This window comes from Lygodium microphyllum, chromosome 24 (assembly GCF_053477565.2).
Source record: "Lygodium microphyllum isolate KBCC chromosome 24, Lygodium_microphyllum_v1.1.10, whole genome shotgun sequence".
NCBI lineage: Eukaryota > Viridiplantae > Streptophyta > Polypodiopsida > Schizaeales > Lygodiaceae > Lygodium > Lygodium microphyllum.
Window position 1 is genome coordinate 89,783,954 of NC_141158.1, and position 144,179 is coordinate 89,928,132.

Sequence of the window (144,179 nt, forward strand, 5' to 3'; positions counted from 1 at the left end):
GGGATTTTAAAAAGCATGTTGAAAATGAATTAGGCTGCTATATCTCTTGTCTAAGATCAGATGGAGGCGATGAATATGTCTCTAAGGAGTTTGGCAGGTATCTTGCAAAGTATGGGATAAGAAGGCAGCTCACTTGCAGCTATACACCGCAATAGAACGGTATTGTAGAGAGAAAAAATAGGGTACTGATGGAGTCAGCTAGAGCTATGCTGAATGAAAAATGTCTGCCTAATGCTTACTGGGCTGAAGCAGTGATGACTGCTATCTATGTGCTGAATTGAACCCCTACAGTAGGGATTCATGAAGTTACACCTTATGAGAGGTTGTATGGTCACATACACGACATTAGGCACTTAAAATTTTTTGGATGCATTGTGTATGTGCATATACCACATGAAAAGAGAAAGACATTGGATCCTAAAGCAGTAAAGAGTGTGTTTTTGGGTTATGCATAGGAAAGAAAAGCCTATAAATGCTATGTGCCATCTACGCATGAGATGTTGATAAGTAGGGATGTTGTCTTTGACGAGCTAGCTTCCTGGTATGGGAATCCAATTGTTGTGCCTACTGATGGATCAACCAGCATAGGTAATGCTGAAAACACCACTACAATTAGTACATCTATGAGTGGTCAAATAGGTGATGTATCATCTACAGTGAGTTTGTGGTCTGGTAGGTTGCGGAACCGCACTCCTACATTCACTGACACGGATATGTCAGTGAGGGGGAGAGCGGATAAGGGAAGAGGATGTAACATGGCCACTTACTACAGGTTATGAGTCGTCCAACAATGATATCTTGGACAGTGAGTTGGGGATTCTGTCTATTATGACACCAGATGCTAGGCAAAATTGGTATGTATCGCCTCATGAGAGGCATGCTCAGAGTGAGCCATAGTTGAGGAGATCTGAGAGGATCAGAAGGTTAGTTGACAGGTACACTTACACTCGATATTCAGCCCATCATTATGCTTATATGACGAAGGTGACAGGGTTTAGAGAACCAACCAAGTTTGATGAGGCAGTTGTAGATGAGAATTGGCGTACTGCCATGGATGAGGAGTATTCAGCTTTGGCTGAAAATGGAACATGGGATTTAGTGCAGTTGCCCAATGGCAAAGTTCCCATGGCTACAAATGGGTGTACAAGGTTAAGTGCAAATCAGATTGGTCATTGGAATGCTACAAGGCCAGGCTAGTTGCAAAAGGGTATGCGCAGCAGTACAATCTTGACTATGACGAGACTTTCAGCCCTGTGGTTGGCTAAAATGGCTACTATCAAAACTGTCATTGCATTGGCAGCAGCTAAAGGCTAGAAACTATGGCAGATGGATGTAAAAAATGCCTTTCTGAATGGTGAGTTGCAGGAAGAGGTTACATGGAGCAACCTGAAGGCTATGTGCATTTCAAATTTCTAGCACATGTATGCAAGCTGAAAAAGGCATTATATGGGCTGAAATAGGCACCCAGAGCATGGAATGCTCAAATCAGCAGTTATTTACAACATGGGTTTAAATTGGGTGATGCTGATCACAGTTTGTTTGTGAAAAAGACAAATCATGGCTATGTATTTCTAGTTGTCTATGTTGATGATCTTATCATCACTAGAGATGATGAGAGCGGGATTGCTGACACTAAATCATGTTTGCAGGCTGAATTTAAAGTCAAAGATCTTGGTGAGCTGAAATATTTTCTGGGCATTGAGGTAGTGTCTATGCCTCAAGGCATATGGTTGCTATAGCAGCAATATGCTTATGACATATTACAGAAGTATGGTATGGCTAAATGCAAGGCTATGGATACACCCTTAGAGCAAAATGTCAAGCTGCAGATTGATGTTGGGATAGAGATTGAGAATGTAACCATGTATAGGCAGATGGTAGGCAACTTGATCTACTTGACCATTACTCATCCTGACTTGAGCAATGCTGTGGGGATGATCAGTCAGTTCATGCAGAAGCCTCGCAAACCACATTTGGATGCAGTCAGGAGAATCATGAGATATGTAAAGGCTATGACAAATTATGGGTTGTTTTATGCATATGGAAAACCCCTTGACTTGACAGGATTTCCTGACGTTGATTGGGCTAGTTGTGCTTATGACAGGAGGTCAACCAATGGCTAAGCATTTGGATTGGGTAGCAGCATGATCAGATGGCAGAGTAAGAAATAACCTACAGGTACATTGTCTAGTACAGAAGCTGAGTATTGTGGTGGGGCCTTAGCGGCTTGTGAAGCTATTTGGCTACAAAAGTTACTAACTGACTTGGTTGAATAGCAAAGTGAAGCTACATTGTGATAATCTTAGTAGTGTTATGCTTGCAAGTAATCCCATCTGTCATGCAAGATTGAAACACATTGAAGTTCACTACCATTTCATCAGAGAAATAGTACTAGCAAAGCAGATTGACTTGATGCATGTGAAGGTTGAAGACCAAGTAGTAGATATCTTTACCAAATCACTTGGTAGAGATAAGTTCATCTATTTTAGGAAGCTACTTGGAGTGTTGCAGATGGTTGAGCTTGAGGGGGAGTGTTAGAAATCAAGCTCTCAGTATTTCCCCATCCTTCTTTATGTCATGCGTGACAAACCGACTCCAGCTAGATATAGCTGTTCATGTGTGTGTCATTGAATAAGTTGGTGTAGGGTTAATCTAACCTTAGTCGGCGGGTATTGGTCAGAGTTAGACCTAGAGTAACACTTACTCTTACTTTGTGTCTTTAAGAGATTGTGTGGAATAACAAAAGAAGATGGAATATGAGCTTGAAGGCTCTTGAGTCTGCTCCACTCTTTGTCTGTCTCTACCTCTCTTCGAATACTATCTTCACACTATGGAGAAGAAAACCTAGTTTGGAAGGCCTAAAAGACAATCTCTATGCAATCTTTCAAGGGTTGGCTTTTGCTCTAAAGTTCAAGAAAACTTGCATGAATTGAGGAATTCTTTGACCATTTGTTGGGCATCCAATTGAGCTACTTTGAATTTTCTTCTCTAGTTGGCTACTATTATCATAGCACTTGGTTTACAATTTTATTGTTCTTCTTGGTGATGAGTTGAAATTATTTTGGTTTCTTCTTGGCTTTTTGTATGTATTGCATTGTTTATGGCTTCGTCAATTGCTTCAAAAATTGCATATTTTAAAGTTGCAAAGCTGGATGGCAGTAACATCTTCTAATGGAAGGAATATATATATGATATTTTAGTGCAAAAGAAAATGCTAAGCCCACTAAATTGGCATGTGTGAAGCTTCAAGGCATGGAGAGGGCTGTTTGGGATGAAATGAATGAGCTTGCACACTCTATTATCATGTTGATGTTTTGTAAATCAATGCACTTTTACGATAAAGGACATAGATGGTGGTGCATGTGGAATATGAAAGAAGCTCAATAACCTCTGTGGAAATCAAAGTGTTACTATAAAGGACATAGATGGTGGTACATATCGAATACAAAAGAAGCTTTGTAACCTCTATGGAAAGCAAAGTGTTACTATAAAGGACATAGATGGTGGTGCATATGGAATATGAAAGAAGCTATGTAGCCTCTATGAAAAGAAAAGTGTTGCATCACAGGTCTACTAGTTAAAGAAGCTCATTTATCTTCATAATAAGGAAGAGGGGGCATCTATGTCCAACCACTTGAATGAGTTCTATATATCTTTACTCAAAAGATTGCTTTTTAGGACTCTAGCAAAGCCATTTTTTTCCTTGTAACATTTTTTAAAATTTGAGATATGCTTAGGATTTCTATAGCAATTCAACACCTAATAGGGGCTTCACTAGTTTAAATGTTGAGAGCATTTCGCTTATCAAAGATGTCAATAGAGAGAATAATGTAGATACTAAAGGTTTCATTACACTTACTGTGAGAGGGAGGTCTACTGCAAGGAGAAAATCCCATAAAAGTGAAAACTCTAGAAGCAACTCTTGCACAATGAAGGATCTAGAATGTTCCTACTACAATAAGAAGAGTAACATTAGGAAGGATTGCTTTAAATGGAAGAATAAAGGCAAGGACAAGAAAAAAAATGATGACGATGGCAAAAAAGGAAGACAACAAGCCTAAGGAAAAGATTGAGGAAGTAAACCTTATTTACATCAATATGGGTGATGGCAATGTATTGTATGTCTATACTCTTAGTGATGCATTTCTTGTTGCTACTCATGGTGGTTGTGATATATAAATAATCTCATTCTACCAAAATTTCATTGTATTTAAGTTGGAATTTATGATCTTTATATTAATGGGAAATGTCTTGCTTAAGGTATTGATAGTTTAGGTCCTTTTCTCCTTCTTTCTTGATGACCAGTTCAAGCACCACTAGATTGCTTAGCACTAAGGATGCTAGTGTTTCTTCTCTTGAGGGTTCTTTCAAGACAATAGCATTAAGAAAAGCCTTTTGAATCAATGCATTAATTACTACATTCTCCTTTCCCAGTCTATACTTGATCTCAAAGTTATATTCTTGAAGGACCTTGAGCCATCTTCACAACATCATATTGAGGTTGAGTGAAAATCCATTTTAGACTCTTGTGATAAATGTTGATAACATGGTGAATTTCTTCCCAAGAAGACAGTGTCACCAAAGCTTTAGAGCATGGATTATTTGTAGCTCCAAGTCATGTGTAGCATGGCTTGTTTTATGGAACATCAACTTCCTAGAGAGCTATGCCATAGGGTTCCCTTCTGGTGTAAAAACACATCCCAATGCCAAGGCGCTTGTATCTATTATCAATCAAACTCCTTGTTGAGATCATGCAATTTTATAATTGGGGTGATAGTCAATGAGCTTATCAAGGTGGCTTGCTTGATGGGTGTTTAGACAATCTAGGTCTCCTTTTTTAGCAAGTTTGTGAGTGGGCCCACTATTAATACATAATGCTTAATAAATGTTCGATACAACCCTGTTAAACATATAAATCACCAAAATTCTTTTATTTATTGCAAGGGTGGCCATTCTTGAATATCCTTGATGTTGACAAGGTTAATGGAAATTCCCTCCTGTCAGACTATGAATCCCAAGTAGTCGATCTACCTTTCTAAGAATGCACACTTGCTTTTCTTTGCATAGACATTGTTAGCCCTTAGGGTTTCCAAGAAAATTTTACAAGTGAACGATATGGTCCTCTTCTTCCTTGGAGTAAGCAAGGATGTCATCAAAAAAGACTAAGACAAATTCATCCAGATATGGTCGAAAGATGTCATGTACCAATAGGTTAAAGGTAGCTAGGGTGTTTGTTAATTCAAAGACATGACAATGAATTCATAGTGCTCATACCTTTTGTTAAAGGCTATCTTAAGAATACCTTCCTTTTTTATGGCAACATGATCTTAAGTTGCCTTTAGAGAAGATCTTTGCACCTTGCAATTGGTCACAAAGAAGTTCTCGTCGATCCTAGGGAGACGGGATACTTTTTTAAAATCATGAATTGATTTAGGCCTTTGTAGTCAATGTAGAGTTAGAGGGTAACATCCTTCCTTTTATAGAATAGAACTAGGGCACCTCATGGGGAAATTATTGGCTTGATGTACCCTTGGTCAAGTAGCTACTTCAACCATTCCTTTAGCTCAAGAGTCTCACAAATAGACATCCTATAGGGATGCTTGGCTATTGGACCTACTCTAGGTATTCGATTTATCTCATGGTCCACTTCTATTTGAGGAGGAGCTCTCTTAGAAATATGTCAGTGAACTCCTTCATCCAAGATGATTCTTCTTTGATGTTTTGGTTTTGTTCTACCTTGTTAAGCCTAACAAGGTACATACACAATCCTTCCCTTACTCCTTCTGTGATTCAAGAAGCCTTGGCAAGCTAGATTTTTTGCTTTGTTGATCCCCTTGTATTTTCATAAGGTTACCCTAAGCTTGAAGTTCTAGAATGATACTTGCCATTTGCTTGTGGGCATTGCTAGAAACAAGTCAATCCATACCTAAAAGAGCCAATCCATAACTAGATACTTGTAGGCTCCTAGAGTTATGAGTCGCAATCATATGCTAGTTGACTCGTCTACTACTTGGAATTCCATTTCGTTAGTCTAATGCATGGAAAGAACTTATGTACCATTTGTTAATTTTACTATGAGTCTCCTAGTTGGCATGATTTCTAAATTTTAGCTACACGTGGTGAAAGAAATGAGTGTGTGGTTCCACAATCAATAAGAACCTTGAAAGAAGTGTAGATCCTTTTGCAAATTTGCATAAGACAATCTCTCTAACCATAGTTAGGTGAAAGCATAGTTGAAGCAAACATTGTGTGAAACACTAAGAAACATTGTTGAGTGTCTACTTTGTAGTGCACAACCATTCAATTATTAGTGCCAATGGGGACTAACCAAAATCCTTTATATCTCTTCAAAAGAAAAAAGTAGCATTTTCGTTATTAATGATTCAACTTATTACATCTCATCTAGGGGGTTGGAAACAATGAGACTAGGCTTGTTGGTTATATATTGTGATTTCACAAGGTAGATATGAGGAGCCTTTTCTTTTATATAAATGATGTTTGTAGGTTGTTGAATCACAATGAGGCATTTTTTCATGGAATCTACAAGGTCTATGAGGATGGATTACAATGCGATTAGGATTTACAATTTTGGTGATCTAAGAGTGAACATATTCATTTCAATTGTGGTATTGGCTACTTACAAGTATATTATTAATAAGCTTTTCAATTTCTAAAAATCAAAAGAATTCAACTAGGCACATCTCCTCAAATACTTTGTCCTTCATTAAGTCTTCCAACAATTAACTTGTCTTTTTTAGGATCGGAAAAAAAAATTGAAATCATTCCATCTCCATCCTTTCCAATGCATATTCAAGAATCAACTTTCAAAGAGTCCCTTGAAGATGATCATGGACATGTAGATTGAAAATCGACGATCATCTAGTCATTAAGCCAACTCATACATTTCTTGAAACACTTCCTAGCCCATCAGGTAGTCCAGGAGTCCATAGAGTCATATGTTTTCTTGTCCTTAGAATTACACAATTCATTCTCAAAAAATTTATTCAAGTAAGTCTAAGCTATTGACGAATGTTTTCCTTTGATACTACTTGTAATGTGCCTATCCTAAGGAGAATGAATAAGCATGATTAGTAGCCCATCAAATGTTAATGCTGAAAGATGCCACTCAAAATCAGTGGTGTAGAGAGCGCTCTACTAATAGAATAAGCAAATAGGAAGAATATTGATGCAACCCACACTCCTCATGTATTGATTATTTGAGGGAAAAATGGTGGAAATGGTACTAATAACTGTGGTAGAGACTCATAGCCCAACAAGGGCAAGTCTTAGTCTCATGGGCAATCTTCTAGTAATTCCCATGGTTGTAAGTCCTCTTTATATGTCATTATTGTAGGTGGCAAGGTTACATTAGGCCATATTGCCATAAAATGCACAATGATAAGTGCAACGAGAAAGGCAAGGAAAAAGTGCAAGTCCATTGAGATTGTACCTAAGTCTAGTGTAAAGATAGAGAAGATAAATGCCTTGGAGTACAATTTTGATGACTATATTCTAAGAGCTTCATCTCTTGACGCTACTCAGTTAATTGATGCATTTTCTACTTACCCTCAATATTGGCTTCTTGATTTTTGGGGGCTTCATTTCATGTTACACTGCAGTCCCATTAGTTTCATAGCTACCATAGTATTATGGGTTTAGCTCGACTGGGAGATGACACTACATTGGATATCATTGGGCTAATTGATATTAGACTACAATTGATACTAGTGCTCCATTTTCACTTCATGATGTATGTCATGTCCTAGCTTTGATAAGAAGCCTTATTTCAACTCAATAGTTCAATGATGATAGGTATCATGTGTCCTTTGGTGATTTCTCATGGAAGATCACCCGTGATAGCCTCGTTTTTACTAGAGGTACCAATGTTGGTAGCCTTTACCCCTTGTTTCTGGGTTTGTTGACCATGTATATGCTATGACCAATGTTTGACATATATATTTATGGCATCATCACCTTGGGCACATATATTTGAAAGGAATGAAAGTATTGACTCATTTGTAATATCTATTTTCCTTGGATTACTCTTGTTTTGATTCAGGTGATCATTGTCTTTACTGCAAGAAGCAGACTTGTAATTCACATAAGAAGTTTGGTTCTACGTGTATAATTAAGCTTATATGAGACTGGAGTAGTTGATTGAGATAGAGAGGTTGATCTTTTAAGAGGAGCCTCCTATTACAATACAACCAATCCTAATGAGATAGCATGCTATAGTTATTGATGCTAAACTAGCCCAAAATTCCCTTCATGTGTAGAATCGTAATGTTGGATAGAGAGGACATGCCATACACGCCCCACATCTAGTTTTGAGATGCTCTGTTAGAGCTTTACGTCTTCCTAATCACTATGAGTCCTTTATGGATTATATTATGGTGATAAACTCTACTAAGCCACTTACCTATAAGGAGACTATATGCAGAGGTGATTCTCATTCTTAGGAGAGGATATGCAATTTGAGTTTAATTCAGTGTAGGAGAACCATACATGGCACTTACTTTCCTTGCATGATGGAAAGTGTGCATTGTTATACAACGGGATGTACAAGTTGAAGAGTACCCTTGGTGACCCTAAGCCAATATGTAAGGCCAGATTTGTTGCTAAGGGCTTTAAGCAAGACAAGGGATTTGACTTGGTGATATTTTCTCTCCTGTGGTCAAGATAACTACCCTATGCGTAGTCTCGGCCTTGATATACTCACTAAAAGTCTCCTAGTGGAACATTATACCTTCCTTAAGAAGTTGATAGGTGTAGGATGAGATGACGTCTTTCATCATCTTATTATACTCTATACATGCCTTGCACTTTTCTCTTTTTTCTTTTACTCCTCACTCATGCACATTCGCCTTTGTGGGAGGTTGTTGGAGGTTTAGGCCACCTATGCCTAGTCGCTTATATTTACTTGTATATTATACCCACACACCTATACATTGTAAGTGGTGTGTGTGTGCAAAAGTGCCTGAACAGGTGTCTTAAAAGGAAGGGGGGGAAGGGAAAGGGGAAGTGGAAGGGGGGAAGCCCCTTTCATCGACAAGGCACATGCTCCCACTTAACCCACCCACCAATCAAGCCAGCCCACACACCTCCCTCTCTCTCGGTAGATGGACCGTCTAGAGACGACGGCATAGACCCTCCTAACTTTTCATCTAGTCCTCCAAGAAGAAAACATGCATGATACTGTTCATTGATACAATGTGTGTGTCAAACTCTTGGAAATGTGAAGCATATGCGTTACTCTACGGACCTTAGGGTGGGGACAACTCATGTAACTTTCCCTTTGTTACACGTGCAACTTATCACGATTCATCACTAAGTCACTCTTTATTTCTTTCTAAAAACTTACAAATATAAAATCAATTTCCTTTTTATTTCTTTCAATTCTCAATCCTGTATGTCAAATTTGGCTGCACTTTAGACCCTAAAGTTTTTTAAAATGGGATTGTTGGTTACCAGAAAAGAGGAGAAACTCTCTTTATTCTTTATTCTTCTAGTGACAATAGAATAAGGAAATGCAAGTCACACATTGTCACTATTGGAGTTCCCACTCACCGGTCTCTCTCTTCTTGCTTGAATCCCCTTAGCTCTTTCTCTCCTCTTGCTTGTGCTCATGCTTCCACCTTCCACTCACCTTTCATTATTAATTGTGCATATTTGATATTGTTAGGATAGGTGTGTTACAAAGATATACTACCACTGATGGTCTTTAATGTCAACACTAGAATTAACCTTAGCTCCATGACTAGTCTCATTTTATGTGAGAGCTACTTCACACAATGATCTCATGCTTTTCTTCATCAATATCTAATAGAAATATGGCCATCCATTAAAGAATATTTGATGAGTGTATCATATTTTTCACAATCATTATGTCAATACTAAGCTCCATCCTTAGATTAGAGGCATGCACTTTCAATCAACTCATACCATCCTTAATTCCCTAACCCCTCCCTACTTCACAATCTAGAAGGCATAACAAGGGTAGCACATTCTAGGCTTGCTTGGTAGACTTATCACCTTGGACTCCATTGCACCACACAAACCACTTACCGAACATACCTAAGAAGTCTCTCTTTGTCACTACATTGACCTTTTTGTAATTCACGCACACTCAAATCTTCTTCAAGACAATTAATATAGGTGATACCTAGTCTGTGTGCTCAATCTTGTAAATGAATCTAGCATTCAACAACTTGTCTATTTCCTCCTTCACAGCATGAGCATGCTTTGGATCTACATAATCTTGTAAGAGATTAATGAGATTGTGCTCCTCTTGCTCACTTGAGTCATCGGTTATGTACATAGGTTGAGGCTCGCCCCCTTCCCTTGACAAGCTGACCTCTTTAACTTTAGCGGGTCCTTCGATGGGTTCACTAACCTACCCTACTCATTTGGCACTACCAACACCACTATGGAGTCGCCCTTCTTATACTTAGTGAAGCGTTTAGGTAGGTCATGTGGTTTCTTTTGTCATTTCGTTTCAGAGGACTTGGACTATTTCCTTCTTCCTTCTTTGAGCCCCTTGTGCCTCAAATGGACTAGGAGGTCGCCTTTGGTGCATTTGATCTTAGGTGGTTGTGGGATTTCTGGATCACTCTTAAAGCTGACTTCTGGCTCAAAGTTGAACTCACTAGAAGATGGAGTTTCCCTTGGTGGATGTAGCTCCAAGACTAATTCCATTCTAAGCGATGGTGTAGCGCCTAATTAATCTAGCCCAACGCTCATGGTCCACTATGCTCAGATCCTCTAACCACGTAAAATCACAATTCACCTTGAAGACTCCTCTTTCCATTCTAAAGGTACTAGCCTCTCGAGGTTTAGAGTCCACTCGATCACTTGTCCCTCTATGTCATGTTTTACGATTTCAGCTTCTTCCTCACTTTCCTCACCACAGGAGCCATTATCTTCATACTCATCACTCGAATCCTTATACTCAAGATGATCATCATTCCCATGGCTTTTGCGCCATTAGCACAACATCACATTCACTCCACGGGATTAAGAATTCTAGAATAATAAATTCATGAACAAGAAGCATGCTTTAATGGTTGATCATCAAAATTAACATATGGATATAGGATGTTTCTCATCCACCATCGCCACTCCAAGTTATCCATGAGATCCTTTAGAGGTTCAAAGTTTGTAGCTAGGTTATTAGCTAGCTCTCTCGTTAGGTACTCAAGAATTCCATGGAGTTCTAGCATATTAGTCGGTACATGGTAGGTGATAGGCATTGGTCGACTGGTGGAACTTTTGGCCATCATGTAGAGAGGTACTAATGATGTGGCATCATTCTTGGGTAACTCAGAAGCTATGAATCCATTGGGTTTGATGGTTGCTTCTATAGCTTGTTGCCTATAGTCATCCTCATTATTTGAGAATGGCAAGTTGATGGTTACCAATACATGCATCCAATCACGCTCATCCTTAGGGCAAGGAATATACTTAGTTAAGGATCCATGTTCACACTTTCCTTGTGAGTCACCCTTTAGCACTGCAAAGATAGCATCAAGGTCAACTTGTGAGGTTTTCCAAGTGTCCATCCCTACTCAAACATCTTTTGTCCTATTGCACAAGAATTACCCTAATCCTCTATCACTCGAGCATTTCTCATACATGGCTATCTAACAAAATATCGTAGAGTCCACCCCCTTTATGACTATGAAGTAAACTGAGAATCAAATTCCTGATATCTTTAGAGGCCACTCTTTTAGCACTCCAAATGGTCTAACTTTCATTCCATTCGCTAATGTAACATTAAATTTTGAAGTCTCCACTTGTGGGGTTTCCCAAGCTTGTAGAACTATATGGCTAAGCACACTAACTCATGCTCCTATATCCACAATTCCTTTCCATGTAGCATCAGATAATGCAATGACAAGTAAGACTATTGCATTACCATGCCCTCCCAAAAGGCATTCACTCATAGGGATCTAAATAATGGGTTCAAGGTTAAGCTTGGTATATGTGTCTCTACATCAAGGTCCGACAAGTCAATTGCCCCGTGTCCGTCAAGTCTTTCCACCCACTACGTCAACACTTGCCATACCATGGGGTTTTGCCTAAGCAATTCTCCTAATGGCAAGGTTACATGAGTTGATATCAGTGTTGTGAGAAAATTGCCAACCTTTTCCTTTTCCCCTAATTCAAGGTCTTTGTGTGGTGCTATATGGGGTATTGATGTGACTCTTGATCTTAGGTGCATACATGAGACTAGTGGACTCACACTAGAGAGCTTCTTAAGCTCATCCTCCATGATAGGCTCTGCATCCTTCAGGTGCGCTTGAGCTTATCTCACCCACTCTTTGACTTTTTCTATGGCTTCTAATTGGTGTTTTGGGTCAGGGTATCCTCCAAACTTGGCACTTCCCTTTGCCACTGTCTTAGGACCGGATGTTTCCACCTCTACGTCTATAACTTCTTTTCCTTCGGTCAATGTGGTGGCACTATCAATTTTGAGTGTTATCTTAGCATCTACCCTCTTCCTTCTCCTTCTCCGACTCTTTTTTCCCTCTAATGTTGCATCTAAGTTGCTAGGTCCATGTAATGAGATACCAGCTTGCTTCATTTAGTCTTGGATCATGATGTTGAGTGGGATTGGTGTGGCTTCATCATCAGGTGTTTCAACGCTAAAGAGTCCAAGTGGTACTAATTACACAATTGCCATACTAGTCGAGGGTTTCTGTCTAGGGCAATCATAAGCATACAAATGTGTAAAACCACACTTTGGACATCTCAAGTTGGCGGTCTTATCCTTGTTTGTGTGCTCCTTTTTTAGGACAACAAGATGAAATGTGCCCCTGATGTCCACAAGTCCAACATGCTAGTGGTTCTTGGTTCAGGTCCCCTCTTAAACCTCTACCTCTGCCCTTGCCTGCTAAAGCCATAATCAGCATTGGTCAAAATCCATCAGTATAGGATTACCCTCCTTGTTATAAGAGACATAAGGATTCACATACATTTCGTTCTCTAGTGGATCCTCTATAAAGTGTATCGGAGCATCGATCGTCGATGGATGGGTCCCTATGGGTCCATGTGGCCTTGGGATTCCCGTGGGGTTGATGTCCATCCTAGGGGTAGCTAGCTTCGAGTCATTGGGTGCTGGTAGAGCTAATGGAGCTCCCCTTGGGTTACTATTCACTAGATGTAGGGTTGAGTATAGGGTTGTGGGTATGGGAGCCGATAGTAGTGCAACACATCTTGTCCAAACCTATCATAGTTAACATAAGGCCATGATCTAGGGTCAGGACATTCAGCTAGAAGATGATTCCCACAATAATGCACACACTACATGTGGGGTCGCACTAGCCTTCTCAACATCTCTTGTAGCTTAGCCAACTCTAACTTCAAGTCAGCAATTTCTTGGATTTGGTCGAGGTTTTTTCTCTTATCCTATTGCGTGTCATGGCTTGATCGATCACTAAGGGTTTTGGTTCTTTTGGTATTCCTAGAGGTGATATTCTCTTGCGATGTGACTCTTGAGCTTCTCTCTCTCAACAAGTCATCCACGCATAGTATTACCTCTTCAAAGACCATGCCTAACATGTCCCTTTGCAAGTTCAAGTTACTAGCTAAGGCCTTGTAGAGCTCTTCATTTTGGATTCCGTTGATTAGCACATTGGAGACTACTCTCTCATTGGTCATTCCATCGTTGGAATCCTCTTGTATAGAGACTTCTCACGTAAGTGACGTAGTCTTGGATTTCCTCCTTGTCTTTTTGGTTGACATTCATCAGCTTGGCAATGAGGTTGCGTAAGTATCCGGCCTCGGAAAATCTTTTGATGAAAAGATCCTTTAGGTTATTGAAGTTATTGTGCTCAGTGTTGTCTAGGATAGTAAACCAAGTTTGTCCCTTGTCTCCTAGGAAAAGTCCAAAAGCTTGAGCATGCTAAGCAGGGTTCATGAGGCTGTTTGCCTTGCACACCTGCTCAATGATGCTATAAGGATCATTACCTATGTAATACTTCTCAAGTTGCTTTGCAACTATAGGTATCTTGGTCTAGCTTATAGTATTGGGGTGATCCCCAATCCAATTAGCAACAAAGTTGTTAGGGCTACTCCACTTTGCTCTACATGTTATCTAACAGTCACTTCCTGAGAAGCTCACTCAATGTAAGATCAGCCTCTAATGCTCTCTCCCTATCGGCATTTCCTTTAGCTCTGTTCCTAACTGCGATGGGACCCTTGAACCTTGTTAAGCTCTATTCCCTAATGTAGCCTCTAAGCACATTGCTCCCGGTTGTAGTTGGCTAAGCGTTGCAGGGCAACTCTTCCTAGCCTCCTCTCCTCCTCAAGATCAACTATGATTTCATCTCTGGATCTCCCATGGTGTGCTATTTTCATTTGACAATCGTATCATGATATGAATTGTTGTATGTCAACTGGAAAATCGCCTAAGTTGAGGTCTTGGTTACCTGTGTCCGTGCTAGCACCTGCCATGTTGGTGGTTTTGTGAACCACTAAGGTGCCAATGAGGGTGATTAGGTCGACTAAGGGCACGTCTCTAATTATGGTTCGTTCCTTTCTTCACTCTATTCTCAGGTGGTTTGAGGCTGTTCACTTCTCAGTGATGGGTTTCTTGGTTCGTTTTCATGGTCCCAAATGTATTGCAAGTCCTATTGGTGGTTTGTTTCTCAATTTAATTCCCCTTTAGTGTGTTCCTTGTTAATGAAATTACTCTACCAGTTTACACCTACTCACACACTTGACTGGTGCAATGCAGGGTGAGCTGTGCATAATCAAGCTTTCCACTTTTCTCATACACCTAAGTGCCTACAATGCAATAAGCAACCTTCAATGAAATCATTCACACATCCACCATGCAATAGAATAGTATATCTACTAGGTAGCAAATTGCAATTGATCTACTAATTTGGTAAATTCTTGGGCTTGTTGGGGAAATTTCCGATATTGGTCAGTTCTATGGTTACACTTGCAGGTTTGGGATCCAGGTAGGGTTGCTCGATATTTAGCTCATAGCCTTTGATATGTTTGGGGGGTCACAAGCTGAAATGAGCACTCCTCCCCTTTTTCTCTTCTTTTAATGCTCTCTCTCTTTCTTTCCTTACTTTCTGTTTTCCTTCCAAGATATTCAAAATATTTTTTTCTTTCCTTCTCTATTCCATGTTTCTTGGTTGTTACAGAAACTTATCTTTTCTTTCTTTTTTCCTATTCCCTAAGCCTTAATGTATCCTACTAATGAAAAACTTCCTACCACTAATCTACCTCTCAACTCCCTCACTTCAACAAAGGAGATGTTTGATCTCTCAACTCCCTCACTTCCTGCCTAAATCAAGCACCATTTTGGAGACGATATCCTGCTCCATTGCTTGATTTGGAGCGTACAAGCACTTACGCTTGAATTCCTTGGTTCAGGTAGTGGAACCAAAATGTTGTCACTATTACTAGAGCAACCATTGAGACCCTACAGACCACTTATTAAGTCAAGTGCTTCAAGCGAGTGGCAATGGCTACCTCTCACATAGTCATGCATGCTCTCATACAAGGATGTAGTGAGATTACCGTTGAATCTAATCATTGTAGCTCTCTTCCTTGAATCCTTCGATGGCTCCATGATTCAAGGTGCTCGCTCAAGCAAGCTCCATCTCCAAGCACCAAGCTCCAACCTCAATAGCCGCACGTGCGAGAAAAGAGAAGAGAAGAAGGGGATAAGAAAATAGAAGAACAAGAGCTTTTCCACCGTCCCTCACTCTCACACACTCACACTCACACTCTCCCTCTCTCACACTCCCTCTCTCATGCACAAGAAGAAATCAAGAGCAAGAATAAGAAGAGAGCTAGTTTGCACAAACACCAACAATGAGCTTATCCATTCACTTTTTGGCTTTTATACATGTCCTTCACCCCTTGGGCACCCAACCCTTTTGCATAACTAGCCATCCGGCCTTGGTCCTTACTTCCACTTTCTTTCCTATTCTTTTCCTATTCGCATGGTTTTGTACATGTGCCTTTTCATTTACAACTTGCACAAGAGGGAGCCTAGGTCTCTTTTACAAGGGGCAAAAATGTGCTTCATTTCTTGTGTGTTTTGTTCTTGATTTTTGAACATTTTTCCCACGCTTCTTGGTTTTCATTTTCCAACAAGCTGTCTTTTCATGCTCCTTCATAACTCTCTTTGCGCCTTGTGTTGTTTTGCACCTTTGTGCCTTGTGTCATTCAGAGGGTTAACACAAGTGCTTAAAAGGAGTCATTGCTATGAACGAGAGAAAATCAAGAAATGGAGAAGAGCTTTACATAGCATGTTCCTCACACACACAATGTCATATACTTTTTCTCAAGCGCTCAACTACACCACAAAGGGAGGGAGATAAAGAGAAGAGAATAAATGAAGCTTCACCATGCACAAGTTCCTCATCCACACACTCTTCCTCTCCTTCACTCTCATACACTTGCACAATAGGGTAGCAAGAGGGATAAAGAGAAAAGTTAGTACACACATGAATATCATCTTCTATTCTTTTTCATTCTTTTTATACATGATTGTTAGGGTTATGGTTTCCACCTTTCCTTAGGCATCCTACCCACTTGTGGCCATATAACTTTTCTTCCCTCCTTTTGTATACACCTAGGCCTTACTCTTAATGTAAAAATTAAATTATTTGCATCCTAGCCTCATGATGCATACTCAATTTTGTATACAATTTACACAGGAGGAAGAAGCATGATTCTCAATAAAATATAAAAAATGATTAATAGAACAAGTGCTTTTCAAAAATTGTGGAGGCCTTTCACACTTTATAATTAGCAACATGATTTATCTATGTTTTTATCACTAACAATAGAGTGAGGGAAGGTGAGGGTTCTCAGTCATCTATATATGCCAAGTTTAAACCAACTTCAAAATGTGCAACAATCATTCGCATTTTATTGCCTTGTTGAATTTGTGATACAAAGTCTTACAACATATGTTATTGCCTCTCCAAGGGATCTTGAGCTCAAGGAATACAAGCTAATAGGCCCAAAAGAGCATGATATGCATAATATCTTCAATTTTGTATGTTTGTTGATCAAGTTACATTGTTAACCCTATATTTGACCACCTAAACATGTCATGCATAATATTTTTCCTACAAAAACTAACATGATTGAGAGCATGTCCTATTTAGCCGAAGTTAATGGCAAGGATTCTCTAGTTTATCATACTTAGGTGGCCAATTGTGAGGATAGATTTTAGTGCCACTACTAAACAAAATGAGTAGGATGACCTTTACTGCTATCTCCAAGTCTTTATAGATTTTCTCACCCAATTTTTGTTGAATGTGTCATTTATATATGTGCATCTACAGGTAGCCAAGAGCATTTGAAGTTGAAGACACTACGCAAGAGAGCTTCCATTTCCATTCAATGCAATTTACAACATCATTTATCTATGTTTCTATCACTAACATTAGAGTGAGGGAAAGTGAGGTTTCTAAGTCATTTGTATATGTCAAGTTTAAACAAACTTCAAAATGTGCAACAATCATTGGCATTTTATTGGCTTGTTGAATTTGCAATACAAAGTCTTACATTTTTTGCTACCTCTCCAAGGGAACTTGAACTCAATGAATACAAGCTAATCAGCCCAGAGAGCATGATATTCTTAATATCTTCCATTTTTTATGTTTGTTGATCAAGTTACATTGTTAACCCTATATTTTACCACCTAAACATGTCGTGCATAACAATTTTCCTACGAAAAGTAACATGATTGAGAGCATGTCCTATTTAGCCAAAGTTGATGGCAAGAATTATCTAGGTAATCATACTCATGTGGCCAATTGTGAGGATAATGTTCAATGCAACTACCAAACAAAATGAGTAGGATGGCCTTTACTCCTATCTCCAAGCCTTTATAGATTTATCCACCCAATTTTTGTTGAATGCATCGTTTATAGATGTACATCTATAAATAGCAAAGAGAATTTGAAGTTGAAGACATTACACAAGAGAGCTTCAATTTCCATTCAAGATTTGTGCTGAGGACGTTTTCTAGTCACCAAATGGTGGGGCCACTTCCATCATCCAAATGGTTGTACACCTTCATGCCAACTCAAAATCCTCATGTAAAGGTAAATCAAAACGACAACCAATTATCATTGCCTACCTTATATTCTTATCAAGACTTGCTCCCTCCTAGCATTATAATGTTTTGTTATCTTGTCTCAACCTACAAGTAGGAATAATAAGTGTGACGTTAGCATTTTAGGTGACAAGTAGCATGGACCCCCTAAACCAATAATTGGAAGAAGCCATGAATTGAAAATGAGAATGTGGCTTTCATATCAAAAATCAAAGGTTGAAAGCTTATGGAATACCCCAAAGATGAGTTCATCAATAATGAAATAGGATTGATAGCATTCTTAGTTATGCTAATATTTTTTGTATTTGCAAGCACTCACGTGCACAATGAAAATCGTTGCTATAAGCACAAGATCATATACTCTCAAGTATACAACCATAAGAAAACACGTGTTTCTTACATAATGCAATAGCACAACCTATATTTTTCCTTAGAAAATGACTAGCCTTAGGCAATCATTCCAAGATGGATAATATCGTTTGATATTAAGCATCAACAAGACTTGTACGTACTAATGAACTTTGCTAAGTTGTTTGCAATATTGACCTTACTAATAACGTCATACGAATCATACAAAATGGATGTAATTGCTATGATGGGACAAAGTAACACCATTGCTCTCACATGGTCATCATGTAGTAAATATATTATACCACACACACACACCCATATGTGTCTACACAATAGCTCTCTCTTGCTCAACTCTCTTCAAATGTGAGACAATGAGACCTCCACAGGTTGCCTCGATTTTGTGGACACCCTCTCTCTCTCCCTCACATCGATCTACAAGCAACCCTTTTGCTCTCCTCCTCCTTTGCTCTCTCCCTATTTGTTGAACATCTCTCTCCCTAAGCAAAATGCAATGCATGAGGCCTCTATAGCTCTCACTTGCTCAACTTCTTTACCCCTCTCAAAGTTTCGATAGCACTGTTCTCTCTCTCTCTCTCTCTCTCTCTCTCTCTCTCTCTCTCTCTCTCTCTCTCAAGCAATATAGCGTGACATATCAATCTCTCCAAACTACATCTTCGAGCTACATGTTCACCACCTCAAGGTCACCACTCAAGAAGGATCCACTTGGACTACAAGAGAAGCTATATAAGCAACAAAAAGGTTTCTCAATTCAACATTGAGAGAGCACAAATGCCAAGCACCAAGAGAATCTAGGTGCCGAGTGCCTAATATATTTCTAATGAAATGGTAGCCCATAGATGTCTAATCGATGATTCTCAAAAAGATTTTGATTCTATGTGCAAACTCGAGAATAGCCCATTATCCAAAATTTGATAATAGCAATGTGGCTTCAACATAGCGGTTCTTGACAACTTATTGGATGCACAGTTCATGTATGCCCTTTGAGGTCATATTCACATGCTCCAAGCTAAGATATTCAAACCAATTTTACATTGACATTCTTTTTAGAGACAATTGAGCAAAATCCCTAAGCCTTAGATGTAGCACAAACATGTCACTTAAACTTGTACACTTATTGCATGTCCTTACTTTGAAGTAATAAATTTAAGCTATATCAATCAAACAAAAGTTCTACATTTTAAGGATTCCACTCAAAAATATATATATATGCACATGAAAAAGCATACTTAAACTTGCACACTTTTTGCATGTCTTTACTTTAAAGCAACAAGTTTGAGCTACATCAATCGAACTAGAGTTCTACATTTAAAATCGCACAAAAAAAAAAAATCTACACATAAAAAGCATACTCACAATTGTTACTTAAACTTACATACTTCTTGTATGTCCTTACTTTGAAGCAACAAGTTTGAGCTATATCAATCAAACTAGAGTTCTACGTTTTAAGAATCCCACCCAAGAAAAAAAAAATTACACATGAAAACAAGCATCTCATGCATTAAGGGTGAGGATATGCTAGACGAGATCCTTCAAAAAGATTGAGTTAATTGGGGAGATATGACACAAGCACAAAGGAAAATCAAGAGACGCATTTTCACCCTTAATGAAAACCAAATGTTATAAGATATTTTTGATGGCTCTATGTGAAACACCTCAATAAACACAATATTAGTGAGTTTGAAAATCTCCTAATTTTTATTTTTTGAATACTAAAAAGGTGACACCCGGATAATATACCCATAAGTTTCTCAAAACCATATGATGTGACCTATCATTGAAAAGCACTTGAAAAATAGAATCTATTGAGCTATGGAACGCTCGACGTGGAGTTATATTGTTCAAGTTATGACATATCCAAAGATTTGACCACATGTCATAAACTTATGTGAAATTCCCATATTTCCCAATATGGTGTTAATAGCTCAAATTGCCCAACCTTTATGAAACAAAGAAAATAACGACATTATGTGTAAAAAATTTCACGCACTAAATATCTCGACTCTGAACAACCTTTGATCAGAGAACCATCAAGACAACATTAGTAGCAAGACCACAATCATCCTTGTGCCCAGATTGAATCAACAAGATATGGAAGAAAATGCACAAGGTAAAATGTCCCAAAACAAAAAGTAGAACATCATATCACTAACGTTAGGATTTAATGGACATCCACCCGTCCGAGGGTCTCCAACCTATCCTATGAATTGTGAAATAATATAAAACTTTTCATTGGACTAACAACTTAGAAAATTGTTAATCCACACAGAAGTGTAAAGATATTGGGTAATAAATGTCTATGGATGGGCAGTAATGAGGAATGCTTGTCCAAAACTAAAAGCAATTTAGAGCATATAATATCATACAAGAAGAAAATGGTGCATTACTTGTGATTGTATTGGATATTTTTGTCATGTTGTCTACTTCATATCATGTCGGAAAGCAGTACAAACATTAGTATAAGACATATATGCTTAGTGCTTTCAATTGTAATTGTCGTTTGCATCTTTTGTTTTATGTCTATCATCATAATAGCATGAAAAACGCAAATTTATGAAGATTGTTTATGGATTGGCAAGGTTCAAATTTGCCATGCCAGTGGGAATGGCAAAGTCCAAAAGAAAGTGCCCCATGAAAGGTAGAGCTGCATGCCAAATCCTAACAAAGCATGTCACTGAAACATTCACAAAATATTCTTAGCTAAGGTAAGTTTGCTTTACGAAGCCCTTATTGTACTAGCCCACTGGCACACTGATCATATGTAAGGACCTATATATGAACAAGCTATACATCCTAAAAAGTCATCATTCTGCCATTGTCTTAGCTAGTTCATAGCGTTACCTGCCTCTATAATTTCCAGGATAGGGAGATAACCTGATGACACTGAAGCCTTTTGTTTCTGTATGAAACTCACCTATGTGCAATCTTGACTCACACGAATCTCCTAAGGATTTTATCTTTCAGAGCTTCTCCCCACAGTATTGCTGCTTGATTTTTAACAGAGTATACCCATGGCAGTAGTATATGACACTACAATATTGTGGAAATAGATTTATGTAGTCTGAAGCTCTAAGCTTACATCTTTCTGATTAAAAACCCATGAAACATCAAATTAACCAAAAATTGGTATATAAAGCTACATGATTAAACCAAGCCACAGCTGTCTTCAATGGAAAAGGCCAGAACTGCTTCCAAGACTGACTGACTAAAGCTTCTATGATACAAGAAAGTATGAGCAGGGCAAAAAATTTGGAGCGGTCTGAGGGCTTTGAGCCAAGAGGTAGCTAAGCAAGACACCCACTCCAAGCTGGGAACCAGGGTCCTCTACTTGAACTGCAATCTTCAATTTCTGGGCTTTGAGCAGTAGCATCAGCTTCTTAATAGGATGCAACTACATTCTGAAAACAAACAAAGCATACAGTAGGGCTCGGACAGGCAGGGTCTGGAGCATCAAGAGCATCATCTCTGGCTTTATGTAAGGCTGAATAGAACTGGACACCTATCCGTATCAAATAATAGTTGCACAGAAAAAGCATGTACATAGACAGTCTTGCCAGCTTCTTGCGGTCACCTAATCTCTAATGTGGTCCTCAGGTCCATTTTGTAACCCTGCTAAGCGCTCCTGCAATCATAAAGAACAAGACTTAGAACATTAAAAAGGAGGGCTCCTAGCTATTATAACAATCATTAGATACAGCCAACTTACAAGCAAAGAGGAATTCTCAGATGCAAGTTGCCTACAAAGCTTGCTAAGCCGGTCTACCTCCAGTTGCAAGGATTTGTTTTCAGCAGTAAGAGATTGCACTTTGGTTGCAAGATCATCACACTCCGCCTGTCAATGTTTGAGATTGTTCACACATTTGATCTATTTTTGCAACTTATCATAAAGAATTTGACATGCTTTACCTGCTTTCGTTGTCTCGATCGCCTTGCAGACTCACGATTGGCCTCTTTTCGCTTCTGCCTCTTTATTTCCCGCTGATCCTATACATTTTTCCCTATATTTACTTATTCTACAAAAGCCCTCCAAGTACAATCCATGGACGAAATTGCATTGACAAGCTTACCTGAAAATAAATCTCTCCCGAGTCCCCATAGTTACTGGGATTAAGCAATTCCATATTTGTACAATCTGGCCGCAATCTTTCTTGGGAGCCCGGAATGGCAGATGACCCATTCCAATACTCCGTGCCACTATTCAAGGAGGGGATGGTTGCATGTGTAATACTTGCTGGGCCCATACCTATATCCAAGTTTTCTCCAAAACTGTGTACTTGGGCTTCAGTCTTGCGGTTTTCCCTTGTCCCTGCAGCTGCACAGAAAAACATCAGTGTTTTATGTAGAGGTTAATAAACATGATATATACAGATTTCTTGTTGACATTTGGTGTTTTCTTACTATTACACTCCTGCTACTACATATAAAGTGCATAGCTGGTTGAAGAAAGGAAGATGCTTGATAGCTTCCAGGAATCCTACAAGCAGAGGAGTCTGGAGCTAAAGCCTTGAGAAAACCCTGCTGCCTAAAAACTCTGGCAGGCTTGGTGTTTGTGAAAAGTGGAAATGCCTAGTAGTGGGACCATTGTAAGCAAAACCCGAGGCTTTCTCGTGCCCATGCTCTGTCTAGGCTCAATAGCATGGAGAAAGCCTTGAGCTTTGAGTAAGTTTACACACAAAACCAGTTTATCTTATGCAAAACTAATGTGAAGATAAACTTACAAATTGGTCCAAGGGAACCCCAGCTACCCCGCCGAGCATAGGAGGCCAGCTACCTCCACAAAAACCTAAAGCCTACACTACCCATGCTGATTGCAGCATCATCTCCTCCAAGCATGGCCAAAGCAGAACAGTAATGTGTAAGGCTGGAAGAGGTTTTGTGCTAGTAACCATTGGATAATTTGGAGAGTGTAGTCTTGCTGTCTAGTTTGCATGCAGCCTGTGAGCAATTCTGTCTCTCCTGAGTGAGCACCAATCTTGCTGTTGACAGCTGTCTTGGACTGCGTGCAAGCCTTTTTTCCCAGTTTTGTGCAATTTGCCACAAGAAACAAACTGTTTTCTCTCCCATGCATGCGAAGATCTAGGCTGAATAGCATCGTGCAGGACTAAGTTGAAGTGTTTGGTACTAGTGATAGCATGAAGCTTCTCTATTCAGTGTAGACGTGCTATCTAGGGTTGCATGCAGGCTATGTCCAGTACTTTCTCTCTCTTAAGGGCACATGATTTGCCGATGGTAAGGGGCTCGATCTACCTGCATGTGTTTTTCAGGGAGTTTATATAAATGTTGGAGTTTTCAAGGCAGATCTGGTTAGCTCTGGAGTCTTTTAATCACAACTGCTGAGAGCAGTTTGTGATTTAGGGAGCAAGTAGGCCTGGACTGATTTGTAAAGAGCAGGTAAAAGAACAAGATGTTGGTTAGAATCTGATAGTGGCTGGAGGCAAGGTTTCAGAGTAGAAATCAAGTTCTTTGAACTCAAATTGCACGAATGGCTCTAGCAATCTTAAAGAAATACTACAGTCCGCAATCAACACCAAGCTTTGGCAAAAGTCTTCTAGCTCTCCCCCATGTGAAGTGCTTTATCACTGAAACTGAGGTTTAGTTAAATTGCCTTTGCAAGTTAATTATTGCCCTTCACAAGTGTGAAGGTCAATTTCATGGATCCATTGCCAGGACAACATATCTTTTAAGAAGATGGCCATGTGCTTGTCTCTGGTGCAAGCACCTAAATCAGATATCAGCAATTCAGTTCAGCAAAGATGTCTCAGAGTTGTGATTTGTATGAGGATCTGACATCATCCAAAGGGAAATGACAGCACGTTGATGATGCTTTGGATGGATAGCCACAAGATTGGCATATGCATGTAAATGTTTCTGAGTCTCATGAGCCAGGGAAGGCTGAAGATGAGGAGGATGCATTATTCAGAGCACAATTGGTCAATGCAGCTACAAGTTTGCTCAACATTCTGATGTTGCAACTATTGCTCAACTTTTGAAGAGTCCCAAATTCACTGAATTATCAGTTCCTTCTTTGAAAACTCAAGGGAAGAAACAAGGTTCAAATGCAAGGGAATTGAGTATGGTTCAAGAACATAGTCCTCTGCAAACTGATGGACAACCATCTAATATGCCTGCTATGCAAAGTGCTGCTTTGCCGAATTCTACTCTAGTGATTGGTGATGATTTAAATGCAAAAATTAATATGTTGCAACAAGTGAAAAAGGACAACAAGTTATGCCAAAGCCATCTATGCATTCCAGGTATTTTGGGGGTGGTTCAATGTTTCAGGCTATAGAGGCCATTGAACAAGCTAAGTAAGGTTTGCCAAGGAACCATAATGCATAGAATACAATGTATGGTAGCATTGGCAAGCATCCAACTCTTCCAAGTAGAATGCATGTTAATAAGCAAGGCAGTGCAGGTATGCAAGATGTCAAGTGAATGGGGCTGGTTTAGTAGATCAAACACCTATTGGTAATGTTAGTTATGCTCAATATTTGCAGCCACTAGTGTATGATAACTTGAAACCCATCAGCAAGGCCAAGGACTAAAAGGAGGACAATCAATGGAATTTGAGACATTTTTTGAAACACAGAACAAGCTAAAACCTCTTATTTTTCCATAGTAGTTGGATGTAGATGAACAGCCGCCACCTTTTTTAAGGGGAATGTTGTGCGGTGTTCACACAAGTGTTTCATCTATGTGGCTTACTGCTTCAAGCTGGATGTAAAGACAAGCTGGCACAAGTTAGATGAAGCCAACAATGAAAGTCTTCAAGATTATAACAAGCAATTTCAGGCAGCTTTGCTGCCATTTACTTCTGAAAACTTATGTACAAGTCTGCATAGAATAACAAGTTTAGACATACTCTTAGGGGTTGCCAAAAGAAGTGCACAACTATTGCACTAAGACTAAAGTATTTAGTATCTCACAATTTATATAGAGTGAAATTATTGGGGATGCATTACTTCCCGGAAAAGTTTACAGGTTTAAGTCTAGTAGGACTAATAGTGAGAAAAAGTCCAAAATAACGACGACGGAAATAGGGATGCTAAGAAGAAAAACCACCAAAATAGTACTTCGAAATACTTTGAATAGAGAAAGGTTTTCAAGTAGCTAATAAGTGCTTCACTTGTGAAGAAAGGATCACATGGCTTGCGAATGTCCTAAGAGAAAACGAACAGTCAATGATTAAGGAGCAACAAAAAGTCAAGAAGCATAATCCATCCACCACATTAGTGCTTCATGTGGTGGGCAAGAAGCCTACTAGAGATGCAATAAAGTTAAGGGCAAAGTTAGGGATCAGATAGCATTGATTTCCTCTGACCCATGTGCTTGGGCAAATTTTATTTCTCCAAAAGTTAGTAGGCAAGTTGGGAATCAGCACTAAAGAGATGGGATTTGAGAGTGAGGCAAGTATGGCTTATCCTGGTCTTATTGTACCATTTACTCCTAAAATTGGCAAGTTGTGTGCACACTGCATGTGTAGAGCTATGCTTACTTTGGAAAGTTTTACATTATACCACTCGAGGGCTATGATTACTATTGGGCATGCCCTACTGTCATAGGGTTCACATCTAGCTGAAGGCAGAGAATCATGTCATGATGTGCTTTTGGAAGGTTGTTCATGACAGACATAGAGATCTCGCTTATTTCCACCTTCGATGATCAAGGTTTGAGTATGATCATCAACTTAAGGTGCTTCCTCCAAGGGACATCCAACACTAGCACGCACTGCTAGAGTATCCATGGTGCATGCTTTGTCATTGTTGTATGTACTATGATACAACATTTTGGCAAATCATTCGTGGTACGGGACATGGTAATTGAGCCTAGGGGCATCTTGTTCCCCATCATTGTATATTTTATTGTATTGATCACACATGATCTAAGCATAGTCAAAAGTAATGCAGAACAGAATGGGGATGGGAAACGAGGGATGGGGAGGAATTGGTGTTACATGGAACGAGGCATGGGACGGAAAGAAGTTACCGTCCCCAAAATCTGTAAGTCCAAAAAAGATCGTCACTTGTGACTATGGATCTAAGATGGGGTATTAGTGGTATACATTTCATGCACATTTACTAGGTTGTGTTAGGGCATCCGTATGGGTAATTGGGTTGCTTACTTAAGGCTAGTCCATTTGTCTTGAATATTGTTTTGTAGTCTATTTATGCTTCATTCCTCCTATACTCTCATAGTATCAAATCACATCAATCTAGAGAGAGAGAGAGAGAGAGAGAGAGAGATAGGTAGTACTAGTCATCACATGTGCCATTACCTATGTGGTTGTATGGTAAATCTCATGTCTTGTGTTATGAATTCCATTGCATGTTTGTTCATTCTTTGAGTTCTTGTATTCTCACTTCACTATTCATTCTTCTCAATGTTTAATAGTTGTGTTCTCCAGCTTCTATTGGTCATTCTTACAGCTCAAAAAGAGGGCAGCAACCTACAACAAAGGGAGGTAGATTGGCAAGGGAGCGTTAACATGCCTGGAAACAAAAGGGATGAAGATGATTTGCACACTATGTCTCCACTTATACAGCATGTTGGAGCCAAAAAAAGTATCGCGCATTGTACAAAAAACAAAAATGCATTTTCGGGGCTGTTGAATGAGCCAAAAAAATATAATAATTTGGAAGGTAGATTTAGGTATCTCAAAAGTTGAGTGACATAAACCTCTTCATGCAAATCCACATTCAAGAAGTTTGTTTGGACATCCAATTGATATACATATCATCCATAAAGTGTAGCCAAAGTAATGACTGTGCATACGGTTCTCATGCATAAAATGGGTGCAAAAGTTTCTTCTCTATCCCTTGCTTATGGACATACACCTTTGCAACGAACTCAAGCTTTGTCTCGAGCCATGTTGCCATCTGCATTGTGCTTCAGCTTGAAAACCCAAATTGTGCCAATGGCACAATTGCCCTATGGCAAATCAAATAACTCCTAAGTAGCATTCTCATGAATGTTGTCTAGCTCTGATTGAATGACAGCCAACCAATTTTCATTTTCCAATGCATCTTCAACACAGAATGGCTCTTCATTACATGTGATACCCAACATTGCAAAGTCTGCAAAATTCCCCATTGCACAAGTTGCTGTTGCAGTTCAATAATTTTGACCATGGCGGGCTGATACAACTGACACCTTTGCTTTCAAAATTGTACCACCACAAGAGATGGTGGGGGATAGGATGGACCTTGTGGGATAGAGGGTGACAAGCAGAAATCGGTGCAACTATGGAAGACTTGCTCGGAGAACCCCATACAATGAAAGAGGAATGGAGTCTATAAAGCCCTCTCCCCTACCAATCTTTCACTAAAATGGCTCCTAAAGAAGAAAACTAAACAAAAATGGCCTGCTCAATGAAGACAACCCGAGTACCAAGTCTAGTAAGGCCATGAACAAAAAGGAGTGGGGAGCCCTAGTCCTGAACACACAGAGCTTCCAAAACAGAGCTCGATGGACAAGCAAACAATAGGAGCAAAGTGCAAAACCCACTAAAATGCATCGAAAAAATTTCACCAACAGTGATAATACCCTCTAATGGATGAAGATCCTACAACAAATCTCCTCGACAAGTCATATGACTCAAAGCACCACTATCAATATGCCAAAGGCCTCTTTGAAGATGAGACAACCAATGAAGAAGGCTCCTCCATCTCATGGACGCAAAGGAGCATAGACTCATGTGTAACAATGTCAGTTGGTGAAGAAGTAGAGGAGGTCTCTAATGTTTTAGCTCCATCCCTCACTCCCAAACGAAGGTGAGCATATTTCCTCCCACACTTCTCCTCAGCATGAGTGCCCTTTCCACAATGTGCACATTTAGGCTTCTCTGAATCTATGTTAGAGTCCAAGGAAGATTTCAAATATTTAACATGCTCCTTCTTCTTCTTGATCTTGGCCTTCTTGTCCTTCTTGTTGCCCCCTCCCGAATCTGCCCTCGTATTTGACCTTTGCTCCATTGTATCAACATGATTCATTCAGCATGATTCAGTATTCATCATTCTTCATTCATCTTCTTCTTCAATGTTGCTGAGTTTCTTTGTCTCGGTGTTTGTTGTACACACTAGAATGAGCACAACTTAGGAAAAAGTGAAGGCAATGGAAGAGCCTTCATGAAGATGTCTGCCAGAATGTCCTCCTTAGCGCAATACACCAGCTGCAACTCTTGGCTTGGATCCACTCCAAAACATAGTGATACAGAATCTCAATGTGCTTCATGTGAGCATGAAACACTATATTCCTAACTATGGCTAGGTAGATCTATCTATCACAAACCAATAACCATAGGCCCCAACCACATAGAATCCTAGACTGCCATACAAGTGTCTCTATACTCTACCCTTGTACAGTAAAAAGCAACAATGCCGATCTTTTGCTGCTCCAAGCAATAGTACCTAAACCCAAGCTAAAGAAAATATGCTAGTCTCTATTGCTTGTCCAATTTGATTTTGCGCATCCTATCAATGAGACCCCTTCTCCAAGGTGTCTCATGAGTACCGTAGAAACCCAGGCAAAGACGAACTTAGACTGATGGCAACAAAGACTGATGGCAACAAAGGCTGATACAACTTAGCCCAAGGCCCATGAGCCCTACACAATGCTATAATTTGTAACTCCAGTGAGAGTGCACGGAAAATGCAAGCAAGAAATAGAAGTAGGCTAATGGCTAAATGACGTCAACTAACTAATAGGGCAGCCTATAAATAGGCAACAAATCCTAAAACAAATCTAGGCACCCATCCTAGGCCCCAAAATAGGAACACTAACCAAACAAGGACAAAACAAGAGCCAGCTAACCAAAGTGACTATAATACACCCCAAACAACATAGTATACTCAGCAATTATAGTATTCGCTTGTTTCCGAGACTTTATATTTCAGGAAAATGGAGAAAATGAATAACAATGAATCTATGATAATTATTTAGAACATAACAACCATGGAAATATCAAAGTAATGGATGTAAGATAGGGTTGAAGATGAGCGACCCTGTCATAGTGCAGCGATGCGGAAGCGTGGGACCAAGACTACGAGAGTAGGGTGAACACAGAGAGAAGAGAGATAGACAGAAAGAGACAAAAGAACAAGAAGATCTGCAGATATATACACGGGCATCGTCCGTATGTCTGCCTATCTCGACCTTGACAATGTCTCCCTGCTGGACACCTCGAAGTCTGCTGCAATCTGCCCAATCTCTGCCCTGAAATCTGCAACTGCAAGAATGAGAGTGTGTGCTGGTGGCAGGCTATTTATAGCCTGAAGAAAAAGTTTAAAAAAACTGTCAGGTCGGCTGCATTAAATGCAGCTGACTGTGCTGAAATCTGGCCGACTGGACTGCCATGTGGCAATCTGACTGCAACCTGCGTGTGTCACCAAGTGGTGATACTTTTTGCAGTTGCTTTCCTTATTTACTTATATAAATATTTTATTTTTCTTTTCTTTCGTTGTTGTTGCTTTTTACCCCTAGAGTTCTCTTGGATTAAGCTGGGATCTTTGCATGGCCAAAAGAGGCAGCCATTGGGACAAATTGGACTAACGGTTTGTCTGAGCCTTAGGACCACTTCCATATTGAATGGGCACTGAAGAATAGAATGCCACTGGTTTGGGACTATGTGCTTAGCCACTGGAGATGGTGCACGACAATCAGCCTTGCCAAGACAGAAGATGCACATGTAAGAATGCTCTCGGAATAAAAGTCACCATAACTGAGCCACATTACACTTTCTCGTGTGGTTGCAATGATAAAAGTTGCTCAGAACAACTTGAGGAATGCAGGGGCCACCATCCCTAAAATTTAGGGAGTTACTATATTTGGACCCCAAAATCTGTTCTCGTCATTATCTTCGTTTTTGCATGAGGATTAATTCTCTAGTCTGTGTGGAGGTCAAATTTCGCTCCGATCATGGAGAATTTTAGACTGGAAGGTTTAAATGGGAAAATTGTTACATATATGCCATGTGGCAAAAATTCCCAAAAGAGAGAGAGAGAGAGAGAGAGAGCATTTTTAAAAATAACGTAATAGGCATAAGGGGCAGATCTGAGAATGAAGTTTGGAGGAGTTGAGGGCAAATTAATGCAAGTTTATCAGCTCTGGAGAGTACTTCTTCATCTCTGACTCATATACGGAGGTAGAGCTTGCTCCCTTTGGTCAACTCTCTCTCTATTCTCAGAGGAAATGCTATGCATGATGGGCTGATTCTATCAAAGGTACAGTTCTGTGTTTTCTTTGCACTTCTGTTGAGGCAAGAGCCTCACTATCTAGGTTCAAGAGCACCTGTTGGCTTCTCCAATGCAAGAACTAAAGAAAGTGATGACCATGCCACATAGGAACAGGGTTTTTCAGCTCTAATTTAGTGCTGTTTGTGGGACTGTTTTACTGCTGGAATGATGCGAGGGTAGAAGGGATGTTGTTCTGGATATGCTGGACAGTAAGAACAGTGAATACAGAGGTTTGCAGACTGCAATTCTGCACATGAATGATTGAGTTATGGTCACAAAAAATGCTTTCCTAAAAGGGATGTTGTTCTGGATATGCTAGACAGTAAGAACAATGAATACAGAGTTTTGCAGACTGTAATTCTGCACATGAATCATTAAGTTATAGTCACAGAAAATGCTTTCCTAAAAGGGATGTTGTTCTGGTCATGCTGTACTGTCCTTATGCAGCTGGGATTTACTCAGAAAAGATGAAAACTAACTGTTCACAGGTTATGTATTTTGGAACATTTCATTTTTGTAACTTTCCATCTTTTAATTGAAAAAGAAATACCAAAAGGGGCACCGGACTTCGGGGCCAATCTGGTGTTGAGCAAGGGAGTGAGGTCTCTTTCTGTGTGTGTGTGTGTGTGTGTGTGTGTGTGTGTGTGTGTGTGTGTGTGTGTGTGAAAAGACCAGGTATTAATTGAAGGAACTACCACTTTATGTGAGTCATAGACTGGTTTCAGCGTGTCTGGCTGCTAGCGTGGCACTGATAGATGAAAACACTACTCCACATACCAAACCACTCTTGAATGACTGCCCGGCTGGGAAACTACATGTGTACATAGACTAACCGAGAAAAATGCATGTCCGAGGGATGACAATCTCTAACACCCCTCTCAAATCCTAGATGAGGCATAAGGCTGAGCGATCTGGAATGTCGTCGAAGTAGAGCCTAGGGAAGCGCCTTCGTAAACAAATCTGCAAGATTGTCCTTCGTCTTGCAATACTCCACATCTATGGTCTCATCTAGAAGCTTCTCCCAGATGAAGTGGTACTGGATCTCTATGTACTTCGTCCGGGCATGGAATACGAGATTCCGTGCCAAAGCAATGCAGCTCTCATTGTTGCATCGTAGAATAGTAGGACGAGTCCAAGAGCAGCCAAGCTCCTCCAACAATCTTTGGAGCCACACATTCTCACATGTGGTAGAAGATACGGCCCGATACTCCGCCTCAGTCGAAGATAGGGCTAAGGTAGGCTACTTCTTGCTACCCCAAGAAATAACACCTACACCCAAGGTAAAATAATAGCCTGTAGTAGACTGGTTGGGTCCACATCACCAGCCCAATCCGAATCACTCCAACCTGCAAGACAAGAACAGAAGCACCTGCAGGATAGTAAATCCCTAGGTCAGAGATCCCCCTCAAAAACCATAGTATCCTCTGAGCAACCTCCCAATGCACCTACTGAGGTTCACTCGTGAACCCAACCAAGAGACCTACAGCAAAACATAGATCAACCTGTGTGTTGAGGAGCCAAATCAACGAGTCAATCAGCTGACAATAGCGGGTAGCATCCGCCAAAGGAGAATCTGAGTGTGAAGTGGCCTTCTAGTTCGGATCCATAGAAGAAGAAAAGGACCTGCAATCCTCCATCTCAAAAGTCACAGAGAGCTCCTATACATACCTCTACTGAGAGATGAAAATCCCCCTCTGAGTCTGATAAATCTCATGGCCCAAAAAGAAATGGAGAAGTCTTAAATCCGTCATCTCGAACTTCTGATATAAGGCTGCCTTCGTCTCTTCGACCTTCTGGGCATGGTCACTTGTAACAATCAAGTCATCATACTACACAACCATCTAGAGCAACAAAGAAATCCTCCGAAATTCTAGGCTCCTACCGACGTGCCGCAGCTCCCTCACCCCCGACATCGAACCAGCACGCCCCCGCCACTGTCCCATGGCATGCGCCTATGTCTCGCTATTCCCCCGCCATCCCCCTTGCCTTCTACGCCGCCTCTCTCCTCAGCGTGACCTCTCCCCCCAGCGCGACCCCTCCCCCCCCCCCTCCCCCCAGCGACTCGTCTGCCTCTACTTGACACCACGTTGTCTCCTCCCCTACACGCCTTGCCTCCCCTACCTCATTCACATCGCCTGATCAGCCCCACCTAGAAACCCACCCCTCCCCCCGCCTGAACCCGCGCCTTGTCCTCCCACCCGAGAATTTGGTTTCTTGCCCCTTCGCCTTGACCCCCCCGCCTTCCCCTCCGCCTTTTCCCGTACTGTGGCCCGCGGCTCTGTCCGACAAGCCTAACACACGCATTCACCTCGCTACGAGCTGGCCTACAGCAGTGTCCAACACCTCTCCCACCGTGTAAAAAGCATTCCCCACCCCCCACCCCCCCCTCCTCCTCGGCATTGGCCCTCCTACCCTCCAATTGCTCCCTTCCTCTGCAACAACATCCCCCCCCCCCTCCGATAGCGCAACAACGTGAGTGGTAGATCCTCAACAAAGACACACAATGGAAACCTCTGGTCAGACGCCAGTGCATTCTACGAGTGCCTCCTAGTCAAACACCTTGCGCATCGTCCTCTCTGAGAAACAGCTCTTAGTCATCCGCGCCACAGAGCTGGAGCTTAAAGAAACAACGATCTTTGGTCACGTAGTAGGACACTCTCCTTCCAGGGCCTAACTTCAGGATTGGCTTCACTCCACGCTGCGCATCGGCACAGCACAGATAGTGGAGGCATTTCTAATGGATCAAGGGATCTTCATGGTACAACTCGCCTCAGAAGACGCAGCACGTGAGCTACTCGCTAGCTCACCCTATGCCTCCATGAGGGGGATCATCCATATGGTTCCCTGGTACAGTTGCTCCACAATGAAGGCATTCGCGCTCCACAACAGTTTTCTTAGACACCTGGTCACCCTACTCTTCCCGGAACTGGCGATAGAGTATCGCCAGCTTGTGGAAGACTTTGGAAGGCTCTTCGGCACTGTCCTTCCCACCTCTTTCGTGGACACAGTGACAACAACAGGAGTCCCAAAGGTACGGGTGGCAATGAAAGAGACCAAGAATATACCACAGTTGCTCGAGATTGAGGCAGGCGCACACTCCTTCAAGCAACAGGTCATTGTGATTGGGCAACCAAGGCAGTGTCTGCGATGCCATGACTTTGGGTACCAGGCAGTAGAGTGCACGCGCTTCGGAGCTAGGGGAGCTTCGCCGACAGGCCCACACGTGGACATGGACGGTTTTACACAAGTACATAGATGACAAAGAGAGATACAGCAGGGGGGCCGCAGGCAGCCCCTCGGACACAGCCACGATAGCAGAGAGTAGGAGGGCAAGTATCGCCCCCCAGCAGACCACCACGCAGCCCCTGCTCTCCTCACCCTACCCGACAAGACCACAGGCCAACATATCCACCCCCCATGGAGGTGTCACAGGCCGACTTACCCAAGGGCCCACATCCCTCACCCCCTCCCCCCCCCCTCCCCACGGCTCCCCCCTGACCCTAGTCCACACCCCCCCTCCCCTAGAGCTACCGGCCCTCCCTCCACACTTGCTATGTGCCTCCAACCACCCCACCATCCCTCGATCCTCCCCCTCCCCACCATCACCCCCGCCTACCAACCCCCCTAATCTCCACCCAGCACAGGTGACCCTCCCCCACCTCCCACATGAGATGAGGAACCCCATACGCCAACATCCTCTACCCACCGGTAGTCTAGTCCCCCCTCCCTCCCCCCCACACGGCCACCAGTTCATCTGTCCATGCTGCCCGTCACACTTTCCCGAGAGACACAACTACTACCGCAGGAGTTTTTTCGCAGTGGGCTATGGTCTTACCTGAGAGTGACGGAGCGCGGAGTGTTCTCCCACTATTCCTGGAGGTGGGAATCTTTGTGGTATGCAAGTCTAGGAGCGGCAAGGTCCATCTACTAGCACCACTGGATGGATCAAACTACGCCTTCTTCCTTCAGACCTCTCACACAGGAGAATGGACGACGTCTCAGATAGAGAAGGAGGTGAAGAGCCAGGTCGCAGACCACATCTCCCAGTGGATGAGAGAAGATGGACTGGCACTTTTCTCCCAGCCGTGGCCAAGTTGCATGATGGACATTAACTGGTGGGCTAGGACCGAGGTCCGTCATCTGAGCATTATCTTTCGAGCCCCCTAGAGTGGAGAGCGCTAATGGATGTGATCGAGTGGCCCCTGGCACAAGCGGCCCGTTTCTACCAGTGTACGGAGTCTCGCCTCTCAACTTGGTTGATAGATGCCCATGGCAGGTTCTGGGTGGAGATCACAGCAGGACTCCCAAAGGTGGACTCTTGGATTGTTGGAGACTTCAACAACCTAAAGGCTTTAGAGGATAGCACGGCAGAGGCAGAAACTACCAGAGCATGGCTAGGAAGGAGCAGGAGGCATGGGAGGTCTTTCTACTGGCAGTAGGAGCACGTGATGCTTCCACAGACCCTGCCTTCGACAGGAGAGAGAGGTCGTTGGACTTCTCTTGGGGATATAGGTGGCTAGGTGGAGTCCTGCTGCAATGGTTGGACAGGTTCTATGTGGGTGAGTGGGAATGCTCTCGTAGAGGCCAAGTCGGGGTACCACCTTGTCCAATCATTGCTTGGTTCTCCTAACACTTGATCACCCAGCATCTGCCCTAGACACACGATCTTGTCGGATCCCTGACTCAATCTATAAGAGGGAGGAGATGAAGAGCCAGATTAAGTAGATCTGGACCAGGGAGTGGAGCAGGAGGGACCGGATCGCAGAGGAGGTTGCAGAAGTCCTAGCTGAGTCAAGCAATATCTACTAGGAGGCAGCCCTACAAGCCAAAAAGCACAGCTGGGAGGAGGAGAGAGCACTCCGGCGAGACCTTGCAGCCACGCAGAGATTATTATAGGAGGCACCAGGGGATCCCACCCTCCACGCATATAAGGTGCGCGCGCAAGCTGCCATCGCCCGCCTAGAGGACAAGCGCTCGGAGTTCTCATTCTGCACCTCTGCAACCTTCTGGGCGCAAAAGGGGGACACGATGTGCAGGGAGTTTTTCCAGGTGCAACAACCCCGCACCTCGAGAGCAGATACGCAGCCTTCGGGATCGGTATGGGAGGACTCGTTCTAGCCCAGACGAGGTGATGGAGATTGCCACCGACTACTACAAACGCCTTTTCCGGCAGGAGAGAGCCTCAGCTAGAGGACAGCAATGTAGACAGCAGGTCTAGGATCACATCCCGTCCCTCGTCACAGAGGAGATGGTATGCTCCCTCCTAGCCCCCTTCACAGAGAAGAAACTAGAGAAGGCTTTCCATACACAGGACGCGGAGAAATGCCCAGGAGAGGATGGCCTTTCTAAGGCTTTCTTCACTACCTATTGGGAGGTGATGAAGGACCCCTTATTGATGGCCTTCCAGGAGATTTTCACTTCAAGACAGATGCCAGGGACTCTTTCGACAGGCCTCATCAGTCTTCTCCCCAAACGGAGAGACCGGTTAGAGCTTTCCCAGTGGAGACCAATCACCTTATTGTCAATGGCCTATAAGACACTGGCAAAGATGATTGGTAGGTGACTACACCCTGTGCTTCCAGGCATCATCCATGACACACAGACAGCCTTTGTCCAGGATAAGAGCATCCTAGACAATGTATTCACCTTCTTTGAGGTGACAGAGTGGACTCAGCACAGTGAGCAGGGACTGGTCGTACTACTAGACTTTGAGAAAGGCTGCCAGGAGAAGATAGACCATCAGCCGGTGATCTGGAACCCCCAGGTCAAAGATCAAGAAGGGGCACAGATTGGCGAGCGTCCCCACATCCAGTAGGCTGGTTGGGAGGCCGGCCCGGCTCGTACCATCAGGACATGGCGGCAGGTGAACAGGATGGTGGATGAGGAGGTGTTGCAGCGAGTATCAAGCTACCAAAGAGAAGTGGAGTTGAGAAGGGAGATAGACGCAGCAATACCTCAGGAGTGGCTTGCTCCCCCGGTTCGAGAGCTGAAACCTTCTTCACCGTGCAGGAGGGGGGGCGTCTGGCTCTTGACAGAGGACAGCAAGATGAGGGAATAGCTTTCCTTTCATGGAGGAGGATTCGCGTGATTGGGCTTCAGGGAAAGACATGGCGGCTGGACCCTTATGTCTTTTGGGAGGAGCTCAGGGAGTGGCGCCTCTGGATCTAGGAGAGCATGCCACTTAATGAGCTGGAGTGGGATCCGCGAGAGTGGCTATAGCTTGCCACTGCGGTCGCCAAGAAGCCATCGAGGTTCCTGGAGTATACATCCAAGATTGACAGACATGTACTGATGCAAGAGGACATGGATTGGGTGCCGTCACGTAGCACGCACTGGGCGGAGCACAGCATCACAAAGCCTTTCCGACAAACCTTCTGGCACCACCTATGGGATAGTTGGAGGCCGAGGAGGGTATCATCATCATATTTATTATTGTTAGTGGCACATGGAGGCTTGGCGGTGGGAAGTTGGCTAGCCCAGATGCAAAAGGAGGGAGATTGTAAGTATTGTAGATAGCAGCCTTTGGAAAACCCAAAGCACTACCTTTGGTCATGTGAGGCAGCGCACCTCGTGTGGAGAGAAGCATGCCGCATCCTTTGCTATATAGCACCCAACCTTGGATGTATCTCATGGGGAGCTTTCTGCTAGTGGACAATCAGCCAAGGCCGTCACCTTCTGTATGAGGCCGAGATACAAGACACGATATTCATTATTGAGCCAGGGTCGTGCGCAGTGGTCGGTTTGGAGGCTCTACTCATACGCCAAGTACTGGAGCCCACAGCAGACCGCTCTAAGGTATGGGAGATCATAAGGAGTCGTACTGGATGGAATATCTCGAAGGCGCGGTGTCAAGAGGCTTTTGGCAGAGATAAATTTTCAGTACATGCAACTTTAGCAAAGCTCTAGATCTCCATCATCCACTCCCTCCACGGCTGATGGGACCAGGTGTAGGGCAAGTGCAGGGCGAGTCAGAAGCTCCGTTGGCATTTCATGCGCACTCGGGACGGCTGTCCAACTCAGAGGGCGTGGGGATCGAGACACACAATGATTGTTAGCAGCAGAAAGACGAAGAGAGAGAGAGGAGAGTAGCGGGAAGAGTGAATACTACTTGTGGATACAATAATGAGAGTGTACCTCTTTAGGTTTTTAGATAGATATATATATGAAAGTACAAGTGCTAAGGGTGTGTTCACACCTGTGCACATTTAGTTTGTAATGCATTTTTAGCTCAACAAGGGATGGGATGAAAGTAGTGGGATAGGTAGTGTATGATCGGGAACGGGTGTGGCTATGCAAGACTGCCTCAGAGAACCCTATACAATGAAAGGCCAATGGAGCCTATATAGCCACCTCCCTTGCAAATGTATCACTAAAATAGCCCCTAAAGAGGAATCCTCAATAAAAACAACTTGCTTGATAGAGACAACCCAAGCACCAAGTCTAGTAAGGCCATGAACTGAGAGGAGTAGAAAACCCCAAGTCCCGAACATATAGGACTTTCAAAATGGAGCTTGATGGACCATTAGGCAATAATGGTAAAGTGCCAAAAACCACTAATAGACATTGAACAAATGTCACCAACAGTGACTATACCCTCTGATGGATGAAGATCTTGTAGCAAATCTACTCACGCAATCATATGCCTCAATGCACCATTGTCAATGAGCCAAGGCCTCTCTGAAAATGAGACAACCGATGAAGAAGACTCCACCATCTCATGGATGTTAAGGAACATGGACTCATGGGTAATAGTTGGAGTGGAGATAAAGAAAGGCTTAGATGATTTAGCTCCATTCTTTGATCTCAGGGGAAGATAAGGCTATTTCTTCCAGCACGTCTCTTAGGAATGAGTGGGCACACTATAAATGACTCCTAAAGAAGGATCCCTCAATAAAGACAACCTATTTGGTGAAGACAACTCGAGTTCTAAGTCTAGTAAGGCCATGAGCTAAAAGGAATGGAAAGCCCAAGTTCGAAATATATAGGAGTTCCAAAATGGAGCTCAATGGACAAAAGGGCAATAACGGCAAAGTGCCAACATCACTAATATAGACACCAAACGAATGTCACCAACAGTGGCTATACCCTCGGATGGACGAAGATCCTATAGCAAATCTCCTCTCAAGTCATGTGACTCAATGCACTACTATCAATGACCGAAGGCCTCTTTGAAGATAAGACGAGAGACGAAGAAGGCTCCTCCATCTCATGGACGTGAAGAAACACAAACTCATGAGTAAAAACTGGAGCAAAGGTAGAGGAAGGCTCAAATAGTTTAGCTCCATCCTTTGCTCTCAAACAAAGGTGAGGGTGTTTCTTCCAACATGTCTCTTCAGGATGAGTAACCTCCCATAGTGTAAGGATCTAGGCTTCTTTCGATGTCAAAGCCCAAAGAAGACCCCGAGGATTTAACATGCTTCTTCTCCATGTTCTTGGCCTGCTTGTTTTTCCCTTTCGAACCAATAGTAAAAGCTTTCGTAAGGCAAATCCTAGAGGTAAGTAGATTGTTATAGAAGATATCATACTTGGGAGGCGATAGATGAGTAATAAGAATCATTGCCATGTCCTTCGATGAAATCTTTTTGCCAAGGGATACAAGTTCATCCCACATGTCCTCCATCCTATTGAATAAAAAAAGAGCTTTTCTCATAAAACATGGGGCTTTAAAAGGGGAAAAGATATACCTCGATGAGGATTTGACACTTGCCCAACTAGAACATAGAAGGGCAAGCATGCCTAGGATTCTAGAGGTACGAAAGGAAGGAAAATATGCAGTATACAGAGATGGCAGAGTGATTATTGCAAAACATCAGTCATAGTGACAATGCGCGGCCTATGGGAAACTTAGGATGTCATAATGGAACTATAATGGAGCATTGCATCTAGATGGCAGATATTTTGAGCATAGTTTTCAAAATATGGGCATAGCCTTATATACAGAAACACATGAATGTAAAAGGGGTCGATTGCTAGATGTTCATGGGTACAAATGGGAGAGTGCATTCTGCCCACATGCTAGAAAGCTTGGTAGCACTAGGAGTTCTGGAGGAGTGGCCATGTTGGGAGTAAAGGCACCTATGCCTAATCGTTCGTGTATTCATTACATTGATGTGGGGTCATGAAGTGCGAGCCCTTTGAGATACATGAAGAGAAGCAAGGGAAAAACTTAAAAGGGGTCTCTAATCCTCTCGATCAATCAAAGCAAGGATAAGACTCTGGACATCGATCTTAGCATCGCTCTTTGCGACGATTTAGCTAATGGAGTTGCCTACTCAAGGAAGACTAATGGTCTTCTCATCTAAGTCATCAAAAGCATCGTGGTGCAACTCCATAACTCTTTTAGACCTACAATGACACAAAAACCTGCTCCATTTTGATGTTGAGCTACTCGAACAGAAGGAAAATTAGCTACACCCTAAAAAGAGAGGTTGCAAATGTCTCTCACACTTTGTAGAAGGCCAAAACAAGGGCAGAAAATATGCGTTCATGGAAAGATAAGGGAAAAGAAAGATTGCAATGAAAGAAAACAATGGAAGAAGAAAATCTGCATAAAACCTGAATGAAGGTTGAATACAAAGGTGGACTTATTAGTCCCTTGCACACAACCCAAATCATTAATGAGGGCACTAGATTAGGCTGATGATGGAAGGCAACATGAGAAAATGGAGGAGTGTCACAAATGTCGAAGTGCGCTGAAGATCTACAAATGAATGGTGGCAGCTAAGTGGAGGAGCAGTATAAATTGCTAGAAAAGTATGAAACTTGCCAACTACTATCCATAAATGCCCAAAAAAACGGCTGACTGCATTTTTGGCAATAAAATAATGCAATCCCAGTCAAAATAATGTTGATTGCAATAAAATAATGTTGATTGCCCCTATCCAATGTGAACTAACTCTCTAGCCACTAAAAAAGAAATGCAAAGGCCACGAAACTCTCCACTACCGATGTGAGCACACCTAAAACCAACTTTTAAAAGCATGCATGCTCTAAACAAAGCTGCTTTCTACATCAAAAACACATAATAGATTGAGTGTCACAGCTCCTAATATCCCCATCTAACTCAAATTGGGGCTCACATGCAAGAGATGACTATGCAAGACACACGGCTACTAATATTTATAGGTCTACTGTTCTATGAACACCACTGAAAGAAGAGAAAATATGGACATATTCGATGATGAACAAGTAGAGGATGATGATGGAGATGGATGGAGCTGAATTTAGGCTATCTTTAAGTGTTGTACATGAGTTTACAGCAAGGAAAAATTATCTAGAATAAGGGAAAATGAGCTATTTTCATAGAAGAAAGGGGAGAGTTAGTGTAAAAGGAAAAGTGAAATAGCACAAGACGAGTGTCTAGATACATGTCATGAGGTGTGACAAATGGTAGGATACTTGGAAGCTTGTGTCACAAGTGTTCTCTCACTTTTCTCTTCTTTATGGCCTTTCTTTTTGGATTGAAACTATCAAGAATAGAAACTACCAAATTAGTAAGCACTGTCAAAACACAATACTTACTATTTTTAGAATATCATCCATATTTTTAAGGACTATGCATTTTTAGGCCAATTCAAGGCTCCCAAAACTTGGGGATCTACTAAAATTTAGGGATCTCCCCTCCAATATAGGTATCACATGAAAGCTCTTTCCAAGTATATTACAAAAAATAGTGTTGGAATCTTCCTATGACTTATCTATGCAACAACATATGCATTTTAATTTTTCAATATACACATCCACATTGTACAAACATTTCATGATCATGCCATTTTGTTGATTGTAACTATCTATTCTAGCAGATCTAGTCCATATTTAAAGGCATTAATCATTTCTGTGTGTAAGTCTAACTCTAGCATGCTCAAGTTCCGATCACATGTGTCCAATTGAGTCATATAGGTGAAAGTGTGTACTATCTTTTCTGTTAAGAACATATAGGAGAGCAACCTAATTCCTTACACCCATTGATTTGATCCACACATTTACTTGTACAAAATTCATATGCCTTGTGCACAATTGAAGATGCAGACATGCATCCCGCCCTATGTCGATATAACTACGAGAAGCAAAAGGTTAGGGAGCCTTATAGTGACATGCAAAGAACAAATTGTGCTTTATGAATTGGGAGGCTCAGCTCATGTGTACAACACTTAGATTCATATATCTCACCTCTCTTTTGATTTGAAGGGCAAAGACTAGTACCCTCTATCTCACACTCAATTGATAGATACAAAGGGCAGCTCTTACTCACATCCCCATCTGGTTAGGATGAATGCTCACATCACTCAATTGTTGATGAAGATCCACTTAACAATGATGTTAGAAAATGGTTGTAGATAATGAGGCATACCCAAGGAGGTAGCTTCAGAACTACATCTTATATTACTACTAGAGATCGTCGCACCTAGGGAGGTGGGCAATCAATTGGTGATTCAAAGAGTCTAGACTACAAAGGTATCACCACCTTTTTTTTCCCACCCCAAGGGTATTGCCACCTTTTCTTAGAGTAAGGCCTGTTATGATAGAAAATTTCTTCCTAATATAGAATACAACTCTTAATGTCCCTCATTGACTCAATGCAAGGCTCACATCTAAGATATAACATCAACCACTATCAAAGCAAGGGATTGGCTAAGAGAAACCTTTGCATCACTTCAAGGATGACAACCATAAACACAATCATTGCTCTAGCTACACACATGGATGACATATGCATTAGTTGGAAATTAAAATGGGCTTTTTAAATAGGGATTCATAAGTTTACGTATTCAGCCACCTTGTTTTGTTCAAAACGATCAAGAAGGAAATGTATGTTAATTCGCATAAGGCTTTGTAAGGCCCAAGGCAAGCTTTTCAAAACACTATAACAAAGAGCACCATCTACATCAAACATGACGGACAAAATCTTATCAGTCTCATATAACATGTCGATGATATGTTCACCACAGAAATGAGAAAAAAGTTGCATATTGCTCTTGAGGGGGGGGTATTGTTGTTGGAAAATTACTTCAAATTGGAGGATAACTTGTTTCTACACCTATAGTTTTCACTTTTCTATTAAGGATGTTGAGACCTCTTTAATGCTTCACTCTACTAATTGGCACTTGTATTTGATTTAGTTATGCAATACAAGACCAAGTATTCAATATGCACTTTTTCAATTGAGCTAATTTATGCATAGCCTAAGTTCACAACATTGGCAAGGTGTCAAACGTGTCTTCCATTACTTGAAAGGCACTCAATCTCATTGGGTTGTATTGCGATGTGGCTCATCTAGTATATTATATGCATTTGTTGATAGTGATTGGGCAAGATGATTTGACACATGAGTGTCTACTACGAGTGGCAATTAATCCTCACTTGGTGCTGTCTATCATGGCTCAACAAGAAATAGCCAACAGTGACCACCTCAAGCTGTGAATCTGAGTACAAGGCAACATTTACAGCCATAATGAAATGTGCTTGGCTCATACCACATTTGCCCAATTTGGATATTGGACAATGGTCTACTACGTGCATTTCTACTAATAGTTGACAATTGCAAGAGATCCAAGATTCCATGCTTGCACTAAGCACATTGAGGTGCAGTCTAATTTATCATCTCTCAAGGAAGGACTCCATGCAATGGAGATTGACTTGGTCTATGCGCCTACATAGGATAACATAGCAAACATACTCACGAAAGCTTGATCTAGAGAAAAGTTTAAAGTCTTTCACAAGGCATTGGGCTTCCTCATTTGGGGATTGATCTACTACATCCCTATTCATGTTTGACATCATTCACTCTAGGGAGGTTTTTAAATACTTTGTATCCTCCTCATTGTTCTAGTATGAATGTAACATACCACAACTTTTTACTCTCTTAAGTGGAAGGGGTTCTTAGCCGTATGAACACCCACTTTGGATGTAGGCCATATACAGTAGGGTTTATGGTTTCCATTCATTCTTACATTAGTGAAAATACGCATACACACAAACTTATATCTGCTCTCTCTCCAATTCTCAACCTCTCTTCTTCTCATTACTTCCTCTTGCTTTACCTCGAATCTAGTACGAAGTAACCAAACGAGACTAACCTAATTAACCTGAAGATCCTGCTAGACAACTAGTGAACCATTGGAGTTCATAACCCTTAATGCATCTATTGTGATCCCGAGCCACATGGCATTTAATGAAGCGAGGAGGGAATTATTTTTATTGTGAGTGAAAGTTGTGTACATTAGCTCAACATTTGCCATAACACTCAAGTTTTTTATTCATGAACTACCTCAAGGTGAGACATACAAAGATCAAGAAATGGCTCTAACCCTTGGACAAGGTTGAGACACTAACTCTTATTACATGATATAGGACCAAATGGTGAAATTTGACCCATTTGAGCCAAGTCTTATCACTAAAGGCATTCTTGATTGCAACAAAGGAATGTATATCTAGGTGGAGGATAAGATGGGGGAATTGATACTCCTAGGGATTGACCCAAGACTACCATGTTAAAGAGGGATTTCATGCATAGTGGATCCATGTGCAACTTGAAGACTAGGATGAGCATAGCTATACTAAGACCAACTCAATATAGATGTGTGTAAAATAAGTGGGTGAGTAAGGAATGGAAGGGGCCACATAAGCATGGGATGGAAATCCCTATGTTCCTTGGGATGGTAGTGTGCATGTGTGCATGAGTGGGATTCCTAGCACGGTGGCACCAATAGTCAAAAGTGATGCTCGCCATAAGGTGACTGGCATTCCTAGCAACAAAGCACCATAAGGTGGTGCTAGCTTGAGAAGAAACATAAATCTTTTGTCGGACCAAAACCTACCTAAGGAAAAGAAGCTACACCTAGATGAGCGAATGAGGCCGGATATACCTCACAATATGCAAAAAGACCTCCATGAGAGCTAGGAAAGAACAAGAGCAATGAGATTTGAGACGCATCAAAGCCATGTTCCAATGCACCAATGTATAAACTCTAAAGGACTGTAAGTATACCTAATTGAGATCTTCTTCTTCTAGAGCTCCTCCATTCAAGTCTATATACTAGTACTGATCTAGGTCTCCATGGTGACTTACAGCCAGTAATTGCATACCAAAAGGAGCAACAAAGAGAGAACTTGACTCCAAACCTGAAGGTATTTGTGAACCTTCCACCAAGCCTAGCTAAGATGAAGATGTTGGATTGCTAATCAACCCGGCAATGGTTTATTTTCCCTCAATTGAGAGCTGGCCATCCTTGCTAGCTAGTTTCTTCAATGAATGTGCACCTCTCTCCAACCACATGTTAGTTGTGTCTATACAATGCGACCCCATTGATGATGAAGAAGAATGTGACCTGATTTCCATGATTGTAACATTCCATCCCAAGGACAACCAAATGTCTACACGCAACAGATGAGTCTAGATTCTAGTTCATGACAATCCTTCACAATTGTACAAAGAAATTTAAATTTTTTGAAAAACACAAACACAGATTCTCTCTTTTTTTTTTCGTAAAACAGATTCTTTTTTTTTCGTAAAACAGATTCTCTCTCTCTCTCTCTCTCTCTCTCTCTCTCTCTCTCTCTCTCTCTCTCTCTCTCTCTCTCTCTCTCTCTCTCTCTCTCTCTCTCTCTCTCTCTCTCTCTCTCTCTCTCTCGTGTGAAACCAATGTTTCAATTAAGTTACTGTTTAAGATGTGAAGTTAGCAAGAAGGTGTTTAAGATGTGAAGCTAGCGAGAAGGTGAGCGTCGGAAGAATGTATCACAAACATTGGGAAAATACACAATGTACAAAGAGAATATATCTAGGAAGAACATAGACCCTCCCAAAGTGTCCAAAATCTAACCTAAGTGAAAAATTGAGACATCTCTAAGAGCTGTAGGTATGCATTAAGTAAACACTGCTGCAAACTCTAGTCACCTAACCCAAACTAAGAATCAAGAGGAGAAACAGGTCGATAAGGAATGAAAATATCTTTAATCCTCCAAACAGACTCGTAGTGCATGCCCAAATGATAGCAAGTGGATGCAGAAACAAAAGAAAGAAAAATACTCTGGTCATCTACCACATCACACAAAACCCTCTTTTGCGAGAAAATAAGCTCTACTTGGTTCTTGCAATGCAAAAGGCAAATCAAGCATCATGTTCCAATGAATACTTTCGAGGTGCATGGAATCAGCAGAACATGTTTGCCTAGGTGCCCATTTCAAATCAACAAAATTTGTTCCAACAAAGACACAAATTATGTGGAAAAAGGACAGCTACTAATTTTACCCTCAAAGAGACCAAAAATAACTTAACGAATATCAGACCAATTTTCAAAAGCAACAATATTCATGTCAGGCACAAGGCTACAAGCATCTCAGTCAAGTCCGAATTCGCTGCACAAATTCAAGCAATAAAGAAGCTTTTCTAGCTATCATGTGATGATGGATATTTAATATATGTTAATATCATAATGAAGCTTTGGAGAGCTCAATTTTGCCCTTAGAAGTTTCCAAAATATCTCAACGTTAATAGACATAAAAGCTGAAATATCCAATTTTACACATGCACACAATGAGAGAAGATTAAAATTGTATCCAATAAGAATTGCATAAAATAACAATGAATCTTCAAAAACATAGGTTGTCTTATTAGCAAGCTTAACCTACACGATTCCATTGAGTATCCAACCTTTGGTAATAGCAAGATAAAGTCAATTGTATCAATTCAAGAACTACTTGAAAAGAACCTTCAAAAGATCTACTTACAATCAGCATCATCCATGCTTCTCCTTTGTGGTATCTACAAAATCATGATAAAGCTAAGACACCCTCTATACATGTAAAGCTTCCCTTTCACACTAAAATTTTCTAAATCACTTAAGCAATAGGTCACCCCATGGACTAAACAAAAACGAAATAAGGCCTCTATAAGCTCACAATATAAATTGAAAGCAAAACTTACATATTTTCCTCTATCTTTTGGATGATCGCATAGTCCTTTGATTTCCATTTTTTCCTGCATATTAAGAAGCGAACAATTGAAAATTGACATTAGAAATTTACCAGAAGTGTAATTTTAAAGCACATCTTGCCTAGAAATGTCATGAGCTTCCTACATTTACATGGCCTCAATGACTCATGTCGATTTCCAACATGACCATATGACTTGTATGACACTCCTCTAAGCACCTTTTCCTGATTGATTTGATTCTATCAATGAGCATGCAAATGCAAACTCCCATTACCTTGCTTTAATGCAAGAAGCCAAATAGCCAAATGGGTAGAAGCACACTGCACAATATTATAGCTCTTAGATAGACTAGATCATGCAAAGACACTTATCTCTAATAAAACTGTCGTAGAGAAACTCATGAGGCATGTACAAAACATGAGCAAGAGTTACACTAACTCTTTCGAAGTGGCAATTCATTTGAGGCCTAGTAATAGAGAGATATGGGTGCCCACATTTAGATCATTGAGTCATACCCATGGGAGGCATATTCTCAATGATGATTCAAATCAAACCATGTTTCAAGTAAAGCAATATTAGATGCAAAGTGGTGTGGCAAAGCAATGGACTCTTAGTCAAGCATTACCACATTGTTAATTTATAATTCATGACTTTAGTAAAGCTGGACCCATTTGTGCATATTTTCACTTCCTTGAAGAAAGCAACTCATGTAGTGGCTGATCCAGACTAACAAGATCAAAGGGTTAGTTCAGAATCTCGTGAACAATCACCCCCTACAACATCTACTACTCCATCAATAACAGCCCCTTGTTAAAAAGAACCACAATGCAAACTTGTGTACATTCTCATGAACATGATTTCACAATGCAATTTGCAAATTGATATGGGCATGTTGTCATGAGGACGTAAATTTTTAATTTTATGCTCTTTGGATACTTAAGTTGTGCACACGTGAGATTAAGTTGAATGTGTGTCAGGATAACATATAATCCTAGCTTGGGTAGTGGGAGACATCAGCACAAGTTATTGGGGACATACATCAATAGGAAACCTAGGTACAATCTTGGTGGAGGACATTGAATTTCCCTTGGAAATGACATGTAGTGTCATGGGATTTAGATATTTATTTTATTTAATGTCCAACACTAAGCTTTGTAGAAAGTTTCAAAACTTTCAAATTCAAAGAATGTAGAATTTAAAACTTGAGGTTGGGTAGCATTTGATGTTATTTTCATGAGGGCACGGCCAAAGTGCTATGTAGCTCGAACTTACATGTGGAGCCCTAGTAAATACAGAAAATTCATTAAATGTTAAATTTGGGCCAGTCTTGGGTTGCATGCAATCCTGCACTAAGGTTTGTGGAAAGTTTCAAAACTTTCAAATTCAAAGAATGTAGGATTTAAAACTTGAGGTTGGGTAGCATTTAATGTTATTTTAACGAGGGCAAGGCCAAAGTGCTATGTAGCTCGAATTTACATGTGGAGGCCCTAGTGAAAACAGAAATTCACCAATGTTAAGTTTGGGCCAGTTTTGGGCTGCATGCAAGTGTATCTTCCATGTTGGGCTCTCTATCCCATTCTAGGGTGGTTTATGGGCCATGCAAGGCTGGAGAAGGTTGTGGAGACCAGTTTGGGGGCAGCTGACAACAGCCCAAGCACAATCTAGAGAAAAGCAAAGCAGATGAACCCTAATCTAGATAGTTTGACACCAATAGAACACTAATTTGCAGCTGACAAGTGCTCTTAGGGCATTTTCTGCACAAATCAAAATACTCTCTCATCTTCAACAAATTTCTCTCTTCCAATTTGCTCCTAAGTTGATCAATCTCAAATATTCAACAATGAATTTGCTCGCACATCTCTAAATTCTGCAAATTAGGGTTTCTTAGCTAACATTCGCTTATAGGATTAATTCACTTCAGAATTTCTTCTCTCTTGTTTGAGTTTTGAGTTTCGCATTTTTGTTTTGCATTTAGGGTTTGAGTTTTGCTTGTCACTATTTGAGTCTTTGTGTTTTAGTCTTGGTCATACATGTTGTGTTTCCTGTTGGGAATAAAGGGCCATCGTGGCTTTTATATATGCACGGATGTGAACACACCTTTAGCACACTTGTACATTCATATATATCTATCTCAAGCCTAAAGAGGTATACATACAAATTGTACCCAAGAACATCGTGCATCTCTCTCTCTCTGACTCTCACTCTCCACTCTTGCTCACGTTTTGCTCTCTACCTGATATTTTTATCGCCGGACATTGCATCACCATTGCCCATTGCTCACTTCAAACTGGTATCACAGTAGTGGTTGTGTTGAATGCTCCAGCAATCATGCAGGAGTCGGATGTTCAATAGGCAAAGTCGGAGGTACAGCGGGCTGCAAAACGTGTGGCACCAGGCATCACGTTGACGAACGTCTGTAGGTCACGCAATGACTAGGCAGTTGCAGGCGAACAGTTCAGACGACTGCTAGTCTTGGCATGACTGGGCTGCAGAAGGCAACGGCTACTGGTTTTGTAGAAGGCGTCGGGCAGACGACGTTGTTGCACAAACGACAACAAACAGGCACCACGCGAGGCTCCAATGCGTGGCGAGGAGACGGGTCTAGCACATGGCGGCCGCTAGTTGCATGGTCGCGACCCAAGTCGACGGGTCAACGGAGTCCCCTTCCCGTCATATTTTTCTCAAAAATCACTTTTTTCTTTTTAAAAACCCCCTTTCCTTTGCGGGCATTCGTGGTGTAAGCACAGTTCATAATTTTGGGCAGATTTGTGCCAAATTTTTGGGGATTTGTCTAGATTTGATGAACCAAGACAGAACAGTGATATTTGTCTCAAAAGTTGCAGGAATTTGTGACATTTTGCCTCCCACATATGGGGCTTTTCATATACATGCAAAAATTGGGCTGAAATTTACCCAATTTCTCGACATTGATGCACATTGGACCCTATGCAATTTGGGGCTTTTGCTGTTTGGGCGAAATTTGTGCACCATTTGGTCATTTTATATACATGCGGGTTTAATTCCATGCAATTTGGACATCTAGCACTTGGAAAAATTTGGGGGTTTTGCTAAAATTGCTCTATTTTATCAAAATTGGCCTATTCTATGCATCTCAAAGACAGCGCAGATGTATGGTTGATGCTTTGAGCACAAAAATTTTGGGGTTTTTTACCGTGCGTGTCAAATTTTGTGCCCGTTGGTGCATGTACAAGAGAAATTGCAGCTAAAATTTGGGACTTCTCATGTAATGTGATGTATTTGTCCTTGGAACAGTTGTAATCAGTTGTGAAGTGCTGTAGCACAAGGTTTAGTGCTTCTGAAAATTTATTTGCAGATCTGAAAATTCTGCTTTTACGTGGTTATTTATTGCTGGTTGGTACTTTTTTGTACCTTGGTCACTTGTGTGATAGTTTGGGCCTGCATTTGCTGAATTTTTTGTCACATTTGGGCTGAAAATCATGGCTGGCAGCAGTAACAGCACTCATCTCATGCACATTAAGAAGCTTGAAGGAGCACATAACTTTGCAGTCTGGCAAAAACAGTGCTATAGTATCCTGTTGCAGAAGACACAGGCAAGGCCGATTAAGACCAAAGGTGCAAAGCCCGCCAATATGGAACAGGAAGACTGGGATGAGTTAAATGAGCTTGTACGCTCAACCATCGAGCTATCGATTTTTTATGCCTTGCTGTTTAACATTGAAGGTTTGGATTCTACCTATGCTATTTGGACTCGACTGGAAGGACTGTATGCCCAAAAGAGTGCCGCAAGCAAAGTTTACTGGCTGAAAAAGCTTATGGATTTGCGTATGAAAGAGGGTACAGCAATGTCTACTCACTTGAGTGAGTTTAACTCCATTTTCAGCCAGCTGGTTGCCTTGAAGATCATGATTGATGAAGAATTTCAGGTTACATTCTTGCTTTGCACTCTGCCAGAGAGTTGGGATACATTCAGGACTGCTATGAGCAATTCTAATGCAATGCTCTTGTATCCTGATGTAGAGAGTGCTCTACTCATGGAAAAAATGAATGGGCAGAACAATGCATCCAATAAGTCTTCCAGTGCTTTGCATACTAGAGGCAAATCACAGCAAAAAGGCAAATCTGATAGCAAGGGATGCAGTAAATCATGCGGTAAGGATGTTAAATGTCATCATTGTGGAAAGAAGGGTCACTTTAAACGTGACTGCTACAAATGGAAGAAAGAGAAAGAAAGGGACAAAAAGACACATGATAGCAAGGAAGAGAAGAAAGAGAGTCAGCCTAAGAAGAGCAGTGTTAAAATTGAAAAGGTAAATGTAGTCACTCATAACAATGACACTGGGAATGACGTTCTCTTGGTCTCTTCACACTTTAGTGCACATGCTTTACTTGCAGATACGGATGGTGACATGCATACTTGGATTTTAGATTCAGGTCCTTCCTTTCATGTCACCCCTCATCGTGAGTGGTTTTTTGACTATATAAGGGGTCAACATAGTGTTGTCCATCTTGGGGACAACTATGCATGTAACATTGCAAGTATTGGCAGTGTGCAATTGCAGTTTCAGCATGGTTCAGTCTTCACACTTCAGCATGCACGGCATGTACCTCAGCTCAAGAAGAGCTTGATTAGCACAGGGCAGCTAGATGACAATGGATTTCATATCACCCTTGGTGATGGGAAATGGAAGATCTGTAAGGGATCTAGAGTGATTGCCAGAGGTTGTAAAAGTAATACCTTGTATCCTCTCCATGTATCTAGTGTGCGTGACCATGTTGTTGCCGTGATCGAGCAGCCAATTGTTTCTTTGTGGCATGGCCAGTTGGGACACCTGAGTCAAACTGAAATGAAAGTGCTTTCTCGTTTGGGTTACTTACCTTGTCTTCATTATGCTGATTTTAAGCATTGTGATCATTGTGTTTATGGTAAACATGCGCAGACGTCTCATAAGAAGTCTCTTTCACTGAAATCTTCTCCTCTAGAGTTAGTACATTCCGATGTATGTCAAATACAAGGGTTATCTTTAGGGGGAAAGAAATGCTTTGTAACATTTGTCGATGATGCTACACGGAAGGTATGGGTTTACCCTATTCGTAGCAAGGACGAAGTGCTTGACAAGTTTCAAAAATTCTTGGCATTGGTTGAAAATCAGACTGATAAGACACTTAAGTGTCTTCGCTCTGACAATGGTGGGGAATATGTGTCCAAGGCCTTTTAGGCATTTTGTGAAAATCAGACTGATAAGACACTTAAGTGTCTTCGCTCTGACAATGGTGGTTGAAAATCAGACTGATAAGACACTTAAGTGTCTTATCAGTCTGATTTTCTTGGCATTGGTTGAAAATCAGACTGATAAGACACTTAAGTGTCTTCGCTCTGACAATGGTGGGGAATATGTGTCCAAGGCCTTTTAGGCATTTTGTGACAGCAAAGGGATAAAGAGGGAGCCCACTGCCCCTCATAATCCACCCGAAAATGGAGTTGCAGAGCGTATGAATCGGACCATACAGGATAAGGTCCGTACGATGTTGTCTCATGCTGCATTACCCCATCGCTTTTGGACAGAGGCTGTTATGACAACTATTTACTTGATTAATTGATCACTGAACAGGTGCACATTCGTAAAGAAAAACGTAGCAAACTTAAGCCAAAGTCCTGTAAATGCATTTTCCTAAGATATGGTGACCAGGGTGAAATGGGGTATAGATTATGGGATCCTAAGAAAAGAAAAGTAATATGCAGCAATGATGTTGTCTTCCGGGAAGATCGCATGCATAAACAGCCCGAAAAGACTGAGGAGGTTTGTAGGGTTGTATTCCAAGAAGAAATACCTTTTGGGCAGCAAAATGTGCCTGTTGTACAACAGCAAATACCTGCTGTAAATGAACCTGGAAATGCAAAAAATAATGCTGGAAATGATCAGCCAGCCATTGCCCATAATGATGAGCCACGACATGTGCAAAAACAGCCACGCAACAAGCTATTAATGCTGATTTGCAGGCTGAAATGCCAAGACAGCAAGCTGAAAATGAAAATTTGCAAGCTCAACAGCCAACAATGATCATTGGGTTAGGAGATCGTCTAGGGCTACTAGACAACCTGATAGATTCATTCCTAGTGCAAACAATGTGGTTGATTATGTCATGTTGACAGACTGTGGTGAACCCTCTTGCTTCAAGGAAGCAATGGACAAACAAGACAACAAGAAATGATATAAAGCCATGTTGTCAGAGACGGAATCTCTTGAGAAAAATGGCACTTAGGATTTGGTGCAGTAGCCTAAAGGGCAGAAAACCCTTCCATGCAAATGGGTTTACAAGATGAAGGTTACTTCTGGTTCCTTGCCAAAGTATAAAGCAAGATTGGTTGCAAAGGGGTACAAGCAGGAACATGGAGTTGACTTTGATGAGATCTTCTCTCCTATAGGCAAAGATGACTACATTGAGAACCATTTTGGGCTTGGTTGCAGCTGAAGATATGAAGCTCATACAGATGGATGTAAAGACTGCATTCTTACATGGTAATTTGCATGAAGACATATATATGCAGTAGGGTTTGTGGCAAAAGGGAAAGAGAAGATGGTATGTAAACTCAAAAGGAGTTTGTATGGGCTGAAACAAGCACCAAGAGAATGGTATCATAAGTTTGATACATTTATGCAGTCTCAAGGTTTTCATAGAAGTCAAGTGAATCACTGCTTGTACACCAAGAAGGCAGCAAATGGCAGCCTAATTATCTTGGTTCTGTATGTTGATGGCATGCTGATTCCTGAAAGGGATACTCATGTCTTGGACTCACTGAAGCAAAGTCTTCATGGCAGCTTTGATATGAAGGATCTTGGTGATGCAAATCGCATTCTTGGCATGCGAATACTCTGAGATAGATCAAAAGGATTACTCTATCTATCTCAGTCGGCGTATATCTCCAAGGTTTTTTAGCATTTCAATATGGAGGGGGGAAAACAATTGGGGTTCCATTGCCTCCATATGTGAAACTTAGTGCAAAGGACAACCCTACATCTGATGATGAGAAGGCTGAAATGGCCAAGTTACCATATGCTTCAGCTGTTGGCAGTTTGATGTATGCTATGGTTTCTACATATCCTGACATTGCCTTTGCAGTAAGAGTGGTTAGCAAATACATGGCAAACCCTGGTAAAAAGCATTGGGAAGCAGTGAAAGATATTATGAGATACCTCAAAGGCACAAAGAATTTGTGCATCTGCTTTGGAAAGCAGAAGGGATCTGTCATTGGCTTTACGGATGCAGACTATGCTGGTCATGTGGACTACAAAAAGTCCACTTCTGGGTATGTGTTTACCTTCACAGGAGGAGCAGTCTCTTGGATCTCCAGGCTACAAAAGTATGTTGTATTGTCTACTACAGAGGCAGAGTATGTGGCTGCCACTAAGGCATGCAAGGAGGCTTTATGGCTTTCACGTCTGGTGGGAGAGCTTGGCATTACAGAGTTACTTGTTCTCCATTGTAATAGAGTGCTATCATGCTAGCACGGAATCCCGTCTTTCGTGCAAAGACGAAGCACATACAGGTGAAGTATCACTTTATTAGAGATGTACTTGACAGCAAGAGCATTGAGCTTGTCAAAGTGCATACAGATGATAATCCTCCAGATCTTCTCACGAAGGGTCTTCCAACAGAGCAATTTGCTCATTCCCGACAAATGATGGAAGTTGGATAGGTATATGTATTTCAGCTTTGTAGATACCTAGACTTAGCTGATTCTTTTCTCCTCTTAAGGCACATTGCCTTTAGGTAGGAGGTTGTTGGGAATAAAGGGCCATTGTGTGAGAGTGCGCTGCGGAAGAAGGAATACGAACACAGAGGGAGAGAGAGAGAGAAAGCAAAAAATAAGAAAGAGAAATCTGCACTGACTGAAATGAATGCTGAATACTCTGAAATGGACTGATCAGTCCCTGCACGCAGCCCACAGCGTCAGTGAGGGCACCAGATCAGGCTGATGATGATGGCAACACCGCCACGGGGGAGGAGTGCCGGAATCTACAAGAAGACAAGTGATCGAGTGGGGAGGGGGGCTGCCTATAAATAGGCAAAAGGACAAACCCTAACCCTAACCCTAAAATGGGCGCAAACCCTAAAAATGCCCTAAAATGGGCGCCCCACAACAGTGACCAAAAAGTAGTCGAGCAGCCAATGGCTGCCCACTAAAAGAGGCCAAAAAGAAATACACATCCTAAGACAGCCAGTCAAGAGTGACTAGCCTCCCCCATCATAACATATGACAGATATGTCAGAGCTCCTAATGTCCTCGTCTGACTCAGACTGAGGCTCACAGGCAGGAGATGACAAGGCATGACAAACATGACTGCTAACACCCCCTCTCAGATCCTGGATGTGACTGAAGGCCAAAGAAGAAATAGATCCTGGGGTGGCAAGAGGAATGCCAATGTCGATGAAGTCTGTCGATGTAGACTGCTGCTGAAGGAGCTCCTCACGATCCTGGGAATCCCCCTCTAAAACACTGGGGCCAGGGAATCCACAGCCGCATCACCGAGATCATCCCCCTCTAAAAGGGATGGGGGGTACGAGGGAACCACTGGAGGAGAAGGTGGGGATGGGAAGGAACTTGTGGAATAGAAGGTGCACAAGTGGGAGCGGGTGTAGCAATAGACTGCCGCGGAGGACCCTGCATCAAAGAAGGGAAATGGAGCCTGTAAAGCCTACTCTCCTGCCAACCTGTAGATAAGACAGCTCCTGTAAAAGAATCCTCAATAACAACGGCATGCTCGATGAAGATCACTCGTGTGCCAAGCCTCGTAAGGCCATAAACTGAGAGGAGGGGAAGGCCCAAATCCGGAACATGTAGGGCCTGTGAAAAGGAGCTCGAAGGTCGGTCGCTAAACAAAGGCAATGTGCCAACACCACTAATAGGCACCGATAAAATGTCACCAACAGTGAGACTGAACCCTCTGATGGACGGAGATCCTATAACAAATCACCTCGGGGAGTCATATGACTCGAAGCACCACTGTCCACTAACCAAGGCTGCACAGAAGACACTGCAGCCATGGAAGAAGGATCCTCCTCCAAAGCATGGATATGAAGGAACACTGACTCATGGGTAACAGCTGGTGTAGAGGTAGAAGAAGGCTCCGATGTAGATCCACCCTCCGCTCCCGGACAAAGGTGAGGATACTTCTTCCAGCATTTCTCCTCGGGATGTGTCCCTTTCCCACAGTGTTGGCAATTCCGTCTCTTTGAATTTGAGTCAGAGCCTGAAGAACTGTCCTTCTTCTTAGCCTTTGACTTCTTCTTCTTCTTCTGTCCTCCTGAACCTGCAACACAGGCTCTAGTGGAGTCGGATCCACTAGCACTGACCTCTCTAAGTCGTTCGTCATGCTCCAAGACAAGCGGGGATAGCTCCTTCCATAGAAGCTTGGCACGGGTCCTCGAAGTAAGAAGGCTGGTGTAGAAGACATCAAACCGAGGCGATGGCAGCTGAGTCAAGAGAATCATAGCCATGTCTTCACAAGATATCGTCCGACCGAGGGATGCAAGCTCATTTCTCATATCCTGTAATCTGTTTATGTGGTCCTTCATGGAAGGACTATCATCAATAGCGAGCATCCGCAACTTCTTTTCGAGAGATATCCGGTGGGCAAACGTCTTCTGTTGATAGAGAGATGCGAGCTTTCTCCACACGTCTACTGCAGTCTTCAACCTGAGAACATAAACAAGGACAGAATCCTGCAAACTCAGAAAGGGGAAAGATCTGGCTCTAGAATTGAGCCGATCCAATAAGGCTGCACGATTCATAGATGTCCCATCTGCAAGATCCACCTTAGGCCGGGGGATAGGAACAGAAACAAGCTCCCAAAGATCGAAGGAGTCCAAGATGCACTCCACCTTGTAGGACCATAGAGAAAAGTTGGAGCCATCCAACCGGTCCTCTTTGGGCAGCTGAGGAAGTACGAGTACCTGTACAGGGGGTACCAAAGGCTATATCTTCGGCCCACTGGAAGGGCTCGCCGACATACATGAATAGAAGGGGGACGGGAAAGAGGAATAGACTCCGAACCACGGTCCTCGTGATAGAAATCACGCCTCCATTCAGATGAGTGTCGAGACAAATGCTCGTCATCTGAGTCATCAAAGCCCGTAAACTGATGATAAGACATCTTCGATATCTGCAAACACCAAAACACAACAAGGGAAGGTTGCCGGTGCCGAAACACAAACACCAGAAGCTCCTGAGCTATCCGCCTTGCACAGAAAGCAAGGGTAATGTCAAACGCAAGTGCTAACGATGCAATCACCACAAAAAAACAACCTCCTGCCTCAAAACGCAAGTAGAAATGAGGTCGCCAGCTTGGAGGAGTGCCGCAAAAGGTTGAACGCAGCCACAGAAGCTGAAAACGCAGCTTGGTGGAGTGTTGCCCAGCTAGAGGAGGGCCGCCCAGGCTGAAAACGCAAATTTGGGGATGACGCCAGCAGCAAACGCAAGTAGGTTGACACCAAAACAGGCCGCCTTGATCAAGAAGATGGTGCAGAAGGTGATGCCTCAGCTGTTGGAGACAACTTGACAAGCAAATGCAAGGTTGTGGGTGTTCTCCCGCGTAGATCTCAGCTCCGTGTACTCTCCTTCAACTCTGATACCATGTGAGAGTGCGCTGCGGAAGAAGGAATACGAACACAGAGGGAGAGAGAGAGAGAAAGCAGAAAATAAGGAAGAGAAATCTGCACTGACTGAAATAAATGCTGAATACTCTGAAATGGACTGATCAGTCCCTGCACGCAGCCCACAGCGTCAGTGAGGACACCAGATCAGGCTGATGATGATGGCAGCACCACCACGGGGGAGAAGGAGTGTCGGAATCTGCAAGAAGACAAGTGATCAAGTGGGGAGGGGGGCTGCCTATAAATAGGCAAAAGGACAAACCCTAACCCTAACCCTAAAATGGGCGCAAACCCTAAAAATGCCCTAAAATGGGCGCCCCACAACAATGACCAAAATGTGGCCGGGCAGCCAGTGGCTGCCCACTAAAAGAGGCCAAAAAGAAATACACATCCTAAGACAGCCAGTCAAGAGTGACTAGCCTCCCCCATCATAACATATGACAGACATGTCAGAGCTCCTAATGTCCTCGTCTGACTCAAACTGAGGCTCACAAGCAAGAGATGACAAGGCATGACAAACATGACTGCTAACACATTGTGCCTTTTATATGTGCACGGGTGTGAACACACCCTTAGCACATTTGTACTTTCATATATATCTATCTAAAACCTAAAGAAGTATACACAACAAATTGTATCCAAGAACATCGTGCATCTCTCTCTCTGACTCTCACTCTCTACTCTTGCTCACGTTTTGCTCTCTACCTGACATTTTCATCACCGGACATTGCATCGCCACTACGCATTGCTCACTTCATTTCCTCAATACAACCCCTAGCATATCTTCATAGTATCTAGATTAAATACCGGTCAAGGACATTAAATTTACCCTTGGAAATAACTTTTGGTGTCATGGGGAGTAGAGACTTAATTGATTCAATATCCTAGACTAAAGTTTGTGAAAAGTTTGAATACTTTCAAGTTCAAAGACATTAGGATTTAAAATTTGAGATTGGGCAACATTTAATTGTTTTTGTAATGAGGGCAGGGCGAAAGGGCTATGCAGATCAGATTTGCACATGAGGGTCCCAATGAAAATGCAAATTTTAGATGCATGCAAGTGTATCTTCCATGTTGGGCTCTTTCTCTACTACTATGGGGTGGTCTCTGGGCCATGCAAGGCTGGAGAAGACTATTGAGACCATTTGGGGGCAATTGACAGCAGCTGATGCACAATTTAGAGCAAAGGACAGCAGCTGAACCTTAATCAAGATAGTTTGACAACAATACAATCCTAATTTGCAGCTAGCAACTACTATTATGACATTTTCTGTGTGAGAAAATCAAAATTCTCTCTCATCTTCAGCAAATTCCTCTCTCTTCCAATACATTGCTAGATTAATCCATCTCAAACATTTAGCTATGAATTTGCTGGTACAACTTTGAACTTTTGCAAATAAATAAGGTTTCTCAATTGTCTCAGGAATGCGCCTTCATCCATGCAACATAGGGATTTGTTGGGAATTTGAGAGAGAACAATAGATTCGAAGGAGATTGCTCATCCACAATCAAATTGGCGAGTGTACAAGAGGAGAAGGCCCAATTTGTGCCCAAATGTGCTTGTAATCAAGGGGCAATTTGGAGATGATTGTTGCTGGTCATTATCTCAAGGGCTGGAAATCAGAATTTTCTCTCTTATTCATTCTCCCTCATCTGTGTCAAATGCATGCTGAATTTGGCAATGAAAATTAAAGTTTCAAGTCTCAAATGATGGGCCGTAACTTGCTGATTTATTGCTCTAAATGTGTAAACAACAAGTTTTGAGCTTCAAAATTAAACTTGATGTATTATAGATTGTTGATTTGCTATTCTCAATGTATACCAACAAGGATTAGCGTTCACATGGCAACATTGGAATGCGTGCATGCTTGCCTCTATGTTTTAGAAAAGTAGCTAATGCAAATTTGGTCACTGGACAGAAAAATGGGTAAGATTCTAGATCTACAAGTGGGCTGATTTGCATGCAACAAAAATTAATTCAATCTAGGCCTCCTTGATAGTGCAATCAAGGGTGTGATTGCTAGTTACAAAGGACACCAAAGTATTCCAAATATTGTTAAAGAGTTGGCTCAATAGAAAAAGAGGGGATCCTTGGAGAGTCTTCCTCTCAAATCTACATCCTTGGAGAGCAATCCTCTCAAATTCCAAGCAAGGCTTGACTCTTGTCAAGGATTGGAGTTAGTTTTTAGTTGTATAACGAATTTGGAATGAAGCACCAACATTTTAGGGCCAATTGGCTGTTGGCTCAAGTACATTTCTTTAGGACAATCTAGCCCAATGTAGTAAAGTGTTAAATTTTCAATTTATCATTTATTTGATGAATTTTACTGCTTGCTAAAAATTGCTGTAAGTCAATGCATTTTAGGGTTCCACCATCCTTCTATGAAAAGAAAGGTCAGTTTCACGCCACCCGCCTAACCTGCACTTGCCACCAATTGTTGTGCCTGTTCTGCCTACTACGCCAATAGCATTGCCTCCCCCAACCACCAACAACGCTATTTGAGCAACGCCGCCTGCACCTCCTCCATCTCTTCCTACACCTACGCCACCTTCTGCTCTACCAAAGCACCCGCACCTGCAACCACCACCTACACCTCCTGCACCACTGGCCCTGGTCACCACGCTGCTCCACTGCACAGCCACGTGTGCTGCATGTGCTGCCACCTGCTACCCGCCATTACTGCCACCTATTCCAACAGCCCTGCTACTTCCACCAACTACGCCAACAAATCTTGTTGAGAGTAAAGGCACATGTGCCTAGCCACTTGTGCATTAGTTACACTAACAATATCCACATACCCGCACACCTGTACACTACAAGTATGAATCTTGCTCCCGCTTCTTTCCCAGATGCTCCCTCCACTTGAGGCTTGTTCTGAAGCTTCAAGTCCATTTCTCGAGCTTTAGTAAGTGTTGGAGCTCAGCTAGATGCAGTAGAAGTTCGAGGAGGAGTGAGCGTGAGAGTGTGACGGCTGGTGAGTCAAAGAGGGAGAGTGAAGTACGATTAGATTTGAGTGTACCAACAATTGTGTTGGTACACAAAGAATAAAATGTATTTATACTTAGGGGGCACGTAAGGGTGCATTCACATGTACAGCTAAATAATATACTCACATGTACATCTAAATAATGTGTGTGTACTATACACGGAAGGTTAAACGAGCTTTTATCCCAACCACCTCCCACTTAAAGGTTCAAAGTCAACCTCTAACCAACTCCCACTAGTCGTATGCAATGCTCATGCGAAGCTTTGCTTAGACTTTTAGTGAGAACATCTGCAGGGTTGTCCTATGTTTTGATCTTGGTCAATGTGATTTGACCATCTTCTAGAATCTATCTGATGAAGTGATATCGCACATCTATATGCTTTGTGCATGAATGATACATGGCATTCTTAGCCAGATACACAACACTCTGGCTATTACATCCCAAAACTGCAGTACCCATAGACATGCCAAGATCCTCTGCAAGTCTGCTCAACCATATAGCTTCCTAAGAAGCTTTAGTAGCTGATATGTATTCAGCTTCGGTAGAAGTTAGTGCGATGATGTTCTGCAACCTGGAACACCAAGAAATAGCCCCACCAGCAACTATAAAGACATACCCACGGTGGACCTTCGAGTGTCCAAGTTACTTGCCATGTCTGCATCACAATAACCCTATAAACTAAGTGTACCATGCCCATAGCAAATACACTTTGTGTACTCTTGAGGTATCTAAGAATACACTTGACAGCCTCCCAATGTGTTTTGCCAGGATTTGACATAAACCTGCTAACAACTCCCACTGCATAAGTAATGTCTATATGAGTAGCAACCATAGCATACATAAGAGAGCCACAAGCTGATGCATAAGGAACTCCCTTCATAGCATTTGCTTCCACATCATATTTTGGGTTGTTAGCTTTACTAAGCTTAAGATAAAGAGGTAAGGGTATCCCAAAAGGCTTAGCTTTAGCCATATTAAATCTGTCCAGTACCCTTTCAATGTACTTTTCTTGAGATAAAAACAGTAATATCTGCATTCTATCTCTACAAATCCTCATGCCCAAAATATGCTTTGCATTCTTCAAATCTTTCATGGAGAAGGCTGATTTCAGCTGATTTTTGAGAGCATCCAAGGTAGTCTTTCTTTTTCCAGCTAGCAACATATCATCCACATACAAAACAAGTATGATGGGGCTGCCATCTGTATCCTTTTTCATGTACAAACAATGATTTGCATGGCCGCGTGTAAACTCATGAGATAACATAAAAAGTGTCAAAATTTTTGTACCACTGTCGCGGTGCTTGCTTCAGCCCATACAGGCTGCCTTTTAGTTTACACACCATCTGCTCTTTTCCAAGAACCACAAAGCCCTCGAGCTGTTTCATGTAGATTTCCTCATCAATGTCACCATGCAAGAAAGTTGTCTTTACATCCATTTGATACAGCTCTAAGTTCAATACAACACTGAGAGCAAAGAGCACACATAGAGTGGTCATCTTCACAACAAGTGAGAAGACCTCTTGGAAGCCAATGCCTTTCTTTTGTGCACACCCTTTGGCAACTAGTCTTGCCTTGTACTTGGGTTGTCCATCAACTGTCTTTACTTTGTACACCCATTTGTTTGGAAATGGCTTCCTTCCCTTGGGCAATGACACAAGATCCCAAGTATCATTTGCATATAGAGATTTAATCTCTTCTTGCATAGCTAGCTCCCACTTATTGCTAAATTCGCACTTATTGCTAAATTCGCATGACTTGGCCTCTTTGTATGTAAGAGGCTCACCCTCATCTGCAAGCATCACATAATGCAAGGAGGGGTCAAACCTATGTGGTTGCCTTCTTACCCGTGTAGACCTGCGTACCCAATGATCAACATTTTCAAGAATTGGATCTACATCTGGAGGTATATTATTTTCAGCATTTATTGACTGTTGTAAGCCATTTTCAGCATGTTGTTCATGTTGTACAGCACCTTCATTTTCATTAACAGCACCTGCATTTTCATAATCAGCAAGTCTATCTTGCTGTCCATGACCTCCTTGTGCTCCTATTTGCTGTCCATCATCATCCGGCTCAAAAATAACCAGCTGATCATCAGTTTCAGCCTGTGGTACAGCACCATGAGACTCATTTTCTGAAGTAATAGGTGGCTGCAAACTCTAAAATTTGACCTTTTTCATATCTTCATTAGAGGCTAAAGTACCTTTCAGCAATTTTACCTCATTAAACACAACATTACGACTGCGAATAATTTTCTTGGACTAAGGTAACCATACTTTGTAGCCAAATTCACCCTCATCACCATAGCCCATGAAAAGTTTGTTCCTCAGCTCATCCCTAACATGCACAAAAGCATCACAGTCAAATATGCGTAAATGGTCATATGAGGCTGATTTGCCAGACCAAACCTCCTCAGGGATGCCATTATTTAAGAACCTATTTGGAGAGCGGTTGCAAATGTGAACCGCAGTTTTGAGTGCCTCTCCCCAAAATTCATGAGGGAGATTAGCAGTGGACAGCATGCACCGCACTCTTTCACATAAAGTTCTATTATATCTTTCAGCCACCCCACTTGAAGAAGGGCTTTAAGGGGCTGTAAGCTCCCTCTTAATTCCATGCAAGTCACAAAAGGACTTGAATTCAGTTGATGTAAACTCACCCCCATTATTAGTTCTCAAGCATTTCAACTTTCTACATGTTTAAGTGGTCACAAATGCATGAAAAGTTTTAAAAATAGCAAACACTTCACTTTTCTTTTTCACCAAGTATACCCCAATCTTTTTGAAACAATCATCTATAAAGGAGACAAAATATACAACACCACCCAACGATTTCACGGACATACTACATACATCAGAATGCACTAAGTCCAAGACATTGGACTTACAAGAAACACCAGAGTAAAATGAATTTTTGGTTTTCTTTCCAAACTGACACTCATTATTACAAAGGTCAAGTTAAGAGCATTTTCCATCAACCCTCTTCAGAGAGGTAACTTGCATAGTTGTCAAGTACCAAAGGTACGATATGGTATGATACGATAAAATACAGTAATAAATGGTACCTTAAGATTTTATAAGATACGCTACGATATTAGTACGAGACAAAAAATAACTTGATTATTTTGGACTAAAGATAATAGAATAGATATTTCAAGTCTAAATAGCAATGCTATTAGAGTATATAAGATGAGTACTTGAGGGTAACATGCCAAAACCTAATGTTGCATGCGCAACATGCGCTACTGCTACCTACAACTTATAACTACATAGATGAAAGTGAATACATCATACATGCATGATCATACAAATAAGAGAAGTGTGGGCTTGAGAGAGAGAAGGTTGAGAGAAATTGTTTGAATCTCAAATAACCTAATCTCATGGGAGAATCATATTAATATAAGGAGCATTTAGCTCGTCCCAAAGTGTAGTTCAAATCGGAAAGATCTATCCATTAAGTTGGTACCTTATGGTACTAATACATGAGGTACGGTACCTAAAGTATGGTATAGTATCAAATCTTTCGTACGTAGTACTAGTGCAACTATGGTTGAGAGAGGAAGAGGCTAGAGAGAGAGAGAGAGAGGAAGAGAGAGAGAGAGAGACTTGGGGGAGAAATAAGAAAAAAGAAAAAAAAAATGAGAAAGAAAAAAGAAAGTTGTAGACTTAAAGGAGAGTGGCCAAAAAGTGCCCATTTTTTCGTACTAAACCATACGGATACGTACCGTATCATACCGTACGGAGACAACCTTGGAGGTAAGGACATCAAGTCCTTTTTGGCTCATATGGCCATTTCCTTGCCTTTGGCTGCCTCAAATGCATCTGTCTTATCCTCCTCCTCCTTATCTCCTACATTCTTCTTTCTCTCTTGTTCCTTCTTATAATACCTGCAATCAGGATTCTTGTGGCCCTTCTTACCACAGTGATAGCAAGTAATATCACTCTTTTCCTTTCCTTTGCTCTTGCTTGTGTTCCTCTGTCCTGCATTTGCATTTTTCTTTTCAGCCCTGCCTCTTACATTATAAGCTAAGTTGCTGCCTTCTCCACTAGGCATATGTCTAATTTATTCATTCAAGATTGAACCCCTCACCCCATCATATGAGAGATTGGGGTTATTGCTGAGAGAAACTACGAAGGTCTCCCAAGAATCAGGTAATGTCATGATCACAAAGATCGCTCTCAACTTATCATCAAAGTTCAAATTTGCATCCTTGAGCTGATTTAAAATGCCTGTAAATGCACTCAAGTGCTCAACTACAAGCTTTGACTCATCCAATCACATATTCACCAACTTGCGCATTAAATGCGCCTAATTAACAGGTGTGATGATCTCATAGATAGTTTTCAGCTTCTCCCATATTGCATAACTTGTATCTAAACCCTTAACGTCTATCAAGTTATCATCAGTGACACCCATCTTAATGTAAGCCACGGTCTTTTTGTTGACTCTGGCCCAATCTGCATCAGACATTAGTGCGGGTTTATCTTCCTGCAAAGCATCCTCACAATCCTTTAGGAACAATATGCCCTGCATATAGTCTTTCCAAAGGTCAAAACCATGACCATCAAACCGTTTGATTTCCATCAAACTCTTGATGTCCGAATTGGAAGAAGTTGCAACCATTTTATCACGAACACAAGAGTAAATGCCCCTGAACTGCAAAAGCGCAAGCTGAACAGCAAACACACGTCTGTTCTTCCTCAACCAGAAATAAATCTCTATTGTTTGTACATGAACCAGCCACCACACTCGCAAAAATGCAGAAATTTACCAAATTCTGCACAAACCCCCAAAATTTCAGGTCCAAAATTGCATAAATGTCAGCCAATCTGACCCAACTGAGCAAAATTTTATGAATACATGAAAAGCTCCAATTTTCAAGGATCCAATGTCAATAAATTTTACTCAAAGGAGCAAAATTCTAACAAATTTGGTAAAATCCCCAATTTAATTGAGGTCACCACACGCAATGTCTGCAATTTCTGACCTAAATATCGCTATCAAGCATAGACAAAGTCAAATCTAATTTTTGGGCTTGAATTTGCACAAATCTGAGATCTGGGCCTATAGTGCGCCAACCCCCTTTAAGAGAAGGAATTTCCAAAGAGATTTGAAAATAAAATAAAGATTTTTTATTTTAAGAAAATGAATGACGGGTCTGTTGACCCGCCAGGTAGATCGTGTGACGGGACTAGCAGTGTTCTGTCGCATGGCGCCCGTCAGCTGCCGCACCTCGTCAACCCCGCACTGTGCCGTGTCGACTGGTTTGCCTTGTCCTGTGCTTGGAGCCCGAAACATAACTTGTTGTGGACCAACGGACTCCTGTCTGTCACCACGCCACAAGTCACCTACTCCCTGGTCACTGCCTAGTCAGTTGCCCATTATGTTGGCCTTCACGTCAACCTGCACTCGTCGCTTGTTGGACCTGCCCATTGCAGCTATCGCTTGGTTTCTCTAGCACCTAGTCAGCTAGACCCGATTGGCCTTCTGCCTCGAGCTATTCACGAGCTTTAATCTCAAGAAGCGTGCACTCTGTGCTCTGATACTAGTTGTTGGAGCTCAGCTGGATGCAGCAAAAGTTCGAGGAGTGAGCATGAGAGTGTGACGGCTGGTGAGAGTCAAAGAGGGAGAGTCAAGTACGATTAGATTTGAGTGTACCAACAATTGTGTTGATACACAAAGAATAAAATGTATTTATACTTAGGGCATGTAAGGGTGCATTCACTTGTACAGCTAAATATTATATGTGTACTATACACAGAAGGTTAAACAGGCCTTTATCCAACAATAAGTGCTCAGTAGCACTCAATACCATCAACAGAGGCAGCAAGAGTGGCCAGCAATTCAGCATGAATTGCGTTGTTTGCTACCCCTCATCCCTAATCAATCTGCCCCATCCCCCAAGCTCCTGACACTCTTGGCATCCCCAGCAATCATTGGCAACACCTCCCCACACTTGTATTTGACATTGGGCATCAGTTGCATCTCTTGGGATCAACCATTGATTCACAATTTGTGACAATTTGCTGTCATACAGTTCAGGACAGCACTTCATTCATTGTCTAGAGGTTATTTAATCTTCCCGGGATGTCTATTTGATGCCGGATCATCTGGGATATTTTGCCAATGTATAAGAATGCTATAGGCCTGATTTGAGCACTCTTTTGCTCCTGCTTATTACTGCTATAAGCAGGGCTGAATGCTATTTTATCAAGGAAAGCATATGCCTATTGCTCCTGGTGCTTACCAACTATTCGAGGTGATGTACCGATGCTTGTGGTTCATGTTGTATGCTTGGTTATGCTCCTGGATTGCTTTTGAGCTGAGATTGGGGCTTTGAATCTTGACATTGGTTGTCATTCACTGTTATGTATGGTTATTTCATGCTCCAGTAAACACTTTGCAAGTTACTTGGGTCGAGTGCTCACAGATATATGCTACTTGGATCTTGGATGTATGGATGCCTTCCACAAGATGTTTTGAGCTTTGTTTGCTCGTTTGCCATTCAACTTTTGTTCCACTGGGAGCCACTACTTGACACTTGGATATTACATTGAGCATTTGGTTATGTGGTTGAGCTTGAGGGTCTTACAATGAGACCGTGGGACTTGGTGACATGTACATGCTCTTGTCATGCTTTATGTACGCAATTGATGCTTAGTGGGCTGATCTGACATTACTTTTAGGCCAGCACCTATCTCTATCACAATGTTGTCAGTGATGTTTGCATCTTGGTTGGATATGTACTAAGCTTTCGTTACATTACTCAGTCCGTTGTGTCTCTAGTTGGTCTCTTTTGTTACCTATGAGACCCACTCTATGCATGATGGTTATGCCTATGGGATGTATCTCAATCTAATACACTGATTCTTTGACAGTTCTCATTGCCCGTCACATATTCACACACTACTAGTTGGAGCTGTTCCTTGGCAATTGCAATTTGTCTTATATCAGTGATTGCCCCTCTTTGGCATTGATTTCTTACTGACATACCTCATCTTCAGCATACTGCAATTGCAGTTTACTGCACTGTTTATGCGAGCAGTCACCTTCATTTGACAGTTTTTTGCATTGAGTTTGTGGACAATTCATTACTTGGTCAGTACCCCTTGTTTTCAGCTTGATCTGATTGTGGTTCTAGGGCTGTTTGCAGTAATTACAGCAGCCTGCTTTGGTAATTTGTTCACTTGTTTGCCTTCATTATGGCTGGTGGCTCAATGATAGTGGATGGCACCAACTACAACTACTGGAAGGCCCAAATCTCGTAAGTTTTACTGTAGAAAATGCATGTTAGGCCTTTGAAACATAAGGGCATCAAACCCAGACTTACTGATCCACAGAATTGGGCTGAATTAGATGAGCTATGTAAGTCCGCCATCATATTGTCCCTCTCTAGGCAAGCGTTCTATAAAGTTGTCTCTGATAGGAAGTCTACATGGGAATTATGGGAAAAGATTCGCAATGTCTATGACAAACAAAGGCCCGCTTCTCAAATGTATTGGCTGATGCAACTCATGGACCTTCACATAAAGGAGGGCGCTTCTATGTCAACTCACTTAAATGAATTTCAGTCCATTATCAATCATTTGTCTTCCCAGGGGATTGAATTCAAGGGCACTCTTCTTCCCTTGTTCCTCTCAGTTACACTACCTGAATCGTGGGATACCCTTCGTACTACTATGTGTGCCAACATACCTATTGATGGGTTACATTTGCTAAATGTAGAGGATGCACTCTTGACTAAAGAAGTTAACAAAAAAAATGTCGATGCTTTCTGCACCTCTCATGTTTTGACAGTAAAGAGACAATAATGGTAAGAGCGGTAATGACCGCCATGGACGAGACTATCAACCGTCTCACTCTCAATCACAAGGACAATCTCACAATAAGTCCCGTTGTCGTGCCACTTCGCGAACACAATGTGAAAAACCTAGAGTGTATCATCATTCGGATTTCTTATTGATCTAGAGTCAATGCCATATTAGTCATTAGTGTCAGTGTCCATAGTATGAATGGTTCAAAATATAGGGATTTTTGACAATTTTAGCCTATTTTTGATATTTTGAATATTATTTCTTGTAAATATCCTAAAAATGTATTAAAAACTTCTAAAATAGAGTGACATGCAAAAAGCAAGTTGCTTTTCAACCACTTTGGGAGATCTCACGCAAAAAGAGGGGCTTCCGAATTTAGGTGGCATGCAATCACAATTTCAAACAACAAACAGCACTCCGAACGAGAAGAATAAGAAAAAGCAATTTACGAGAATTCTGACCATGCGTCTTGAAATCATTGAGCTTTGTCTTTATCTTGTGTGCCTCTTGCCTATTCGTTTTCTTCTCTTCTATCTCTTATTCTCTACTTCCTTCTCTCTGATCCTCGATGGATACGATCTTTCGACTAAAACCCCTCCGATACTGGTGCAGAATATGAACATGCTTATGCAAGTACAACATAGGTGATGCAAGCTTCTGCTTAAATAGAAACTATTCTGATGAATGCTCTACAAGCAGTAGAGAGACAGTAGAGCGTGAGATGAAGTTGTTTAATGGCAGGAATATATAATGCATATTTGCATACCTATGCTCAAAAGATAGAGTTCTTTGAGGTGGCTCGACTTGCATGAAGCCAATACTTTGTACAAGTCATTGTACATGAATTGAAAGCCCGAGTTGCTGAATTGTACATCCAAGATGCTGACTGGGTAGCTTTTAAGAAGGCACTCCGGGAAGAATTTTTCTAAAACCCAATAAAGGTCTTGCGGCTACAGAGTTATCAAGAGAATTTGAAAATCGGTTTGAGCAGTTAGATCTTGCAGAACAACAGGCTCTTGCAAGTCAAAAAAGGCTAGACTGACTGTGCCTATTTATAGGTCACTCTCTCATTCATTCCTTGCAGCTGATTCATTCAATCTGTCACCTCTTCTCTCCAACCTCTCCACTACCCTCACATCCCTTCAGGAGGACATTGCCGTTCGTGGTTCGTGCCTATCTTTATCATCTTCCTTGTGCTACGGCACCCTTGGTCCCTTGTATCACATTCACTCCATGATTTGGAACTTCATCATTCCATTCATCAGAGTTTATTCTCTCTTCTCTTCTCTTCTCCATGTTTGCCAAGTTCACTCCATGTTCCTCCCCACAAACCCTACTGTCTCACTGGTACGTCATCTTTTGACATGGTATCAGAGCTGGATCTGCTCACCTAGCAGCGAAGATCTTCCACTCCAATGAAGGCAAAGACCGATGACGAGTTCGGCATCCACTTCTTTTCTTCTTCCACTGCATCGAAATCTCGTTTTTGCAGATTTCAAGTGTTTTCAGCTTGCTGCCCACACCCCTTTCGCGGAGGACATCGCGGTCCAAGCTGGCCATTGCTGTCTACAACAGTCTGGCGCCTGTTTCCACCCTATCACACACTGTTCGCAGCTGATTTCAGCATATTGACTGCTGCTGCTGTTTTTTCCTGCGTTTTTAGTTTTTCTCTCTCCTGCAGGGTGTCCTACCTACATTCTTAGTCTTTTTTCTCTTTCCTGTAGCCTGCGTTTTTAGTTTTTCTCTCTTGCAGGTTGTCCTGCCTGCATTTTTAGTCTTTCTCTCACCTGCTGCTTGCGTTTTTAGTATTTCTCTCTCCTCACCTGCGTTTTTAGTCTTTCTCTCTCCTCACCTGCGTTTTTCTACTGGTTGCAACCTCTTATTGTTGGTCCCATCCTCCTCCCACTGGCAGCTCACTTCCAACCCTTCCATTGCCCCCCCATCCCTTGAGGCGGACATTGCGGTTCGTGCTTTACACTGCCCTCACACCCCTTGAGACGGACATTGCGGTTCGTGGTTCATGGCGGCTGACATCTTCCTTCTTCAGCAAGGCACACTGATATCCATGGCTTCTTTACCAATAGATGACCAAACTACTAGGTGCTCCTACTGAAGTATCACCGGACACACCGCTGATGCTTGCCGACTTCGACCCTTGCTCCCCACCCCCCCGGAGTATATGTGTCTTCCACCATACACTCCTTGTGTCACCTCTCCTTTCTGGGCCACAGAGATTGTTCTGCATCGGCTATCAGAGTACTATGCTCAAGGCAATAAGACGCATCCGATGCGCACTAAGTCCTTTCAAGCACATGGAGGATCAATTAACGCTATGACCTCCTGGAGATCATCACAATGCCAGTGGCAGTCTTCTCCCACCTATTTTCGGATACAAAGGCTACCACGGCCCGCAATTCTGCAGTCCGCTCCATCGAGAGACAGTGATTGTTTGATACCATCTCCTCGTCAATCTGCTCCTTCAAGAGACAATGGCTCCTCGACTCCTTCCTATTCTTCGGCTACCCAGTCTGCTCCACAGAGAGGCAGCGATTGTTGCCCATCTCTTATTCATTCTGAGCCCCACCCTTTTCCACCCTCGACTACTTAGGTTCGAGAGGCTACCTCCGGGAGCTCTTCGGCATCCCAAATACCTTCTTTGGCACGACTGGCGGTACTTCTTCGTCATCAGACATTTCAGAGTCCGTGATCCATGAGTTTTTGGATCCCCTATCTACTTCCGAGGGGGATGTTATTTCTTTACCCTCAAAGAGGGCATCTACTTCTTCAACTTCAGCGGGGGCCTCTCCACCTCCCAACTCAGAGGGGGAACCTACGCCACACGAAGCTCTTCACCCATCCTCTACTTTTTTGGAGTAGCTGTCTTCGACCAGTCATCTCTTCTACTGATACCCAGGATCTTTAGGTACCACCTAGATCGAGACCTCGGAGGTTCAGCCGCAACTTGGTGACGAGGCCTTCATATTCCTTCTAGCATGGATGCACAGAGCTAGTGGCTTCTCTCTCGAGGTTGAGTTTCAGGTTCTTCAGTTCACTCTATCTACTATTCTTTACTGCAGGTTACCTTTCAAGTGGAAATCTTGGATCTTAGGGATCCTCTACATCTTCTTCCTCCTCTTCTCTTCTTGCCTTGGTCATTTGGTTAGCATGGAGCTACCTCCCGAGATCGAGTACGGGCATATCCTTATGGTTCTCGGCACCACACAAAATCCGACATTCCTTCTATACATTGCATGTTTTCATCATCTTTGTACTAGGACGCTTGGGCAAGTGAACAATTTCCCTGCAACGGACACTGTCCAAGTGGCACCTACTGCATGAGCATTCTTCAGCATGTAGCATTGCATCTCCACCTCACTCTTCTCTTGTTCACCTTTTTGGGCTTGAGAGGGGGTGTTGAGAAACCCTTCACCCACAGTTTGCGTTTTTTGTGTTTCTGCATTTTGCATTTAGGATTTGCGTTTAGGGTTTGCAGCCCCAAAAAGGAGCGCCATCTTAGATTGACTCTGCCTATTTATAGGCCACACTGTCATTCATTCCTTACGGCTAATTCATTCGGTCCGTTACCTCTTCTCTCCAGTCTCTCCACTACCCTCACACCCCTTCAGGAGAACATTGCGGTTCGTGGTTCGTGGTTGTCTTCATTATCTTCCTTGTGCTACGGCACCCTTAGTCCCTTGTATCACATTTACTCCATGATTCGGAATTTCAACATTCCATTCATCAGAGTTTCTTCTCTCTTCTCTTCTCTTCTCTATGTTTGCCGAGTTCACCTCGTATTCCTCCCCGCAATTCCTACTGTCTCGCTGGTACGTCATCTTTTGATAGCATCTTCAATATATGCATATTTAGCAAAAGTGCAAAACACCGATGTACTTGTGGAAGAGAAACATAAGAGTGATGAAGATAATGCAAGGACATCTAAGAGAGTGACAAGAAGAAGTGTGGATCAGCCTAAAGCTGCAAATCAACCACCTCCCGAGCATGTTAGAAGAGGTTGGACAAGAACAAAAACAAGATAGCAAGCAAGAGGGCAAGCAACTTGGATATAAGCTGCAGTTTGATATTGAGTTAGCCACAGATGCCTTGGAAGATCCTATAGTGGAAGAGTCAACCATTGCATCTGTATATTTTCTTAATGCACCTGAAGAGGTTTACGAAGCTCATGTTTTTCTTGCTGCGGGGACTTAGAGGAAGATCGGTGACTTGCTAGATGCACATAATTTGCAGGATATAGTTATCGCTTCTAAGACAGTTCATGAGCTCGAGGATTTGCCTTTAGAGAATGTTAGATGTGATGCTCCACAAATGGAATATTTCAAAAGCTTTTTTATCTGATGCCTTGCCAAGAAATGTAGAGATACTTCACGATTTGAAATATTTAGATGCTTTCAAAGATAGTCTGAGTGTGTTGGACGCATTGATTATATTGGATGTGAGGCAAAAAGGTTATCAGAAGTGTCTTTCCATGCAATGGATTCTAAAACAGCAGGCATGTTGCTATGTATTTATTGATGGGTGTATTTCGAGTATGTATATGGAGGTTCCACAATCTCTAGTGTATGATACGCACCCAAGGTCTTGTGACCCTAGAGGGGGTACTAGGTGTGGCTCAAGAGTTGTACAGATGCTAAGTATTTTGATCAATGATCCAAGGGGATACCTTCTAATGTGCATGACAAGCGACAAGTTGGCGCTGGGTGTTTAATCTGGGTGGTACATGGATGGCATATACCGAAGAATGTGCAGGTTCAAAGGATATGGATGTCGTGCCGCTACGCCGACAGAGTGTAAAAAACCCTGGAGTGCATCATCATTCGGATTTCTTATTGATCTAGAGAGTCAATGCCAAATTAGTCATTAGTGTCAATGTCCATAGTATGGATGATTCAAAAATACGGGATTTTTGGACAATTTTAGCACATGTTTGATATTTTGGATATTATTTCTTGTAAATATCCTAAAAAGGTATAGAAAACATCTAGAATAGGGTGACATGCAAAAAGCAATTTGCTTTTCAACCACTTTGGGAGATCTTATGTAAAAAGAGAGGCTTCCGAAATCGTGCAACGTGCGATTGCAGTTTTCAGACAGCCAACAACACTCCGGACGGAAAAAATAAGAAAGAGCAATCTGGGAGAATTCTGACCGAGTGTCCTTGAATTTTACCCCCTTTCAGAGCCAATGGAACCATCAGATTTTAAGTTCCATCAATACATAGTGCTTTGAATCATTGAGCTTTGTCTTTATCTTGTGTACCTCCTGCCTATTCTTTTTCTTCTTTTCTATCTCCTATTCTCTACTTCCTTCTCCCTCTAATCCCCGGTGGATACGACCTTTCGACTAAAACCCCTCCGACACCATGGCCGTAAGTCCTCATCCACTTGTCATTACTATGGGAAAGCAAGGCATATTCAACCACATTGCCATAAAATGCACGAAGACAAGCGGAAAAAAAAGAGCAAGGGTAAAGTACAGGACAAAAATGATGATCGCAGCATTATCCCTAGTAAGTCCACTGTTAAGATTGAAGAGATTAATATTATGCAAACTGATTCTCATGATGATTTCATACTCGTAGCTTCCTCTCTTGATACTTCATCGTAGCTTCCTCTCTTGATACTTCACAGCTGACTAATACTTTGTCAGGGCACACTCAGTATTGGCTGATAGATTCAAGGGCTTCCTTTCATGTGACCCCTCATAGAGAGTGGTTTTACTCCTATCGCAGTTTGACTGGATCTGTCCATTTGGGTAATGACCTACCACTAAAGATAGTCGATATTGGTCATGTCCAGCTTCACGTTACATGTCTACTCTTTATGATGTAGGTCGTGTACCTACTCTCACAAAGAGCCTTATCTCTACTTACACTTTGGACGATGCAAGTTATATAGTTTCTTTTGGTGATTCCTCATGAAAGATTACCCGTGGAAATCTTATCATTGCACGTGGTGCTAAGTCCAATACTCTCTACCCCTTGCTTGTATCTAGGTTAGTTGACCATATTTTGACAATGGATGCAGTTGCTCATGTATCTCTTTGGCATCGTCACCTTGGATACATGTCCTTGAAAGGAATGAAAATGCTTACTTGTTTGCAGTATCTTCCGTCCCTTTACTATAAGAGCTTTGAGTATTGTGATCATTGTTTATATGGCATACAAATATGTAATACACATAAAAAGTCTCGTATGACACACATGGGTGAGCCATTGGCTCTTGTTCATTCGGATGTATGTGGTCCCATGTCCTCTAGTCGTTACATGACGCAAAGTATTTCACTACTTTCATTGATGACTATACACATAAGATCTGGGCATTTCCCATAAAGCAAAAATCGAATGTCTTAGCTACATTTCAACGTTGGCTTGCTTTGGTTGAGAACCAATCTAAGTACAGGCTGAAATGCCTAAGATCAGATAATGGGCGTGAGTATGTCTCTAAAGCCTTTGAGCAATTTTGTGACGAGAGAGGTATTAAGTGTCAATTGACTGCCCCGTACACCCCATCCCAAAATGGTATGACTAAGAGCATGAATAGAACAATTCAAGAGTGAGTTCGCAATATGCTTAGCCGAGCAAGCTTACCATAACATTTTTAGGCTGAGGTAGTTACTAGTGCCGTACAATTGATAAATCACTTCCCATGCACTACTTTTAACTATCAAGTTACAAAGGAGGTATGGTCTGGAAAACTCCCCTCATATCTCATTTACGTATCTTTGGTTGTGAGGCTTTCTACCATGTACCCAAGGACAAGCGCAATAAGCTAAATCCTAAGTCTAGAAAATGCATCTTTCTTGGTTATGGGGATGTAGGTGAGATGGCTATTGCCTTTGAGATCCACAGGCTCAAAAGGTTATCCGCAAGCATAATATTATTTCATGAGGAGAAAATGCATAAGCAACCTCAGCATGTCATTGAGGTACGCAAGGTGATATTTTAAGAGGAGCCTTCTGCTACTATACAACCAGCTAGACAATCTGTCGCAACAGCTGATGCCCCAATGGCCCAAGTCCCTAATGCTCCACAAAATGTACAGGCCCCACAGCCAACTTTGAGGCGGTCTACTAGAGATAGACAACAACCTGCACGGTTTGAGCCCTCTATGGATTACGTTGGTGACAGATGCTCATGAGCCTCTTACATATGATGAGGCCATGTACACACGTAATAGTCACTCTTGGGAGCGGGCCATGTAGTCAGAGTATGACTCACTGCAAAAAATCATGTGTGGGTTTTCTTGGTTCCTTGCCTAGTGGCAAGCATGCTTTGTCGTGCAAGTGGATATACAAATTGAAAAGCACCCATGGACGCCCCAAGCTGAGATACAAGGCCAAATTGGTTGCTAAGAGCTTCAAGCAAGAACATGGTGTTGACTTTGATGAAGTCTTTTCTCCTATTGTAAAGATGACTAACCTACGCTTGGTACTGGCATTGGTTACTCAGCTTGACTTGAATCTTTATCAAATGGATGTCAAGACAACTTTTCTTCATAGGGGCTTGCATGATGAGATTTACATGGAACAGCCAAAGGGCTTTGCAGAACATGGCAAGGAATACCTAGTATATAGATTGAGGAAAAGCCTTTATGGCCTTAAGCAAGCATCTAGGGAATGGTAACACAAGCTTGATGCCTTTATGTATTCACAAGGATATTCCCACAGTGATGTGGATCTGTGTTTATGCACGAAGAAGGCTTGTGATGATAACCTTATGATTTTGATCCTCTATGTGGATGATATATTGATTGCTAGGAGTGCTCATGATGAGTTGGATGCCTTAAAAGGTTAACTCAAGAAGAGCTTTGAGATGAAGGACATGGGATAGGCCTCACATATTCTTGGGATGCGCATTACGTGTGATTGCTCTAGGGGGCTCCTCTACTTGTCATAGAAGGAGTATATCCAAAAAGTCCTTGATCGGTTTCATTTGCAGTGGAAAGTTTGATGTATGCCATGATAGCCACTCATCCTAACATAGCATTTGCAATGGGAGTTATGGCACACTATATTGGGATACGCTATGTGCATCTATTATGGTGGCCAAGATATAATAGTCGTGGGATACGCTAACTCTGATAATGCAGGACATGCACACAGTAGGAAGTCCACCTCTAGCTATGTCTTCACCTTTGCCGAAAGTGTTGTTTCTTGGATGTCCAAGGTGCAAAAAAGCGCCTCCCTATCTACTACAAAGGCAGAGTATATTGCAACCACTAAGGCATATAAGGAGGCTCTTTGGTTAGGCCGTCTGATGGTGGTGGATCTTGGCATTACTTGATATGGTTCCTACACTGCATTTGGATTCTGAGTGCTATTCAGTTGGCCAAGAATCTGGTCTTCCATGCAGAGACCAAGCACATTGAGGTGCATTACCACTTTATACGAGAGGTCGTTGAGGACAAGTCCATTGAACTTATCAAGATCTCAACTAACAAAAATCCTACAAATCTGCTCACTAAAAGTCTCTTAGCAGAGCATTTTTCCCTCCTTAGGAAGTTGGTTGGATGAGATGACATCTTTCCTCATCCCAAGGTTGTCTCCATAGGTAGTACGGACTGATCCATACGGTGCGGTATGGTACGTATCCGTACGATTTAGTACGGAAAAATGGGAACTTTTCGATCACTCCTCTTTAAATCTACAACTTTCTTTTTATCTTTCTCCTTTCTTTTTTTTTCTTCTTTCTTTCTTATTTCTGCCCCAAGCCTCTCTCTCTCAAGCTTCTCACACCCTCTTTTTCTTTCAAGCCTCTCCTCTCTCTCTCTCTCTCTCTCTCTCTCTCTCTCTCTCTCTCTCTAGCCTCTTCCTCTCTCTAGTTACACTAGTACCACGTACAAAAGGTTTGATACTATACCATACTTTAGGTACCGTACCTTACATATTAGTACCATAAGGTACCAACTTAATGGATACATCTTTCCTATTCGAACTGCACTCTGGGACGAGCTAAATGCTCCTTATATTAATATGATTCTCCCATGAGATTAGGTTATTTGAGATTCAAACAATTTCTCTCAACCTTCTCTCTCTCAAGCCCACACTTCTCTTATTTGTATGATCATGCATGTATAAGTTGTAGGTAGCAATAGCACATGTTGCGCATGCAGCATTAGGTTTTGGCATGTTACCCTGAACCCTCAAGTACTCATCTTATATACTCTGATAGCATTGCTATTTAGACTTGAAATATCTATTCTATTATCTTTAGTCCAAAATAATCAAGTTATTTTTTTTCATACTAATATCGAACCGTACCTTATAAAATTTTAAGGTACCATTTAGTACCGTATTTTATCGTACCGTACTGTATTGTACCTTTCGTACTTGATAACTACCCTGGCCGAGGCTCATCCTATTGTACTTATGTACATTTGTAATGTCACTTTTTTCTTATTCTCTCCTCACTAGGGGCACATTCGCCTTTAAGTGGGAGGTTGTTGAAGGTAAAGGCGCCTGTGCCTAGCCGCCCGTATATTAGTTATAATGACAATACCCGCATACCCACACACCTCTACACTGCAGGTGGCGAACGCCCATCACTGCCACTTCATTCTTTATTCTTTCAGTGACATTTGAATAAAGGTCAAGCCGACACACTGTGACTGTTTGAGTTTCCACATCTTGTGTTTCTCTCTCTCTTGCTCTTGCTCCTTCCACCATAGCTCTTGCTTCCGCTCCGTGCTTCCACTTCAAGGCTCACTTCCTTTAAATCTAAGGCCAACTCCACTAATTGTCCAAAGATCCCAAAGTCTCCGTGCATATCCTAGACACCCAAAAATTGGGTTTTTTTATCAAATTGGCTTCCTACATGCAATTCAACACCCAAAACTCTAACATTGCATAATTTTCTCAAGATTTCTACAAGAAATTTGGGACTTTTGGTCTAGATGCTCCAACACGCATCACGAGACAGATTCCAACTGATCTTCACCAAGTGCACACATCCCAAGGCAACATTTCTATAAAATTTCTTTGATTTCTTTAAAATTTTGTGAAGAAATTAGGGCTTCGCTTGACACGCATTCCAAGGCATAAAACAAGTGGTGCAATAGTATTCAATTGCTATTATAGACACATAGGCCAAAAACTATGGGGAAATTCAATCAATTTTGGTGAGACTCAACATTAAAATTACTATAAATTGTATTTTAGGACACGCATTTTTTAGGCAAGTACGATACAGTAGTGGATTGCTGTAATTTGCAAGCTGAGTGTTGATTTGTGTGACATTGGGTATATTTGGCATATTTGTGACAATTTGGTACTTGCGTTCTAATCTCGTAGAGATTTTTGGTACTCAGAGAAGTACACTACTTCAGCTGTGAAGTATTTTGTTGTTGATTTCCGTGTATCATTGACAGTATAGCATATCAAGGGCATAATGATCAAAGCAACATCCTTGGCATCCTCACTCAAGAGAAACTTGATGGCACAAAATACCCATTGAGTTTTACGGTCCGCAACCTTCTTATGGCAAAGGACTTGTGGGAATATGTCACTAGTGATCTGCATCAACCAAGAGGTCTTGCACCTCAAACATCTCAATATAATGCTCAAGGAAAGGTTGTTGGTGCTGCTGCTGATGCTACTATCCCTCCTTCAAAGGATCGGAGGATGTGGGACTCCAAGGATACACATGAATTATCTTTGATTGCTTTATCAGTGAAAAGGGCAATTATTCCGCTTATTCGATCTTGTAGGACCTAAAAATCTGCTTGGGATATACTTCAGCAAATGTTTGCAACACACAACAAGACCAAAATATCCTATCTCTGCAGAGAGTTGGCCAATGTGAACATGGATGAGAGTAATAGCATAACAAATCACCTTACATACATACAAGATTTGAATGAGCAGCTGCTCAACATTGATAAGGTCATTCAAAATGTTGAATTGGTAAATATCACACTGAACTCTCTTCTTGAGTCATATCTTAGTCACACACCTCTTTGATGATGTCTTTGAGGAGGGGGCAGCAACCCCTTGCATTTGTGGAGTTGGAAGGCCTCTTGCTTCAAGATAAACAAACTCGGAAGAATGTTGCATTGCATTCAAGTGATGTAGCTATGCTTTCCAAGTACAAAGGCAAAGGAAGAGTCAAGCAAAATGTAAAAAATGAGTAAAAGACTGATGTTGGACAGCAATCGAATAAGGCTGTCCAAGACACAGAAAAGTCCAAGAAAAAGGGGAAATGTCATTATTGCAAGAAGCCCGGTCACTAAATTGATGAATGTAGAAAGAGATAGGCCAAAGAGAACAAGTAGGATTCCAATTTAGCTATCCATGAGACATCACCCACCAAATCTACGAATGGTCATGCTTTAACCAACTTTGTGGAGGACTATGCATTTCTCACATGCAATTTTGATTCTTCGATGGCTAATTCATCATTTAATGCTACTAAAGCACAACACACATGGTATTTTGACAGTGGAGCATCAAAGCACATCACTTCCAAGAAGTATCTCTTCACCTCTTTGCATTCAACCCCTGCTAGGAAGCATGTTACATGTGTGAATAACAACAGTTATTATATACATGGCATTGGTTCACCACACAATTACTTCTATAAATAGTTTCAATTTCATACTTCTTGGATGTCTTGTTTGTGCCAAGCTGAAACTATCCTTCCTTCTATAGGGTGGTACTAACTTGATTAAACACCAATTATAGCACACATAAAATTCACATAAATTGAAATGCACACTTAACCACTCTAATCTTGGACAATGGATAACCTATTGGCCCCAAAATTCGTACCCCTTGCTATATTTCTTTAGCTTTTATTGCAAATGGATGGAGTACAACTGAGATTCTCCGATCCCCTCCCCTAATCCAAGTGTATCTTGCTATTAAAACTAACCAACAAGCCTCCAAACCAATTCGCCCCTTGGTTTGCTCATGGATTATTAGCCTTCACCTTACTCCTCAAAAGACAAATTCAGCCCCAAATCTAAAATTGGTTGGCTAGTCTCTTGAATCTCCCTAAAATTTCTCAATAATAGACTTCCACTACGTTTTTACCACTTGCATGGGCAAGTTTTGCCAAGTGGCAGCCTTCTAATCCCATTTTTCAACATAATCAGCTTATTAAATTAATTTTTAGATTATTAATTTTAAAAATTAACTTAATAATTATTTCAGTGCCCAAAAAAATAATTCCGCAAACAAGTGACATGGCTAGCATAGCTTACAAGTGAGGCTCTCATTCGACAATTTGCCTTTGGTATCAACTAATATTTCAAGGTCTTGGGTCCCACAATGTGAAATAATTAACTTGCACCTCTAATGTGCAAGTCACTTGAGCACATTTGAATAACTTTTAATCAAACGCTAAGCAAAGCAATAAAATTTCATGTCCTCGTGATAAACCACCCCCTTGGAATCCTTGCAATCATCCTTCATTACACCATTATGTGCCAAAGCATCCATGGCCACTACTGGAAATACATGCTGGTATCATAGTCAAACAATATGTGCACCTATTGCTTAACCATGCTTATGCCTTGTACATGTGAGGTTCTAGTCACTTAAACCAATTACAATCTGCACACATGAATCATAATTACTGTTAGAACTATAAGGAATGGATCCACATGTCAAAACCCAACATTTTTCTAACCACCAAGGCATTGTATAGCAATGATGTACCACATGATAGTATACATCAACTCCAAACTACATGTAACTTATGCAATTGTACTTCTCTTGCATCACCTGCAACTATGCACTATATACCATCCATATATCCCATACCTGCCTTGCAAATGTATATTATATTTGAATGTACATTCCATGTATTCCATACATATCAATAACCTTCCAAATGTATACAGAGCCTAGGTACAAACCATATAAATCTGCATGTCAACTCACAATGACTAGTACACTCAATAGTGATCCCAATGGCAGAAATACTATCAGCATACAATACCCTAGATACATACCAAATACATCAAAGATCCACTACATAATCGCCCTATCTATCACTAGGGGAGTGGAGATGCAATCTTCCCCTTGAGCATCAAGCAATATACTAGACCTCTTATGCTTTGCTGAACCTAAAAGAGCTCGATCCAAAATCAGCTCTAACTGAAACACATCAAGGTAAAGTGCATCATTGAGAATGATCTGCCAGGTTAGCCTCCTCCATCCAATTGCATTTTTTCATAAGTGAAACAATGTTAAAACATCACCAAGAAACACATGGAAACTTTACCTCTAACTTTACTTGCCTCAAAGCCTCCGCTAGGTTATCGGAATTTCTTTCCCTTAAGCATTGCAATGCTTTATACTTTCACATTGCTGCAATTCCAACTTAACTAATGTGCAACATGGCATCCGGTTGACTAGCCCCTCATGTGTACCTAACATGCTAGGAGCACCTGATGATAAGAAAATATTTTTATTTGCATACTTTGGACCATTGCAATGTGACTGTGCAAGGGAATTTGCATACTACCAGCCATGCCGAGATACAATTTTCCATACATTGCATGCATCACTAGCTGCACTTTTCTCGTGCAAGTATTAATAGCTACATTTATACTCATGACCAGCACTATATGAAGCATTTGCATAACCAGCATTAATACCATGGGTCCCAAACGCAATGGACTGCATATATGCATTGGCAAACTTGCCACTTTGTGCCCTCGCATCACGCCAAATTACTATACATGGAATTATGCATATTACCAGCCATACCCGAATACATTGGGCCTTCTACACCATGCATTGGTTGTTGCATACCATAAGGAGTTGTGCCATACATTCTTATATGCAGTCCCTAGCCCACCATAGCATGGAAACTAGTACTACCACCAAAGTACCATGGCGGCCCCATAATTGCATATATGCCCTACTATCCAAAAAGCATTGGATTGGCTCTTTCAAGTTGGCCTTGCATATGCATCAATTGTCCCACTACCATCATTTGCTTATGCTTTCGACCCACATAGAGGCGTCATCCCTGCTTGATTTCATCTCACTATCTGAAGACATTCTTGCTATAATTGCTCAATTGAATACAATTTTAGCACTAGAGCAATGATTCTAACCTTCAATCGGGTGCCTCGGGCTCATCAATTCAAGGGATTTGATGGTATCCCAACAATAGAACCTTGAAACTAGGCTTCCTTCTTGGAATGGTGATGAAGACCTAACTAAGCACTTAATTACAACAATAAATACATTCAGAGAAATGAAAATACAAACTTTACCATACAATCTTGGACACATTGGACAGCCTATTGACCCTAAATTGGTGCCCCTTGCAGTATTTTCTTAGCTTTTATTGCAAATGGATGGAGTACAACTCAAATTCTCTCATCTCCTCACTAATCCAAGTGCCTCTTGCTATCAAAGCTAACAAGCAAGCCTCCAAACGAGTTTGCTCCACGATTGGCCTTCGCCCTACTCCTTGAAAGACAAATTCAGCCCCAAATCTGATATTGTTGGCTAGGCTCTTAAATCTCCTTTGAAATTCCTCAATTTCAACTACTCAAATCCAAGTTCTAGGACCTCAATGGCTAGAATAGACTTTTACCAACCCCCAAAAACGTTTTTTCCACTTGCATGGGCAAGTTTTGCCAAGTGACAACCTTCTAGTCCCATTTTTCAGCATTATCCAGTTATTAAATTAATTTTCATTTTAATTTTAAAAATTAGTTTAATAATTACTTTAGTGTCCAAAAAAATAATTCCGCCAACCAAAATTTAAATTGGCAGACTAATTTGTTCTCCAAGTATCCCTAAGCAGTTGTTGACCCTTAGACTAGCTCAATTAATTAATGCCTAGTCTCTAATGTCACCACTGACATTAGTGGCCAATAAATTAGTCTAGACCCAAATCTAACACCAAGTTCTACTTAGTACTTGTCATATCATACATAATTTATTACAACTTTTACCTTTGGCATCAACTAATATTTCAGGGTCTTGGATCCTACACTATGAAATAATTAAATTGCACCTCACATGTGCAAGTCACATTAGCACATTTAATTAACTTTTAATCAAATGCTAAGCAAAGCAATAAAACTTCACTTCCTTGTGACACTGGCATTACAAAGAACTTATTATCTATCTCTACTTTTAATAAGCATGGCTTTCAAGTCATCTTTGAGAATGACAAATGCATTGTCACAAACATAAAATTGGATTATACACTTAGGCTATCTAACACCCTGTATAAGAGTTTCTTTTTGTTGGATACTTATGATAGACAGTCTTGTAATGATCTAGCAAACTCTTTCACCCGCAATGCAAAATGAGGAGCTATGGCATACCTATTATAAACATATGAGTTTTGGGAGTCTAATGACCCTTCAAAGGTGTCAGATGGTAGATGCATTGCCTCTAGTAGCAACCCTATCTCCTCATGCATGTGAGGGATGTATTTTGGGCAAAATCCACAAATTTGCCTTCAAGAAGGATGTGCAGTGCATGTTGTCCAAAAAATGCAACTTATTCACTCTAATGTTTGTGGTCCCGTAAGGAAACACGCACACTTGGGGATCATCTTTACTTTCACATTTATTAATGATTGCTCTCAATATACATGGGTATATGGGCTGAAAGCAAAATCTGATGTGTTTATGCAATTTAAATATCTTGTTGCAAAGCTTGAGGTTAAACTACCTTGAAAGTGTACATACTTCACACAGATTGGGAGGCTTTTGAGACATATTTGCTTAACCATGGCATTGCGCATCAAGCCACCATTAGGATGGCACCTCAACAAAATGGTATTGCTGAAAGGAAAAATCGGTCACTTATGCAGATGACTCATTGTATGCTAAAAAGCAAGGGACTGCCTTATAAGTTTTAGCTAGAAGGCCTTCAATGTGCAAGGGGTCTTAAAATGCATATTTATTGGCTACAAATTACAATTCAAAGAGCAAGGGCTATCGCTTCTATGACCCACACATGAAGAAAGTTTTTGTCAGTTAGGAATGTCATATTTGCTGAAAATGCTACATTTTCACATTATCAATTTCAAAGGCCAGCCACCCATAATATTGGTGATATCTTTGAGGGTTTTTTGCACTTTCTTTGAAATCCTTGCCTACTATAAATGGCCAGACAAACATGATACAGCAAGTTGCTGCTATGCCACATGCTCCTGAACAACAAGTTTTTGAAAATGGTTTGCCACATGCAATGAAACATGCAGTACAACATGAAAGGGTTGTAGTAAATGCAACCAAAATAGTCCTGAGATGGCTATAACAAACTCTCCAAGAGAGTAGAAATTGCCTCAATGCACTAGAAGGGCTACTAGACATGCAGCACATGATGTAGGGGGGGCACATTTGACTAATTTTATGGAAGTAGATGATTGTGATAAGCATGTGTTTATGAGCTCACTATTGGATAATGATGAGCCTACTTCCTTGAATGAAGCTCAACCCGATATACATTGAATGAACACCATGCAAGATGAGTTAGACTCTATTGCCATTAACTCTACATGGGATCTTGTGGATTTACGACCTGGTAAGAAAGCCTTTGGTACAAAATGGGTTTTTAAGCTCATATGCAAGGTTGATGGCACTACTAACAAGTACAAAGCACAGTTGGTAGCAAAAGACTATGTGTAGAAAAAGGGCATAGACTATGAGGAAACTTTTGCTCCTACATCCCATGAGTACGGTGAGATGTATAATTGCTATGGGTGCAAATTATGGATGGAAAGTATATTAGTTGAACATTAAGACAACATTTTTGAAGGGAGATTTACACGAGGATGTTTATTTGTCACAATCTCTAAGGTTTGTGGTTAAGGAAAAAGAGCACACGGTATGCAAGTTGCATAAGGCTCTCTATGGTCTCAAACAAGCTCCTCATGCATGGTGCTCTAAAATTGATGCTTATTTGGCCAGTAAAAGGTTCAAAAATAGTCCAACTACTCCCACTCTGTACGTCAAGAATGAATGGAGGGACTTGCTAATTATCATTTTTATGTGGATGACATGCTGCTCATTGTACCAAGTTTCAACAAATTAAAATTTTGCAGATTTCAAGGCTGAATTAAAACATGCATTTGCTATGTCATATATCGGTTGCCTATACTATTATTTGGGGATTCAACTTACCCACACCTAAGAGCACACTGTTAGAGGTAAAGTCATCCCTTGGACAGGCAATCGAACACGTTAGCAGGGTACAGCAATGCCACATCAACACAGTACGGCAGAGGACACGTCAGCAAGCGCCACGTCAGCACAATACGGATGCCACGTCATCAGCTACAGTCATACTGTTTTACTGCAGTCTAAATGCAGCCGACCTGGTGCTGGGATTTCCTATTTTTTGGCTATTTATAGCCAGTTTGTGGCACACTCCAGTATTCATTAGTCAGATTCTGATCTTGAGATCTGTTGGCTGAGATAGACTGTGCTCGGGCTGACGTAGATCGAGGTCATCAAGTCGGAGACACACGTAGATATTCCCTCTGCCCTCGTGTATATTTTTGCACTCTTATACAACATACTACATTGCAGATTTTCTGCGTTTACACCTCTTTTCTCTCTCTCTCCTCTCTGTGTTCACTCTCTCTCAGTCTTTGTCCTATGCTTCCGCATCGCTGCACTCTGCATGGTATCAGAGCGGTGAAGATGGACCGACTGAGAGCTGAGCCTATCTAAAGAGGAGATTTCGGCACGACACAAAGCTGCATTTTCAGGATTCAAGGGTGAGCGGGGGGGCTGCACATTGGATCAAGGCTAAAGCGAGCGTGGGTGTGCGGGAAAGGAGTCCAATCGGTGAATTTGCTGTGTTTTAGGTCTTCCATTGCAGATTTTACATTTTCATTGCCTCCAGCGGGTGAAGAAGATACGGGCAGAGATGAAAACAGCCTTACCAAGCTGCATTTACACAGTCAGAGAGGGCTGCTTTTGCGTTTGTGCAGGCATTGCACGTGAACATGTCTACAGAGGCTGATTTGGAGTTCCATGCAATCATGGACAAGAAGATGCCTATCCTACCGGCTCTTCCATTGGATCGGAAGCTTGATGGTGACAATTACCGCATCTAGCAGGTGATGATGTTGGCCATTCTGGAGTCTTATGATTTGGAGGAGCTTGTGTTGGAGATCATCCGGCCCTCGGTGCTAGATGAGTCCAAACTCTCTTCCAGTACTCGTGCGGAGTTGACCAAGGCCCAATCTCATTGGGACAAACTGAAAGCCAGGATTCGTTCTTTTCTTTTTCTGTCTTGCACTACAGCCGTGATAGCTCACATCGCGAGCACTTGTCGATGGCTTGAGAGATATGGTTAGAGCTCGACCAAATGTACAATCGGATGACCCTAATGAAGAGGGTTTCTTTGGAGGTGCAGATGCGGACCTTGTCCATGAATAAATCTTCTTCGCTTCGGGAACACATCAACAAGCTTCGACAGCTTTAGATGCAAGTTCAAAATGCGAGGAAGCCTATTTCCTCCGAAGACATGGCGATCACTTTACTGTCCCAATTGCCACCACGATTCGGGAGTCTACTACAGGCTATTGTTTTACCTTGGGCACAGGTGTTATCTCTTGGAGTAGCAAAAAGCAGCCCACAATAGCCCTTTCTTCTACTAAGGCAGAGTATCGGGCTGCGTCTTCCACCACGTGTGAGGTTGTATGGCTTCGGAGATTATTCGAGGAGCTTGGCTGCCCCCCAAACTCGTCCTACTCTTTTGCGGTGAGACAATGAGAGTTGCATTGCCTTGGTACGGAATCCTATATTCCATGCCCGAACAAAGCACATTGAGATCCAGTATCACTTCATTCGAGAGAAGCTTCTGGATGGGACCATTGATGTGGAGTACTGCAAGACGAAGGATAATCTTGTAGATTTGTTTACGAAGGCGCTTCCCCGACCTCTTCTTCGGCAGCATTCTAGATCCCTCAGTTTGATGCATCATCCAGGATCTGAGAGGGGATGTTAGAGGTAGAGTCATCCCCTGGGCAAGCAGTTGGACACATCAGTAGGGTACGGTAGTGCCACATCAGCACAGTACGGCAAAGGACACATCAGCAAGTGCCACGTCAGCACAATACGGGCACCACGTCATCAGCTGCAGTCAAACAGGTTTACTTCAGTCGGCTGCATTTAATGCAGCCGACCTGGTGCTGGGGATTTCCTATTTTTTAGCTATTTATAGCCAATTTGTAACACACTCCAGTATTCAATATTCAGATTCTGATCTTGAGATCTGTTGGCTGAGACAGACTGTGCTCAGACTGACAAAGATCGAGGTCATCAAGTCGGAGACACACATAGATATTTCCTCTGCCCCTATGTATATTTATGCACTCTTTTACAGCATACTACACTGCAGATTTTCTGCGTTTACACTGTCTCCTTTTCTCTCTCTCTCCACTCTGCGTTCACTCTCTCTCAGTCTTTGTCCTACACTTCCGCATTGCTGCACTCTGACACACGCCTAGGATGTTTAAAGTTGTTTAAGCATGATAGTAAAGAGGTGTCTAACGTTGCAATTTAGAGCCAAGCTGTTGGCTATCTTATTTACCTTTGCAACACATACCCTAACATTCAATATGCAATATCTCAAGTGAGTAAGTATATACACAGCCCACAAACCATACATTGGCAAGTTGTTGAGTGGATCTTCAGATACTTGCAAGGTATTCAATCACATGCATCATTATTTCCCAAGGAGGGAGACCTTTAGTTACAGGCCTACAGTGATTCAAATTGGACTGGTGATGCAAGCACTAGGCAGTCTACTAATGGACATTGTTTCTATATGGGCCACTCATGCATTTCATGTCTAAGCAAGAAACAACCTACAAGGGCTACCTTGTCTTGGCTAGGCCTACATGTGAGTGCAACAAAAACAAAATGCAAACATAGAGAGAAGAGAAAGAGAGAGACAAGTCAAAGCAAGAGAAAGAAGAAACAATTTGATCTAAAACTAATACAATGTTGCTACAATCAGCCCCTGCATACTACAAGGCTACATCAAATTGAGGCAAGATAGAATGACAATGCACCCAAAGAGAGGTAAGTGAAGGTGATGAACACTAGCTCAGGAGGCACAAGATCAGTCAGCCTATTTTATAGCCAAAGATGCTAAAATTGGCCAACTATTGCCATGAGTGACTGACTTGCTACCAAAAATGAGGTAAAAAGTAGTCTGACCTGGCTGCCCAGCTGCCACATGGTTTGGATCAGATGTGCCTCATAAATAGGTGGAAAATGAAGATAAACAGGCTGGAGATGCATGCGATGACTGCACATACTAAATACACACACAAGACAAATATTAGAGCTCCTCCATCTCCATTAGACTCTAATAGAGCTCATAACTAGGAGATGTCAGCATGCATACACCAAATGCTAACACCTCCTCTCAGATCCTAGGAGTGTCTACAAGCCAAGGAGATGCATGATAAAACATAGAAGATTTCAGACGAGACTTCATGAAGATACAACCTGCATTGTCCGTTGTGGAACAAAAGTCCACCTCTAGCTCAATATCCGAAATATGCTCTTGAACATAATGCTACTAAACCTTGATGTGCCTCACACAAGAATGAAACACAAGTTCTTCCCAAGAGCCAGAGCGCTTTGATTGTCAACTTGAAGAAGATCAAGTCCCACTTGTGGAAAACCAATCTCTATAAGCATGCGGCAAAGCCACACAACCTCCTAGCTATAGAGCACAAAGCTCAATACTAAACCTCTATCAAAGAAAGAGAAAAGGTAGGCTACTTCGAAATGGTAGGTTGCTTCTTACTACTCCATGACATAGCACTGGATCTCAAAGAGCATATTCAATAGTAGACTTGGGATGTCGCTAGTACCAACCTAATCTGAATAACTCCATATTGGAGTGGCTTCCTCTTGATACAAAATCTTGTAAGAAAGGGTCCCTTCTAGACACGTGTATGGATGAGCCATATAAGACCCGACCAAGCATAGGTTCTACTAAGGGTGTATCACCTACACACGATAGTTTGGACTCAAGGTCCATGGGGCATAAAATCTATTTGCATGAAGACATGCCAAACTCCAAAGGGAACTTGGAGATATACCAACGCTATAGAATAAAGATACTTTGCGATAACTAAAGATACTTTGCGATAACTAGCAAACCTCAAGACTGAGCAAGACATGGAGAAGGCCAATATATGTTTCTCATAAACACATTGCAATGCATGGGTGCTGCAAGATAGTTTCGACTCAAGGTCCATGGGGCATGAAAGCAGTCTCATGAAGACATACTAAGCTCCAAAAGTAACTCACGGACATACTGATGCTGTGAAATAAAGATGCCTTCAGATAGCCCGTGAACCTCGAGACTGCTGAAGAATTGGAGAAGGCAAGATCTGTTTCTCGTAAACACGGTGCAATGCATGGGTGATGCAAGGACAAATGCAATTTCGATTTTCCACTTAAAGCGTCTTTCTTCACGGGAGAGGGTATAAGATGCGCGCGCGCTTGCACGCGCACGCACACAGACCCACGCACACTTTTTTTTCGGGTAATATCCAGTGCAGTATATTTATGTGCTCACAAATTTACACCCACACACACACACACACACACACACTCTCTCTCTCTCTCTCTCTCTCTCTCTCTCTCGCTGTTCACGTAAACAGAAACAGCAACAGCAACACAAAAACAGGACCCTATCCATGTGAGGGAGGAGCGTATATGGATAAGAAACAGCTTAAAATGGCAACCTTCGTACACTTTCCAATGCAGTTATGGCAGACCGAACTGCTGACACTTGGATTCAGACGTGATGCGCATTCATAGACAATCAATTTCTGATCAAACCAACGCAAGAGAAGACTGACAACCTGTTCTTCTCCTTCTTTTCAAAAGACCAGTTAAGCGCGCGAGCGAGTGACACAGAGAGAGAGAGAGAGAGAGAGGGGGGATGTTGTTCGTACCTTGGGGGGGGGGGGGAAGGCGCTCCCCAGGAGTCAATCCATCAATCAAAAGAACTTGTGTAAGTCCACCATGCAAAGCCCCTTCTTTTAATTGGTGAATGTTCTGTCCTTCGCTTAAATATATCAACACTCATAAGAGTCGTGTCACATGCTAGTGTTTTGTGAGGACTTCAAGTTTTCACTGCCACATGCAAGTCCAAATTGCAAAGAAAGAGAATGCAAAAAGGATGAGAGAGAACACATTAAGGAGGAGAAAGAGGAGGTCTTGTCAACAAATCTCCAATTAGCAACCCTTTTGTACTCTTGCAAGTTCGTGGAGTACTCTCATTTTAGGAGGGCATTCCATTGACTCTCAAAGTGCTTGCACGCAAGTTCCAGTAGTTAGAGTGTGCTAGCCACATATGCTATAACACCTACTCTATGGACTTGTGCAAATAGAATATAGCTACATGTGTCCTAGTTGTAACAAACAAGAGCGCACTACTGCTGGTGTTTCTTGTTTCATCTTCCATTAAAGGTTGTGTCCACAAAGGTCTTCGTGGTTGAGTATTGGAGTGCTTGTTTGCTTGTTGGCATTCCCTGTTAAGGTATGTGTTATTACAATGATATAGTGATAAGGTGATTCTTCTTTGAAAATTTACCCCTAGGTATTTCAAGTACATCACTTATAGACTTGATGAGTTAAGCAATAATTAAATTATGTTTAAGCTCACTTTTTTACCTAAACTTTTGTTTACTTTTCCTTTTGACAAGTGCCACATGCAATGAAGATCAAAAATCTTTTTGACTAGATTTGATTTTTTATTTCAAGAAGCACCTTTGTTATGTTTTTATAAGATATAGAGACATTTGCTTTATAAGACAAAGGTGAGGCAATAGTGGTTGGAGATTAGAGGTGCTAGAGGGACCTTGCTAGGAGAGAAGTAGCATTGGTGGAAAGGAGGGATGAAGAAGAGGGTGGGATAGTAGTTGGAGGGGGGTTAAGAAAGGACAAATTGGAACTATCAGGGGAGAGAGAGAGAGAGAGAGAGAGAGAGAGAGAGAGAGAGCTAGTGGGGGGGTGGGAAACTATGCAAGGGATGGACAATGGGATATATGGAATAAAGAAGTAAAACTGAGGTGGACAAAGAAGGGTCTAGATAATGAGAAGAAGAGAGAGGTTGAAGGAAGAGAGGGCATAGAGAAGGGGTACTCAAGATTAGAGGGAACTAGTGGAAGCTCCCTTGGGGGGGCGGGAGGGAGGAGGGAGAAGAGAGGACTATGATGAAAAAGAAAAGGAAAGAATATTTTGAAGTGACATACCTAAATGTTATGAATAATAGAGCACCAACAAAGTTGTCATAAACTCAAGGAACATGTGACGACGACGACTCCAATATTGAAACTCCCTAACTTTAATCGAGAGTTCAAAGTGATTATCAATGCAAGTGAACTTGCCATTAGAGGAGCCCTAGTACAAGAAGGAGGACATGTTGCTTGTAGTTCACCAAATTTGAAACCTTATGAATCCAAGTATGCCACACATGACTTGAAATTACTTACAGTTGTAAATTCATCCCTTGAAGTTACAAAGACATTATCTTTTGGTAAGAAGTTCACTCTAGTAATAGGCCACAAAATCCTTTGTACGTTTTAATATTTCATGTATTGGTTAGTAGTCATATGAGTCTTGTATAGTTATCTCCTATTGTTTGAGTTAGATGAGGACATCATGAGCTCTAATAATGTATGGTCCCATTAGCTTATTTGTCCCATACACTTTAGGTGAAGATCCACTCTTACATTTAGTACTCCTAGTGGGAAAACCTTGAATCCATTGGCTATAGGCAGATTGAAGTACACTTTCTTGATTGGAGGGCTTCCCCGAGTTTCAAGAACTCCAACTCCAGTATCAATTATCTTATTCCAAACAAAGCCTCCTAAACCTTTCATAAGAAGGGTGCATTGTATAGAACATATAAGATACCATATGAGTTCAAAAGAAATGGTGTTTTATTTAGTAAAGTTTATAGGATTATATTTATAGAAGGGGTTTCTAATTACAAAATGGATAAATTTTGTAATTTAGTAAAGTAAAAGGGATTATTTTATGGCCATATAACATGTAAATAAAGGATATTTCTTAAAACTATTTGAATGCACATTATATAGATGATTTCTTATAGGTGCACCCCCTCTGCGCATGACACTCAACTTCTTCCCAAAATGTGTTTACACCACATCTACTCTCTATATTATTGGTTGTTCATGGAAACTTAGCTCCATATTATCCTTAAGGAAACAACCAAGCAGAATCCACAAATAAGATTTTGATTAACATTCTTATAAAACTAGTATCTACCTCTAGGAGCGACTATGATAACAAGTTCACATGACTTCTATGAGCTTATTAGACCATTTATAAGACTTCTATAGCTTAGTCTCCATTCCAACTCATGTATACTTCATAGCATTGAAATATTATTGGAAATTGTACAATATACAATGTGGAAATATTATATTTTTTGAAGGAGGCACTCATAAGCACAAGGACTTTGCATGTGCACATGCACAATTTAATTATTGTAAATGCTTAGGAAATATAAAAATATTATTTTTAGATGTAAAGTTCCTTAGAATAGGTTATGTTAGATTTATTTTATGAAATGCATCATGGAAGAAAAGGAAAAGTAAGAACACAAAAATATGCCTTTAATGTATTTTAAGTACAAAAGCTCAATACAACTCATAAATACATGCATGGAGAATGTGCTCACCCATGCATGGGGGAAGATTGTACCCAATCTTGTATCATGCAAGCTTTGTGGATTTCTCTTCTCTCTTGCAATTTCTCCATCTTTTATTTTCTTTCAATTGTTATCTATTATATGATGAAGGCTAGCAACATTGGTATCAAAGCGCATTGATTAGTGGTGCATCAATATTGAAGAGAAGCCGTGCATCCATTTTGAAAGGTTTAAACATTAGTATCTATTGGTCAAAAGCTTTACACAATGGTTTTTGGCCTCAAGTTTAGAGTCTTCAATGGTGTTTCCTATTTCCAAAAAATATCCACTAACCAAGAGACTCATATCCGCAACTAGGGCCCTTCCAATTTGGGCGTTATAGTCCCAAAATTGGAAGGGACTCATATCCACCAAGCAAGAGATTCATATCTGCAACTAGGTCTCTTCCAATTTGGGTGTCGTAGTCCCAAAATTGCCTTCCTTCTTTGGTGAAAATGCCATCTTTGCCTTGTTATCAATCAATAGACAAGCATTGACACCTCCATCATTCTATCCATTCATTTCTACAAGCTTTAAAAAAGTGGCCAATTTCATCTTAGCAAGAATTTTTATTCCATCTCAATTTCATGAAATGAATGGAGATCTCCATCTCAATTTCATCTTCATGAAAGATGAAATTGGCCAATTTTATCTTAGCAAGAAGGTGATCATGTGTCTGCCTATATGAAAATATTTTGGTAAAGACTTTTGTTGTCGCACATGCTTGAGGAAGTTTTCAAGAGCATGTTATAATGCAAATACAAAGGTGGTCTTCAAATTGGCATCCAATCTAAACTAAATTCTCTCAAACCCACTTCCCTTCATGATGTTATTTCTTATGCCCATGATGGTAAAAGAGATTTCAATCAATCATTGAGATTCCTCATGGTTAATAATATCCTCTCTCGTAACCTTTCAACAACAACCACGCCCAAAAGAAATCTTTTGTGCCTTATTGTCCTAATTCTTTTCCACCCAACAAGGTCATCAAACTTGCAACCAAAAAGGGGCAACACACAAAGGTATGCAAACAACAATGTGAGCAACAAGGTAAAAGCTCAAATTGCAAACTTAATGTTAAAAATAAAAGGTCCATCTTTACTCATCATCATTGTGAAACACTTAGACATTTTTGACCGGATTCTCGAGTTCAACTTCCACCCACTTCCACCCAACAAAAATTAGAATAGTGCCTAGTTGCACAACATTGAGGAGGTACTTGATTATGCTCCTGATTGGACTATGGATACATGCAACAAGAAGTATTGCCTCAAGAAAAACCATGTACACTTATTTCTTTGTAGGCTTTACTCAACATGAAAGGTTATATAAAGGATTTTAATGTTACAATCCTATATAACAATAGTAGTCCTCATGATCTTATTTCAAAAATTTAGTAAGAAGGTTGCAACTAGAAATTAGTTTTTCATTGTACAAGGTTAAATCTACATTTCAAGGCGTTTAATATAATGAAACACAGAAAATTGATGGGTTAAATTTCTATGGATACATATAAAGAAAAACACAATTCCCTAGTTGTTCGGGAGCTCCTCGGGAGATTCATTATATATAAATCCTCTATATCACATGCATTTGAGGCCTATTTAAAAATACCATTGTTTGTCAATTTTCTCTAAATAAAATGAGCCCCATTTCTATTCAAATTGTGAATAATCCCTTTATTTGGTACCTTTTTATGTCTAAAATTTGTATTTTCAAAATGCCTTCTTTTGAACCCATGTAATATCCTTACATATTTATGAGTGACCCTCTCCTCCCCAACCCCCCTCTCTAAGCCTAGTTAGACCTTTTCAATCATCATATATTATCCTTGGGATGCCTTTCAGATATCAATTTAATCTCCATGGTCCCTCACCCTCACTCACTCACTCGCTCCCACTCTCAGACTCCCTCTCTTAAACACAAGCACAAGCTAGAATATTTGATGTGCTCATTATTGTGCACTTCTTACATTTTTTTAAAGCTTTCCTTCTTCTCCACTTTTGTCACTTGGGACCGTCTTTCGTTTCCGACTTGGGCTTCCTTGGTCTTCCTTTTTGGGCTATATGGGCTGTAACATTACCCCCTTCCTAGTTGAGTGCTAGTCCCATGGTAGTTGTGGGTAAGAGCTTAGGTGACTGAGAAGGTTTAGCTTGTGGGTTGATGATGGGTCTTTTGTGGGGATTGGACATGGCAGAGGAGCATGTCAAAATGGTTGAGGTTGTGGAGATTGAGGGTATTTTGAGTGGGTGATGGGGGCCTCTGAGGTTGGTGGTTGGTTGCATTTGCATTTACTTGAAAAGGAAAAGAAAAGTGCACTACCTAGGGGGTGTGTCTACCTTAGTATGTGGTGCATTGTGTCTGTGCCAGTGGAACTGGGAGCTGGGTCCAATTGTAGGTAACCACAAGGCAAGCCTCGGTTATTGTCCCACACTTGAGAACCCAGTTCGTGCGTAGGGGAGGTGCGGTGAGTGTAGCTTAGGGAGACATGTCTAGCCATAGGCGAGTGTGACCCCCTAGAAATGTCCTACCCTTGATGTGCCCTAAGCGTGAAGTGCAAAACTAAAAGGGCTAGGGGGTTAGTCACGAAGCCAGCCAACCAAGGCCATCGGTCGTGCCTAATGTGAGGACCCCTAGGTGCAGTGATTGTGGTAGTCATCAAGTGAGGTGTGTTTTCCCATATTCTATTTGATCTTCTTTTCCTTCCTTGCTCTTGTCTTCATACTTTTCCTTATCCTTTCTTTTCTTTTGCTTTCTTTAATCCCTTTTTTTTTTTGAACAAACAATTTAAATGAGGGAATATGCTAATAAGAAGCATCCCATTGTGGAGCCGGGGCCAACTGTGTAGTGGCTTGAGGGCTTTGTTGAGGAATGCCCTACTTTGTAGATACCCTTTAAGTTGGTTTTGACATTGAGTGGAGTAGATGACAAAAATGGGTGGTTACACCCGGTGAATCTACTATCACTCATGTCCTCTAAGAGGTTCATGCAAAATGTTGGTAGGAGGGTGGCTCTCATCATGAGGTGCACCATTGCATAGCTATCAATCCCAGTATTGAGGTAAAAAAAAGAGGGGTGATAGGTGCTCTTCCTCTACATTAGGCTTTTGTTTTAATAATATTCACAGCAGGCGGAGGTAATTACAAGTGGTGATGAAAGCAGGGTCAGGGCGGCATGAGTAGAATTCATTTAGGAAACTTGGCATAGAGGGACGGAGATCCCTTTTGGTAAAAATTAGGTTCTCTTTAGGGATTAGGTGTTTACATTATAGACCAATGGGAAGTCGTATCTACCATGCACCTTCGGGTTGAAATAAACTTCGATTTTTTCTTAGGTAGGGCATGTAGATAGGATCATCCCACTCATAAGGTAGTGTGCTGCAGAAAGTGATCCAGGCCTCCAAGCTGGAGTCCCAAATGTTCCGGTGCCACCTTGGTTGTGCCTCATATCCCTCTACCCTCCGAGGTACCTCCACTACCTTGTCTTCCCAATAGTTGGCACGTTCCTGCCACCACCTTGTGGGATGCCTCCTTCGGTCATTGAGCCATCTCCTTCCCACACTGGTGGAGAGCTTGATGACATCCTCCACCACCCTCGGATTGTACTCTGTCCAATGGGTGAGTGAAGGTGAAGGAGAACTTGAACGGGCTACGGTTCTCCCATTGCTCCCACACCGCAAGTTTCTAGCCCCAATTGATGGGATTGCTTCTTCGCTTTGAGGCATGGCCACTCAAGGAACTAAGGGTGTCCTAGCTTGAAACTTCCTATTGGTAGTTTCCACTTGCTCCCTATGCCTGTGCCTTGCCTCCACCATTTGTTCGGGTGGCCTAGCTTCCTCCCCTTGCTCTTTCATTTGCTCTTGTGATGGCATAGGGGGGTTTGATTCCTTCATTAGCTCCTCCTCTTGATGATCTGCTTCGAAGTTAGGTCCCTCCTCTTGGACCGGCTTGACTGGCTCTTGTTATAGTGGTTGTATCGACCGTTCTGGCTCCCCAAGTCTTAGCAAAGTAAGTTCTTGCATCGTTAGGCCAGTTGAGAGTAGGTGAGTGCGTCGCTTCTCTAGTCCCAAACTGGTGCTAGTCTCAGGTGCCATGCCATGTAGTCCATGTTGTAGAGCCCTCCTTGCCACTTCTAATTTTCTTTTGAGTTGTTCCAATGTCTCTTCTCCTTCTGGCTATGTGACATTCAACACTATTCGTAAGAATACACATTGTTGCTCCAACATTCTTGTCTCAATAGCTATGTCTTTGCTTTCTGCTAGGAGACGCTCACTCTCGGCATGGGGAACAAGCTTGTAGGCCAAGTTTCTAGCTCAAACTTCATTTGTGACTGCCCATTCTTTTGCTCTTTCCTTCATCTGCTCTAACCCTTGGTTCCAATACTGGGCCATAGTGGCTATGACTTGCTCTTACTCTTGCCACAGTGTATTCATTTGCTCAAGCTCATGGGTTTTCCTCGTCACCTACTCTTTAAGTATGCCTTGCTCATGAAGAACTGATTGAGCTAGTTGTGCAGCTCAACTAGTTTCATCTTGTTCTCCTCATTCCTTTGGTTTCGTACATCCTACAGCTCCTTTGTTGACTGTTCTTTTTGCCTCTTCAACTCCTTTATTTCTAGTTCTAGGCGCTTATTTTCGTGGGAGTTGAAGGTGCACATTTTTTCTAAGGAGGTGCGATTTTTCCTCTCTTCCTCATATAGCTCCTTGAGACTCTCCTCTCCCTCTCTTGCCTTTAGGGCCTCTTTTAATGAGATCATTCCCCTATTAATGATTGTCATCACTCTTGCTTGCTCCATCCTATAGTCTGTGAATGCAATCGTTTCTTTTTCGAGCTCATTAAGGGTAGCCTTTTTGTCCTCAGTTGCCTTGTGGAGTTGGTTTTGAAATTCCTCCACAAATTCATCTTGATCTTTGTTATGGCGCATGGTCAAAAGTACCGAAGTAGTTGAGACTTCCAAGCAGGGTACCTTTGGCCCTTGGCATGACTCAGAATCAGTAGCTAGTCTCTTGGTTCTTGCAAATGGGGCTCCTTCTTCCCTGGGTATAGGTGCAATCTCTTGTACCTTGTTGACTAGATACTGTACCTAGGCCATGAGGTTGCTTTCATTGATTGTTCCCTCTGCAGTACCCTGTGTTGTGGTGATTGTTGGTGTGGCCAAGACTAGTGGGATGGGGTGCATTGGGGTTTTGCCCTTGCCTTCCACCATCGGTCTTGGTCTAGCTTTCTCTGTTGCTACACTTGTACTCGGCACATCCTCCCCCACTGGGCTCATCATTGCCAATTTTTGAGATTGTGAAGGTTTTTCCATGAATCTCCGAATAGCAAGAGCAATATCCTCTTCTTCTTATTTCCTCAGTCTTTCCTCCTCCTCCTCTTGCCTCCTTCGGTGCTCTTCTTCTAGTCTTTTTGACTCCTCTTCTACCCTTTGTAGATCTGCATTCTCCTTAATGGTGGAGCGGGCCTTTTGTATGGGGATCTTGAGGGTAATCTTCCTTATTCCCCCTTGGCTTGAGCACTCTGAGCGTTGTTGCTCACTAATTGTTCTTTCACTCGACGCTTCTTGGTGTTGAGGTGGTTAGTCTTGCCCCTCATTAATGACTCTTGCCACATCATCCTATGGCTTTTCACGCGTTTCTTCTCTCTCTTGTTCTCCTCCTAAGATTGAGATGGTCGAGCTCGCTGGGGTGGGGGAGCGGTATTCCTCACAGACCGGTGATGGCTCCGGGGTGTCCTCCACCACCTCTCTCTCTGGCTCCTATAGTGCTTCGGCTATTAGTACTCCTCCAAAGCCTATGGTTGAGGCCTTGGAGGTAGGTTTCTTCCTTTCGAATTTTGCAGTGGTCGATGGGGACTCTTCTATTGCCATCCTTTGTGTTGCGGCTAGCACCCTTGCTGAGGCATGTATTGTTTTCCAAACATAGGCATTTCAGTTTACCTCATCTAGGGCATTGGCTACAAGGCTTTCCAGCAAGGGCACCCCGATTCTACTCATTAGAGCATTGTATCTTTGACTTGAAAAGAGTGTATGGATCATCTTGGCCTTCAACCAAATGGTGGGAGATCTGGGATATCTGGTAGGTTGATGCCGTCATTGGTGTAGACCCTTCTCTTGTCCATCCCTAGCATTCCATACACATCCCTCTTGGGTCTTCTTTCTATCTTCTCTGCAAGTCCCAGTGCCTTTTCTATAATTTCTGGGCTAAGGGGGACTACCACACTTCTAGAAGTCTTGCCTTGCCACTTGAGGTCACTGTGCCAATGTTCCCTTGGACATCAAAGGTCCTTAGGAATTCAATACACTTGTTGTGGTCTCTTTCTTGTCCCACCTTCTCTAGGTACTTGGTAAAGTTGCATTGTTCCACCATTTGGGCCACCGCCTCTTCGGCACCACTCCTTCGAGGTTGTGGATGCTATAATACTTTAATTGGTTAAATGCCTTGATTTCCATGGCCAGTCTATATCTTCAATGCTCCTCCTCCAAAAAGGGAACCCTGTTGGCTTTATCATGTTGTCCTGCCATTTAGGTTTCTGTTGCCACACAACATCCACCATTAATTCTCTTTAATGGGTGACTCTTGCACAAAAAGTAAGCTGACTAGACATATCAGTGTTTGAAAGTAAAAAATCTTATACAATGAGGAATAATACCCACAAAAATCTGCAAGTTAAGAATTTGCATACCAATCAATCCATATCTTCATTCTTTTCCTTTAAAATTCAACTCTTATTTGAGTTTTCATCCATTACCCCCTTCCCCCTGGAAGGATGAAAATCCTTCCTAGGATTGTGGGAATCAAGGTGTATGGGACTTCAGTGTATGCGTGGTGTGTCTTACTATCTCAAGAACTAGTCTAAAACTTGGGATTATATTCAAGGGTTGCATAATGGTCCAAATCCTATGGACGATTCCCCACTTGTGTGATGTGCATCAATACGTCAGTCAAGAGGTTACCTGAGTTGAGTCGACTTGCAAGATGGAGTTCCTCCTCTGTTAGAATCTTATCCAAGCATGGGTGAAGTATGACATTGTCTTCTAAGGGTTTATTCTTGGTTATGGCCAACACCCTAAAGGAGGTGGGGGACCACATAGGTTGGGTTGTACTCCAAGGTCTTGATGGCACGCTTTTGCTCCACATTGGTCATGATTTGATGTCCCTCTTGGGCCCATGAAATGCAAAAATTATACCACTTACGCATGAAATTGGACTCATATTTAACGAGTCATTGAAGTTCAGAGAGTTCCTAGAGTGGCATGGAAAATTTACTTTTTTGATAAGATGCGATTAGAAGTTGACTTTCGGCCTTCTCTTGTGAAATTTCATCGTTGATCATCTCATTTGCAATAGCGGAAGTTTTAATGAAGATGAATTCGTAGTCCTCCCAAGAACACAATAAGGAACGTACTTCGATTGCTATAGGCTCATCAAGTAAACCTAGGTCTAAACGTTCATAGCTTCTAGGTAGCGAACAGTGTGAAAGTTGAATCTAGTCGTCAAATGCATGTAGCCAAATCATCCCCCGTGGCCATGGCCATGTTGGATGCCACCTCAAGAATTGATCATCGTGGTGGTGGAGGCTTAAGGTGTTTTGGTTGTTTGGGTTTGGTTGGGTAGGATAGGTTGACTTGGGGCCCTTCCACTGGAAGACTCATAGTTGGTGTGGTAGGCTCGGATTGTGAGAGTTGTGACTCTATTGATGTGTAGGTGTCGAGGGTCTTGTTGATTATCTTAGAGCTTTTAGGCCAGACTACGTTCAGTTGCGCTTGGACTTTCGATTGCACTTTAGGTCTTGGTAGACCATTTGAGCGCTCAAGGATTAAGCACCTTTTCTGTCACAGTTCCTCTCCTCCCTTGCTTCGATTGAGGTTGTGGAAGCTTAGTTTGTGGGCCATGAGATCCAGGATCCAAGTTAGCATTTGCCAGTTTTTGGGCAACCACAATGAGGTGTTACCCTCATAGTATCCTTGAGCTCACAACAAGGCCTTCGAGACCCAGTGTTTCTTAATCACATGTGCACTATGGGAGTTCCAACTCCGTTGTTTAGGCCTAGAGTAAGAGGTATGGAAATTACGCGTACCCAGTGCTTGATGTTTGTGAAATTGTGGTTTATGCTTGGGAACCCACTCGCATGTTTCACCCATGGTCCTTTGATGTGATAGGTTAGGCACTATGGAATCACGTTGAAACACACCACTCCCCTCCTTAGGGTGGTCAATAGATTTAGCTATCGATAGGATTATAGGATCTGGGATGATTACAGTGCTCTTGCTAAAAGCCGTTACAATTCTAGCATGCCCGATTGCAAGGTAGATGTGCTACAAGTCGTATTCTACATGGCAATGAACCTATTTTTTGAACACTTGTCCCAACAAGGTTTCCTTGCCAACACTTTTCTTGCTTGGTAGCACGTAAAAAGTTAATGGTAGACTCTCAGTCTCGATAGAAACCATCAATTTGCATTTTTCTAAGAGTGGGTAGAATTGCCCTCCAAATGGGCACAATTTTGCGTTGGTTGGTTGCAATTGGGGTTGACCCAATGCGGTTTAATGTTCATGCATCAAGATATTGGTGTCGGCTCCCTCATCAATTAGTGCATCAAGTGTGCATGTTGTTTGGGAGGTCATGGTGATCCACAAGTAGGATGATGCTACTGCTTCCTCATCTGCATCCTCGAGCTCTGTGATGGTCACAACTCTTATACATGATGAGGTCAGTTGGCACGGGGTCTATCTCCTGTGAGCATGCTCATCTCTCGAGGTTTAGAGTTTGCCGTCCTAATCTGTTCAATTACCCTTCCTTCTGAATCATACTCTATGGTCTGTACTTCCTCCTTACTCTCCTCATTGGTGGAGCCACAGCCCTCGTACTTGTCGTTGAAACTTTCAGATTGGGTCTATGGGTTGCTTGCAAGGTCCCTACACCCATATGCGGTCTCACTTGCCAAGAGAACCCAATTATATGAAAAATTTAGATCATGCACCTTGGTCCATTGCCACTTCTTGCTTTCCATAAGATTCTTAAGGGGTTTCAAGTTGGCAGCTAGGTTGCCGGCCAACTTCCTTGACAAGTGTTCAAGGATTCCTTGAAGTTGAAGTTTGTTTGCTGGGACTTGATAGGTGATTGACATTGATTGGCCTATGGGACTTCCAGCCATCATGCACAGAGGTACTATGTGTGCGGCTTAGAAGTGATGGCACTCTTAGAGTTGCTTGTTGAATTCGCAGCTTGCATGTACTTGTCCTCTTCCTTTGAGAATGTAAGGTCGATGGTTGCCAACACATGCATCCAATCTTGCTTGTCTCCTCAAGGAAGGGTTACACCTTGTTAAAGCCCCATGATCACTTCTTGCTTTTGAGTTCCCCTTCAGCAAGTTAGAGATAGCCTCTAAATCCTTGGGTGAGGTCTTCCAAGTATCCATTTCCACTTAGACTACTTCAGATCTATTGCCCAAAAATATTAGACCATTACCCCAGTCCTCTATTACTTTGGCGTTTCTCATCCACAGCCTTCCCAACAAGATATCATAATCCACTCCCTTCATGACTATGAAGTTTACGAGGAATTGGATTCTCGCTATCTTTAGTGGCCAATCCTTTAGGACTCCAAAGGGTCTAACCTTCATTCCATTCACTAGGGTGACGTTGAACCTTGCAGTTTCCACTGGTGGATTTTCCCAAGCTTGAAAGACTGCATGACTAAGTACGCTAATCCCTGCTCTTGTGTCCACTATCCCCTTTTGTGTGGTGTCTCCTAAGGCAATGATAGGTAAGGCTGTGTGCATCATAGTGCCCTCCCAAAAGGTGTTTATTTGTGGGGACTTAGACATGGGATTCAATGATAGGTTGGGTATGTGTGCCTTGGCATCGTGGTCTGGAAAGTCTTGTGGCTTATGGTCATCACTATGTTCTACCCATTGCTTCAACTCTTGCCAGAGTGCAAGGCTTTGTCTAAGTAGCTCCCCCAATGACATTGCCACAACATGAGTCATTATGAGTGTTGCTAGCAAGCCGCTATCCTTCTTTCCCTTCTCATTTTGGTGGATTCCTTGCTAGTGTTCTTGAACCATTTGTGTATTCTTGGTCCTCTCACTCTGCCATGCAGTTGCTCACGTAGTGGCATTATCGCTCTTGCCCTCAAGTATGAAGGTGAGGCTGGTGGGCTTGTGGTCGAGAATTCCTCAACCTCCTCCTCAACTATACGCTTGATATCTTACAAAGTGTGCATGGGCTTCTTTTATCCACTCCTTGACCTTATTTGTAACTTTCAACTATTGGTTGGGGTCAGGGTACTCTCCAACTTTAGTGCTTTCCTTCTCTCTCATCTTAGGAGCAGATGTTTTTGCTTCAGCATCCACAACTTGCTTACCTTTGGTGAATATGGTCTTACTCTTGGTTTTGAGCATTATTTTTGCTTCAACTCTTTTCTTTTATCATCGTTGATTCTTCTTCCCTATAGGGGATGCATCTAAGTTGCTAGGCCTTGGTAGTGAGACACTGGCTTGCTTCATTTGAGCTCATGCCATGACTTTCAAGGGTATAGGTGTGGCATTGGTGTCACACGTCTTGACACAAAAGAGCTCAAGTGGCATAGATGGTACAATTGTCGAGTTAGCGAAGGGCTTCCGCCTCGGGCAATTAGCGAGAATAGATGAGTGATTCTGCATTCGGGCACCTCAAATCAGCCTTCTCTCTATTTGCTTGCTCCTTTTCAGGGTAGCGAGACGAGATATGCCCTGGATAGCCACATGTTTAGGCCACACGTCCAACATGCTATGGGTCCCTGGTTCTGAGTTCCTCCTAGGCCTCTTTCTCTTCCTTTGCCTAACACCATGATTGGTACTGATCTATAGTCCTATAGTCCATCAATATTGGATTGCCTTCTTTGTCCTAAGAAATATAAGGATTCAAATAAGAATCTTCCTCTAGGGGTTCTTCCACCAAGTGCACTGGGGATTCACTTGGTGGATGGGTGATGATGGGTACAGGAGGTCTAGTGATCCCTATAGGGTTGATATCTATCCTTGGCAGGGCTAGCTTTGAGTCATTAGGCGCAGGGAGTGCCAAGGGGGCTCCCCTTTGCAAATAGGGTTGTCTACCCCCCTGGATAGTAAGGTTGTGTGTAAGATTGTTGGTAAGGCAATTGTCTTGGAAATCGACACAGTGCATGGCATCATGCCCGAATCTTCCACAATTGGTGGCGCAAGGCCTTGCTTTGGGATCGGGGCACAGTGCACACACTACATGTGGGGCCGCATAGGTCTTTACATTGTCTCTTGCAGTCTAGCCACCTTTGCTTTCAGATCAACTATAGCTTAGGTCTGGTCAATATTCTTCCCTTTCTTCTGTGCACCACCGACGATTGCTCGTTCACTCATTGCTGCAACTCTCTTAATGTTCCCAATTGCGTTGCTACCTTGTTGTGCTGTCCGAGATCTTCTCTTCCTAAGCAAATCATCTACTCGTATAGCTTCCTCGAAGACTCTTGCAAGCACATCCTTGTTCGAGTTGCTTACTAGGGACTTATATAGCTTTTCATTGCAGATCCCATTAATGAACACAGTTGGAAACTGCTCTCTCATTGGGTCGCTCAGCTGCAAGTATCCTCTTATAAAGACTCCTCACATGGGTAACCTAGTCTCGTATGTCCTCCTTGTCCTTCTGGGAAGTTGAAATTTATTAGCTTAATAATCAGGTTATTAGAGTATCCTGCCTCCGAGAATCTCTTGATGAAGAGATCCTTTAGCTGGGTGAAGTCACTATGCTTAGCATTGTCTAGGTTGGTGAACCAAGTTTGTCCCTTGTCCCCTAGGCACTGTCCAAATGCTTGGGCTTGCTGAGCGGGGTACATGAGACTATTCACCTCTCACACACTTGCTTGAGCTGCTCGATAAAGTTGTAGGGGTCATTTTGTGCCTGGTATTTATCAAGTTGCTTTGCAACTGTGGGTATTTTCATCTGGCTTTTGGCATTTGGGGTAACTCCCAACCCAACTAGCAATGATGCCGCTAAGGCCACCCCACTCTACTCAATGCTAATAGTGTTTAGCAACCTCTTGATGAGTAGCTCACTTAGTGGCTTCCTGAACTCTCTCCCTATTAGCATTACCTCCCATTATGTGTCTACTCGATATGGCTAAGATCCTATGAACCTTGTTGAGTTCCCTCTCATGATGCAGCCTCTAAGCCCTTACTGGTGACTATAATTTGCCATGCATTGCAATGTCATCCGTGCTAGTCTCCTCTCTTCCTCAAGGTTAGCTACAATGTCTGCCATCAATCTTCCATGGTGTGCTATCCTCATTTGCTTGTCGTTTTGGGTGACAAGTCATTGAATGTCGTTGAGGTGCTTAGACATATTGAGGTTAAGGTCCATGTCTAGGCTGTTCTCATTTGAGCCAATACCTGCCACCATGGAAGTTGCCTGTTGACCCACTAGAACATCTATGAGGTCAACTAAGTCAGCTAAGGATGTATTCCTAATCCTGGCAAGCCTTCCCTTCGCTTGGTGATGTAACGGTCCGGTTCTCTTCATGTTTATGTCCTGAGTTTTCTAGTTTTCTCCTGATTCTTGGGTTGTACTCCTATTGGTGGGTTCATTTTTAGGTTAGTTTCCCTTAGTGTGATCCTTGTTCATCCACTTGTTCATAATTATGCAACACTTATGCTCTAGCAATGCATCGTGACGTGCACTGTGCAAAATTAGGCTTTCTAGTTTCCATACATGCTTATGTGCCTACTCTGTCAGGTGTGACTTTTAATGGAGTCAACTACTTCAATTTGTCATGCTCTTGACTTAGTTAGAAGAAGGGATTTTGACTACTCTTGACCGATTGAGCTGGAGTTCTTTAAGGGGGCTGCTAACAAGTGTGGTATGTTGGGTGTCCATCTCTAAGAGTCAGCTTGGGTCTCTACTAGTCATCTTAGCCGTGGCCAAAAGTTGGATCTTTTGGTTCACTATGGACTGCTAGGCCGCAGGGGTTCCTTCCTTTTCCTAGGTGCAAACACTTCTGAGGGCTCGTTTACGGGACCGGGTTCTTAATCGAATCACAAATCACTTGAAGCAGGCCATACCCACCCTTGAAAGGTTGGAAATCTTGGTCAGACAGGGGGTTATGGTTATCTGGTATGAGTCCTAGACTTGGATGTTTGAGTAGTCAGGCGGCTCGAACGACTCGGACGAGGGGTACCCGTTCAAGTGTCTAAGGGGTGGCTGTCTGAGGCATCGAGTTCTAGTAGTTGGTCGTCTAAGGCCCACCAAACTCGACCATTTGAGGCCAAGTTATCTTATTCGAATGTGGCCGTTCGAGGCCAAGTTTTTGTAAGACTCAATCGCCGTCCCCCCAAGGCCTATAGTTGTCATCTGAGCGGTGCATGAAAAATGTCGAATGGCACAAAAATGATTCTATTGTGTTCAATGCACGCTAGGTAGTGCTACAACGATTCTAGAACAATGCAGTAGATTGCATTAGGGATCCTGAATGTACATGGTAAGGTTGAATGCATCAAACTACAAATTGTAGACAATGTAACCTGCAACCTGCAACTCTTTGCCTCTCTCTCACAAGCTCTTTGTCTCTCAGAATCTTTGAATGCAAACGAGCTCTCTATCACTCTTGTGCCCCCTTTTATGGTTTCCCCTTCTCCCCTTACCTCTATTTTTCTCCTTGGATATGCAAAAATCTGCTTTCTTCCACAGAATTATCTTTTCCTCTTTTTCCTTATTTGTCCAACTTTAGTATCTCACATCTTATACAGCACAACTCCTATCAATGCACAAAAAGCTTATTACACCTAAACTAATCCGCAAAAGAGATTGAAACTAAGCATTGTTTTTTGGAGTTGAACTCCTACTTCGTCACTCGATTTGAAGCATGCAAGCCCTCAAGCTCCATCCTCCATAGCTACATGTGCAACAAGAGAAGAGAAGAGAAGAGAAGAGAAGAAGAGAGGAGAAGATGGAGAGCTTCTCTTCCACGGTCCCTCACCCTCACTCACTCACTCCCTCACACTCTCACACTCCCTCTCTCAAACACAAGCACAAGCACAAGCATGGAGAAGAGAATAAGAGAAGAAGAGAGCCACTTTAGCCACACACAAAGATTGAGCTTCTCTATTCACTTTTTGACTTTTATACATGCCCTCATCCCTTTGGGCACCCATCCCCTTTTTTACATGATTGGTCGTTTTAGCCAAGGTCTTCTTTCCTCTTCTCACGATTCTTTTGACCATGCCCTTCTAGGTTTACAATTTGCACAAGAGGGAGCTTGGCACTCTTTTACAAAATTAATTACATTGTGTCCTGCGCTTTCTTTGCTAGAATATTCAGTGCACCTTGCTAGAATATTCGGTGCACTCATTATTGTGCACTTCCTACTTTTTTTCTGAGCTTGCCTTCTTCTCCACTTTTCTCACCTGGGGCTATCTTCCATTTCTAACTTGGGCTTCCTTGGTCTTCCTTTTTGGGCTGTATGGGTTGTAACAGTATTGATCATAAAGCATTAAACAATGTGAATACAAAAAATTGGCACCCCATTCCAACAATCAATGATCTGCTTGATAAATTGAGGGGAGCCAAAAAAATTTGTAATATAGATCTCAAATCAAGATATTATCAAATTTGCATAGATTTGGCTTATATATTTATGACCACTTTGAGGACTTTGTTTGAACACTTTGAATTTATTATTATGCCTTTTGGTCTCACTAACGCACCAGTTATATTTGCACGAATGATACATAGAACTTTTCTAGATTATCAAGGTTTTGTCATTGTTATTGATGATGATATACTTGGTATAGTAAGTCATAAGAGGACCATAAGAAACATTTTCATATTGTGTTTGATAAACTATATAAAAATTATTTGTACTCAAATCTTGATAGCAACTTGTTCCTTCAAAATCAAACTAAATATTTGGAACATACAATTTCTATTGAAGGTATCATTATCGACCCTAAGAAAATTCAAACTATAAAGATTGGTCTAATCTTGATATGTATGAAGTTTGAGCTTTTCTTGGATGAGCTCATTTTTATAGAAAATTTATCATTGATTGCTTTGCATGTGACTATGCTATTGTCTAAAAATATTATTTTTCACTGGGACCCTAGTCAAGAGAAACCCTTTAACACTTTGAAATATCTTTATATCCATGTACCTATCCTTCAATTATCATATTTTTTCTAGCCCTTGTCTCTTGTCATCACACTGATCTACTGCTTCAGATATAGGTATATTTTTCATACGGAATGATCATCCTATTGCCTATGAGAGTTGCAAACTGAAACCTTATGAACAAAACTATAATACTTATGATAAAAAATTATTGGTTGAAGTTTATGCTTTAGATGCTTGGAAATATTACCATATGGAGTTTAAGGTTCTCATTAAAACCAATCAACATGCCATAAAACATTTATTGAACCAACATCTAATTTCTTATCAACACATTAAATGGGCTTCTTTCATTCAAAAATTTCCTTCAATGATTCAACATAAGCCAGGTCATATTCATGTAGTTCCTGATGCATTGAGTCATAGGCCAACAAAAAATATTACATCTTATAATTTTCTTGGTTTTAATAAAATTAAAAGTGTATATTTGAATTGTGTTCTATTATTGAAGTTCAAACTTTTATGTAACGATTTCTATGTATGCTTCAAACCACGATGTTTCTTTTATTTGGTAAAAACTTTCAAATATTAATACCATTCTTTTTTAAAATTACAATTATATGAATGGAGTTCTATATTTAGAATAAAGTTGTGTATCACTGTATCTTTTAGAAATATTGCAATGGCTACTATGAATGCACGTATTTATACAGGACATAGAGGGATTTAATCTACCATAGCTGCATGCAAAGAATATTTTTATTGGCATGTAATTAAGCATGGTGTTACAAGATTTGTGACTGAATGCATTGTATGTCAATGCAATAAATATCATCATGGAAAATCATATGGATTGATTATGCCACTACCTCTACCTAATGGACCGTGGGAATAAATTTCTATGGATTTTATTATTGGTCTTTCCACAATGTCCACATACTAAGACATGATTTGGACAATAGTGAATAGGTTAGAAAAACTAACTTATGTTATTCCTCTCAAAAAGACTTTGTTTGACCCATGAGCTACTAAAATTTTCATTAACATTATGTTTCCTCATCATGGATTTCCTAAGGTCATACTTTCAAATCTTGATGGTCGATTTTGTAATCATTTTTGGGTAGCATCATTTAAAAAGTTAGGTTATAAGATGGACTTTACCTTAGCTTTTCACCTTGAAAGCAATGGCTAAATAGAAGCGACTAATAGTTCTACCTTTGACCTTCTCAAATTACATAATTGATAGACCAAATGTGCCTATCCTCTAGTTTGCCAATAATAATATCCCACATTCTATAGGTAAAGCACCTTTTGAAGTTGTTTATGGAAAGAAACTATTAATCACCATGACAAAAAGTGCTATTGATGTTTCAATTACTCACACATTGGCTCATGACCATAGAAAAATTGAAAAGATTAACAAACACAATTAAGATATATAACTGGCAAACAAGAAGTGTAAGGCTAGTAAATGTAAAGATTAATCAATCACAATTGAGGTATATGACCCAAGCAAACATGAAGTGTAAGGCTCGTAAATTTAAAGAAAATGATTTAGTTTTGCTATGAAGAAATGAAAAGATAATGTTAAAATCCAGTCATAGGCATCTAAAATTTAAACTAGCTTCAAGGTATTATGGTCCATCCATATTCTTTACAAGATTAATGAGAATGCATTTAGATTGGACATTCCTCCTTGTTAGCAATTTCATAAATTTTTTCACATTAGTTCGTTGAAACCTTTTAAGGGAATATATTGTGCTCGATTGAGAAGCCATTAGTGGTACGATTTTAGTGGCTCATCAAGAGATAATTTAAGTGATGTTGTCTAGTACTCCTTAGAATAACACAGGGTTTGTCACCTATGTTTGCTTGAGTCCACTTTACAACGGAAGGTTTCTATTAGATCCCCTAAAACAATGTTAAGATGGCCTAATAACTTATCTAGTGTGATCTTTGAGCCACTATATTCGCAAGTCAACTCAAACCAAAGTAGATCAATGCCACACTTGGTTCATAGTGAGTGACAAATGAGGGGGAATGATACACATTGACCCCTCTACCATAGGATATAGTCTTGACTCTAATCCCCTAAAATGGCCTTAATTGGGATTAAGATTATATCCTAGGCAATCAAGCATTCCCTCCTACTTTTCTCAAGGATATATTTTAGTTGTCTAATTGCCCTAACACATTTATGTTTGACATCCAAAGACAATTTCCTTACTTAAGCATTAAACATTGGTCCTTCTTGTAATTTATTGTCATAGACACAATGACAATATCAAATAATTCTTTGAAAGCAATTGTAAAATAATATATTTATCTAAACCTTCTCCAAGATGCAATGCCACCACGACGTTTTGTTCCTTAATCCAGGACATATATCCAAACCTCATAGCACATAATCCACCCATTTTCCCTTATCTAGTAGTAGGGCTAGAAGTCCATCCTAGGCTTGCAAGGGTTAGGCCGATCCTCAATAGACCCAAGGCAATGCTTTGCTAACATAATCCTTTTGGGATAGATATAGCAATCTCTTTGTTCTATCTCTAATTATGGGTATATCAAGAATATTTATTGTAGTCCCAAATTCTTCATTTAAAAGGTTTCTACAAATTAACCTTTTCTTTAGGGCATCAATCTTATATTTATTTTCATAATCTATAATGGATAGTAAATTGTATAACATTAGGAAGTTTAATATTGACACTAACTTTAGTTTGTGGAAGGAGAAAATCTAAGATGCCCTTATTTAAAAGAAGCAATTGAATCCCATAAGAGGTATAGATATAAAACAAGCAAATATGTCCGAAGAGAATTGGTTGGAGCTTTATGCATGGGCCAAATCCACTATTAGATTGCACTTAGTAGAATCTATTTATTTTACATTTCAGAATGAGACCATTATACATGACTTATGGAAGAAGCTATGTGATACTTATGAGAATAAAACTACCTCTACTAATAATATGTATCTCATGAAAAAGTTGTTTGAGTTTTAGATGAAGGAGAGCACTACTATTGCATCCCATATTGATGAATTCAACAATAAATTTAGTTAGAGATGTAGGCTCAAAAGTTGACGTTTGAATATGAGGTTACGGCAATCTTTTTGTTTTACTCTCCTACTTGCACCATGAGACCTTCACATCACAAAGATCAAACACCAAATGTACTCAAGATTCAATCCAAAATATATTAATGAAGTAAGGATCAATACAATTGTTAGGGATCGACATGGTCACAACATAGATCTTTGGATACAAAAGACACTAACATTTATAGGGATACACAATCAAGGCAGTATATTGTCAAATATAATGATTGGGAATAGAACAATGTAAGCTCTGTTGTTAGGGAGCACCTAGGATGCCAATCAAGATGACTAGCAGAAAAGACTCATAAAGAATATGGCATGGAGTAATCTTTGTTGCTTGATCTCTAGGGCTATGCATATGCTCAAACAACAACAATAGAGATTTGCTCCCTTACTTTATATGAGTCGTTGCTTACAGTGGGACATTGTCTCCACTTAGAAGGTGAATGGCAGAGTGGTGAGAGGGGATTGTACTGAAGGTGGTGTTGTTGTAGCCATAGGTCTATGTGAGTCTAGAGGGGAGGCTGCAGAATGTTGTGGTAGATAAGCTCCATAATGAGCTTCTCCAAGTAAATAGTGATGAGCTAGATTTGTTGTTGTAGCAGATCCTATTCGAAGGTGATCTGGATGAGGTGAGCCTAGACTGCTTCCAGTTCTAGTTTATGCTAGGATTTGGCACTCAGGAGGGTATGGATTTGGTGCTAGCATTTGAGGGAAAGGGCCTTAGATCGAGTTAGGTGGGCTCAGAGTTAGGAGATGCTAGTCAACTTCATGATGTTCGAGGTGCATGCGAAGGTGTTTTTAGAGAGTGGATCGTCTGAATGGGGATCATTGTCTACTTGATCCTATCATGGGTCACTTGCATTGAGGGATTCGAGCGCCGTGTTTTGATGCAATTCTTGTCTATCTTCGACGACCTTAGATCAAAGGTGTACACTTCATTGCGGTGCTTGGGGGCAAGGAGTGGATCTACTAAATCATAGCCAGGGTGAGGAATGCCTTCGTTCTTTATCTTTTGGGCTACTCTAGCATGCTCTTCCTTTGGGATGTGTTGCTAGAGAAGGTTGAATTCTACCTTCTAGTCTCTGTTCAGATCTAGCATTGCCTATTGAAGCACTTGGATCTACTTCTCTAGCTCTACATTCCATTGCTCTAGTGCCTTATAATGTTCCACCGTGAGGAGCTGCCACTTGGGATCAATGGAATTGGTGCCTATGGAGAAGTTGCAAAAGTTTAGAGTCAAGGTTGGTAGTGATGCATCTTCCTCACTCAAGGGTATGGCAAGCTCCTTCATGGGCCGACCTACTTACATTTTCTAGTGTGGGTGGGGGATGCTTAGCCTTGTGTCTGCTTGGTCACTAGATGGCTGGGTCTTGGACAAGATTCAAAGTGTGGGAAGTTCATTGGTCCAAGGCAAGGTGACATATTTGAACTTAGTTAATTGCTGTTGCTAAGTTGGATGAAGATTGGGAGTGAGAGGGAGCAAGATTGAAAGGGGTACTATCAACATGGTGTGTGGTAGAGGGATTGAGATTGGTGGGTTGGATAGGGGGAGCAGTTTGGGCATTGAAGTCTGGCTCATTCGATTTGTCAGGGAGAGGCAGAAGCTAGAGTCAAGCATGGCAGGCTAGAGTTTTTCAGTGGAACTTTTTCCATCACTCTAGCTATTCCACTTTATAGTTGCATCGGACTTCCTCAATGATCTTTAGGGTGAGTGAGGTCATGCCATTCGGGTTCTTTGCTCAAATCGCCCAAGATGGAGAAATTCATTTCTCCACTTCAATTGCTACACTTTGTTCCTGATATCATCACAACAAAGGCCAATTGCATGTATTGGCACGCCTCCAACCATTAGTCATACTCCTAGAGAGTAGTGTCCTTTTTTCGGAGTTGCTTAAAGGGTGATATTATCCTGCTTGAGGCAATCCACCTATACCGCCAATTCTTGCTAACTAATGTTGCTACTTGGTCAAGACCCCATTGATGAAGTTCAATGACCAATGAGCCATCTTCCAGAGCTAAATTCAAGTGGGATGATGACAAGACGGTGGGATGATGATGAGATGGGACAAGTTGGCAAGGAGGGGGTTCGCCATAGGGATGCATTGTTAGGATTGGTAAGGGAAGAAGTGGGGATGGGGGGCTTTGTGTCATTTGTGGTCTCCTCCTCCCTTGGGCATTTTTGTCCCTTTGATTTTAGGAGGGCGATTTTGGTAGAGAGGCTGATAGCCAAGAGCTAGATTTCTTAAGGGACTGGGGCTGGTGGGGCTCCTATGATGTGGGAACTTGTTTAACAATCTACTTAGCAATGGGACTGGGTCATTTTTGAGGACTTGGTACAGTGGGGCTCCTATGGTGTGGGACCTTGTTCAATATGCTACTTGGTAGTGGGAATGGGTGGCTGATTGTTGTCCTTTTTGAGGAATTGGTCTTTATCACTCTACAAGGTGGGCTCCTCCTCCCATTTGAGCACCTCGATACTCTCCATGGAATCCTTGGTAGTGTTGGTGGTGGGCTTGTGGGCCGTGGGGATCCTGCCTTAGGACGAGACTAGGAGGTGTCTACCGCTACTAAGGAAAGTTGGCAAGCCAAGTCAACAAGGGTGGGTGGAGTAAAGAGAAGAGTGAAGTGTTGGCCACACATCACGATGGTTTTGATAGTCTAGTGCTTATGGGAGATGCATTTCACCTTTCTCGAGAAAAAAAGAGCGGTACCTTTCTCGAGGCATTGGGGGATACCTTGGTCTGCAAGTAGAGAGTCTCGAGCAAGAATGTAAGGACATTGAGCTTGCTCTTGTGGTCATCAACCAGGTTCATTAACCAATACTACTTGTTGGTGATGGGGCCGAAGAGTGCTTCCATGGTAGAGGTGGGGAGGGATGGTGGGCCTTGCTCCCCATGGGTAGGCAAGTAGAGCATCCTCTATACTCTCTTTATAGAGAGCTTGTATGTGTTGCCTTGGATGTGGATGGTGGAGCCATCAATTAGTTACTCCAAGATAGATTGTGTGTCAGGGTGCACCGAGGTAGAGCTCCATGGGAGGTTGGAAAATAGGTAAAGCTGCAAGGAGCTAATCCATGATTGGGCATTGATAAGCACTATAGGGTTGGTGGGTGTAAGCACTTGGGTGGCAAGTTGGAAAGATGCCATAGCAAAGAGAGGGAAAGAGTGCAAGAGAAAGAGAGGCCAAGAAGAGGCAAAGAAGAGATGTGCACAATTGTTGGGTACAAAATAATATCGATGGAGAGATTCTTTCTTTAGGAATGGTGTGATTAATGCAAAAGGACAGTGACCAATGCATGTGTGCCATGTTAGCAAAATAGATCATAATGAAACATGACCTTGGATCCCCCATTATCAAGATCAAACCATGTAGTCTTTTCTTTCATTGCAATAGTTGAATAAATAGATTGGTATGCTTGCTTTCTTCTCTTCTCATCCTCTTCTTTCAATTTAAAATAGCCCATTTTAAGGCTACCAAGTGTTACACAATTGCTTATTTTATGAACTAAGGTTGCTTGCAAGGTATCTTGAGCAATGGAAGTGATTTGCATGTATTAAACTTTTACTAGTTTTATTGCCAAAATGTAGTATAATTACAAGGTTGTGAGATAAGAGAGTGTTTAGAGATTTCATATAGGTTTTGGTACTTTTCCTATGAACATAGCATTTGTATGTGTTAAGACCTAACATTTCTATATTGCCAAATGCAGCATTGTAAGGCACCCTTGGACATTAAGTCATTCAACATAGACTATAGGGCACATATTTATGCATGAACCTTAATAACTAATTGTAAAAAGTAAAGAAGATGGTTAATCGTATATAGCGTTCTCTTGAGGCCATTTTGTTATCATGGGTAAAATCATATTTATGAAGGTCTAGTGAAGCCATCTTGTTATCATGGATAGAGCCATGCGTGTTAAGAATTACTAAAGTGGTAAGCATGCAACAATGTATGTATGAACAATATCCACACAAAAAAAGGATAGCAATTGTGAAAATATTTTTCCAATGGAGAGCTATATCAAAGTAAGATGAGTAAGTAATTACATCATCATAAAAGATTTCTAAACTTAATTATCTCAAGATTCAAGGCTTTCAGAAAACTTTATAAACTCAAACATGCTTCTTGGCACCCTGAAGGTGAAGAAAACAATATATCCATAATTTCCAAAAGTTTCACAAAGAACCTTGGAGAGAGAGAAACACAAGAGAGTTATGTGGGTACAAAATGAATGGTACTCTTATTTTTTATTATCTTCACTTATATATGATTGTACAATGCATACATATACAAGGGGCCCTTATTGGCCATTGGCCTTTATCAAAACAAGGTCTATTGTCTTATAAAATAATAGTGATAGAATACGAAACTTGAGAGATTTGATAAAAAAGTGGACAATGATGGTGCAGATGATTGTGACCAACTTTAGCGCTATCTTCAACTATTGTAACATGAGTGTACAGTAACTAAAGTTGATGTAGAATGAAAAGAAATAAGCTATCTTATAGAAGAAAGATAGCCTTAATGCAAAGAGGGAAAGTAGATTAGAACAAGACAAGTGACTAACCATATTTTATAAGGTGATACAAGTAGTAAAAAACTTGGAAGCTTGAGGAATATGTATCTTTATACTTGTCTCTTCTTTTCTTTTCAGCCTTTCTTTTTACATTAACAACTATCAAGAAATAGTAACAAAAATTTAGTAAAAGCTATAAAAACATGGACTTATTATTTCTAGAATGTCATTCCTAATTTTTAGGATTAGCATATTTAAGCCAATCAAGGATCTTAAAATTTAGGGACCTTTTGAAATTTAGGGGATCTCCCCTTCCTTTAACTCACTATGGATACAATGTGTTTCAAGTACACTACAAAAATAGTTATTCAATTTTCATATGAGTTTTCTATGCAAAGATATGTGTATTCTAAAATTCCATCCTACATATACACATTATACATTTTCACAATCATGCTATCTTGTTGATTGTAACTATCTATTCTAGAGAATCTAGCCCCCAATTTAAAGCATAATACTTTTTGTGTGTGACTAATATACTTGAGTTTTGATCATAGGCATCTATTCATGTCATATAGGTGGAAGTGTGTGATATCTTTCTTCTAACCCATTGAGTCAATACATCATAAACTATAACTAGTCAATAATGACCACCTCTAAAAAACTTTTTAGATTGTCTATTAATTACAAACAAACAATTTCACTAAGTAATTAGCTATGCAAATTAGTGAAAAAGTATATATTTTTTTCTATTGTCTTTTTATACGACGAACTTATGCCTCCTCAGAACAACACCTTATTCATTCGATTTTAAGATCTTATGTACACAATCTATTAGAGATTTCTATAAATGTATTATACTTATTGATTATTATTTTAGATTCACTTGGACTTTTTGTTTTAAATCCAAGTCAAAAATATTCTCAATGCTTCAAAATTTACATTACTATGATGGAGAACCAAATTGGCTCTCAAATTTACACCATTTGCATTGACATGTTAAGTAAGTATCAATCAAAGCAATTCTTTGATTATGTTGAATTCCATGGCATCAATCCATTACTATATTGTTCTTTACTCTCCACAACAATACGTAGTAGTAGAATGGAAAATCCACTCGCTTATAGAGATGACTAGATGTATGCTTAAGAGTAAGAACTTGTCCAATACTTTGTGGTTTGGCTTTCTTATATATGTACCACATGTTTTGAAAAGTTGCCAAATAAGAACCTTGAGGAGCATTACTCCTAATGCTTGGATTAGATCTAAGTCCTCCACTTCTCATATAAGAACTTTTGGGTCTTTGGCATTTGCTTATTTGCCTTGTCAATAGAGGCTAAGCTTGAGTATAATCCTATCAAATGTATTTTAATTGTCTATAGTGTTGAAAGAAAATATTGTCACATGTTTCATGCCTCAATGAGCAAGATTATTAGTAGCAAAGATTGTTATCTTTGTTGAACATTCTACATGATCTTTGTTGGACTTTCAAAAACAACCCAATATTGATATTTTGCCTCTTGCAACTTCAACTCTACCAATTCCACATCATTTATAGCCTCTAAAAAGATCCGATTTACAATAGCAAATGCATCCTAATATATCGTCAAATGACCAACCTACAATACATTATTCTTTGGAGAATGCACAAGATGATATTCAACAGCCCAAACATGTCTATAGATAGCTCTTGGTGACCTTTAAGGATAGCAAGCAACCCCTTCCATTAGTTGCTCATACACTAGCTAACCCTCATCAAGAATAGGGACATCTCTTGGCATGGGCATTAATGCCACAACATGCAATGAAAAACCATTGTGCTATAAAGATCCATTTGTAGATGACTATGGGTGGATGCTATGAATGTTGAATTAGATTCCATCCATCAAAATGATATTTGAGACTTGTGATGTACTACCAAACAAGCATGCTATTGGTATCAAGTGGGGTTTAAAATTTGAAGGATATCTAATGGTTTTGTTGAAAAGTACAAGGCTTGCTTAATTGCTAAGGAGCCCATGCATTGATTTTTTAATAGACCAATTGGACATCAAAACCTCATTCCTTCATGGCTAGTTTAGAAGAGATTTATGCCATTGAACCTCTAGGCTTCAAGGTCAAAGCCTCCGATGAGAGGGCATGCCACTTGAATAAATCAATCTATTATTTAAACTAGGCTCCTTGGGCTTGGTACACCAATATTCATTCGCATTTATTGCATGTTGGTTTCCATAGCATAGCTTCAAGTTTCTTCATTAGTATCCGTTGTGTTGATTATATGCTTGTGAAAGGAGCAATAATGGCCAAATTGCATGTTTTAAGTGTGATTTACAACAAAATTTTTAAATGATAGATTTGGGCCCACTTCACTACTATTTATGCTATCATAGGAGACACGCATAGTGCTTTTAAGTCCAACCATACTATGCATACTCCATTTGGGGGTTGGGGGAGGGGGGGGTATGATGGAGCATGCTTAAAAACATATCATTGCTATCCCAAGTGAAATATTACATGCCCACTAACTAGATGTGGATGGCCTATATGTAGGACCACGCTAATTTCTTGCCATAAATTTCATATGCCCACACCATGCATAATGTACCACAATCATGAAGCTATAGGGTGTACATTTCTAAAAGGCTATCCTTTTTTGAAAGTTTTTTTTCATATTCATCTAACCATTCCAACATCTCTTTCATGCAATAACATCCACAATATCAAAAAATAAAGATCATCATGAGTACACGTCTATTACGAAAGCCCAAACAAGTTTCAAGTGCCTTTTTCCTAGCCTTGCAATTTTTCATTTATCATAACACCAACAACGAATACATCCAAGACCCCTTCCAAACCCTAAACATGTAAGGCTAACTCCTACTATTATAAAGTAGGTAAAGGGGCAAATGGCATGGCACGTCAAATAGCAAGGCATGTTGTCTTATCTCTAGAGTAATGCCAAGTACCATTCTATAATTTGCTAAAATGCATCACACTACTAGGTCTAAATGTCATACTTCTAAAAGGAATCATATAAGACCCCAATGTATATGTATTAGTATCATGCTTACTTCATGAACCTTTATCTATATTAAAATAAAACCCCCTAAATTTATTACTTTTTGAGGTGCCATAAGATTGGGCCCTTAAAGTCAAATACCATTCTATAATTTATCTCTAGAGTAATGCCAAGTACCATTCTATAATTTGCTAAAAGGCATCATACTACTAGGTCTAAATGTCATACTTCTAAAAGGAATCATATAAGACCCCAATGTATATGTATTAGTATCATGCTTACTTCATGAACTGTTATCTATATTAAAATAAAACCCCCTAAAATTTATTACTTTTTGAGGTGCCATAAGATTTGGCCCTTAAAAGTCAAATACATTACATTTTGTTCTTGTCTATGCACACACAAATGTTTATTTTTAGACTTTAAAAGCCTTGCGTATACCCTTCTATCTTACACTAGTTGATCAATATTTTCTCTTTTCCCTTATGGAAAAGAAAGGATGTGATTATTTGTAACTATTTAGAATGGCAAAGCATTTATTGATTATTTTGCTCTACAAATTTGTGCTATGTTTATCAATTATTACTAATGACCATGTTCCCTCTTGTTTACAAATCATTGTTACAACATTTCCTTAAGCCAAAAAGACTCGTGAACCTCAAACAATGTACTTCCAAAATCCTATAAAAAAGGATAATGATAGAGAATGGGAGGTTTATACATCATATGTATGAATATTCAATAATTCTACCTACCTATAAGTATTTCTATGCTTTTAAGGTTGACAAAAACCTTGTTCAAAGCAAAGCCTTAAGCCTATTCGAGCGTTTTTAAAATTTGCAATAAGCAAAGCACCCAATGAACTAGTTGTAAGCATCCAACATCATGGCTTGATACTTGGGTATTTCTTATAATTTTTGTGTAATTGCTTGAGGTTCACAATTTTAAGCACAAACTTCACATTTAATAATAATATCCCAATAAAAACCAAAACTTAGCTCTATTGGAATGCCATCCACCTCCAATACTTCTAATAGAATTCTATGAAATCCAAAGACCTTAGATTGAATATCTAAACCTCATTTCTAGTCCATATTCTCTCTTTTCGCTATCTTCTATGGTTTATGAGTTCTTATCAAGTCCCACAAAGTGAAAAGCATCCAACCATCCCTCAAAAACATCATAATTTGTTTTCATTGGGATATTCATTTCAACCTCAACTTTTTCATAGGGACTTTTTTAGTCACTTGATATGACTAGTTTGCAAGGTTTTTTGTGCCATTATGTTGTATTTTAGGCTGATCATAATCATTTATTCATTGTCTAATGGCCAGTATATTCCCTATTCTATCATGGTCTTTGTAGTTAATTACTTCTACCTAGTCACACAAAACTCAACCTTGGACATCCCTATCTATTTATCTATCACACACCCCCCTCACATCCCACACAAACCATATTTACACACATTTAGAAGTTTATAGATCATAAGTCACAAAATATGCATTGCATAAGAGAGAAGAAATTGCTCCGATATTCTTAGCATTACATTGAACTTGCTATGCTTCACAAGTTTGCTCACTATGGAAATAGAGATCAAATTAGAGCCTCAAACCATATAATTCTTAACATTACATTGAACTTACTAGGCTTCACAAGTTTGCACAAAATGGAAATAGAGATCAAATTAGAGCCTCAAACCATGTCTTGAAATTTAATACTAAGTAACTACAAAGCAAATCCACGTTAAACAATTACGTTGCCTTGTGATGAGATGAGACATGAGAACCATAAATAGCATTACAAGTAGGTGTGTTCACAATAGTATGTTATCAAATATGCTTACAAGCTTCCTATTACTAAGACAAACATCACAAAACAAAAGAGAGCACATGCCTTATAAAGAACTCGCTTGAGCTTGTTAAAACTTTTACAAAACCCATGCTTCATTGGTGAATCTAATGCGAATTTAATATTTGCATCCCCTACTTCCAAAATTTAGCTTTTTCATTTGTGAAACAACGATGCACTGAACTAAGTTCATCTAAGAATCAAATAAATTAAGGGTGGCATATAATCTCCTCATTCCATGCATATCTATTGCTACTCATTGTGCAAATTTATAAACAGTTTTATTTTTGAGAAATAGGTCCTTTGACAGAAAATCAACAAAGCTCCCAAGCCTCTCACATTGTTTTGAAAACAAAAGAAATGGAATACTACTCACAAATCCAATATTGATTTCTTTTTTATGTATTATGCAACACAACTTTCAAAAACTTACCTAGAGATCAAACCAAAACATGCTATAATCTTGGGACGGAACCACAAGATGAAAAGTTACCTAACTTACTAGAACCAATACTTGCTATTCCAATCCCCAAATCTATATTACTCAGACAGAGTGAAAGGGTAGCACCCTAATCTGATTATACTGACAATTTCCGGGCATAGTGAACCAACTTAAACTCGCTAGGAACATATAACAAACCCATAAGGAATAAATTGAAAAGAAAACACAGAGAATGCCATAGTTGGAGCTAGAAGCTAACTATTAGATCCCTTTCTAGAAAGCAATTGAGTCTATTTGAAGACCACTTCATAACTAATAATCCATTGTATGCAGTCCTTTATTAGGAGAACTAATGATAATGACAACATTACTAAGTTAAATCCTGTGCATACACTTTGGAAATTTAATGCCTTCTTTAAGTCCTAAAGACAACAGGCCCTTGTCATATCAAACACATGATAAGAAGCACCACCACCAACATTTTAAACAATCCAACTTATTAATAAGGATGAAAGTACAAGCTAATAAAGACTACTTTCCGTGGCAAGTGCACACTATTCAATAAGACACTTCTACCAAGCACATCCTTGTATAAAACTATTTGACAATTTTGCCACTACCAATGCCTAAATGAATGGCTGTGCCTTTGTTGCCAATAGCTCATTTTATATTGCAATTTTTTCTCTACAATGCTAGTGTTAGTTGCCATATTTTGTTCTTTAATATTGGACAGTTGTGACACTGCAACTAAGATCTGTAATATTCTAAGACAAAAAAGATATGAGTACACACTCATAGAAGCAACTGTGACTTTTAAACAACCAACTTTCAAACTCTCAACACAGGTCACTCAAGTAGTCCCTATAATCAAATTACATTGTATAAGGTGACCAAAGTGTCATGATGTCTTTGCACCTTCTCTTCAATTTTTCCACCACAAACATAAAAAAGACAAGAACAAATGAGAATTTCATCCTTCAAACTCTCATGAAGAAGCTATTGAAGTGATTCATACATTTCAAATTTGACAAATAAGAGAGTTGTTTCAATGTCCTTTACAAACACGTGTAGGACAAAGAGATACACATCAAGCTTTAGTTATAATCCATTTCAGGGTGCCATTGGCACAGAAAGAACACCACCAATCGCTAAAGCTATAATCGCTCCTAAATACATCATGACCTTAAAACAACTCAACACCTAGGCTTTCTGAACTTGAGTTGCTGTCAGGAATTGCTATATGCATGATTTATATAACTTCCACCATCTCAGAAATTAAGTAGACTATAAAAGAACCAATGGTGAAAATCAGGGCCTAATATATGCAGCACTAGTCTGTTGGTCCTATATAGCACAACCATGAATGTGAATCTAATTAAGCCAAACACGGGAGGAGAGAGCTTGTTATATTGCAAATCAAGGCGTCTCTACTCTCTCCTTGCATCTTGGACCCATGGAACAACACTAAGACACCAGAGCAAATGAAGAAAAGGAAGCATCAACCAAAAACGGAAAAAGAAGAGCTTTGATATTGACAAGCCTTATGAATACATTATGTCTATCCAAGAAAAATCTAGCTAAGAGAACTACATATTTTTGGGAATACACAGATAATGGACTTCAACCATTTTGCAGAACTTGTATCCATTGTATCAACACTTTCTTTACCTCACCTAAACAACAAAACGATAGGTGACATATCGACCAGCAGTTTCACTTGGTCGAATAATTTTCACCACTTGGCCTCTTTTAAGTCCATAATATCTTGCCACTGGATCATTTTCTTGCATGCGAGGAAGCTGAAATATTTAAAGCTAAGTAAGCAATCCATACCCAAGTCTAACAGTTGATCGTGTCAATATCTGAGCACTGGCTTATCACAGAAACTGCAAAACTAATTACATTTTTACTGGTGACTATTAACCACTACAAAAAAGCATAAAAGCATATACAGCTCTCTACAGACTCTACAAGAAACTGAGATGATGATCATGTCTTAGAAACTGACCATCAAACTGAGCAGACTTAATCATGGGCACATTTAAGGACTGTTCTTAGAACTGCACAACAAAAGTAAGCACTTCATGGCTCAAAACATACCTGAGTTTCCTTGACCGTGTACCGTTCTAGCAGAGCCTTCTTCTCTTCTGGAGTAAGTATTTGGTGTTCTGGGACAAGAACATGCTCCTTAATATTCACAAGCAGCTCCGACTCCTGGACAACAATTCAAGCTAGCACATATCACTCAACATACCAGGAACTGTTTTGAGCAATTGCATCAGTCATCTATACTCTGCAAGATCGCTAAACACATCAATAGGCAGATCCAAAGCAGTATGCATCAGAACAGTGGATGCATTAGGAGTATGAGGGATTTTAGCTATATAGAAATCTTAAGAGCTCACAACTACATGTCACAAAACACATCCATAGACAGTTGTGATGCAATCCTGCGGATGTATTAGTTCCAAACAGACAGAAGTCACAACAGTGGATGCATTGTTAGGAGGATGGGGTGATTCAGCTATATAGAAACCTTTAACCGTCACAACTAGGCATTAAGATATCATATAAATTGCCCCAACAAAGCCATAATGTTAGCTTTATCACTGTAAGAATGTAGGTTGGAACATCTTACAAGCTTGCATGTAATCAGTAAAGATTTTCACATGTAAGACTTGTAACCATTACTCAGTCATCCATTTATTCACAAGAACTAACACATAAGTGAGGACTAAATTAAGAGAAAACCATATTGAGCATAGCTGAACCAGAAAGATGACCTTACTGATGTTGTGCACATTCTGAGGAGTCTGTATCTAACTGTATGCATGTAAATGTGTCGGTCCAGTTAGCTTTCAAATATTAACAACTTATCATTACTGTAGATATTATTGGGTATTAAATATCACCACTCCAAAACATTGGCACAAGTTGGAACAAAAAAGCTAACCAAATGCAGAATAATAGATTAGCAAGACCATCCAGGTGATCGGTACATACTTGAAAAACCTCCAAATGGTATTTGCTGGATATTTCACTGACACATTGTTTGGCAAAAGGAGTAAGATTTTGCTGCACCACCAGGATCGCTCGATGGACATTTTCAGCCTTCATACGTTCTGCATATGTCTTTATTGTTTTCACTCCAACCTTAGCTTCTTCAGGGAAAATTACAAATATCTGGAGAGACAACCCAAATGTTAGAACACAACTGAACATATACACAACATATTCAGTGTGTGAAGCATAAAATACCTCAACAAACATTTTCAAAAATCCATGTTATTGATCCAAGATTGTTATAACCTAAATTTGGCTACAACATCTGCAAACTGTTGGATATGGAGGGGTGAGAGAGCGAAACAATGAACACAAGACAATAAGCAAGAGTGGGCAACAATCCAACATTATAAGATGCAAGTACTGGAAACGAGTGACTGAAAGTACAACAGGATCTAAAAAAGGTTAGACCTATACCTAGCTCAACTAAAGTTAAACTGACTCTAGAGATAATGACGCAACTCACTAACTAGGTTGTGTCCACACCAGACAAACATTGGACCCTGCCCAGAATTGGCAAACTCTAACACCCCCTGCAGTGCAATACGAGTGTGAAGACTCAAATAACCCGATCAGAGGGACAAACGCCATCTTGATAGTACTTCCACAACTTCAGACCAGTAGAAACGATAACCTAGAAATGCTTAGCATACCCTAGCTTCTGGAACCTGCTTGGAGGGATTTATGTGCTCGGACTTGATGATAACAAATGCTGTCCTAATAATCCTTGGACCGGATGTGGACCAGAGAGATCAACTGCTCCTAGAAGTGCTTAACATCCAAGCTTCAGATGACCTGCTTGGAGGGATTTGTGTGCTCGGACTTAATGATGACAAATGCAATTGCAATAATCTTTCGACCACAGTATCCACACAAAAATATCAAAGAAAAATGCGAACTAGAAACTGTACAATGGCCATGGCAGGGAGATAATTAAAAAACACCTGTTCAGAGGGATTGGCTTGACAGTATTCCGCACACAAACAACAAGAACAGCGAACTAGAAACTGTATAGACGGCGATGGAAGGGCGAGGGCGATACTTCGAGGAGGAAGGAACCTGTTCAGAGGGATTGGCGCGCTTAGACTTGATGATGACGAGGTCGTCGCGCTTCGGCTCCTCGCCGAACTTCTCCCGGAACTCGTCTTTGCTCATGGAGATCTCGAAGTCGGCCACCAGGTAGTCGCGGTCCCGCAGCATCTGCATTACGGTCCGGCGGATGCGGTAAAGACGGGCGCTCTGCTCGTCAAGCTGGTGATGAGACGCCATGGCTCCTCTCTCTCGCTCTCTCTCTCTCTCTCTCTCTCTCTCTCTCTCGTCCCTTGGTCAGCAGACAGTCAGTGTGTATACGAAAACAGCCTACTAGTTTTAATGTATAAAACCGCCTTCCCGCGGAAGACACCTTTTCTAAAGATAGGCAGTTTGCATGGTTTTTTAGGCCTCATTTCTGTCTAAAAGTAACCAAGCATTTTTTTGGGCTGATTTTGTGCCTTTTGCGTCAAAACCTTTTTCAAATAGGCAAAAGTTTTTCTAATTAAATGGGCGGATATATAACATATATATCATATTTTTATTATCATAATTGAGGTAAATCCAAACCAAAAACTATACTTATGTGGCATTTATTATTATTTTATTTTTATCATTATTGAGGGAAATCCCAGACCAAAAACCATACCTTTGTGGCATTCACACAAACCTCTCCAAACATTTCTGATGGCATTCTCTCTCTCCAAACATCTCAACGACATTCTCTCTCTTCACATGCTTGTGTGGCATTAGTAGGGTGCATTCATTGCCCCATACCTATGTGGCATTCACACAAACCTCTCCTAACGTCTAATGGCATTCTCTCTCTTTGCATGCCAATGTGAAATTAGTGGGGTGCATTCATTGCACTATTACCCCACTTGCTCTCTAGGGATAGGTGTACCCCAAGTTTAGGGAAGGGATGATAAACAAAAGAGAGAAAAAAGGAGAAAAATCTCCACATACCTACTCCATCCTCCTCTTCTTCTTTTCCTTTTTTGTCGAGCTCCCTAGGGATTTCATGAGAGGACGAGATGGAGCATGATGGCCATGAAAGCAAGGGGGAAATCTGAATCTCTCTCTCTCAGTGTGTTTGTATTTTTGTTTTGAGGGTATGTTAATTGTCTATCTGCCTATGTGGACGACTTGTAGCTTACATGGATGGCACATATATTGATCAATATAACTTCCCTCCCCTGGTCAAAACCACCCCTTCCCTACAAGTTGCATGGAAAGCTATAAGGAGGAGAGAGATGCATGAAAGCCCGTGGGAGAAGCATCCATTTCTTTTGCAAGAAACTTATACTCTCACTTGCAATTGAGGGTTTAATTCTTCAAAATTTTTGCATGATGCAGTAAATTTGAATACCCTTGTTCATGATTTGCAACAAGTTGGCAAGATTGATCTCCCTTGCCATTCCACTCTTAACTTGCCTTTTCTTATGGGCTTATTCAAAGCCTATACACTCAATTTAGCAGGCATTCTTGATGCATGGAGAAAATGCATAAGCAACCTAAGCATGTCATTGAGGTACGCATGGTGATATTTCAAGAGGAACCTCCTATTACTATATAGCCAACTAGATAGTCTACAATAACAGATGTTGTTGATGCCCCAATGGCATAGGTTCCTAATGCTCCATAGGATGTACATGCCCCACAGTTAGCTTTGAGGTGGTCTACTAGAGATAGACGATAGCATGCGCGGTTTGAGCCATCTATGGATTATGTTATGGTAACTAATGCTGGTGAACCTCTTACTTATGGTAAGGCCATGTGTAGAGGTGATAGTCACTCTTGGAAAAGGGCCATGCAATCAAAGTATGACTCACTACAATAAAATCATACATGGGATTTGGTTCCTTTGCCTAGTGGCAAGCGTGCTTTGCCATGTAAGTGGGTGTACAAGTTGAAAAGTACCCTTGCATGCCCCAAGCTAGGACACAAGCAAGAAGATTGTGTGGACTTTAATGAAGTTTTTTGTCCTATTGTGAATATAACTACCCTATGCTTGGTACTGGCTTTGGTGGCTCAACTTGACTCAGATCGATGTCAAGATGGCTTTTCTTCATGGGGACTTGCATGATGAGATTTACATGGAGCAACCTAAGGGTTTTGCAGAACATGGCAAGGGACACCTAGTGTGTAGATTGAGGAAGCATCTTTACTTTATGGCCTTAAGCAAACACCTAGGGAATGGTACCACAAATTTGGTGCCTTATGTATTCAGATGGATGTTCTCGCAATGATATGGATCTGTGTTTATATACGAAGAAGGCTCGTGATGCAACCTTATGGTTTTGATTCTCTGTGTGGATAATATGTTGATTGCTGGGAGTGCTCATGCTGAGTTGGATGCCTTGAAAGGTTAGCTCAAGAAGAGCTTTGAGATGAAGGACATGGGACAAGCCTCACATATTCTTGGGATGCGCATTATGTGCGATCGCTCTAAGGGGCTCCTTTACTTGTCACAGAAGGAGTACATCCAAAAGGTCATTAAGCAATTTCATCTCGAAGATGTTAAGCCTATTGGCTATCCTTTGCCTTCTCATGTGAAGGTTAGTTAAACTGATTGTTCACAGTCTAATGAGTAGAAGGCCAAGATGGCCAAGATCCCTTATGCATCCACTGTGAGCAGTTTGATGTATGCCACGATAGCCACTTGTCCTAACATTGCATTTCCAACAGAAGTTGTAGCATGCTATATGGATATACCTGGCAAATGGCATTGGCATGCCATCAAGGGTATCATGAGGTACCTGAAGGGCACATCAGCTATGTGCATATGTTATGGTGGCCAGGATACTAGAGTCGTGGGAACATTAACTCTGATTATATAGGATATGTAGACAGTAGGAAGTCTACCTCTAGTTATGTCTTCACCTTTGCTGGAGGTGTTGTTTCTTGGATGTCGAGGGTGCAGAAATGCACGGCCTTATCTACTATAGAGGCAGAGTATGTTGTAAGGCCATGCATTTCTGCACCCTAGACATCCAAGAAATAGCACCTTCAGCAAAGGTGAAGACATAGCAAGAGGTGGACTTCCTACAATCTACATGTCCTGCATAATCACAATCAATGTATCCCAAGACTCTTGTATCTTGGCCACCAATCTCTCTCTCTCTCTCTCTCTCTCTCTCTCTCTCTCTCTCTCTCTCTCTCTCTCTCTCTCTCTCTCTCTCTCTCTCTCTCTCTCTCTCTCTCTCTCTCTCTCTCCGCTATTGGAGTCTAACATAAAGTACTTCACTTACTCTATTTTCTCTACTCATTGATAAGAAGAAAGAAATACAATTAAGTGAAAGAAAAATTTGATGGACCCCCTTACATCCCTCCCTGGAATGGTATTGCTGAATGCATGAATAGGATGCCCACAACACTTTTGGGCTAAGGCAATTACTATTGTCGTACACTTGATTAACAAGTCACCTTGCACTACTATTGATTGCCAAGTTTTGGAGGAGGTATGGACCAGGAAACATCCATCATATGCTCATTTGTGCATCTTTGGATGTGAGACATTTTGCCATGTTCCTAAGCATGCATCATCACCTCCCTCCCCTTTTCCTTTTCATGGGCATTGTCCTCATCATCGTTGCATCCAATGCATCCTCCACCTATAAAGCATTATCTAATTAAAAGCCATAAGCTCTAAAATTTGAAATGAGTGCCTATAAACACCTAAATGGATTTCAACTCATTGCATTACTCTTGTTAGATAATCCCCGAAGCTTCTCTTAATCCAACCTTAAATTTTTGAGTATATTCATGATATAGATCTTTTATTTAAGCATAGCATAGAATGCTATCTACAAATCAATAGTGATCAACCAATTCCCTTTTTGTGTGCATATGTGTGCTTTTTTTTTTGGGGGGCGGGGGGTGGGGGTGGTATATCATGAGATCAATGTGCAACTCTCCAAATGATGTCAACAATTGGGAGAACGAAAACACAGGGACCCATGAAAGCATAGTATAATAATTTTTTTTTCCTATTTTTCACTCATTTGCGCATTAAGAAAAAAATTGCCCAAACTCACTATGGCATAGGGAGTTTGTCCATCTATATGTTGGCAAGATCATGGAAAGATGATAATACAATAGTGGAAGATAAAGCCACCGTCAACATGCGTGCAACTTGGCCCTCCCCTTGGATGTACAAGGCTTTAGCCACAATCTCCTTAGCTAGCTTTGCAACCCATGATGTCCTCTACATCTCAATATCCACATGCTCCTTAGAGTCCATATTGTCACACATAGTAGATCCACATGTCTTTGATATATGCATAAGACTCAAGATGTTTGCAACCATTGGTTTAAAAAAAATAAGAATCACCTAGATGTGACCAAAAGATTTAAACTAATGCAGAAAAAGTGTATTTTGTAGGAAGAAATAATTAATGATATGGATCTAAGACAATTTACCTTTTTTTTCCTCTTATTCTTTCAGTACATCACAAATTAAAACTATGGTAACCATCTCTCCACCTTTTCCAAGTTGACCCACCTCCTTGGTAGGCTACCCTCTAGTACTTCAATTATTTTGGAAACACAAATGTATTAATCGAGCTTTGGCATGAGAATCAATACATTGTCTATTTTTCCATTCATGCAACACTATAGTCACATTAGCTTGTGCTGCCAATTGTATTGACCTCACTAGCAATGATTCTTCCCCATAGCTATCCTCCCAATTCAGGATCATGAAGGCACAAATGATAATGTGGTCACTAACTTGTAAATCCTGGTGCCTAGACTTGCCCTCTATATTCTGAGTTGAGGATCATGAAGTTGTGCTCGATGATGTGGTCATCGGCTTGCAAATCTTGGTGCTTGTCTTAGACTTTCTGAATAGTATATATCAGCCTTCTTCTATGGTTGGCTTGCAAGGATGCCATGGCCATGACCTTCTATGCATCACACACACACACACACACACACACACACACACACACACACACACACACACACACTCTCTCTCTCTCTCTCTCTCTCTCTCTCTCTCTCTCTCTCTCTCTCTCTCTCTCTCTCTCTCTCTCTCTCTCTCTCTCTCTCTCTCTCTCTCTCTCTCTCATGACACCCTTTTTCTTCAATTTTCTAAAATAAACCCTTCTTTCTCTAAATGCAAGATATCCATACACAGATCCAATTAACCAAAGTTAACACTCTGTGAATTTTTTGGGACAAGTACCACCTTGTCACCACAACATTGTATAAGCATATGCCCTAAAGGACAATGGTAACAAATACCACTTATTTTCCCCCAAGACACAAGGTTGAAGCAATGTTTAGGAAAATTTGAGGTCAAGTGAATTGTTAATTTTGAAAAATAAACCTCAAAAATTTTGGAGAAAAGGTTTTTAAATTGAAAATTTAAGGGTCATTTTAGTTATATTATGACAAAAAAACCAAAAAAATTCTAGGAAAAAACTTGCAAATCATTGAGATTGAAGGATTTTGTATTTGCTCCAAAAAAAAGTATTTTTGAACACTGGGTTGAAAGGACACTCCCTTACCAAGAGAGCAAGGTGAGAAGCACACTAGCAATTTTTCATATGAGCATAGGTAAGGGAAAACACCATGGCTCATATCCCTCTACTCAGCTCTTCTCTCTCATTCTAATCTTGATAAAGGATAGTCAAATTTAAGATTTAAGTTGTGTTTTCTTAAACAAAAAATACCTCCCCCCCCCCCCCCAAAAAAAAGCCCCAAGGTTGAAGCAATGTTCATGAGAAAATTGAGGATTGTCAAGTGAGTTGTTAGATTTTTTTAAAGAAAATGAGAATTTTTTAATAGGAGGTTCTTGGTTGTAAAATATGTTGTCTCTTTTTTAATGTAGTGATAAAAACACCTCCAAATTTGAAGACAAGACACAAGGTTGAATCAAAGTTCATAGAAAATCAAGGTCTAATGTCAAGCCAATAGTTTTTAAAAACCTTAACATTTTTAAAGATGTCCTTTAATTCTAAATCTAGGTCCATTATTGTTATGTTATCACCATAAAAATTGCAAAATGTGAGCAAAAAGAACCTACAAATGATTGAGGTAAAAAGGTTTTGTACTGGCTCCGAAATTTTTTTATTGTGAGCAATAGGTTAATGGGTGTAATATCTCTGCTCAATAAAAGTTAGTTGGTTGGTTCGAGAGTTAGCTAGTTAGTTGATAAGTTAGTAAGATTACTAACTAAAGACTAACTAAGGTAAAAACTAACTAAAATTAATTATTAATAATTTTATTTAATTTAAAATATTTTATTTAAAAAAATCAAGAGTCATAAATCCGATATTTTTCTCGGATTGAAAAGGACCATAGCCACCTTTCACGTAAATTACAACATGAACGAGACTTATGGGTTATATTAATCACTAGGTTAATGTGTATAGTTTGGATGGTCCAAAAATATTAGATTTTGGGGAAAACTAGTATATTTTAGATATTATTAAAAAAAAAAGATATGGAGATTTCTAAAACTGGATGTCATTTAAAAAAAAAGACAAGTGATATTTAAGTTAGTTTGGAAATTTTATAAAAAGAAAAAAATAAAGAGAGGATTTGCGAAATCGTGCGCGCCACGATCGCAGTACACAGGCAGTGGATAGCACTTTGAACATAGAAAAGAAGAAGGAGTGAACTAAGAGCTTTCTAATCAAGTGTCTAGGAGTTTTACCCCCCTTTCGAAGCCAATGGAACCATCAGATTTATGATCTGAGCATCAGATCACTGATCTTTTCAAGTTCCCCCTCCACAAAGAGCTTCACTTCTCAACCACAAGCCCTCTTCTCTAATTCACTATAAATATGAGGCATGGGAGAGGCATAAGAAAGCATAAGGAGACCCCGAGAGGCTGCGAGAGAGAGGTAGAGAGAAGGATACCCCTCCAAGAGATTGTGAGGAAGAGCTTGAAAGAGAGCTTGAGAGAGAGAGAGAGAGAGAGAGAGAGAGAGAGAGAGAGAGAGAGAGAGAGAGAGAGAGAGAGAGAGAGAGAGAGGAGTCACCTCGAGAGGCTGCAAGGAAGAGAATTAGCTCAATTTCCTCTATCTCGATCCTCAACTTAACCATCTTCTCTTACGCTCTCCCATCTTGAATCTATTCCACCTTCTTAATATCTTGAATCTACTTGCGGACGATGGCCTCCAAGCGAAGAATGTCGCGTGCGGATGATAATTCCGCAACCAACAACAAGGCTTCGGGTAAAGGCATCACTGTCAATCCAACTGCGGTTCCGATCGTAAGTAATGTATTTTCAAATTGATAGATGCTTGCTTTGATTCTCGTATGAGATACGTTAGGTCCCATACTACGATGCACGAGTATAGGTTATGGGAAAGGATAAATTTCATCTCACCTACTCGAAAGAGGGAGTTTGTGAAGTGCACATATTAAGGGAAGATAATTACACCTAGTTACATATGACTTATTTGCTAGTAGAGCAATTACAAGGAAGAATTAGTCAAGTGTTATGAATGGCATAGTCATCAAAAGAACGACATTAAAAGATTGCGCATACAAGTGCTAGATTCAAGTATAGTCAAGGGTTACAAATAGCATAATTACTAAAAGAATTTGACATTGAGAATCATGAATAGAAAGTACTAGTTTAAAGTTTAGATACTTCAAAAGTACTTAGCCTAAGAGCCCAAATATTAAGAAAAACTAGAGTCTAGCTCAATGCACGGCCTATTAGAGTCTAATTACTTGAGATCATCTCACACTTATCAAGTATTTACACGTTATGCCTATAACATGTTTGATATATGAGGATAATTTTCTAGTTGCCTCATGACTTGACTAAGAGCTAGTACAAGAAATTGATCATAAGGATTAAAACTAGGATGTCTTGAGATCCGTTGGATAACGATAACTTTTGCCAATCCAAATCTAGGGATTGGGTTACCAATCAAGGTAAGTGACGGCCTATAGAACTTACATCATGAATAGTGTTTGAACCCTTGACATATGCCCCAGCCGAAGGAAGGAAGTGTTAAGAATATTTTTGCATAGTATTGCTCTTAGATCCCAAGGGGGAGAGCAAATATGCAATGGGGAAATATTATATCATCTACTCTTGCATTGTTTTGAAAAGAATGAAATTGGTTTTGTTGGTTGATCGAACAATATCCTACATGCTTTTACATTCAACTGGTTGTTAGTTGTTGTTTGGATGATTATTCCAAGTGCTTGTGATTTATGGTAAATGCATGGCAAGGGTCTGTGATGACAAGTCGCCATGGGAATAAAGGAAGGTTTTCTTAGAAAATGATATTAGGGCTGAATGCCTTGTTTGTGCTTGATTCTTAAAGGATTTAATTAAGGAAGGATATGTTGCACGGGTGGATCACCTCCATGATTGCATCGCGTATTAACCCGAGAGGGCACTGCTCGATTCATGGGCTGAAGGTCGAGTGGTGAAAAGGCCACCCACTGGAATGATGTTTCGCTCCTAGACAGCTTGCGGGTCAATTGGAGCTCTGGACACCCCTTGCTAGGTCTAGAATGGAGTTGAAGACCTCCGTGGCCCCCAACATCTGAGCATGTTGGGAGATGCTATTCTAGATAAAGGATTGAGTTTGTGGTGCCATGTGAAATTAGACCAGTTACTTCTGCAGGGCAGAAGGGATACTTGTGTTGGACAGAAGCGATATATAATTTCTCCTGTATGGGCGGGAGACAAAGATTAACTTGAAGATAAGTTAAGGAACTTGTTTGAACTTGTTTGTCAATAGTTTGCTTTGCTCTGTTTTCGTGTCTGTGCTATAAGTTATGCGAACGAACCCTGTTCCCTAAAAGGCTTAATTAATGAAGCTGACTTTAAGTGTCACACATAAATGTGATAGGACCTAATTAGAAAACTAAAATTATTAAGGGAAGCGGGAGGGCGAAACCCCCGATGGGTCCGTCCTACGGCAGGGTGGTCCTAGAGAACTGGGAGGCTTCTCACAAGGTTTACCATCTTCGACCTTAGAAATTGTTAGGATAGAACCTCGATTCATGCCGTTTTAGGGGACCGGAATGGGACTATGCCCTATGGGCAGAGAAGTTGAGCAGCACATCCCTCTCATTTCCCATTCTCTTTGAACCAAGTGTGGCATGGGTCTGCTTCGGATTGGGTATCTCTGCATAAAGTAGAATGTCCAAAACCCAATGCTAGAATGCTATCAGGAGACCTTGACAACTAGGAGCCCAAATTTCAGGTCGATCCTAGTGGGTTCGGTTGTGAACATTCCGTTGCGAGGCGGATTCAGGAAACCCTGGGCGACAAAACTCGGAACATTCCCTGGGAGTGTCGAGCAGTGACACTTAGATTCATTTCTTGATAGACCGCTAAAAGAGTCCCTGGAAAGCCGATGGGCGGGCACCTCACAATGGGACACTCCCCTACTAAGAGAGAAAGAGAAGACACATCGGTAATTTTTCTTATGTGCAAATAGGATACCTTATACCCTCTCCAAATGATGACCTTATAAGTTCTAACAATCCTAGACCTCCCTTGGGTAGACAAAGTAAAGTATGTGAGAAGCTAGTGTCCACTTAGAGATTATCTCATAGCTTTGTCTACAAAGGAACCACCCATGGCCCACCCATGGCCAAGTAACCATCTCTTGATACTTTGATCCTTGATTTCTCCTCCTTTTTAGGGCAATTAGGTCTAATGAGCTAGTTCAATCCCACAATGATTAAAAGTTCTTAAACATAGAATCTACAATAGAAATAGGTATTTGATGGTAGTACGACAACCTCTTGCATGCTCTTGAGGGTCAATAGAAAAGAAAGTTCCCATTTCAAAGGAGATGGCAACCCACCTTACAAGCCGCATGGAAACCCTTGAACCATTAGTCAATTTATTCAAGTGGGAAGCTTGATCTTGAACTAACATACTTTATATATATGTGAGAGATTACAAGATCCGTTCTCCATCCACAACCATGGTCTCATATGAATCTAAGTCAGCTATCTTTGGATGCCACTCTAATCTAGGAGGCATTCTTCTAGTGGCACTCACCTTCCCATCATGTGACACTCCCCATTACACATGACCTCATCTTACCATCTATAATATTTGCCTCCGTTAGGCTTAAATTTGTTAGTTTTGGGAGGGTGATTGCATAGAGTTTCCCCACCACAAGGGATCGGATACACAAGAGTATGAAAATGCCTTCTACTTGTGTTTTGCATAAATGAGGTGAAGAAATTGTTAAATCACCCTTTTTGGGATTGCTAAATTGTATGAGTTTTGTGGAATGAGTTTAGAAGATGGGTTCAAAAGACTTTCCATTTTCAAGAAGGCAATACACATGGATGAAGGATCGATTAGAACACATAACATTGTCATGCTATGGTGATAAGGAACATTTAGATGTTTAGGAATGATGAGATGTTAGGGAAGATCCACCTTCTAAAGTTCTTGGTGAAACTTTTGGAAATTGCATATATATTGTTTTGTGCACCTTCAAGGGTGCCAAGAAACATGTTTGAGTTTGTAAAGTTTTTTGAAAGCCTCGAACCTTGAGATAATTGAGTTTGGATATCTTTTTTTGTGATGATGTAATTACTTACTCATATTATCTTGATATAGCTTCCCATTGGAAATTTTTTTTTCACAATTGCTCTCCTTTTCTTTTAGTGTGGACATTGTTTGTACATGCATTGTTGCATGCTTACCACTTTTCTAATCCTTAACATGCACGATTTTATCCATGATAACAAGATGGCTTAACTAGACCTTTACAAACAAGATTTTACCCATGATAACAAAATGCTTGTGAGAATAATATCTACAATTGACCAACTTTTTTACTTTTTAGAATTAGTTGTTGAGGTTCATGCATAAATCTACTCCGCAAAGTCTATGTTGAATAACCTAATGTCCAAGGGTGCCTTAAAATGTTACATTTGGCAAGATAGAAATGTTAGGTCTAACACATACCAATGACACGTTCATCAGAAAATGCCATAACCTACATGAAATCTCTAACACTCCCTTACCTCACAACCTTGTAATTATACTACATTTTGGCTATAAATGTGGTAAAAGATTGACACATGCAAATCACTTCCATGGCTTGAGATGGATTGCAAGTGACCTTAGTTCATAAAATGTGCTTTTGTTTAGCACTTGGTAACCTTAAAATGAGCTACTTTAAATTGAAAGAAAAGGAAAGGAGAAGGAAAGAAAGCATACCGACATGTTTATTCCCCTGTTTGCAATGAAACAAGAGACAACATGGTTTAATCTTGATAGTGGGGGATCCAAGGTAGCCATGCATGAAACCCAAAGAGCACTCAATGTACATTGATGGCCTCCTCCTTTAATGAAGCTAACATAAAGATTCACAAGTGCTCAAAATCATGAAAAAGTATGATTGCTTTTATGAGTCTAACCTAAAAAGTGAGAAATATTCAACAACATGAAAAAGTGCATGCAAATACAAGTTTACAACTAGTATAACAAAAATCTAATTTAGATTTATGAAGCATTTGTGCACAATATTTATTTCAAAGGTTAACCTAAAAATAAAGTACCATTTTCCTTCAAGATCAATTTTAATATTTTAGTATTAAATGTGCGAAATACACTCATAAGGCTAGTAGTTTTAATGATCTAAGATGAGATCCAAATAGTATGCCCTCATGGGGGAGAAATGGACTCAATGAGGGTTATATTAGGGGAGTTTTAGATTTTTTCTCAATTGTATTGATAGCATATAGAGCTCAAAAGAGTGGAATTTGTGTCCATATTAAAAAGGTAGAGGAAGCTTTAGATTACAAATATAATGTATTTGTTTTAATTGTATTGATAGCATATAGAGCTCAAAAGGGTGGAATTTGTTTCGATATTAAAAAGGGAGAGGTAGCTTTAGATTACAAATATAATGTGAGAAGTGGAGAATATTATTACTGATATTGGTCCCATTGGTCTCTATAAATCATCTTCATGAGCTTTACCACTCCCCTCACACATTAGCAATCTCATAGCCACTTTTTAACCAACAATGGTTTCTAAAAGGCATCATTTTTTTAAAAGAACCCAAAGGCTTCCCAAATTTCCTCCATGACCAAAAAACAAATTTTGCAAGCTTGTGTCTTACTTCAAATGCTTTTTATGGAGATTTTCTACCTTCTCTCAATCCAAAAAAAGCTTAATCATCTCCAAATTGGTTTTCAAAAAAAAATCCCACCATATCAATTCACGAAGCCTCCTTTCTCATTTCTTGGGGGGAAGCAATGAATATTGTATGAGATAAAATTTAGAATTATGTCAACTTCTCTTTTACATTTATTGCAAATCCCATTATCTTTACAATCTGTGGCGCTCTCATTTGTCCATACTACTTTATGAAAATAAGCCACATTAAACATGAAATGTTGGGGGGTATAGTGACAGACTAGAGCTATTTGAGTTGCTAATATGATTGAATGTCATTCCACATTAAATATGAAATGTTGGGGGTATAGCAACAAGCCAAAGCTATTTGAGTTGCTAATACCATTTGCTAATACCATTTATATCATTCCATTGCATGCACCATTGTTTATTAAGATGGATGATCAATCCAAAGGATTATTTATGTACATTTTGGATTGGTAATACACTCATTTTGTTAGGCCATCTAGTTAGGGGTGTAGATCCCTAGGCCTTGAATTCCATTAATGACCTTAGTCTCTTACTTTCATATATGGATATAATGGTTTGAGATCAGCCTATGTGATTGTGTCTTTAAATGTCATGGGACAGAATACTTGTATGTCAGGCAGCACTGATTTTGATACGTAGGTAGTTGTATTTTTTTGGGACAGAGTCGCATGGTTTCTGAATATAGAGAGAGTCAGCACCATGTCTTCATCATGGTCACTAAAGGTTGTTCTCAATGTTTGTGTCATGTTCTTTGAGTATTTGAGTCTCTGTTTGTGTATTGTGGAATCAAACGGTTTTCGGTTATGGGTGCTGAAGCTTATGCAGAGAGTACACCTATGTTTATGTTCTTTATTCTAGTACCATGGCGTGTTCATGTATTCTTTGCTTCCTCCTTGTGAATGCCCTAAACACTTTGGTAATCCCTGCTAGTTTAAGGGAAATAATCTCTTGATTTAGGCGCAAATTTGGAATCAATATCTGGAAAATTCGATTGTAAGATCAGGCAGCATGAATGCTGATGGCATTGACGATGTATCAGGTGCCTTTTGACGAGCATTAAGGGAGGCATTGGCACGGCAACAATAGCAGGAAGGTTTTCACAATGATGCAGAGGTAGTCGCATTATTAGGCAAGCTGGATGAAGAACAGGCTGTACTTGATAGTTAGGGAGATCAGGATGTGGGTCCCTCTAGGGGTACAACAACTATTTATAATTCTCTTGTTGGTTCTGAAGAGTCTTTTCCAACTCCTTCAATTTCACCTAATGTTTTAGAAGATGGGGAACCATTACTGCCACCTGAAGATCAAGAAACTCCTCTTAAGGAGGCATGGGTGGAGAGGCTGCATCATATAGTTCTTGGGAGATCAGTTTTACTGAGAAGTATAGCATTTCAAGTTAATAAATCTTTAAAATTTAATCCATTACCACTGTTTGCGCAGGCCTCATAAGCCGAACATAATGAGTCCCAATAAGCTTGTCAACCCAAAGGTCAGAGCTTCTAAGTTTTCAGGAAAGAAAAAAGAAGACCTTGATTGTCATGTAGCCTAATTTGAAACTAGGTGGATAGCAAGTGGGTTTAACCAGATGTATGGTGATCAGGTTAAGAAGCAGCAGTTTGTTGCCACATTTCAGGGAAAAGCTATGGATTGGTTCAGTAGTTATGGAATGGGAGCATTTAATACATATGATGCACTGAAAACTGCAGGTTTAGGAAGGATAAAACTCCTAGAGATATTCTGAGGAAGATCAAGAAGATTAAGCAAAAGAGTATGTTGGTTGAGGATTATGCTCAGAAGTTTAAAAATCTTCTTAACAGGTTGGATGCTACTGATGCACCATCCATAAAAATGTAGATTACTTACTTTATCAAGGGTCTTGGAAGTCAGGTGAAGGATCCTATAGTCAATTTGGAACTTGGTCAGAATGAAACTTTGGATACTATGATTAAAGCTGCTATGAGAGTGGAAAAGAGGTTGGGTACTTCTAGGTCAAAGTCCCGAAAAGATGACGATTCTTTAGATTTAGTTTTAGATTCAAATTCGGATTCGGATTCAGGATCAGAGAGTGATATGAGAGAAGAGGAAAGTGATTTTAGTTCGGATTCAGAAGATGATTTCAGTGATTCAGGGGATGAGGATGATTCAAAGAAGAAGAAGAAGAAGCATAAGAAAAAGAAGAAAAAGAAATCTCTTTTAGTCAAAAGCAAAGGTAAGAAAACAAAAGATAAAATTAAAGCAAAGGTTGTGGAAAGTAAATTGGACAAGAAGATTAAATAGAAGCTACAAGATTTGGGTCTTTCTGATATTAAGAAGAAAGACAAGTATTGTGACATCTACTAGAGAAATGGCCATGAGACTCGGAATTGCTGGTATAATCCTAATGCCATGATAGCACAACACGTTCCTATGATGCAGCCTAGGCCTAGACCTATGTAGCCAGCTATAGTTAATCACATTATGTCTGACATAGTGCCTCAGAGGCCTTTTAGGGGACCCATAATAATGCAAGCAAGAGAGCCTTGGGGAAATTTTCAGGCACAACAATAACCTACACAAATGGGAGCATGCCATTATTGTGGTGGTCAAGGGCATTTTATTGGACCCAATTGTGAAATTTGGGTAAGGCATAGGACTGAGAGAGGAATGCCAGTAGCAAGGTCACGCAATGATGGAATACCTGCATAGGAGCATCTCATCCACAGCAACCACTTGCCCTAGTCATAGCAGTTCTCATAGAGCTCCTTGACAAACAAGAGCAAAGGCAGCCTTTGGAAGATTCAAATGTTGCTGGTTATGAGGAAAGGTACCCTAAAACAATTCCCAAAGGGTTAGAAAATGTGTCAAGAATATCAAATGTTGTAAGTTTGCATGTTGAATGTGATTTTTCTAATTGCATTCAAGTGGAAGAATGTCCTGATGAAGCATTGATACTAGTAGTCACTAGGAGTCAAGCAGGCCCAAAGTTGGATTGGTAGGAACAAGAGAAGACAAGGAGAAAAGCCACAAGGCAAGTTAAAAAGTTTCAAAAGCTTGCTAAAAAGTCTCAATTTGAGCAATTGGATGATAGTAAAGGTTCTGGAATGCAGTTTCTTGAACTGCAGGAGCAATCTCCTGAACTGTAGGAGCAGTACCCTAAACATCATGAACAATTTTTTAAAGACTCGGGTTTTGAAAAGTCACAGCAAGGTGGCTACGAGGAGTTATTTCATGCTTTAGAAAAGTGCTATTTGGACTTAACCCTAGAACAAATCTTGGATTTAATTTCTCATTTTAAGGAATAGCTATTGTTGAAGCTTAAACAAAAACACAAGGAGGTGTTTGATAGTACAGTAGTGTAGGATCAAGAATTTCCTAATTGTCAAGCAGTTATTCTAACTCAGCAAGAGGCGGTGGACTATCAAGTTCCTACAATTCAGGTGGAATATTTTGGAAGGAATCTTGAAGATGTATTGATGGGTGGTGGTTCGGGAGTGAATATACTACATGAGCATACATATTTGGAAACAAAGCAAGAGCAATTGCTACCAGCTCCATTTCAAGTTAGGATGGTAGATTAGAGAAGATTACAACCTTTGGGTATTCTGTGGAATGAATTGATCAAAGTGGCAAGCTTGAAGTTCAAAGTCAATCTTGTGGTTCTAAGAATGTCAGAAATACGAGATTCTTACAAGATGCTTTTGGGTAGACCTTGGTTTAAGTTGGCTAAGTTGACACAGGATTGGGGAATTGATTATGTTTGTATTCTTAGGGGCATTAAGGAGGTTAGGTTGTCTATAGTGAATAATTTTATGTTGAAAAGTTCAGCAAGGGGATCAAACCATTAATTTGGTGGAGGAAGTGAAAGATGATGAGGAGGAATTATTTTTGCAAGAAAATCCTTTTGTATCCTAGTTTTTGAGATTGATGTTGATGGTATTATTCAAGGATATCAAGAGTTTCCTCTGCTGGAGGGGAATGCAGGTTTGGAGTAACAAATTGTTTATTCTGCAGTCCCAAATTTGTCTAGACAGCAATCTGTTATTGTTCCTGAAGAGCATAATCAACCTGATGTTCAGGAGAGGTTAGGAACTGATAAGGGAAAAGTGATTCAGGACCTAGGAAGTAGTTCTCTTGAAAGCAAATGTAGCATTGGACATAAAAATCAGCAATAGACAGAGGATCAACAAAAGGATGATCCTGATATACAAGAAGAGTAGAAAGCTATTCTTCAAGTTGAACAGAGGTACAAGCATACCATGAGAAGATTTGCAAGGGTAATTAAAGATGAGGTGCAATAAGTTAATTTGAATGAACAAGGGGAAGGAAAACCTATCAAAATGAGCATTTATGTAGATGAGGTATTCAAATTGGACCTTATCAAATTATGCTAGGAATTTCAGGATATTTTTGCTTGGGATTATACAAACATGAAAGGGTTTGATCCAGTAGTGTGCTAGCATAGAATCAACTTGAAAAAGGATGCTAAACCAATTGTTCAAAAGCGGTATCGGATGAATCCTAGCTATGCTAAGTAGGTTAAGGAGAAAATTGATAAGTTGTTGAGAGTTGGATTCATTAAACTGGTCAATGAGGTGACTTGGTTGTCCCCCATTGTTGTTGTACCTAAGAAGAATGGCAAGATTAGAGTTTGTGTGGATTATAGGAAGTTGAATGCAGCTACAGTTACTGATCCCTTCCCACTACCTTTTACTAATTCCTTGCTTGATGATGTAACAAGACATGAAATATATAGTTTTTTGGATGGATTTTCAGGATATAATTAGATCAGAATGCATCTTGATGATATGGAAAAAACTGCTTTTATCACTGAATGGGGAGCTTATGTCAATACAGTGATGAACTTTCGCTTGAAGAATGGCCCTCCCGAATTTCAAGGAGTTACTCATAAAACTTTTGAGCCCTATCGGACAACTTTTATGAGGGTCTTTATTGATGATTTCTTTGTGTTTGGCCTAAAAAGTGATCATTTGAAGCATCTTCGACATTGAAAGATGTAGAAAATTTGGTATGTCTTTGAGTCCTTTTAAATCTGTTTTTGCTACAAAGCGGGGAGTACTTCTAGGGCACATTCTTTCTGAAGAAGGCATGGCCATAGATCCAAGGATAATTGTTGTGATTCGGAAAGCAAAAGCTCCAACCAATATGCAGGAAGTTATGAGATTTGTGGGCCAAGTGAAATGGCATAGTAGTTTTACAAATTGCATAGGAGGGAGCCTAGCGCTCTTTTACAAAGATTTAGGGGCACCTTTGCATTTAAAAATACGCCTCTTCCATTTTTGCTCGTCTTGGGTTTTTAAGGTGTCTTTGCGCTTTTGGCCCTTTTTCCTCTTATTTTTGCTATCGGGCCTTTTTTTTCACTTTGCCTTGTATTTTAAAATTTTCTTTTGCTTCCTTCTTTTTTATTTTTTATGTTTTGCCTTTCTTGCAAGCACTGGGGTTAACACCAAAAGTAAGAGATTTTGAGCATTCAATTGCTTGACCAAATGATTGCCAAATGAAAGAAAAGGCTCCAATTGCTTGACCACTAGCATGGGTAGTGACCATGAAGGATTTAGAGAAGTATGGTAACTTTAATGCCATTATTGAACCAATTGCTACTTTGAGCTTTTAAAAAGCTTTTTTCCAATAACATGTCCAATTTGGGGGTGTATCCTTCCTCAAGAGGGTAGTCAAGGAATTAGCAATTATAGTATAATCAAGAATAACTTTACAACACCATGATATTAGATCTAGAAATCCTTGTACTTCTTTGAGATTCTTAGAAGTTGGCCAACTTAGGCGGTTTCCACTTTCTTTGGTGAGGTAATGACTCCTTCTTCTAAGATAGTAAAGCTCACGTATTTAGATTTGTTGGTGAACAAAATACACTTGTTTCCAATGCCATACAGTTGGTGTGCTTAGAGGGTACCAAGAACTATCATAAATTGATCATCATGCTCCTCATTGGTTTTGAAATGCACCAAAATATCATCAATGAATACACTAGAATATCATCAAAGAACATTAGTACAAATTTTGTTAGATGTTTCTTGAATATGTCTATCGTCAACCCATTGAATGTTGCCAAAGCGTATATTAGACCAAAAGGTATTACAAAGTGACTCATGATAATCATACTTTATATCAAAGGCTATCTTTGGGATAACCTATTCTTTGGTGAAAACTTGTAAATAACCCAAGCTTAAGTGTTAAATCGACCATTTATCAAACCATCTTTACAGGTGCTTATCATTGTTAAATGGTTTGATAAATGGAAGAATTTGTTCATAATTGTTATCTTGTATTGGATATATCAATAGTTATTGGAAATTTTATATTTGATTATATCCCCTAAAACTATAGCCTTATTGATACATTTAAATCTACAAAAATTGTTCCACCAAATCTTTGCATTCTCTACTAGCCTCATTCTAACCATGTCCAATTTTTCTCGTTTCAAATGATTGGCTTATGAGAATAGCCATTCATAACTTCAATCCATGCTTCTACTATCTTTCTAGAAGCATCATTGAGAGCTAAGCAAAAGAAAGGAGAGAGCAAGAGCTATGGAGCTTCAAGCAAGAAGAAGAGAGATTGGTATGTGGAAGCAAGAAGAACATAAGAATAAAGTGACAATGATATATAAGGATAAAGTGATAGTGATGGGCACACCACCTACAGTGTATAGGTATCTTGGTTTGTATAAATATATATATATGTAGCTAGGCACAAGTGGCCTTTAACCACCAATAACCTCCTACTTAAAGGAAAATGTGCCTCAGTGATGAGAAGTAAAAGAAAAAGAGAAAAGTGCAACATGTACATAGAGTACAATAGGATGAGGAAAGATGTCATCTCATCCTACACCCATCAACTTCCTAAGAAAGGCATATCATTCCACTAGGAGACTTTTAGTGAGCAGATATGTAGGATTCACATCCATAGGTATCTTGAAAAGCTCAATGGACTTGAACTCTATCACCTCCCTGATGAAGTGATAGTGCACCTCAATGTGCTTTGTCTTTGCATAAAAGACCAAATGATAGCCTAATTGAATAGCACTCATAAAATCCAAATGCAGTATAGAAGTTATAGTATACCAAGATTCACAACCACACAATCTAACCATAGGGCCTCCTTGCAAGCCTCAGTGGGTGTTGCAATATA

The 144,179-nt window shown here is 40.7% G+C and overlaps 2 protein-coding genes across 4 annotated transcripts; both read right to left on the minus strand.

Moving 5' to 3' along the window:
- Nucleotides 1-21,503: 21,503 nt before the first annotated feature.
- LOC148015344 (transcriptional activator TAF-1-like) lies at nt 21,504-89,927 on the minus strand. 3 transcript variants are annotated; one of them, XM_087665928.1, is made up of 7 exons: nt 88,536-88,556; nt 46,619-46,672; nt 46,423-46,456; nt 22,534-22,778; nt 22,373-22,450; nt 22,173-22,298; nt 21,504-22,088 (listed from the first exon to the last, which is right to left on the minus strand). In XM_087665928.1, exons 1-7 carry the CDS (start codon nt 88,539-88,541, stop codon nt 22,038-22,040), a joined length of 594 nt encoding a protein of 197 aa, XP_087522054.1. In that variant the 5' UTR covers nt 88,542-88,556; the 3' UTR covers nt 21,504-22,037. The 3 variants fall into 3 exon arrangements, with proteins under 3 accessions (XP_087522054.1, XP_087522058.1, XP_087522057.1); XM_087665931.1 differs by lacking the exon at nt 88,536-88,556 and adding an exon at nt 89,909-89,927 and having other exon boundaries at nt 21,505-22,088; XM_087665932.1 differs by lacking the exons at nt 46,619-46,672; nt 88,536-88,556 and having other exon boundaries at nt 46,324-46,436.
- Nucleotides 89,928-122,317: 32,390 nt separating this feature from the next.
- Nucleotides 122,318-125,217, minus strand: NRPB5 (Eukaryotic rpb5 RNA polymerase subunit family protein). The gene is made up of 4 exons (XM_087665810.1): nt 124,934-125,217; nt 123,815-123,994; nt 122,912-123,025; nt 122,318-122,610 (listed from the first exon to the last, which is right to left on the minus strand). Exons 1-4 carry the CDS (start codon nt 125,141-125,143, stop codon nt 122,485-122,487), a joined length of 630 nt encoding a protein of 209 aa, XP_087521936.1. The 5' UTR covers nt 125,144-125,217; the 3' UTR covers nt 122,318-122,484.
- Between the last annotated feature and the right edge of the window lie 18,962 nt (nt 125,218-144,179).

What these genes read in the sequence shown, in the direction of transcription:
- NRPB5 (XM_087665810.1), bottom strand. Translation starts at nt 125,143, where the DNA reads ATGGCGTCTCATCACCAGCTTGACGAGCAGAGCGCCCGTCTTTACCGC. An exon ending in ACCATTTGGAGGTTTTTCAA is followed by an intron (nt 123,026 to 123,814) that starts GTATGTACCGAT and finishes ATTGTTGTCCAG; the next exon opens with GAGTCGGAGCTGCTTGTGAA. An exon ending in ACACGGTCAAGGAAACTCAG is followed by an intron (nt 122,611 to 122,911) that starts GTATGTTTTGAG and finishes TAAATATTTCAG; the next exon opens with CTTCCTCGCATGCAAGAAAA.
- LOC148015344 (XM_087665928.1), bottom strand. An exon ending in CAAAAGATAGAGGAAAATAT is followed by an intron (nt 46,457 to 46,618) that starts GTAAGTTTTGCT and finishes ATGATTTTGTAG; the next exon opens with ATACCACAAAGGAGAAGCAT. An exon ending in CGGGAGAGATTTATTTTCAG is followed by an intron (nt 22,451 to 22,533) that starts GTAAGCTTGTCA and finishes AAAAATGTATAG; the next exon opens with GATCAGCGGGAAATAAAGAG.